The sequence below is a fragment of the Malaya genurostris genome, chromosome 2, assembly GCF_030247185.1.
Source record: "Malaya genurostris strain Urasoe2022 chromosome 2, Malgen_1.1, whole genome shotgun sequence".
Lineage (NCBI taxonomy): Eukaryota > Metazoa > Arthropoda > Insecta > Diptera > Culicidae > Malaya > Malaya genurostris.
This window is the reverse complement of record NC_080571.1, coordinates 234,807,918-234,952,096: the sequence shown is the minus strand read 5'-3', so window position 1 is coordinate 234,952,096 and position 144,179 is coordinate 234,807,918.

Sequence of the window (144,179 nt, the reverse complement as noted above, 5' to 3'; positions counted from 1 at the left end):
ATTACCGCCTTCTTTTCGTTTTCCTTGCTATTCGCAGTCTAGATCTCGTTGCTAGTTACTTTAGATGCGCCTTGTTGTACATTGGTTTCAGTTGCTGGTTGGTTTGATGGTGAAACGGGGATACTGCGCTCACTAGTTTCCGTTGTTGAACGGATGTATTCCATTTTGACCACAAACGATGTAAGATGGAATTGCCTTACGTAGTTGCATACGTACCACTCGCATGCCATTCCGGGTACCCGGGAAAAAATTCCGCCATACTTCCCATTCGATGGAAAGAACTTCACCGTACTGCGAAATACTTTCCCGAACGAACTGATCTCTGGTCTGCGGGGCAAGGTCATGCACGCGTACTTCTATGGCATTGTCCACCATGTACACAGGGATTTTATATTTAACATTGTCATGATCAACACTATGCACCTCGTTGTTAATCGAAGCGAATGCAATTGCATCTCTTTCACGTTTGAACATAATGTACACACAGTTAGACGCCTTGTTGAATTGAATTTCACTTACATTATTAGCGTCAAGATGCATTCGTTCTTTAAGCAAGATTTCTATTTCATTTGCTGCTGGTCTAACTTTGCAGCGCTTGAAATCTATACAAATTGAATTTGGTCTTGTAGGTCAAGTTTCAGGCTTTGTTAAATCGTATTTGCTATTTCGTGCACTTTATTATTCACTACACTGTATTGTCTTTATTTCTGTTGTCTCGACCGTAAACGATTTGCGACTGTGTCGGATGAGATGCGAGCACGAACTGTTTGATTATTCTTGATGTAGTGTATAAGAGATAATGAATAATATGAGAAAGCCATAATTACTTCACTAGATGGATGAAAACGGTTTTTTTATCTTTTGATATGTTGTAACTGACAAATGATGAAGTTTATTGTACTATAGTTTAAGATGGAGAAATAACAAACCGAAAAGTTACAGGAGGTATTTTAAATTTAACACAAGGTTATGCAGTCACTGTGAAAACCGACTTTTGAACCGAGGCCCGGAGGGCCGAGTGTCATATACCATTCGAATCCGTCGAGTACGCAGAATGTCTGCATATGTGGTATATAACATTTTTTTGCACTCACTTTTCTCGGAGATGGCTGAACCGATTTTCATGAATTCAGATTCAAATAAAAGGTTTTGTAGTCCCATACAAAGCTCCCGATTTTTATTCGATTCCCGCTTCCGGTTCCGGAATTACAAGGTACAATGTAATGTCACATACATAACAGGAGCACGTGAATACGAATAAAAATGATAATCATTCGAATTAGTTGTTTGTGTGAAATTCGCAATTTTTACTGCTTCGCTTCCAGAATTGTATCGATGCATTTATACTAAAAATGGACTTATTGGCGACAAATATTTAGTACCGCACAGAGTTAAATACTGCTGAACAAATGAGAGTAACATATAACAACATACATAATATCAAAGTCGATTATTTCATTTCGGATTTGCATATTTCATTGAAAGAAACTATCAAAATGCTGTTCTGGATTCATTGCAGGAATTAAAAAGGGCTAAATTGTGCAATTATCTACGATATTTATCATAAATAAATCATAAATTGATGGTCATATTTCCGATGGCATGTAGCAAAAATTAAGTTGATACGTTAGATTCAAAAAGAGATCAAAAACTAATCACTCTTTCAGAGGGTGATTTTCGTATTCATGACAAAAAATGAAAACAAGTGTACTTACTTTTCTCAGAGACGGATGAACCGATTTTTACAAACTTAGATTCAATTGAAAGGTATTATTGTCTTATACAAAGTTCCTGAATTTTATTTCGATACGGATTCAGGTTCCAGATTTACAGAGTAATTACCCGAGCAGAGTGTGAGATCAAATAGAAAACTCATTTTGATGTTGTGATGTTCGCATTTATCGATTACTCAATTTGCTGTTGTTTTGGTCGTTTTAAGTGGCAAAACATCAAAATCGAAAGCAAAAAGATATCCCGATGATAGCAAAAAGAAAACTATTTTTGCTAACAGCGAAAGCAAGCTGAAATCTAAATAAGATATAGATTTTTCTTGTTGACAGCAAAACTAGTTTTCAATTTGAAGTTATTATCAAACAACGAAAACAAAACTGGAATGCATAATCAGTTATTGATTTGCTTTGAAAAGACATTACTGAAAACAAACAAGTCGCGAGCATAAGCTAAAAATAGATTGGGCAAAAGACCCGGGATAGTATACCTTTAGGCGATATTACTTGCAACAATAAAAAAGCGTCAAAAGCACCAAACAACACCTCCACAGAGAGAGACTTGGGTTTCGAACCTAGGTGATTTGGATTCCGAACTCTCTGCGAATGCCATGGACTGTGACGTTGAGCTGTGAGTAGATGGAGATTTTTCGATCATATGACAAGCAGTGTTGATTCGCAAAGCTGTATACAGGTAGTTTTAGCCGATGTACACTCGTTTCGTCGCATCCGTCCCGCAACCCTCGTGAATGGAAGTGCGGCTATTTGATAGGTATGAAAATGTGCTCTTTGTCTTTCTCGTATCCAGAAACTGTAGCATGTGAACATCATATCAAATTGAGTTATTTATTTGATCTCACTCTACTCGAGTATGTAGTCACTTTGAAATATGAATTTCTAGGCTCAGAAGAGCGAGCGCTTTAGAGTGAAGTCTTTTACAGCAAAGGCTTACTGGAAATGTGAATTAGGAATCTGACAATAAGCAATCCCAGATCATATGTTATTTCGATTCAAAAAAAAAATCTTACGTTTTTCGACTAATTGGGACAATGAACGAATATCTCTGCACTGATTTAGCAAATTTTTAATTCTTGTGTAGACTTAAATTCGGGATCATTCGATAAAGATTAATTTCGTAGCGTACATTAAACAATTCATTTGCTTGCTTTAGATAAAATGGATGAAACATAGATAATTCATGGAAATCTGATTATTTAGAGAATAGGGTTTTCAAACTAGTTTTCTAAGTTTTTCAAATATTGATGCAAAATCGCTGTACTATATGGAGCTAGTGTGCAAAAATATGATCTAGCTCAGAACCTGAAATCTTCAAAGCTTTTTTTTCTGAGGAAAGTTGTGTGGCATGTCAGGGTCTACATTATGAAAAATATGTTAGTTAGGAATTTATTCGCCAAGCGCTCCTACAGCGCTCGAAAGCTTCTGATAGAAGACATATTACGCTATATCTCTGAAACATGATGATTTATAACGTCGTTGATTGGAGTTAATAAAATTCTTTGATTTGGTGGCGCTAAAATGCAATCAAATATTCAAATTGTTTAGAGATGGTCCTTGAGATATTTTTAAAGGGTTGGGATAAAAAGATGGGATGGGGGGGTTTGTGTGGTTATGAAAAAATTCACATAACTTGACGAGAATCGACACGTTTTGAAGATCATAGAAACATTTTGCATACCTTAGAATTGACGAGGGGTGAATGCAGCAAGTGCCTGCGAAAAAGGGGATGTAATGTTTTTAATGTTATAAATCCGAAACTACTGAACGGATTGCTATCAAATTTAGCACAGATACTTCTTGCTCTTCAGAGATGGTCATAAGTGTATTTTTATGGGGAAGGAGGCCTAGCTAGGGTCTTTAACAGAAGATTAAACTCAAACATGCAAAGGATAAATTGTATATATGCTCGAACATAACTCCAAAACAACTCAATAGATTATTAACTTTCTTGGCACATGTAATTCTTGCTCTTCATAGGTTCTTATAAGAGATATTTTACTGAGGAGGGGGGTGGGAGAGATGGTGGTTGCAGTAAGTGTTTGCTAACAGGGGGAACTTGAGTCAAAATGTTTCGAGTTTTACTAAATCGAAATTTCTCGACAGACACAGATATTTGTTACAACTAAGAGATGATCGTAAGGATATTTATACGCGTGAAAAGATAACAAGTGTCTATTGAAGAAGCTCTCAGCTCAATTGTTTGTAAATATCGGAATAATTCCATAACAACTCAGTAAATTATCACCAAACTTGGCAGAGGTACTTTTTGCAATTCAGAGGTGGTAATAAAATTATTTTTTCTTGTCGAGATCAGATATTCATTGCACAGGTGAACAAAAGGTTGGAGTTTGTAGCAAGTGTCTCTAAAAAGAGGTTTATTGTTATATTTATCTTATTTGACGACAAACGAGGGAAGCTGGAGGATATAGACTAGGCGAAAAGAGTCTGGAAAATCAATTTTCTCCCCCCCCCCCTCTTTTTTGACGAGCACAGATACTTTTTACACTACTCAGAGGGCAGAGAGCTGTTTTTTTTTTTATTCAAGAATATAATGTTTAAGGCACACTGCTTAAGCTCTAAGATGCCAAGGGCTTTTACTAATTTTAATTTACGACTAACTTAAAACTAGGGTTGTATCATTGAGTAATGTCATATTTGGGTCGCAATGGTTGACTTTGGCAGATCCAGCCTTCAGCTGGTGATCGGCAGTGGCCGGTGAATTGAATATTTCATGAGAGTCTTCCATATGGCGTTGGTGAATGTTCATGTTGGCCGCATTCTTCGGTCCGTGTGGGTCCGCGGGAAACACCCCCAGGTTACGAATACCCGGCGGGTGGCCCGCATGCTGTTGGTAAGTTTCCGTGGGCGATGATGGTGTTGTTACAGAAAAAAATGAGAAAAAAAAATAGCGAAGTAAATATTGCGGAAAACGGAGTAAAAAGGGGATATGGGAATGAATTGACTAAAACGACAGAGATCTAATTAGTTGACATCGAGATGGTGAAGAGACAGGGAGGGGGGAAGCGAAAAGGTTAGTGACAGCACAAAGATCTTGTTAGTTCCGATGAAGATGGTGGACAGATGAGGAATCGGGATAATCGGCGGAAGTTAGTGTCGAACCTGCAGGTGAAGATTATTCTTAGCCACAGTTGAAACAACGTCGATAAATAGGAGGAACTTTCTAAGCCAGATGTAACAGATTACACTTGTATATAAATGTGTTTGAGAAACTCGTATATCAGAAGCATATATGAGCTATCCCGACTCGCCAACACATCCCGAACCGGAACTTCAGGCGGTCTACCTCGGGCCCTGAGGGATTCCAGTAGCTTCGACCTGGCGTCGCGATACTCTACGCACGACCACACGACATGCTCGATGTCCTGATAACCGTCGCCACAGGTGCAGAGCCCGTTCTCCACGATTCCGATACGCCGGAGATGTGCGTTGAATGTATAGTGATTTGACATGAGCCGTGACATAACGCGAATGAAATCACGACTCACGTTCATCCCCTTGAACCACGGTTTCGTTGATACCTTAGGAATAATGGAGTGTAGCCATCGTCCCAGTTCGTCATTCGTCCATGAAGTTTGCCAACTTTCGAGAGTTTTCTGACGAGAAATACTGAAAAATTCATTGAAGCTGATTGGTCTTTCATAAATATCACCTTCTAATGCGCCCACCTTAGCCAATGAGTCTGCCTTTTCATTTCCCGGAATGGAACAATGCGAAGGGACCCACACTAACGATATTGAATAAGACCGTTCAGATAAAGTTCTCAAGTGTTCCCGTATTTTCCCCAGAAAATAAGGGGGGTACTTTCCTGGCTTCATTGCCCGGAGAGCTTCTATTGAGCTTAGACTGTCCGTGACAATGAAGTAATGGTCTTTGGGCGAGGTTTCAATGATCTCGAGGGTGTACTGAATAGCAGCTAATTCTGCGACGTAAACTGAAGCCGGATCACTGAGTTTGTACGAAGCGGTGATGTTTTGATTGAAGATACCGAAGCCTGTGGACTCGTTGATGTTTGATCCGTCAGTGTAAAACACCTTTTCACAGTTGACTGTTCTAAATTTATTATAAAAAATATTTGGGGCCACTTGAGGGCGCACGTGATCCGGAATTCCACGAATCTCTTCTCTCATGGAAGTATCGAAAAACACAGTAGAATCAGAAGTATCCAAGAAATGAGCACGGTTGGAAACAAACGAAGAAGGATTAATATTCTGAGCCATGTAATCAAAATACAAGGACATAAAACGGGTTTGAGAATTGAGCTCAACTAACCTTTCGAGATTTTCAATCACCAGAGGATTCAAAATGTCGCATCGAATGAGTAAACGATATGAGAGATCCCAGAACCGGTTTTTCAATGGAAGAACGCCCGCCAGCACTTCGAGGCTCATCGTATGAGTCGATTGCATGCAACCCAAGGCAATACGCAAACAACGATACTGAATTCTTTCCAGCTTGATGAAATGAGTGTTCGCCGCGGATCGGAAGCAAAAGCATCCGTATTCCATCACGGACAATATCGTTGTTTGGTACAGCCTGATCAGGTCTCCTGGATGGGCACCCCACCACGATCCGGTTATTGTACGAAGAAAGTTGATTCTTTGTTGGCATTTTCGTTTCATATACCTAATGTGACATCCCCATGTGCCTTTGGAGTCGAACCAGACCCCGAGATATTTAAATGTGAAGACCTGAGCTATGTTTTCACCCCCTAGTTGAAGCTGTAGTTGTGCTGGTTCTCGCTTCCTTGAAAATACAACCAGCTCAGTTTTCTCCGTAGAGAACTCGATACCCATTTGAAGAGCCCATGTGGATAAGTTGGCAAGAGTATCTTGTAACGGCCCTTGCAGATCGCCAGCTTTGGGTCCTATAATAGACACAACGCTGTCATCGGCAAGTTGTCTTAGCGTGCAAGATGTGTTGATACATTTATCGATGTCGTTTACGTAAAAATTGTATAAAAGGGGGCTTAAGCATGAGCCCTGAGGAAGACCCATGTAACTGAATCGTATTGTCGACAAATCACCATGCGCGAAATACATATGTTTCTCAGACAATAGATTATGTAAAAAGTTGTTCAAAACTGGCGAAAGACCATGCTGATGCAGCTTCTCAGATAGGATGTTTATGGAAACTGAGTCAAAAGCCCCCTTGATGTCTAGGAAAACTGACGCCATTTGTTCCTTACGAGCAAATGCCATTTGAATTTCGGTTGAGAGCAACGCCAAACAATCGTTCGTTCCTTTGCCTCTGCGGAAACCAAATTGTGTATCTGAAAGTAAGCCATTAGTTTCGACCCAATTGTCTAGACGGAAGAGAATCATTTTTTCGAACAATTTCCGGATACAGGAAAGCATAGCAATCGGCCGATACGAATTGTGATCGGTGGCTGATTTTCCTGGTTTTTGAATGGCGATCACTTTCACTTGTCTCCAGTCATGTGGAACAATGTTGCCCTCAAGGAACTTATTGAATAAACTCAACAAGCGCCTTTTGGCGGGGTCAGGCAGATTTTTCAACAAGTTGAATTTTATTCTGTCTAATCCCGGGGCTTTATTGTTACATGACAAGAGTGCAAGTGAGAGCTCTACCATCGAAAACGGTGTTTCGTTTGTGTTTGGTGTCGCGGCGCGGGTGATCTTCTGTTCCGGTACAGAGTCTGGGCATACTTTTTTAGCGAAATCGAATATCCAGCGGTTGGAATATTCCTCGCTTTCATTCGTGGTGTTATGATTGCGCATTCGTCGGGCTGTGTTCCAAAGAGTGCTCATAGATGTTTCTTTCGTTAAGCCGTCTATAAACCGACGCCAGTAACCGCGTTTCTTGGCTCTAATCAAGTTCTTAGTTTTAACGTCTAACGCCGCGTAATTTCGGTAATTATCAGGTGTTCCATTTTTTCTGAATATTTTATACGCGGAGGCTCTCTCCGCGTTTAAATTTGTGCACTCTTTGTCCCACCACGGGTTGGGAGGACGGATGTTAGTTTTTGCGCCGGGTACACGTTTCGTCTGAGCTTGAATCGCAGTATCGAGAATCAAGCCAGCCAAAAACGTGTACTCTTCCTCCGGAGGAAGTTGTTGAGTTCTTTCAAGTTTCTCAGATATCGAGGTCGCATAGCTATTCCAATCAATATTTCGTGTGAGGTCGTACGAAACATTGATTGTCTTCGATGGTTTTGAGCCGCTGGTGATTGATATTACGATCGGTAGGTGATCGCTACCGTGGGGATCAGGAATTACCTCCCACGTGCAATCCAAGCGTAGCGATGTCGAGCAAAGGGATAAATCCAGCGCACTTGGTCTTGCTGGTGGTGCAGGAATCCGTGTCATTTCTCCCGTATTCAATATTGTCATATTTAAGTTATCGCAGATATCATGGATCATAGCTGATCTGTTATCATCATGAAGACAGCCCCATCCCGTACCGTGTGAGTTAAAGTCTCCCAAAACCAACGTCGGTGCGGGAAGGAGCTCAATGATATCACTGAGTCGCCGATGCCCAACCGAGGCTCTTGGGGGAATGTAGATGGAAGCAATACAAAGGTCCTTACCTTTGATTGTAACATGACATGCGACAACTTCAATACCTGGTATCGAGGGGAGGTTAATTCGATAAAAAGAATAGCACTTTTTGATCCCTAAAAGTACTCCTCCGTAGGGATCATCTCGATCCAGGCGAATAATGTTAAAATCGTGGGAGTTTAAGGGTATTTCAGAAGTTAACCAAGTTTCGCACAATGCAAATGCGTCACATTTCAGATTATTTACTAGAAATTTAAATGAATCTATTTTTGGGATAATACTTCTACAATTCCACTGTAAAACAGTGATTAGATCCGTGACCTCGGTGGATGATTTAGCCATCGAAAGATACAATCGCTGAAAGAAGGGGCCAATTTGCAGTCAACTGCTTCAAATATGTTTTTACTGTAGGCATGAAAGCAATTAAAATGCTTCTAAGAGGGTCTGAAATATTGAAAGTTGTAAAAATCCAGTCCACAACATCAGAAAACTTGATAAGTCCAGCACCTAGTTGGTTCTCTGGTGGATTTTTAGGGACGCTTGGGGATTTTGTAGTCCCTGGAAGTGGTGGGAATTCCATCTCGGAATTGAGTTTTCCGAGACCAGGAGCTTTTTGCTTCGGTGATTTTTCCCGATTCCCGTTAGCTGTAACTTTTCGAAGCCCTTCGGAAGACACCTTCGAACCCTTACTAGGTAGCTTATGAGAAGATTTATTCATTCTTTTCCTACAGCTATGAGGGACCGCTGAAGATGGACCTTCCAAAGGGTCGTCAGAATCGCTCTCGTCAGTCGACAAGCAGGCATATGGATTCGTTGTCTGTTTAGGAGGAATGGCACTTTTAAGCATCTCTGCGAAGGAACGCTTGGAGTGCTCCTTTAGGGAACGCTTCATTCGATCACCTCGCAGTTTGTAAGCGGGACAATCAGAGAGGTCATGTGGACCCTCCTTACAGTAGAGACACTTTTCAGCATCCTTACCGCAAGAGCCGTCCGCATGAGCTTCCCCACAGTTAGCACAACGTGGCTTATTGCTGCAATGGGTAGCTGTATGCCCCAGTTGTTTGCAATTGGTACAATTCATTATCCGGGGTACAAATAAACGAACAGGCAAACGAACCCGGTCCAAGAGGATGTAGTTGGGCAAAGCAGTGCCGGCGAAGGTCACACGATAAGAGTCTGATTGGGGATAAGACTTTGTTCCATCCCCTGCGATCGATACTGAATGCAATCGCTTGCAATCCAGTATCTTGACATTCTTAAGTGAGGGGTCTTTAAAACAACCCGCCCCGTACTTAAGAATATCCTCGCAAGTCAAACTCGCATCGGTGACCACACCGTCGATTTCTACTTCGCGAGCGGGCACGTAGACGCGGTACTCCTGCGTAAAGGGATCCTTTTGAACAAGCTCATTAGCCTGTTTAGAGCTGGTAAACAGGACCCTGAGCTTGTCTGGCCGTATTCTATCAATACTTTTTATAGTATTATATCGCGAAAACAGGTCTCGCGATATTTTTAAAATATTTAAATTTTTTTCTCTTGATTTGGTCCGGAAATAGACCGCGTAAGGCCCGGCCGGTAGTGCGAGCCCATCAGGATAGCTCTTTATGCGGGACATTTTACAGACAAGGGAAGTCTCCATTTGAACATCGGGAGCGGGGGGGCCAGGACTTAAATTAGACATGTCGCGGAACTACTTCCGCGCAGAAACAAGTAATTCGGGGGGAAATATAATGGTCAAAAACGAATAATCGAAGTAACGGTACTTAACTTAAGATCCAACGGGGGACACCAAGCTGGTCTTCGTCGGTCGGCGTATCGCCGCTTTGATGATGTGCAAAAAACCTCCGAGAGGAAAAAGCACACTTATTTATAATCCTCACACAATGGCCGCTTGTTTATAATCCGCACACTTGGCCTTGATCGCCGAAACAATAACCGGCTAACGGTACCGTTTCGATCCACCGCTCACAATAAGGCACTGTTCTATTATATAATGCGAAAAAAACCTCTCAGAGGAAAAAGCACTATTGTCTATCACACAATATCGTTTCGATCGTCCGACCACTTTATCACACACACACAACTAGTTTTCAATGCTTTCGCAGTAAATCCAAATCACGTCCGTTCGCTCGGAAGGTTGAAACGGCAATGGCAGAGAGCTGTTGTAAGTTCACTAACAAAAGAGGAGTTTAATGTTAAATTAATTGGACGAGAAACGATACTTCTTGATTAACACAGATACTACCTTCACATCAAAATAGATTAAAGGGTTATTTCAAGGAAGGAGTGTAGCAAGTGCCCCAAACATGGGAAGTATAAAGTGAATTGATCGTATTTTATGAAAAAATAATACTTCTTGACTAGTACTGCATATTTCTAGCAACTAAGTGATTACGTGGAAATAGGTTGTGTTACACTACGCTCTGAGTATTTCAATGGTCAGAACAATTTCTAAAATTGTTTTTGCGGCCTTGTATTTACGAAACATTTCCGAGCAATGCCGGGTAATTCAGCTAGTATGATATAAAGAAGAGCGTATTATTCAAAAAACTTGTTAGTTGATGCACGAAAAAATAATCACTTTGGCAATACCGATACTCGAATTCTGAACCACAGGCAATAACGGTCAAAACAACAACCGAAAATAATAGTCAGAACATTTAACATCTTTTTTTTTTAAACTAAACGCGAAAACTGTTAGAGAAACTGATATTTAAGGCACCCCACCAGAAGGAAATCGTTGACGTCAAATGTATTTTTCATATCAAGTTCCTGACGAAGGTCTTTCTGTGGCTGACGATCAGCGAGATGAGAATGCCCAAGCCGCTATTCGTTCTCGAAAGAGAATGAAGCCTTTTGGCCGGATGTGGTGAAGGCCCAGTATGCCAGGAGATCGCTAAAGGAGATGAACTAGCTTCAGATAGACGTGACACCAATGATCGTCAACCTATCCAATGTCCTCCAGATATGTGGTGCTACAACAATAATCTCGCAAGTAAAAATATAGAGGATTATTGGTGTGAAAGATGCAAAAGTGTTCACAAAATTCTTATCCTTGATATCGATTATGGTTCCGGACAACTGCCACAGGAAGCATTTTTGTAAAACACAACATAGAATTAAAGGAATAATTGTTCCATTAAAATTTATTTTTGCATTTTTGTATCGCCTAATGGAATTAGTCCTATTTTGATGCAGTTATTAAGTTGTTGCTTTTGAATAATCATTTTTGGAGTTTCCCAAAATATTTGCCTCCCAAGTTTTTTTTCTAAAAGTAACAGCAAAATGATAACATAATGTGATATCAATTGAAAAAAATGATGAGCTGAGATCAAATTAAGATTTCAATGTGATGGTGCTATCATAATAAGATTTCGATTTGCTTTCGTTTTGATGTTTGACTTTGCTCGGGTAGTGTAAAAATTACTATTTCAAACTACTTCCTCAATTTTTTCAGAGAAGATGGCAAACTTACTTCAAATGAAAGGTCTCATGGTCCCACTTCCTAATTTCATCCGGATCCGACTTCTGGTTCCGGATTTATAGGGTAATGTATGTTAAAAATTTGATAACGTCGCTTGTAGCGGCGACACAAAAAACGTAAACAAAAATTTTAAACTGGCCTCGAAACTATTCCAATCGGTAGAGAAATAAAACAAACCGATCTCAGCAATCCTGGTTCCCGCTTTTCAATTCCGGAAGCACAGGTAACAGTCGTCATATACTCCGAAACCTCCATTTACGAACTAAACGGGGGTTCGTAAAAAGAGGTAGTTCGTAAAAAAAGTAATGAATGTGGAAACTGCGCATCACATGGCTATTTTCGGAACGGATGTGAAGAGTAAGTGCAAGAAAATGATGTTTGGACTCGTTTCAAAATCCAAGATGGCGGCTTTCGGTTTTTTGATATTCCAAGAAAACCCTTACAATATGGGTATTTTCGGAATCGGGTTTATTGAGTAGATGTCAGAAAACGATGTTTGAGGTGGTTCTGAAATCCAAAACAGTGACTTTCGGTTTATTGGTATTTCTTAAAAGTTTTTGTCGTATTCCTTGAACTAGGCATTCCTTGAAAACAATATACCGGAAGTCACCTCATTGAATTTTGAAACGAGCTCAAACATCGTTTATTGGTATCCAATCTGTTCCGGAAATTTCTTTGTTTTAAGGACTTTGAAGGCATATCGAAAAACCGGAGGATGTTATATTGGAATTCGCGACTACACCAAACATAGTTTTGCGGCATCTGTTTATTGAATACTTCCTAAAAATACCCATATTGTAAAGGTTTTCAAGAAATATCGATAAACCGGAAGTCGCCATCTTGGATTTCAGAAACACCTCAAACATCATTTTCCGACATCTACTCAACAACCCCGTTCCGGAAATACTCATATTTTAAGGGTTTTCTTGGAATATCAATCAACCAGAAGTCGCCATTTTGGATTTCCAAAATAACTCAAACATCATTTTCCGGAATCTATTCTTTAAACTCGTTCCAAAAATATCCATATTGTAGTAGTTTCCATGGAATATAAATGAGTCGGAAATCGCTTTCGATGTATTTCAAACCCTCTTTTTACGAAGCAGGTTCGTAAAAAATGTTTACGTTATTTGGGATTTGGTTCGTAAAAAGAGTAACATAAAAAGAGGTAACGTATAAAAAGTGTTCGTAAACGGAGGTTTGGGTGTATTCCAAAATGGATCTCACTCACATTTCTCAGCGATGAATTGACCGATTTTCACTAACTTAGATTCAAATGAAAGGTCTTGTAGTCTCATCTTGAATTCCAGAATTTCATTAGGATTCGACATCTGGTTGCAGAACTACAGGGTGAAGATTGTTAAAATATTTATACCGTCACTAAAAGCCGTGAGTGAAACACGTAAAATTAAATAAAATGCACACATTTATTTATTTTCATATTTTTGCCTTTCTCATATGGATAAGTTATGCAATCACTGTACAAACAGTTTCGGAATCACATGGTCTTTAGTGTTAAAATATGAATTTAATGTGAAATTTCTCAGAAGGGATCCTGTTTAGAGCAGCAATTGCAGAATTGTCAACATAAAAGTCTATTCGCACTATTCCGGGACGATCCGGGACGTTTTTTTTCCTCATCGGCGATGACTGAGCTGCCGGCGTGTGCATGTATTGGAATGCCGGATCCGGCATAAAATCCATTTGGTTGCACCGATACTCCTCACCAAGTTTTTCTCGGTGCCGACAGTGCACGTCCCGGATCGTCCCGTCCCGTGCGTCCCGGAATAGTGCGAATAGACTTTAAGTGAAGGTCATAAGTACTAACATAATGCCACCAAAAGATCGAAAATCGCGTGATTCAAATGAAATTGAACGATCCGTGCCACCAAAAGCTGTCTTTGGTGAGAAATGGGTGTGTAAATGTTCCTAAAATGTGTGTGTAAGTTTGCCTGCGCATTTCACACAACCACAATATGTATTGGTAAAATGTACATCCATTTCTCGCTAGCTGCGCTTTCAGTGTCTCCGTACAGTGGGAATTCTAGGTTTATCTTATTGTGAAAATCAAGATTTTTTTACCGTTCAATTTTCTCAGAGATGGCTGAACCGATTTCAATACGCTTAGGCTCTTTTGAAAGCTATTATTTGTCATTGATCAAATTTGTATGTGTGTGCAGCTTTGAGGGAACTCAAATTGATTCAACATTTTTTAGATCTTTCTAGCCATAATAATTTTTCTTTAGCTATGTTATTTTAGTTAAATTAAAAGTCTCACAGTACTACCGACATATTCTTGATTTTATCCGGATCCGACCGACCGACTACAACAGTCAAACACTCAGAAACGGAGCTCACTCCGATTTCTCAGATATTACCACACCGGTTTTCAACAATAAGTGGTTAAATTTCACAAAAAAACTAATTTAAGTAGTAGGCCATAAGAATTGATGGCATTGCGATAAACGTTTTCGACCATACTGACTCCCGGATTCCGGTTCCAAAAGTACCTGAAATAGAGGAACTCACTATGTATTTTCAAACGAGACTTAACCGAACTATTTCAACCTTTAGGTTATACTAGTAGGTGCTCAAACAAACTTTTTTGTTTGCTTTCCAGAATCAAAGAAAAGTATTTCAATGAATACGAAGATATTAAATTTGGGAATATTATTGATATAAGAATGGTATCATTACTCCAATCCGTTTCTTACAAGTTCATATTAGGTTCAATTTTCATACTGAATCTTGAATAATCTTCATGATTTCATGAAACGCTACTATGATTTTTTTTATGTTTATCATAATTAATCATAACAACGGCAACGGATTTGAACCCCTCGAAAGATCAACAATCCCGCTTGATTTTGATCCTTGCCATTAGTTTGTCGTTCGGGTAGCAGGCACCAATCATCGAAAGCGATGCGGAATTTAATGAACCGCAAATGACGGGCGTTGTGAATCGGTCGGTGGCTGTTGCACTGCCTATGGTCCCCGGGTTCCATGCGTTGGCGGTGATCTTAATGCAACGGGAATGCTGTGTGCTCAGCTTCAGTATGACTGATCGGATGAAGTGTGGGCGCGGTTTGTGCGGTATCTTTAATTGAAATCATCTTTGACTGAATGCAGCGACGTGTGCCCGATGCCGTGAAGATTGTCTGACTGATCCCTGGAGAAGCGTTCATTCGATTTAGGCTAGCGCGTTGAGGGACGTGGGGATTACCGTGTTCAAAAACATGGAGAATTGCGCTTGAGTTGTTCCTACAGACTAGAAGCAACCTAAATTAATCCATGTTGAGCTATCCCAAGGTACAGCTTGAAATAAATAAGTCAAAATCAAAGTTTTTTGAAAGCAGAAACATCAAACAAACGATTCATTCGGTGACCTACAAGATTTCAACATTTCACCAACAGCATCATTCCTTCGGACCACACATTTCAACTGATTCCATCACCGTGGTCAAAATCATGACGAGTGTGAAAAATTTGCTGCTTCTGCTGCGTCGTTCTCTCCTACTTTGCATCCTACCCCCTCTTCTTTCAACCACGTCAGCACTAGCCGATCCCGATGAAGTCCATTTCACGGTTTCCAATGAGTTTCTCCGTTTGTGCCCTGCTCATGTTCCGTTTTACGACCAGCCGAAAATCTGAGTGACACGCTTAGATGGGGCACTGAATCCGTTCCGAATCAGAACCAGAATCGGAGATCTGGGTTCGTAAATTGGCGTAACGTGGTAGGGAGGGAGCGCACCCTCGAAGCGACAAACATCGCGCAGAAACCAAAAGGAATATTGTGTCCGCAGACTGTGACGAAATCCGTACGAGCCGAGAAAATTGAAACGGGATTAGGCAAACAGTCGGGCTCTTTCGAAGAGTCGACCATTAACTAACGAGAAGTAATGATGTGTGGAAAATTGAGAAAATGAGTAGCTTGTTATTGCAGTCAATTCGAAAATTTGTCAAGACTTGGACAAAGCTAAAAATAAACTTCATCAAATTGGGTCAATTGCCTGGCGGCAAAACATCGTCGTATGGGAAACTAACCTTTCCCAGCGGCAACCAGACCAAGGTATCCAAATGAGCCGCTAAACGTGTTCCTCCCCTTTTGATTCGGATGCGTGTGATCGTACCTCGCCATTTATTGGTGGGAGATTATTCGAAACAACTGCGAATTAATCAATGAAGCCTACCATTAAATTCATTCACAAACCGTTCGGGATAAAAAGAAACAATCATCAACCTCTTCAACCGGTGGTCCAGCAGCCCCCGCCATACGATTGATTTCGAGTTCACAGCAAAGTAGCTGGACATGAAGATTCTCGTGGATTTTGGTGGCTAAGGTAGGGTGGCGCATTTTTTTTTTTCTTCTTTCAAACCTCCTGGCTCGCAATCAACAAACGCTTTTAGGGCTTCAAACAATATTCCTCGTGTTTGATCAGTCCGAGATCCTACCCCCTCCCCCCAAAGGTAGCACCTATCACCATCGGCATCAACCGGTGATGGCTGACTGACGTGGGTCTGGCACTAATCTTAAGTGCTACGCTATTGTGGCTAACTTTCGACCGATTTCGATCACCCAATGGATAATTATTATTCAAACGATGACTTTCAAAAAGTTTTATAAAGAAAGAAACACTACGAAGTAAGAAAGCAAACTGTATCGCCAAATACTGACACATGTTCGATATTTCCCAGGCTGGAACGATGTGAGAGTAGAGTTCTCACACTTTTCTTTTTTTTTGGGCTGCAAGGTTTCTTGCGGGGAAAACGATCGGAGGATTCGAGGGTTGATATTTGTTACCATCAACATCTTCTCTAGAAGATCAATCGTCATATCGTCTATCCAAACACGGTTTTAAATAGTCTCAGAAAATAGAGCGATGCAGTTTAATCTTATCGCCGAGTCAAATCTAACTGCATCCAGGCGACGGCATGTCTCTGCTTTCATTTGATCGTTGTAAGTGGGATCGTTCGCGATGGTTAACCCGGTTTGGCAGTTTAATGCATCGGGCATTGGTCTTATAAACTACTAGTCGTATGTTCGAACCCTAATCTGGACGGAAGGCTTCTCAGTGTCAGTAGGATCGTATCAGTAGCCATGCAACGGAAGTCTGTTCAAACGGAAGATAGAATTTCACCAAAAAAATATAATACCAAAAGTATGGTTTTATCGTTCGCTATGATCCTGTCAATAACCACCAAATTAATTTACATTTACAATTTTTGAGACTGTCAAGCTAAACTGATGTTTAAATTTTTAGTCTGGGTTGAGTGAATATCGCAGTTAATTTTTTTTTATAAAAAAAACGTGGTGTATTAACCTAGCAGTGAGACAAAAAACCTTTTTTTTACCAATCCGCATGTCGAAGATAAAAATTGTATGAAATCTTGAAATTATTCCTTTCAATCTAAACGTTTGACAATCGATTAAGAATTCTATGAGATGCAGAAGTGAGTTCCTTTTAGAAGTTTTTGTTATTATTTATGGCACTTCCAGAAACGGTATTCAGAGACCAGCATAACTCAAAATAGATTGTATATCCATGAATTAGTATGATGAATATATTGAAATAGTTCTGAACCAAACTTTGAAGATTTTTGGGTATTTTCATGTTCTATGACGGTATGAATTTTAAAATCTCATCACCCTGTAATTTCAAAATTGGAAGTCGCAATCGGATTAATTCACCAATCTTGTGTGGTGTTGGTGTGTTATAAGTTTATTTTAATCTAAATTTTCGGAAACGGAATTAGGAAATTGGTGTAACCGAAGTCAGTTAAATTTGCCAAATGGATTGTTAACCATTTCTTTGCATTAGAAATTTTTGAAAATCAGTGTAGCCAGAGAATCGTAGTGCGCATCAAATTGTTTGGTACCTTCCGGGATCGAAAACCGAATACCGGTAAAACTGAAACAAGTTTATTTTGTCGTCGACTGTCAAAATCTGTGAACCTGAGAAACCCGATAGATTCATGAGAAATTTTTACAATAATCATCCTGTGGCTGCTGAACCGGAAGTCGGATCTGATAATAAAACAAGCAGTTTTTATAGGACCTTAAGACCTTTTATAAAAAAAAGTTATAAAAAGTTCTCTAACTAACGCTTACTTTGGCTGGTCATATCTCAGCTGTTAGAAGTTCGATTTTGAAAATTTGTTTATCGTTAGACAGATACGTCTTTAGCAACATAAATAGAACAGGAAATTGTTCAATTACACTTTGTTAATGAAAGTTATTATCAAAAATGTAACCCAAAATCTAAGCATCAACTATCGAAAACTTCGTATTTTCGACATATCTTTAAATTCAAAGTGACGACATATGCGTTTTTATATACCAATAGATTGCGTTTGATACCAGATATATGTTTTAGAAGAAATCAGTTTCAACTTTACTGAAAATGTCTCAAAAAATTCTATATTTTCACAGAAATTTTAGAATATTAGAAGTATTCCAAGAATGCTAAATACAGAGAGACGGAGAGAGTTTTCATTTGCGACTAGTTTGATGAAAATCGGTCCTGTCATCTATGAGATCTCGACTTCCATGTTGATAACACACACAAAGCCACAAACAAACACACACACACATACACACACACAGACACACAGACACACAGACACACAGACACACACACACACAAACACACACACACACACACACAGTGCACTGCCGAATTCCTCGAGAGTGGAAGTGGCGAAAAGACTTGTGGACGATCTCTATTATTATATTGATAAGAGACATAACGTTCACAAAGACATTAAGGAGATGGTGGTCAAGATCCGCGGAGCTATTGGTTCAGCCACTAAAGAGCTCAAAAGAGAAATGCAAAGAGCAGAATCTGCAGAAACTGAACTGGCAGCGGCCAAGATTGCCGCAGCAGCAGCAGTGACCCTTCAGACAAAACCCAGTACGACCTCGGAAAAGCACCAAAAAGGAGGTCGAGGAAAGCTAGCGGGTACGGCCAACACACAGGCCTCGACACCCAAGAGGGTCAGATCTTCACCGGGCGAAGAAAAACCAGGGGCGTCCAAGAAACAGAGAGATACCCTGGGAAGACGCATCGATGTAGGTCAAAGAGATGAAGAGGTTGAAGGGGCTACCAACAACGGTACTCCAGAAACTCCCTGGCAAGTGGTTGGGGGTCGAAAGGACGAGACTAAAACGCGAGACAGCAAAAGGAAGCCTCCTGGAGATAAGAAGTTAAGAAAGAAGGGCGAAGCACTCACCGTGAAGACAAGCGCGGAGGATTATCTTGAGATTCTGCGAACAATAAGACTTGCTCCAGAATTGAAGGAGCTTGGTACGGACGTGTACAAAATCAGACGCACCCGAACGGAAGACATGATCTTTGAGCTGAAAAAAAACTCGAAGAACAAGAGCTCATACTATAAAGATATAATCCAGAAATTTGTGGGAAACAAGGCCGAAGTAAAAGCCATGACCGCAGAAGCGACCCTCCAGTGTGAAAATCTGGATGAAATCACTACCGAGGAAGGGGTTAAAATGCCCTGAAAGAGGCATGTAAAATGGCTGATGCTGAGTTTAATGTTCGCCTAAGAAGAGGAATACTTGGAATGCAGGTGGCAGTCATAAAACTACCAGTTGAAGCAGCCAATAAGGCACTGGAGATCGGTAAAATTAGAGTCGGCTGGGCAATTTGCCCGTTGAGCATCCATCAGCAGCCGGAGGTGTGTTTCAAATGCCAGGGATTTGGCCATGTGGCAAGAAACTGCAAGGGACCCGATAGGACTAAGCTGTGCAGAAGATGTGGTGAAGAGGGCCACAAGGCACGGGGCTGCTCGAAACCACCGAAATGCCTTATATGCGCGAATGAAAACGATAACAATCATGTGACCGGAGGACTGAGATGCCCGGCCTTTAAGAAAGCAGCAGCAGCCAAACCACAATGGAGGTAACACAAATCAACCTCAACCATTGTGTCACAGCACAGCAATTGCTGAGGCAATCCGTGTCGGAAATGAAGAGCGATATCGCTATTATATCAGAGCCATACCGAGTTCCAGCTGGGGATGGGAACTGGATAGCTGATAAAGCTAAATCAGCGGCTATATGGACAGTGGGCAGATACCCCATCCAAGAACTAGTGCACTGTGCGGAAGAAGGTTTTGTAATCGCCAAAATCAACGGCGTCTACATCTGTAGCTGTTACGCACCTCCACGATGGACGATAGAGCAGTTTAACCACATGCTGGATAAGCTAACGGAAAAGCTCATTGACCGAAGACCAGTTGTCATCGCCGGTGACTTCAACGCTTGAGCGGTGGAGTGGGGCAGTCGTTACACCAACATGAGGGGACGCAGCCTATTGGAAGCTCTAGCAAAGCTTAACGTAGACCCTGCCAACGAAGGCACTACTAGCACATATCGAAAAGATGGCCGAGAGTCGATTGTCGATGTCACCTTCTCTAGTCCTGGAATAGTGCGAAACATGAACTGGAGAGTAACCGAGGAATATACCCACAGTGATCATCAAGCAATCCAGTATCGTGTCGGGAACAGGAGACTGGTGGAGCCACGTGAAAGGCAGTGGAGCGAGCGAAGGTGGAGAACGGAAAACTTTGATAAAGACGTGTTCGTCGAGGCACTTCGTTTTGAGCAAAAACCGTTGGATCTGAGCGCGGAAGAGCTGATAGCAGTACTAACACGAGCCTGCGATATAACCATGCCGAGAAAAACGAAACCAAGAAATGGCCGTCGTCCGGTGTACTGGTGGAATACGACCATAGCAGAACTACGGGCCAGCTGTCTTCGATCCAGGAGGAGAAGCCAGAGGGCACGAACCGACGAAGAAAAAGTGGAAAGAAGAGACCTGTACAGAACGGCAAGAGCCGCGCTAAATAAAGCAATCAGATCCAGCAAGAAAGCCTGCATCGACGAGCTCTGTATAGAAGCCAATGTGAACCCCTGGGGAGATGCTTACAGAGTGGCTATGGCAAAATTAAAAGGCCCAGCTGTACCCCGTGAAAGGTGCCCAAAGAAGATGAAGGCCATCATTGACGGTCTGTTCCCGCAGTATGAACCATCCACATGGCCGCCCACACAATACGAAGTGGACGGGGATTATGACGAAGAATCTCGGATCACTAATGACGAGCTAATCTCGGTGGCAAAAGCAATGAAGGTAAGGAAAGCTCCAGGGCTCGACGGTATCCCAAACCTGGCTCTGAAAACAGCAATCTTGGAAAACCCGGATATGTTTAGGACCACGATGCAGAGATGTATAGACGGAGGAAACTTCCCCGACAACTGGAAGCGACAGAAGCTGGTGCTGCTACCGAAGCCGGGAAAACACCCCGGAGATCCGTCGGCATATAGACCTATATGCCTGTTGGACACAGTTGGTAAACTACTAGAGAAAGTAATCCTGAACAGGCTCACGAAATATACCGAGAGTGATAACGGTCTCTCAGACATGCAGTTCGGTTTCCGAAGTGGCAGGTCGACAGTGGATGCCATTCACGTGGTGGTAAAAGCTGCTGAACCGGCACAGAAACAGCAGAGACGGGGTAATCGCTACTGCGCCGTCATCACCTTGGACGTAAAAAATGCCTTCAACAGTGCAAGCTGGGAAGCCATAGCCAACTCGTTACACAAAATGAAAGTACCGGAATATCTTTGCCGAATTTTGAAGAGCTACTTTCAAAACCGGACTCTTATCTACGAAACTGAGAGAGGAGAGGAAAGAAGAACAGTCACAGCAGGCGTTCCTCAGGGATCTATTCTTGGCCCGACGCTCTGGAACGTGATGTACGATGGAGTTCTAAAGCTGAACCTTCCCAGAGGCGCGAAACTGGTCGGCTTTGCGGATGATGTGGTGCTAGTAATCGTGGGTGAATCAAAAGAGGAGGTCGAAGTTCTTGCCACAGAGACGATAAACTTGGTGGAAGATTGGATGCGAGAAAAAAAGCTAACGTTAGCGCACCATAAAACCGAAGTGGTGATGATTAGCAACCGGAAAGTTGTACAACAACTAAAAATCACGGTCGGGGAACATATTGTCAACTCAAAGCGTGAGGTAAAGCATCTAGGGGTGATGATTGATGACCGGCTGAGCTTTAACGGCCACGTAGATTATGTGTGCGAGAAGGCGGCGAGATCGATCAAAGCTTTGCTTAGAATCATGCCAAACAACTCGGTGATAAACAGCAGTAAGAAGAGGCTCCTGGCCAGTGTGACTACGTCAATAATGAGGTATGGCGGACCAGTCTGGGCGTCAGCGCTCAAGACAAAAAGAAACCAGAAGCGGCTTAACGGCACGTATCGAGTAATAAGCATGAGAGTGGCAAGCGCTTACAGAACCATATCGCTAGAAGCGGTAAACGTCATCGCCGGCATGATCCCAATTGGAATAGTGGTGGAAGAGGATTGCGAGTGCTACCGGCAAAGAGGCCTGCGGGGCATCCGTAAAACTGCTAGAGCAGAATCGCTGAGAAAGTGGCAACAAGAGTGGGACAATGGAGTGAACGGAAGATGGACATATCGGCTCATCCCCAACGTGTCCACGTGGCTAGAGAGAAAACATGGAGAGATCAACTTCCACCTGACACAGTTCCTATCTGGTCACGAATGTTTCAGGAAGTACCTGCATAGATTTGGGCACGCAGAGTCACCGCTTTGCCCGAGCTGTGCAAACGTCGAAGAGACACCGGAACATGTGATCTTTGATTGTCCCCGATTTATGGAAGAGCAAAATGAAATGCGTCTAGTAGTCGGAGAGGACATTTGCGTCGACAACATAGTGAAAGAATGTGCGGCAACGAAGAGATGTGGAAGGCGGTCAGCAGAGGGGTGATGCATATAATGTCATGGCTTCAACGGAAATGGCGAGAAGAGCAACGAAACGGTCAAGAATGAGGAACGAGAGCCCGAATAAGGATAAACAGTGGATATCACTGAGCAAAAATGTGAGCTAGAGTAGATGCGCAAGATCGCAGCCCCCTTCCGAAGTAATACTATATGGCGGTCCCGGGAGGATAAGGGCATGAAGAAAAGGGGGTGTTTTAGTGGGTTCGACTCCCACATACCGTGCTATCCTGTCTACATACAGAGCTATGTGGAGATCGCATGATGATCCGGCGATTTCACCTCCTATTACAAAACAAAAAAAAACACACACACACACAAACATACACAAACACGGGGCAGCAGGGACTAGTCCAAGGGCTTAACGACTCCTCCCCATGGTCACTGCGAGTTAGGGGGCCTGTCTAGGATGTGGTGGGGTTCGGCAGTGGGCTCTGTTGAACTTCTATAAAAAGCTGCATGTGTCCGCAAGTAGGCCCTAGCAAAGCGACTGTGTACCGCTCAAAGCACACAAGCCCAGCAGGAGTACCAACCGGCACATCAGGTTCGATACCAGTAAGACCCTGATTATTATATACTGGCCACGGCGAACAACAACGGACATGATGCGGATAACGGATCGGATGACGATGATGGGCTGACATTCGTGCTGTTCTGTTCCCTGAGTAAGGAAGGGTGATATCGATTTGAAACGGCGAGCGGGCCAACAGTACGTCTGACTCCGTCCTGTTAAAACCTTGGCAGGCCTCCGGGTACGTTCAATACTCGTACCAAGTAAGGTGGGTAGTAGGCCCAGTTGAGAGCACTCCTGGCCTACGCTGATCCGGCTCTGGACATGAACCCTCTGAAGGTACGTGTTCAACCCTCGCTAGGTCTCCCTGCTCGCAAAGATAACCTAGGGATCATAAGCGACTACTACAACGACGAGATAGCGGCCCGGAGTGGGGACCCTGAAGAATGGAAGTAATCGAAAGTAATTCCGAAAAGGCAGGTCCACTGTAGAAGCCATACGAGTGGTCATGGAAACCATGGAAAAGGCCCAGAAGCAGCAGAAAAGGGGAAACCGCTACTGTGCGGTGGTCACACTGGACGTGAAAAACGCTTTCAACAGTGCCAGCTTGGTAGCAATAGCCGACTCGTTGCACAGGTTGAGAATACCAGAGTACCTATGTACAATTCTGAAAAGTTATTTTCAGAACCGGACGCTGATATACGAGACAGACAAAGCAAAGTCCTGGCATTACATTCCTTCTGTGGAATTTGGCCTTTCTGTTTCAACAGACTTCGCAGCCGATTCTTAGTGTACAGAATCATTGCATGGCTAGTACTATGGATCCTACTGACACTAAGAATCCTTCCAGGTCGGGGCTCGAATATACGACAACTGGCTTGTAAGACCAGCGTCCTATGTATTGAACCGCCAACCCGGGACGAGACAGACGCCGGATACAAAATATGTCTGTCACGGCGGGCGTTCCACAGGGATCCATCCTGGGTCCCACGTTGTGGAACATTATGTACGATGAAGTGCTGAAGCTAAACCTGCCCAGGGGCGTTAGGATTGTCGGCTTTGCGGATGATGTGGCGCTTCTAGTAATCGGCGAGTTTCGAGAAGAGGCGGAGGTTCTCGCCATGGAGGCAGTAGACGTCGTTGAGAATTGGATGCGGGAGAAGAAGCTGGTGCTGGCACATGAAAAGACTGAAATGGTCATCATCAGCAACCGAAAGGCGGTGCAACATTCGAGCATCTCGGTCGGCGAGTGCATCATCAATTCGAAGCGTGAGGTCAAGCACCTGGGCGCAATACTGGATGATCGACTGAACTTTAACAGTCACGTTGACTACATATGCAAGAAGGCAATGAAGGTGATATTGGCGTTATCTCGGATTATGCCCAATAATTCCGCGATTGTCAGTAGCAAGAGGAGGTTACTGGCGAGCGTGTCATCATCGATCGTACGATACGCAGCTCCAGCGTGGTCGATGGCACTGACAACAGGAAGGAACCGAGCCCAGTTGAACCGCACTTTCAGACTGATGGCAATGTGCGTGACAAGTTCGTACCGAACAACATCGTCAGACGCTGTGCACGTGATAGCCGGAATGATCCCCATCTGTCTGCTACTGGAAGAGTATGGCTTATGCTACAGGGATCGAGGCACAGGACGAGACCGGAACAGAGAGAGAGAGAGCCAACACGCTCACTAAATGGCAACAGCAGTGGGACAACGCGGAGAAGGGAAGGTGGACGCATCGATTAATTCCTAACCTGTCGGTTAGGACAACTCGAGTGCACGGTGAGGTAAACTTCCAACTGACGCAATTCCTGTCTGGACATGGCTGTTTTAAGCAATACTTGCACAGATTTGGCCACGCAAGGTCGCCGTTGTGTCTTGAGTGCCAGGACACAGAAGAAACGCCGGAGCACGTAATATTCAGTTGCTCACGGTTTATTCAACCGCGTAGCGAAATGATTGCCATCGTTGGCGCCGATGTCAGCGTGGAGAACATCGTTCAAAGGATGTGCAGCGAGGAAGGAAAATGGAACGCGGTGAACCGGACAGTTGTTCAGATTATGTCCACACTGCAGAGGAGTTGGCGAGAAGAGCAGCGTCAAATGACCTAGGTCCAAAGACGAAGAATGCCGGACTGTTTTCGGCACCCTAAAAAGACGGACGAAGCGTGTGGAATGCTGCTCGGTTTTTGGGAACGTCGGTTTCGAGAGAACTTCCAGCGTCGGGGAACTCTCTGTCGCGGTAGGCTAGATCCTTCGGCGGGGACTAGTCGAGTAGCCACCACAACACCGACTTGTGTCGTCGGGGCACCAGCCAACCAGAAGCTATGCTCCAACTGGAATCGCCGGACCGACCTCGGCACTCTTTCGTGTGTCCCGTGTGGTGCAACAGGGGACTCGGTGTTGGGAGAGCCTCCTTCGCCGGGGAACTCTCCGTCGGTGTAGTCTAGATCTTTCATCGGGGATTAGACGATCGTGGCGTAGCACCGTTAAGATAGTCGGGGCACCAGTGAACCGGAAGCCATCCTCCAACCGGCATCATTGGATCGACCCAGGCATCCTTACGGTCGGGCCGTAGACGGGTATCGAAAACGTCGGTTTCGGGAGAACTTCCATCGTCGGGGAACTCTCTGTCGGTGTAGGCTTGATTCATCGTCGGGGATCAGTCGAGAAGTGTGGCGCGACGTAGCGGCATTGGGTCGTCGAGGCGTCAAAGGTGGATCGAGATGGATAAAGAGAGAAACTCAGGAGCTCATTTTCTCCCAAACGAAGAAGTGCATGAGCACAGCCTCCCCCGAAGTATTGAGCTTAGCTTAGTTCCGGGGGGATCGAGGCAAGATGTCCAAGGTGTTTTAGTGGGTAAGGTTCAGCCAGTCCAACCTGCTGGTTCACAATAGCGTGAGCTGGGAAAGTACATAAGGTATTTCACCTTGTAAAAAACACACACACACACACACACACACACACACACACACACACACACACACATTTGGACACTCCGGGCATCGGAAAAATTTTCTAAAGTTTAAGCGAATTCACTACCTATTTTTTATATTTATAAAAAGAGATAAAAATCGTGAGACTACGTTGACTTTCAACAAAAGCCCCCCTCTTCCTTCGTAGAAAAACGTAGATTTTTATGAAACACCCTACGAGTCTACGAGGTTTATGAATGATCTCTCATAAACTCTCTACTTGTTATGTTTCAGTTCGCGATACCAATAACCCAACATATTTCTTTTCCTTAAGAAACCCGTCTACGATGGATCTTGTTCTAACAGATAAAATTTGAATTTGGATCTGGTTACTCATGCTGACTTTGACTCAGTTCAACTTCCTGTAACATTCAGAATTTACAACGAAGCTATAATTAATCCAATTTGCTCTATATTCAACTATCATAGAGCTAATTGGTTTGAATACAGATCTCACATTGAAAATCATGTGAATCACAAAATTACTTTTGAAAATTCTGCGTTAATCGAAGCAACAATAGATCACTTGAATCATTATATAATTGAAGCAAGGAATCTTTCAGTTCCCAAAGCTCAAATTACATTAAATTCTTCTATCGTCGCTGACAACTGCTCATTCGTTTGAAGAATATTTGTCGACGACGATATCAACGTTCTTGTGATCCTGGTATGAAACACATAGTTGAGTATTTACAAAAAAAAAATAAACATAAGTTTAATCTTTTGCGAAATGAAAATTTCGTCGAAAATGTTGAACAAATTAAACCAGATTCTAAACGTTTCTGGAAACATTTTAAGTTTCTTAAGATACTTCAGAAACCAATTCCTGCTCTCGAGAAAGGACTACTTCTTACAAATATCAAAGAAGCTCAAGAACTTGCTAAGCAGTTCGAGAGTTTCCAAAATTTAATATGAACGTTGTGAGGCTTGTTGGAAATGAAATCTTACTGAAATTTGTTCATAATAATCATCATAAGATGACATCAATTAGACAAATTTTGATGATATTAGTTTTTAGGAAACGTAAAAACATAAAAGCTCCTGATAATGATGGAAACTTTAAAATTCTTATTAAAAGTCTTCCCGTCTGATTATATTCACTTACAATTTGCATATTTCAACAGATAAGTAATTCTAATAGTTCTTTAGATAACATTAGCAGCCATTAGAAAAGCATTAGATTTTGCATAATGTTCCCTATCTTTGTCAATTTTTCGTTGCGATTCAGTCCATTGAATTGCAACTTAGTCTGGATTCCTTCTAGTTGATTCTTGGAAGCTAAATTAGATCAACATATTATGCTTCATAATAACACAACTTTGAAGTGAATCCATTTGTGAGTCACCATTTGGATCGTATGTAAACGAAGACTCCAATATGCAAACGACTCCGTCTACAAATCAATCAATTTTCAAGCGTACAATATTGAAGTAATGCTTTCGAATAAAATTAAATGTGGCAAATCCATCAACAGATCACCGAGACACAGGCGCCTTAAATTAGGTCCGAAAAATCTATCACCGATAAACTGACCTGCTAGTTATAGGAGAATCGAAAGCAATAGCTAATTGTTATTCAATATATAAGTGAACACGGTGTGCAGCAGACGGAAAATGACATCAACACACAACGCACACATTCAAAAGCGACTATCCAGCCATCGTATGGATGTTACTTTCAATTTCGTCTTCCCTGCACTAAGGAGTGTATCGAAAAGTAGTTAGCAACATTGATTTTTGAATAAAAAAGCGAAAAAAATATATTTTGACATCAGTTTTCGATATATTAAAGAAAAATTACATTTTTATGCATTTCATTGATTATATTGAAGAAAATCATAGTTTTTGTGAAACGTTCGCACATTGGACTTGACATTCTTCATTAAATTCTGCACAATTACTTTTGTGACTTTCCTGGTGGCAGCTGTCCAGTTTTTTTAACTCCTGCATGTTTTGGGACACTGTACCTTCCTTCCGAAAGTGCCGCTTGACAATTGCCTAATACCTTTCAATTGGCAGAAGATCCGGGCAGTTCGGTGGGATGATGTCCTTTTCCACGAATAGTACATTATTTTTTGACAACCACTGTAGAACGGAGATGGCGTAGTGGGCTGAGGCCAAATCCTGCCAGAAGAGAGGAGGAGCCTTATGCTTTCTGTACAGTGGCAGCATTCTCTTCTTCAAACATTCTTCCTCGTACACCTTGGCGTTAATTGTGCCCTTCGTGAAAAAAATCGACGACCGCAAACCACAGGTACAAATTGTTTGCCAGACCAACACCTTCTGCCCAAACTTTTCCATCGCCACCGTGGTGTCAGCGTCGTCCAGGTCCTGATACACCGATTTCGTATAATATTGCGGTCCGGGCAGCGCTCGAGAGTCTTTCTTGGCGTAGGTTTCGTCGTCGATCATGATGCATCCGTCTTTATTCTGTAGAATCCGGTCATACAGTTTTCGCGCTCTTGTTTTGGCCTGAACTTGCTGTACCAAGCACTTTTTCGGCACCTTCTGTTTCTTCTACGTTTTCAGAGAGTTCCAAACTTTGATCCGTTGAATCATCCCGATGCTGGTGTTCAACTGCTTGGCCAAATCCCGCGTCGACGCCGATGGGTTTTTCCTGATGTACTCAACCACTTTTAAGACCCGGCCGGGCTGGCTGGGACCCGTTTTCCCACCGGATCGGGGCAAATCCTTCATGGAGAGGGTCTTACCGAACTTCTCGATAATATTTTTGACACTGGTGTGGTGCACTTTCACCCGTTTTGCACATTCGTTGTACGTGACACCACTTTCTGAGCACCAAGTGTGCAGAATTTTCTTTCGCGTTTCCGGATCAATTCGACTCATCATTGAAACGATAAACCGTACCGAAACCAATCGATTGCGCAGCTGTTATTGACATGTAAACAAACATGTCACCGCAAAACACGCTGCAAAAAATTAAGCCATTTCAGAGTAATAACTGTTTGAATGTTGCTAACTACTTATCGATACACTCCTTAATAAGGCCAGAGGTTGGCTAAGTAAAAATGTGTTTTAGTATATATTTATAGATTCTGTTTTGTGCGATAGGTCATACTGCACAGATCGGACGAGAGGATGACATCATTATGGCAAGCTGTGATTGACTCGTGAAAATATAATTCAGTTCAAGGTATAGTTAAATGTTTCCGATTCGTTTGGTAGTTAAATTATATAAATTCTTCAACAAATGCCTTACTATCGTTCAAAATGATGACAGAAAAGGTTACGAGGATAGTTTTGCATTTTCTTATCAACACCGTATAGTAAAGTGTAAAGAATTTTTAATGCCAAAATTCAGAAAAAATATTCACTCATGCTTGTTAGCAAATGCGAATATCCAGGCCTTTCGTTCGACTTCTTTCATCAGGTAAGTTGTAAGGCCTCCTAATCAGAGAACGCCAGTTTACTTTTTACGGAGCCACGGCGTCTTGGGAGAGGAGTTCGTGTCGTAGAACATTTGTACTGCTAAAAAAACAGAAATTTTTGGATGATGATTTCGATAGCTATTTAAGGGGCGGGTAGGGTCTAACACTTTTGAAAAATCATTTATTATTTTCTTGTATTTTCCCATAGTAAAACATTTTAAGAATATTCTGTGAAATTTTCAAGCCTATCGGAGAAAAACTCGTAAGCTATGGGCCTTTATCTTTGCTTATCTCATACTGCGAAGAAGTAAGAGCTCTGCACACTGGTCCAAGATTTCTGCCTCGATCGACTTAAAAACTTGACAAAACATTCTTGAAATGTTTCATTACAAAAGAAAACATAAAAAATATGATTTTTTGAAAATGTTAGACCCTACGGGCTCCCTTGAGTAATAAATTGTTTTCGTTGATTTTATAGACAAAAAACTTTGAACGCATTTTTCACGAAAGCAGGTTTTGAAAGTCCGTGTCCATTGTCATTCAAAAACTACTGAACCAATCTTTTTCAAATTTTGCACACACTTTCTACATATAAAAAACCAGACCCCAACGTTTTCTTTTTCATTGTTTGTTACTTTGGGGAGGTTTTACAGCTACAAAAAGGCGAATTTTTTTTGTGAAAATTCGTAGCTTTCACTTTGAACATCCACCAAAAATTAAAAAATTAAAAAAAATCAAACAGAAACGTTGGGGTCTAGAAAAACTTCTACTCTATCTATGCTGCTTTGATTTGTTCACTTCTGATTAGTCTGTGCTGAGATACAGTGGACACCGCAAATCATGATTTTTATGAAGCGATCTCGAAAAAACCTCTTCACTGACTCATTTCTCAATATTTTTCCACGAAAAAATTACAAAATGTTGTTCGAATGATGCTTTTTATCATGCAAAAAATTTGAATTTATTTTGTTGCTTGATAACTCTGAAGAAAATTCTCAAAAATGACGATTTAGAGTAAACAGAATCAAGGTTGTAGACGACCTTCTTTGGATGCTTGAGATGATCAGTTTTGAGGTGCGGTAAGATATTCCAAATGACAAGTGGAGATAATTGTATATGAAAATTTTCACCTATAATTCGATACAATCACAATGGTGCAGGTATTCAACGTTTGGACCAAGGAGTTTGAAAATTATATAATTTACAAATATGAATTACAAGCGGTTAGATAGTTGTTTCGAATGAATAAATAAATGTGGAATTAGTTGCAAAAACTACTTGGTTGTACGAAACAGCCAGTTGTTTCTGAACACAACTCAGAAGGCGGCAGAAAAGATCTTTGAATATGATCTGACTGTGCATGGCCGGTATGGTTCAAATTTTGGGTCTCACTCCGGTAGTCACTTTCTTTTCCATAAATACGTTTATTTCCCAAGAAGCTTACCAGCTGACAAGCGTCATTTGGCGAGACGCGCTATAGTATTCGATGAACGCAATCGATCGCACATAAAATTCACCCTTACGAGCAGCACATTCGTCTCAATTATCAGCTCTCTCATAATCTGGAATGGAGCAATGAGCTTGGACCCAGACTATAGTGATTTGATAATTATTATCCAATATGATGTTCTGGTACTGTCTTATTTTACCCAAGAAAAACGGTTCATTCTTGCCAGCCACGTTTGAGCGAATGGACTTAAACACTAGTTATTATAACCTTGAAGGTTTGGAAAGAAAACTAGTTTTATTCTACATTACATTTTAAACACAAGTTAATTGGAAAACTAATCGATTGATGTAGGATATTTTTTAATTTCTTACCACTGGGCAATAGAAAGAATAATATATTCAAAATGGGTTTTCGACTAAAAGAGTCTGGGAACCACTTTACTACATCATAACATCAGAACCGTCATCAAAGTGCGACAAGTGTCGAGTTTGTCGGGGGCAACGAAAATCTATAAGACACCAAATCCTCAATTCCAAACATGAAAGGGCAAAACATTGTTTCCTGATTATTTTACTTCTTGGCTAACCGTGCACTGTGTGGACAAGCTCTTTACAGCATTTGCTAGCACTAATCACCATTGCAAATACTTTTTGCATCATTTTAATTAATTCGATAGGAGTAATATGAATTTCATCTAACGAATTAATATGCAAAACCTAACGTGTGTGAGATATTTCACTGTCAACAGACTGAGGCAAAGTTATTAATGACAGCACTGCAGAATAAAAAATTGATTGGCGGTAGTAGCAAAAACCATAGGTTTTTTTTAACATTCTTGCGCATAAAAACCAACTTCAAGAGATTAAACTTATCCACAAAACTAACAATGCAAAACGTACTGAACATAGAGCGAACAGCACTAGCTTGAAACAAACCACCGAATGAATGAAGTAAAGATGCATCATTATACAGAACTGATAAATTTTTGCGATTATCATTCCGCAACAAGATATTTATCAATTAATTATTCATTAAACATCAGCTGGCAAATGGCCAGTATCTGCTTCGTTCCAAGGCCAACCGTGCCCATGTTAAGTCACGGGTCTGCAGCAGTCATAAAAAGTCGAATTAATATTTGTTTTCGGTTTTTTGTTCGAAGCCGCTTCTGCCGTCACCTATTAATAATAATTTCGGATGCAGGTTCCCGCTTTCCCTCTTTCTATCTCCTTGCTTGCTGGTCATGGCGAAAATTACCGTCGACTTTGGCGGTGCGCATGTTTATGTGTGAAAATTGTCCAAATTAAGAGAAAATCCGCAGCTGTCGAACTGTTGATGTACGCATAAAAAAAAATATGTCAAGCGATGGCCGTTCGTTCCCCGAGACCATAGCCATAGCAGCATAGCGAACAGGATCGGGAACACACATCGGGAGATCGGACAGCATTGCATTGCCGGGATGCGAAAATGGAACGACATGATAATAAATAATCATTTTTTAACATAGTAATAAAAATTTAAACGAATTAATAAAGCGGTGGTCACATCCTTTATAGTGACGTGGTGTGGCCGCTTTCGATGCCCTGTGAGTGATTTTGCGTGCACAGCGAAGCGAGCATAATGATGATGATGATGATGTTGATGATGATAGCAGCGACCTCGTCATTTCACCAAAACAAAAAAGTGTAATTTTTTCGCCGAAAGAATTAATAGGTACTGATAGGAAAAGAAAAGGTCTCGATATAATTACCTAGTTCGATCATTTACGAACTTGTTCAATATCCTGTCTGAGAAACATTTGCTTTTCGTCGTTTTCGAGCTTTAAGGCTAGGAACGCTGTTTCGAAAAGCTAAATTAATGAACAGTGAACAGTTGCCCTTTCAACAACATTAACTCATTAACATATTGGACACCTTTGCTTAATTACTCAATGTGGAGGCTCTGAATATCTAGCCCAAAATATTTATCGACTTTTTGGCAGCTACTTAAATATACTCATATATTGCCTACCAGAAGACGCAATCATTCTACAATACACTGAGGTCTCTCTTTACGCGGCTTTGGTAGGTGGGTTTTTTTCGCGAATTTTTTTTTTGTGAACTTTCGCAGTTACGCGAATTTCTAGTTTTGTCTGAGAAATGCATGAAACTTTGAGATTTGTTTATTTGTTTATTTGTTTATTTGTTTATTTGTTTATTTGTTTATTTGTTTATTTGTTTATTTGTTTATTTGTTTATTTGTTTATTTGTTTATTTGTTTATTTGTTTATTTGTTTATTTGTTTATTTGTTTATTTGTTTATTTGTTTATTTGTTTATTTGTTTATTTGTTTATTTGTTTATTTGTTTATTTGTTTATTTGTTTATTTGTTTATTTGTTTATTTGTTTATTTGTTTATTTGTTTATTTGTTTATTTGTTTATTTGTTTATTTGTTTATTTGTTTATTTGTTTATTTGTTTATTTGTTTATTTGTTTATTTGTTTATTTGTTTATTTGTTTATTTGTTTATTTGTTTATTTGTTTATTTGTTTATTTGTTTATTTGTTTATTTGTTTATTTGTTTATTTGTTTATTTGTTTATTTGTTTATTTGTTTATTTGTTTATTTGTTTATTTGTTTATTTGTTTATTTGTTTATTTGTTTATTTGTTTATTTGTTTATTTGTTTATTTGTTTATTTGTTTATTTGTTTATTTGTTTATTTGTTTATTTGTTTATTTGTTTATTTGTTTATTTGTTTATTTGTTTATTTGTTTATTTGTTTATTTGTTTATTTGTTTATTTGTTTATTTGTTTATTTGTTTATTTGTTTATTTGTTTATTTGTTTATTTGTTTATTTGTTTATTTGTTTATTTGTTTATTTGTTTATTTGTTTATTTGTTTATTTGTTTATTTGTTTATTTGTTTATTTGTTTATTTGTTTATTTGTTTATTTGTTTATTTGTTTATTTGTTTATTTGTTTATTTGTTTATTTGTTTATTTGTTTATTTGTTTATTTGTTTATTTGTTTATTTGTTTATTTGTTTATTTGTTTATTTGTTTATTTGTTTATTTGTTTATTTGTTTATTTGTTTATTTGTTTATTTGTTTATTTGTTTATTTGTTTATTTGTTTATTTGTTTATTTGTTTATTTGTTTATTTATTTATTTGTTTATTTGTTTATTTGTTTATTTGTTTATTTGTTTATTTGTTTATTTGTTTATTTGTTTATTTGTTTATTTGTTTATTTGTTTATTTGTTTATTTGTTTATTTGTTTATTTGTTTATTTGTTTATTTGTTTATTTGTTTATTTGTTTATTTGTTTATTTGTTTATTTGTTTATTTGTTTATTTGTTTCTTTGTTTCTTTGTTTATTTGTTTATTTGTTTATTTGTTTATTTGTTTATTTGTTTATTTGTTTATTTGTTTATTTGTTTATTTGTTTATTTGTTTATTTGTTTATTTGTTTATTTGTTTATTTGTTTATTTGTTTATTTGTTTATTTGTTTATTTGTTTATTTGTTTATTTGTTTATTTGTTTATTTGTGTATTTGTTTATTTGTTTATTTGTTTATTTGTTTATTTGTTTATTTGTTTATTTGTTTATTTGTTTATTTGTTTATTTGTTTATTTGTTTATTTGTTTATTTGTTTATTTGTTTATTTGTTTATTTGTTTATTTGTTTATTTGTTTATATGTTTATTTGTTTATTTGTTTATTTGTTTATTTGTTTATTTGTTTATTTGTTTATTTGTTTATTTGTTTATTTGTTTATTTGTTTATTTGTTTATTTGTTTATTTGTTTATTTGTTTATTTGTTTATTTGTTTATTTGTTTATTTGTTTATTTGTTTATTTGTTTATTTGTTTATTTGTTTATTTGTTTATTTGTTTATTTGTTTATTTGTTTATTTGTTTATTTGTTTATTTGTTTATTTGTTTATTTGTTTATTTGTTTATTTGTTTATTTGTTTATTTGTTTATTTGTTTATTTGTTTATTTGTTTATTTGTTTATTTGTTTATTTGTTTATTTGTTTATTTGTTTATTTGTTTATTTGTTTATTTGTTTATTTGTTTATTTGTTTATTTGTTTATTTGTTTATTTGTTTATTTGTTTATTTGTTTATTTGTTTATTTGTTTATTTGTTTATTTGTTTATTTGTTTATTTGTTTATTTGTTTATTTGTTTATTTGTTTATTTGTTTATTTGTTTATTTGTTTATTTGTTTATTTGTTTATTTGTTTATTTGTTTATTTGTTTATTTGTTTATTTGTTTATTTGTTTATTTGTTTCCGTAATTATGCGTTTTTTATGCGGTGGGTATTCTCCCACGTAAATAGAGACCTGTAAAAAGCAACGTCTTGGCATTACATTCCTTTTGTGAAATTTGGCCTTTCTGTTTCAACAGACTTTGGACCCGATTCTTAGCGTACAGGATCATTGTATGGCTGGTACTACGATCCTACTGACACTAAGAATCTTTCCAGGTAGGGTGGCTCGAGCATACGACAACTGGCTTGTAAGACCAGTGCCCTATGCATTGAACCGCCAACCGGGGCATTGAATAGAGACCTGTATGAGGATGAGAAATTTGTCGATTTCATACTTATTAATGACATTTCGATTTAAATTAAACTGACACCGTTCATTATCCTAAGGCTAATCGGTTTCTCAAAATAAATTTTGTTTATTCAAACGAAGAAAATAAAATATTTTTAAGAGCTGGATCTCGTGGTTATCCATTTTCTCGAAAGACAGATACTCTCAATGCTATTCAGTGGAATATAAAAGGGCAATGGTTCACTCTTCACGCCCTCGTCCCTTGGTAAGACGACGCTGTTACAGTCGAAAACAGCGTCGTAGGGTTTTTTGTTTCCCACTGTTTTTTTTACAAGCGTTGGATTCTTTGTGAACTTGTATCTTGTCCTACATTGGTTGCAAGTAATGGTTCCGTAGATGAGGTTGTATTTTTGTCAATAAGTTCTTTCTCGAAAATTCTTATTTGAGATCGGTACAGAAGTAGCTTGATTGTTTTTGTGTATTGATATCTAGTTCAGCTTTACGCAGAACTTACCGTAGCGATCAGCTTATTGGTGATATTGACATGTAACCAGATGATTGTCGTAGGTGACCAATGATTTTCATAGGAGCCTTGTGCCATGACTGGTAGTCACATAAGCAGGTATAGTCTTCTTTAAGTGAGTTCGTTAGAAACTCACGCCATTCAGTATACCGACAATGATTAATTGAATAAAATCATCGCTAGCGAAGGAAGTCAGATCACGCAACCGCACTTCTAGGGCACCATCCTCCATTTACTCTGAACTTAATTTTATCATATATCAAACAGTACTCTTTGTTGTTGCTGGCGTATTCATTTGCTTTCAACTCGTTATAGATTTGAATGTATACATCATAATTTTTTCAGTTCAATTGAAACAAATGCTTGAACTGATCTGGATCCGATTGTTGCACTGCTCGAAAAAGATTTTCCATAAGAATCTTAAAAATACTAGCATTGTCAGAGAAAACATGGTTTATAAGTTCCTTCATGAATACCTTTATTCCATCTAATGACATTAGATGAAATTAAGGCATTCATAAAGGAACTTATAAACCATGTTTTTTCCGACAATGACAAACTGCACCAGAAGCCTTCCAGCTGAAGTCATCAGTGTACACTCAAAAAACCATCTCGGATCTAAGTGCAGATCCTGTTAGTCGTGACAATTCAAAGCACTTTTCAGTGTTACAGATCATCATAAAGAATTAATTGAATTATCTCTTACGTACCAAAAGCATCAGATTTATCAAAATGGAAGTAGACAAAGTTTGCACCGTCACTAACACATTCAATTACGACTCACGCAATGCGAAAACGAATATATTGATGTAGAACACATTTTTAAACTAGTATGGGTGTCGTTTGGAAACATGCCGTGCGAAACAGAGTTGCCACGTACACAGATTAATTTTTATTTTTATTACAATGAACTAAAAACTGTCCCAGAAAGTATGGACGCAACCAAAAACCGCTGCCATTTCGCAATGGTTCAGAATCTGTCAATTTTTATGGCTGCGTCCTGTTGTTTACACTTTTCTGTAACCACTTGTGCAGTTTTTTTTTCGATTTCATTAGTTTGTTTTCAAATGCGTGGACTTTCGGCAGAACAACGTCGAAAAATGGTGTACAAATGGTGCACAGAACGCGGACTGTCACTGAGAAAGATAGCACAAATGGAAGAGGTAAGTGAAAAAGCCGTGCGAAATGCAATCAGGAAGTTCGGTGAGGATAACACCTTTGAGGATAAACCAAAAACGGGTCGAAAAAAAGGTCCTGCTAACCCTCAGTTGGATAAACATATACTGAAGGCGTTCGAGCAAAAGAAGGAGGTTTCAGTTCGGGATGTGGCCAAAAAAGTGGGCACTTCGAAATCAAATGTTCTTCGTGATCAAAAACGTTTGAATCTTCGAACCTATAAGAAGCAGAAACAACCAAAACGTAGTCCGAAACAATACAATACGATTCTTGCTGGAAATTTGAACTGCATAATCTTGGACCTACGTGAAACTCGATTATAAATCCTTGCTGGGATCACAATATTATACGGTGCGAGAAGGGCAAGTTTTAAACCAGTCCGAGACATCGATTGAAGTCGAAAAATTTGGTAAGAAAGCTATGGTCTGGCAAGCAATTTGTAGCTGCGGTAAGATTTCGAAACCCTTCATCACCACTGCTTCAATGAACAGCGAAATATACATCAAGAAATGTTTACAAAAACGACTTCTACCCATGATTCGAAGCCACAAGGATCCTGTTGTCTTCTGGTTAGATCTTGCTTCTTGCCACTACTCGAAATCAACGGTAGAATGGTATACTACTAAAAATGTCACTTTCGTCCCGAAAGACATGAATTCACCAAATTGCCCACAACTTCGACCAATTGAGGAATTTCGGGCATTAACGAAGGCACATCTTAGGAAACATGTATCGGCAGCCGAAACCATTCAACAGTTCGAAAAAGATTGAAAAAAAGTGTCAAAACTTGTCGCCAACAAGTCTGTACGGAATTTAATGAGGAATGTTCGCAAGAAGGTGCGCCAGCTAGTCTACAATGGCTAATTAGCAAATGTTGAGAATAATATTCTGTTGTTGTAGTCTTACATTATCAGTATATCGAATTAAACTTGAATATCTAACACTTGTGAATTATTTACAGCGAAATCAAAGTGGTTCCATACTTTCTGGGACAGTCTTTATACTGGTTATTTCATAATATTTAATAATGTTTCAGAATGTTTAATGTAACTAATCTGAACTTTAGTTTAGGTGCACCGTTTCAAATTCTAGTAGTGAAAAAGGGGAATGCTTGCATAATTCATACAATTGATCAACTAATTGATATTCAGAAGTGTTAAGGAACAAATCCAGTTGTTTTCGTATTCACGACATCCAGTTATGTCTCTGGCATTATCCACCCGCCTTTTTTGACATTATCCACTGTTAATTTTGATATTAAAAGTCAGACTGAACTGTCTCGTCATATCGTTCGTTCGTTCGTTTTTTTCTAACGTCAATCAGTATTGAAACGAAATATACCCTAAAAATACAGTATAAGAAAATGGATCGTCATGTACTTCTCATTTCTGAGAGAGGAATGGAGTTTATCAAAGAGTAGATATTGGTGTCAATTAGATTGTATCTTTATGATAAAGAAAACCGTGGAGAAAATTTTTTCTTCAATTTGGCATTCAAAATGATTATAATTAAATATTTCTCAATTAGATCCATAGAGAAAGTATAAATGCGCAGATATGTATCAGCGATGGAATTTTTCGTATAGGCTTTTCGTTAACACCAATTTATTGTGGACTTCACGTACGACCATTACTCAACGTTGCCCAATAAGATGAACCAAACATAGCAAACAAATTACCGGTGGCGCTTATCGTGAACTCAAATCTATATTTACGAACGGAAGTGGTAGTTTTCGAAATAAAACTTCTGCTAGGAATATTGTTATATATACTTCATGTACGCACTTGATGATGATATATTAGGAACTGAAAGTACTAACTTCTTAAAATTAGCTTTGGAATCCTGGATAGTATTTCACAATTATTTGCCTATTTTGCAAATTTAAATCGGCTGATGAGAGAGTTTTAAAATTACATTTTTAATGTCATCATGATCGGTCGTGTGTCGTACACAATCCTGTAATTATTTTCATTTTCAGAAACTGCCGGATCAATTTTCGTAAACTTAAATTTACATGAAGTTAAATATATACAGAAAAAAAAATGAATTTTACAGGTGACAGAATTCTACAAACGATACAATTCACAACTACTTAATTTTTCAAATAACGCAATGTTCCACACGCACAGAATTTAATATGCTTCGAGTGTACTTTGCACTCGGCTACCAAGTTCCGCTGTATGCATTTATATTTAACAATTATTCAATGAACAGATATAAGCTCTGCGGTCCAGTCGAGTAACCAATGTGCTTGTACTCTAATGTTTCTCGGTTCAAGTCGCGCTGCTGATATCGATCTTAGGATTTTTCTTTCATTCGAATTCAAGACATGTAATTTTCAAATCACACATTTTTACATGTTCTTGAATATAAATTTGTATGAAATACTACGCTCCATTTATGTGCATCATATAAGATGTAAAATCACCAGATTTTTACGAGCTGTGTAGGGCTCTTCCGAACAACAGGTATGACATAATGCTCTTAAAGTTATATCTGATCTTGATATCAATATCACATTAAAATTTGATTCATACATTAAAATTGTATTAATATAGTAGTAAGTCCAAATAGTATAACAAGGAAAGGTATGTTTCAGAATAAAGTATAATAGATATTTGATGAACTATTTATTACTCTAGCGAAGTACATTTTTGAATGTCCATTAAGAGTACAAACACTTCTATCGATCAAGATTTTTGTTTTTCTCCACATTGTTTCAATAAAGAGCGCCAGCATAGTAAAAAACTACAAGGATCAGCCCCATAGGGTTGTTCGATCCATTGATGTGGAACAAGGCAACCAAAATTTCTAATAATCTACAATCAAACAGTTCAATCAATCGTCACACTTTTGAATCCGCAGTTGCACGAGAGTCTGCTTAGATTGATCTTGATTAGTAAACAACACCGAACATTGTTTTATAGCCGACGAAATTACAACAAAATCCCAAATGTATGCAATTATATCTTTGTACATACCTGCGATACGATTTTGATCTCTTCGCCAAGCTTGTGTCCAAGTTTTGTATGCAAGAAGTAATTTTTGTAGCGTTAAGTTTCTCTACCATTCTGAGATTTCGGTTGAAGCGATAAACTTTTTCTCATTATGAATCGAGTTCATCGTATATAATTTAGAAATTAATCTTAAGCACCCAAAATTTCCCCTCGGGTAGATGTCAATTTCGTAGGCGAAACGACATTACATGGAATTTCATCCGAGCTTGCATGACACAAGATCAGAGCATACCAATTAAAGTTTCAAATCATTTTATGGCACTTTTTGTCTTGCTGTCTAGCACTAACCTACCTCTAGCATGCTACGCATCGGACTGAAACGTTAGCTATAATTTCGCTTCTATTTATAGATTCGCGTGCTTCCAACAGCTTCGCTTTTGCATCGAATGACCAATCAGAGCGATGCTTTCCCTTTGATATATCGCTTACTCCTTCATAACCGTCGTCTAAGGCAGGGAAATCCGGTATGCCGGAGATTTTTAGCAAACAAAATAGGACACTGTTAGCTACTAATCAAAATTTCAATCATTTATAATTGAAAATACGTGGCTTGATACATTCAAATCGAATCGTAGAAATATTTCCAATCAAATAATGAAATAATATTAATAATTGATACTAAATATACTGAGCTGTTAGTGTTTAAAACCTGACCACATTTCTACGTGTATTTTTCCTTGAGTTTCTAATTTGCACCCCTATATAGAAAATAAAGATGTGTTCCACGTCAAAAAAACGAATAGGCATTGTCAGAGACATAACTGGTTGACGCTTCGCTACACTTCGGAAATTTTTTCTTTAGTTTGAGTGAATTCTATACCTTTTTATTATGGAAAAGAATTTATAGAAATAAATTTAAGTCAAATCTTACAAAAAATTTGGAATAATTTCATTTTTCATGATACTGTACGTAAAGTAATAGCAACGACCGACGTATAACATGTAAAATATCAAATGAAACCAAATACTTTCAATTTGTAATGCGAAATATTCGTAGTTTTGGATTTTCAGATGCACCTTTTGGAAAGTGTCAAAACATATTTGGTACATTGTTGTATCAGAAACATTTAGCAATAAATAAGTCATACGTAAAAAATAAGAGAATACAATGAAACAAAATTGCTTAGAATGTGCTCGGTTTTGGCTGTTTGAATCTGAAAACTCGAAATTTAAAAGAATATTCAACAAAAAATATTTTATAAGACTCATAATAACTGATTGGATTTGTCAAGTCTTAAAGTTGTAGTGTAGAGTTAAAAATAGCCAAATTAGGCGAACGAGTATAGCGTGATATGATAATCGATGTCTTTCACGCAGCCCACCGGGGTTCGATTCCCAACCCCGCGCACATAGGGTCAGAAAGTTTTTCTGGCTCGAAGAAGTGAATGACCTTCCCAAGCAGCAATTATATTAAATAGCCAAATTCTTACTACTCGTTTTGTCTATGGAAACTACCATGTATCTGAGTATTAAAGAATTTTAAAGGAATTACCTAGATATATAACAGTTCGGCTGAAAAGTTCGTATCGTTTAATAGAAACACACATTTTTTTGCCAAAATTCGTTTTTATTATTCAACATAATTGCCATCAGAGGCGATACAGCGATTATAGCGATCTTCCAACTTTTCGATACCATTTTTGTAGTACGATTTGTCCTTTGCCTCAAAATAGGCCTCAGTTTCAGCGATTACCTCTTCATTGCTTCTAAATTTTTTACCAGCGAGCATTCTCTTGAGGTCTGAGAACAGGAAAAAGTCACTGGGGGCCAAATCTGGAGAATACGGTGGATGAGGGAGCAATTCGAAGCCCAATTCGTTCAATTTCAGCATGGTTTTCATCGACTTGTGACACGGTGCATTGTCTTGATGAAACAAAACTTTTTTCTTCTTCAAATGAGGCCGTTTTTTTTTAAATTTAGTCCTTCAAACGCTCTAATAACGCTATATAATAGTCACTGTTGATGGTTTTTCCCTTTTCAAGGTAGTCGATGAAAATTATACCATGCGAATCCTAAAATACAGACGCCATAACCTTACCGGCCGATTGTTGAGTCTTTCCACGCTTTGGGTTCGGTTTATCGCGTGCAGTCCACTCAGCTGACTGTCGATTGGACTCCGGAGTGAAGTGATGGAGCCATGTTTCGTCCATTGTTATATATCGACGAAAAAAATCGGTTTTATTTCGATGTAACAGCTCCAAACACTGCTCAGAATCATCCATGCGTTGTTGTTTTTGATCGATTGTGAGCTCACGCGGCACCCATTTTGCACAAAGCTTTCTCATATCCAAATATTCATGAATAATACGTCCAACACGTTCCTTTGATATCTTTAGGGTGTCATCTATCTCGATCAACTTCACTTTACGGTCATTGAAAATCATTTTGTGGATTTTTTTCACGTTTTTATCGGTAACAGCCTCTTTTGGACGTCCACTACGTTCATCGTCTTCGGTGCTCATATGACCAGTACGAAATTTTGCAAACCACTTACGAATTGTTGCTTCGCCCGGTGCAGAGTCTGGATAACACTCATCAAGCCATTTTTTGGTATCGGCGGCACTTTTTTTCATCAAAAAGTAGTGTTTCATCAACACACGAAATTCCTTTTTTTCCATTTTTTTTTACAATAACAAAGGAGCTACACTCAAAATGCAATATCTCACAAACTAATAATCAGACAGCTGTCAAATTTTACTGGTATCTTTTGAAGGTTGGTACTAACTGAAAATGGAATAGATTTAATTCTAGTGGCGCCCTCTCATAGAAACGATACGAACTTTTCAACCGATCTGTTAGGTGATCAGTTGATCACAACAAGGATCATACTTTGCACTGGCATCTCACAGTACACAGCTCATGCCAATAATTTTGATCTGTAACAAAGAACGAACGATTTCACTGTGTTCGAAAATAATAATTATAAGAGCATTTTGATTACACATTGACCGTCTTAAACAACATGCACAAATATGTTTCCCTTATATTAGTTAATTAAAATACTTATGGTTTATAATCATCCATAGTTAGTGTTTGTTTTACTATCGAACAAAACGTATAGTAAGCCCACAGCACTCAATCACTTAAAATATTTCGTATTTCTATGAGTCGATTTGGCATGATACGCTTTGTGCGATGATTCGTTCAGTTCATGTGTATGGAATTTTGTGCGCCTTATTTTGGCACTGAATTTCACCTTGATGCTCGTTCATATCAAACATTTTAGAAAACATCAACTTTGAGTTATAATTGAACATCTCATACTACTGAAAATTGTATCATAAAGTACTGAACATATTTCCGATGGTATGGAGAAGAAATTATGTTACTGACTTAACCATAACAGGAGATATTCACGATTCAGTTCTACCCATTCTTGTACAGGGTGAATTTTGAAAAGTCATCCAATAAAAAGATCCCCGGTTGTAATCCTTTTGGAGCCGGAAATTGTATAGTATTCTTATGGGAGCATAAGAAAAGAAAAATTAACATTGGTCTACATACAAACCCGGATAATAAATCGTCAAATTAGCCATTTAAGCGGTTACGGATAGAATTTTTTTCGGTGGTAATCGTAAAACTATTCCCATACTATTTACTAACAACGAAGCTGTAACAGAATCACCGTGTCAACGGACATCGTTGCCAAACCACCAGCCAAAGTGAGGAGACTCTTTCAAAAGTGTATACATTATGAAAAAACAATTTGCAACGAAAACAGTATTAATGCATTCCGCGTGCATACTTCATGTGGAAAGTGTATTGATTTATTATCATAACTTGAATCATTCCGGCAATATATTCTAAAACATAGCTGAGCATAACTTTCATCATTACTCATATTTTAGTTTCGGTGAAAAAAAAGAACTGATATCATAATTTAGGTGCAGTTGTTTTTTAGTTCCTCGCGCTCAGTTTTGCGTACGTTTTTTCGGTGAACCTCATACGGATAAAAGTTTCCATGAAGGTATACAGGAGTCAAGTTGTGGTAATAATTTATTAATGCACAGTTATCAATTTTTTTTTGTTATAATCATCGTTGAGCAAGCTATTCTCAATTTGGTAGGAGTTAGTTAATGGATTATATTGAATTTGTGCGTCTAGCCACGGTGCTGTCGGTATGACAAATGCCAGAATTTGGATTACTTGTTAGTAGAAGCAAATCGGTAACGCTTTCGGATTCGAATATCGTACCGTCAAATAGTTTCCCATCCCTTGCAAATGGCTGCACGCAACAAAGTAACTTTCATTCAAACGCCCATACATCAAAGCAGTATTTTCCCGACGGCAACAATGCGAACATCGGTTCCGAAAGTCCCGTCAACTCCTCAAGCGAAGCGGACCATACCTCATTTGAAAGATTTCACACATTTCGGGAGCCCATGCTGAACCATCTGATAGTGGCCGTCGTGGAAAGCTATATATCGCGCGGCGACGGGTGGGTTGTGAACCGACCAATCACCACCCATCGCAGCATCCCCCCTTGTCGTTGTCGTCGTCGTCGTCGTCGTCGTCGCCATCGTCACCACGCTATGCCGAAAGAGAGAGAGAGATACACTGCGAAAACCGGAAACGGAATCTGCTGATGGTCGGGACGGGAAAACCATCGCGGATCGCTGATGGCAGTAAGAGGTGGCGAAAGATTTTCACCATCACGACGAGCGAAATGATTTCCCGCACACACTCATTTAGCAGCTGTTTTGCTCATGCTTGGCTGGCCAGTCTGTCAGCCAGCCACCCACCAGAAGGATCGCCGCCACCACCACCCCACACCATAGGCAAACACCCAGCAAAACCGATTCTCGCAAAGCAGGCGCTGAAGTACACTCACTCTTTTTCTCGCACTCATCCCATTAATTTTCCAGCGCGTGGATTTTCATCGGGTGGAAAATTTAATATTGGCACATATATTTTCACTGTGAAGAAAAGTGCTCTGTCCCGTGTTTGGTGCTTGCTAATCGCTTGATACAATCCTGGCCGATGTCGTGAGAGGAAACACGTTGTGAGGGTGGCGGAAGGAAAGTTCACAACGACTCGAACGAACCGCAACCGCTCGTGGTGCGAGTGCTTCCGATGCAAATCTAGAAAGCGACTGAGTGGGGAATTCGCTCGCCTGCCATTTTAATGGGGGGCGTGGCCATCATCAGCAACACAACAGCGCACAGAGAGGAGATCCGCTGAGTTGCTGAGTCGGTGATGCGCGCGCTCTCGTTGAAACATCGGTCTGCAATTCAGTGGATCCACAACAAAGAGCACGACCAACGTCAAATGAGAGACTCTGTCTCCCGCAGAACGACATTTGATCCAACGCCGGTCGGTCTGTTTTGGCTGTGTTAGGGCTGCGTCGGGGGTACGTTCATGGTTCCACACAGTACCAAAACTAAAGACACCGCAGGCACGGAGCAGACCGAACACTTTTTAGGTCACTTCGATTTAATTATGTGATACTGGGAATTGGTATTTTTTATTTTTTTTTTGTGTAATACAAGATCTGGTAATGCATGCCTAATATTACGAACTATACTGAAAAAAAAATCCTCTCATAATGCGGCTCGAAGACTCGCATCGCATCGCAGACTCTGACCCACTAACCCTGTTCTATGTAGCCCTATAGAGATACTTAAAGTCGTAGACATGAAGTATAACAGTGTATATTGGACCCTCAAATTACGCGCAAAGTCGTGGTGCGTAAATTAAATTTCGCGTAAATTAAGTAAAATATTGCGTTACTTCAAATTTCATACGTTCATACGCATAAGCCTCTAGGACCATCTGAGTATATTCTGAGACTACGAAAATCCATGAGAGATATTTCATATCCAAGAACTATTTGGAATAGTCTTAGAGACTAAACTGTGCCACAGAAAGATCTGCAATGGCTAATATCTATTTTTGTTTGCTGTTCATATATTTAGAGCTCCACATTGCTTGTACATTTGTAGCTGTTTCAGGTATGTTCTCAGTAGTCCAAGAATTTCAATGAAAACAGGTCTTAAGATCTTCATGAACAATTAGCAACTTATGTATAATGTTTCAATGCTGATCATAGTTGTGGAACTACATATTGCTTCTCGTCTATTTTGATCTGGTCCAGAAACGTTCACAGTCATCCAAGAGCTTCAGTGAAAACAGATCTTAAGATCTACACAAACAATCTGCAGCTTTGTAATTTTTTTCAATGCTGTTCATAGTCATGGAGCTACTTATTGCTTACTTGTCTATTCTGACCTGTTTCAGTAATATTCTGCCATCCAACGACTTCAATTAGTCGCGAATATGGAGCGTGAAGATTAAATTTTTTAATGCATTTTGTTATTTTGGCAGATCTTACGGTGTGAACTGTAGGTAGGTTTTTGATGGTGTAGATCATTTACAATAGACTAATTAATTGCATGTGCTGTCACGAATATGGGCCGAGGACAAAAAGTTCATTTACACAGTTCTTTGTGCTGAAAGATCTTAAAGTAGTTTTTGGGTGACCCAGAACATCTACAATGAACCTCTTACTTGTAAGGCGAATCACAAGTTGATAAGGATCTAGATCGATAGGTTCGTTATTGCGGTTTGTTATGCTGGTAGATCTTAAGGCCCGAACTCCAGGTAGTTTTTGGATGACCTAGATTATTGTATGTATGTATGTATGTATGTTTGAAGCCACCATTAGTTCAAGGCATTACCAGTGTATGCGGGTAGACAGTAGATCCGAAATTGGTTATCAGATAGCTTTCATATAATTACTGTTAAGAAGGCCAAAATGGGTTTTGAGGACCCAGCGCCTTCCAGAAAGAACATCCGGCCATATAAGAAAGAATTTCGCTGTACCAGCTTAAACCCGCCTGATGGTTTGTTTATTAGAAGGGTGCATCTTACTCATTTCAGTCCTTCAGAAAAAAAACAAAGCTTTCCCCACGTGACTCAGGTTGGCAATCCACTCCATCATCCAGTCATTCACTTGTAAGTTACCCTGATGCACTCCCTGCCCCTCCTCGTTGTAGATATACTTGAGCATAATACAATATAATATAATATAATATAATATAATATAATATAATATAATATAATATAATATAATATAATATAATATAATATAATATAATATAATATAATATAATATGATATAATATAATATAATATAATTTAATATAATATAATATAATATACTATAATATAACTAGCTGACCCGTCGAACTTCGTCTCTTCCAAAAAGACAGCAGAATTGTCAAACGACTAAGAAGTTAACGTTTATCTCCATTATTTTTCTGATTACTTAACCTATAATCAACGAAATTCGACACACATTCGCTTTAGTTCAAAAAAGCCATATCACCAAAAATTAATGTGAAAATGTGAAATACTTCTGTAAAGAAAAAAGGAGCAAATGCACAGATTGCCATCCCATCCTTTGAGTCAATAAAGAATCTCTCTAAAGGCTTCGACATAATGGATATAATGTGCCACGCTTTCTCTTCCAGAAGTGATTATTGCTTTCGGTAATGGATAAAAAAGCTCACTAACCAGAATTTTGTATTGATAAACTTAACACATACATACAAAGTATACAAAGCGTGCTTCAGGGCTCTGATAAAGTGGATATTGTTCAGGTACCAGGCCCGTGCGCAGGGGGACCCCCCCTCCCCTTATTGAACACTTGGTCCCCTTCTTGTGAACTCTCCCTTGAATCCTGGGCTTGTCAGGTACAGTGGAACTTTTGGTTGCTTAGTGAGACGTCGCTTAAATTTTAATTTGATAACGATCTTACCAATTTGAACATTCTTCTCAGAATATGAAATATAAAATGGCAGTATAAATCCATTATGATAATCATATTGAACATTGATATCTAATTGCTACTTATTGTGTGCGCTAAATCATTAGAAAGCAAAATTCAAGGAAAATCTATTGGTTTGACATTAGCGCTTCTACTGCAGTCTTTTCATTGATTCATTCAAAAATTTTCTGATTTGTTAAATTCGCGCTCACAATGACCAACATTATTTGTCTAACTCCATTACACACAATCAATTAACTGGTAAACGATATCAAAACTTTTTCTCCTGTCTACAGCGGTTTTCCAGAACAGTCATATGCATTCCGTTATTGAGTCATTTGGCAAGCAATAATTTTGATATCCAATTAAGCAAGTGGCTCGAAACGACGAATCACATGATTCAAGCATGCATGTGAAATCTCAACACAAAACTATTCGTTGCGCGCCAAACTATTTTTTTAACGATCTAGTATTCTTTCCTTCGACGGTCAAGCACTTATGCAACTCGTTGCGCGCCATCAATCGTAAATCTAGCAATCATTGGCGACTTTTTTAGTGGAAAATTCCATTGTCCATACAAAATAACTTTATTGGTTTTTCCCACTTTTCCGGTAAATTTTCCTAAAATGTACGAACCCGGTGGAGGTAAAAACTGATCAAACAAAAAAAAATCATCTCAATCCGTCCATCCGTTCTTACGTGATGGGATTACAAAGAATGATCTCTGCATTTATATATATATAGATATATATATATATATATATATATATATATATATATATATATATATATATATATATATATATATATATATATATATATATATATATATATATATATATATATATATATATATATATATATATATATATATATATATATATGTAGATATGTAGATATAATATAATATAATATAAATTAATATAAATTAATATGAAAAAATACAATATAATATAATACAATACAATATAACACAACAGAAAATAATATATGCAATAATATGCTATGTCACAATGTATAACAATTGATGTCGCAATGTAAGTTAGTGCTCTTCTTTCGTTGCAGTACTGCAGAAAATATAATGTTTCTTTTTTAATAATTATAATAATAATAATAATTATAATAATAATAATAATAATAATAATAATAATATAAACAATAATAATTATAAAAATTATAATAATATTATTAATAATAACAACAATATATAACACCATGTAATATAATTCAATTCAATATATAACAAATAATGCAACAAACAACAGAACCACATGTTGCGATATACTATGATAAATTTTGCACTTTAGGATGGGCTTCAAACTACAAGCCATTTCGCACCCTATCATTCTGCTACTAACGCAGAAGGCGATAGCACCCAGTCGACGCCGTTCTATTGACCAAATGTCATCATAGACGCTCGTGGAGGCATGAGATAGGGACTTGTGAGGACTTAGTTATCTCACCATTTGACGACCATTTTTGGATGACTTAGATTATTCACCATAAACAAATGATTTGCGTGTGGTATTACGAACATTAACCGTGTATAAGAATCTTGATAGTTCACATGGTTACGCTGGTAGATCTTAAAGGCTATGGTCAGTAGGTCGCGTAAAACCACGTGGCTCGCTGTGCGTATTACATTACCCTCCATGCACTCTCGTAAATGTGCATAGTGACTCTCGATGTTTGACTACATCACGGAAAAATGAAATAATGCTACCGCTTGTTTTGCAGCCTTGCTGAGCTGATTTTATTTCTCTCTCATGTTTCGTTACGTTACCAGGGAACTAAAATATCGTTGACATAGAAATCGACTTACCTCCACAAAAATAACTCACACTTCATTTTCATCGCGACAACATATATGTTTTTATGCACTAATCGCATCTAAATTAAATTATCTCGACATTGTCAGGATAGATTTTAAATCCATGCTTTTGAAGGTGAGATATTCAATGAACAAGTTGAAAGTTGCCGTTTTCAGTTATGCAATTCTTCCTTCAGAAAAATGCTTTCCCGACCCCTAAAGTCAAACAATCATTCTGAAATTTTCACAGAATAATCTAAACTAATTTTCTAAGAGATTGTCAGTTGGGTTTTTTGATATTCGTCACCGTTTCTGAGAAAATCAGATTTGAAGCGTAAAAACAGCCCTTTAAAACGCTCTAAAACACACTGGCCTCAGCCCTTAAGCTCTAGACTCCAAGTAGTTTTTGGATGAACAAGCTATATCTCATAACTCATCACAAGGATCCAAATAATTGAATGTGATATCACGAGTATGGACCACAAAAAAGAAACTCACTAATGTCATCGGTTTCGTTGATCGACTTCAAGGCCTATATTCCAAAGAGGTTTTGGATAAACAAGAATTCTACAGACACCACATTACCTCAGTATGTCAATTTGCTGAATACGAGAATATACCGCACTCGAAAGTCACCACTCACGCGTTCATATCCTAATTTATTTTTTCCAGAGAATTCTTGGAGCCCCTCGATTTTAACTATATTCTACGAAACTAAATATTTCCGTAATGCAATTCAATTCAATGAAACATGTTGGATAGTATTGTTTATAAAAATTTCCTTCATTATGTAAAAACTTTTTTATGCGATCATCGCGTAAATTAAGGGGTTACACCACTGCAGAAAAAAAAAACAAGGACCTTTTTGGGAAATTATTTTGGGATTCAAAAAAATGGAGTAATCCGAATTTTGTATAAAGCACTTTTTAATATGTACATTTAAGTACAAAAAAATGATCAGTTTTAAAAATTGAAAAACAAAATGGCGGCATTTCCGCGAAAGTGCTGCATTTTGACGGCCGGAAACATAATCAATAACCAATCGATTCAAAAAATTTAAAGAATATTTTCGAGAGTTATCTCCACAGAGGTACGTAGGGCTTTTTTAATTAATTGATTTTCTGTAAAATGGCAGCCCTTTGAAAATAGAACCGCATTTTTTCATAACAAAATTATTCATAAAAAAATATTCACAATTTTCAAAAGCCCCTACGTACCTCTGTGAAGATAACTATCGAGAATATTCTGTAAAATTTTTGAATCGATTGGTCAAGATTTACTTGACTTATATTTCCGGCCGTCAAAATGCAGCACTTTCGCGGAAATGTCGCCAAGCCGCCATTTTGTTTTTCAATTTTTAAAACTGATCATTTTTTGTACTTAAATTTACATATTAAGAAGTGCTTTATACAAAATTTGGATTACCCAATTTTTGGATCCCAAAATAATTCCCCAAAAAAGTCCTTCTCTTTTTTTTTCTAAAGTGATGTAACCCCTTCAATAGAAAATCGCATTAATTCAAATAATCGCTTAAATTAAATTCGGGTGAATTGCGGTTCTAGGGTAATAGTATAGGGTGATTTTTTAAGAGCTTGAGAACTTTTTTAAACAATAAAACGCATAAAATTTGCAAAATCTCATCGGTTCTTTATTTTAAACGTTAGATTGGTACATGACATTTACTTTTTGAAGATAATTTCATTTAAATGTTGACCGCGGCTGCGTCTTAGGTGGTCCATTCGGAAAGTCCAATTTTGGGCAACTTTTTCGAGCATTTCGGCCGGAATAGCCCGAATTTCTTCGGAAATGTTGTTTTCCAAAGCTGGAATAGTTACTGGCTTATTTCTGTAGACTTTAGACTTGACGTAGCCCCACAAAAAATAGTCTAAAGGCGTCAAATCGCATGATCTTGGTGGCCAACTTACCGGTCCATTTCTTGAGATGAATTGTTCTCCGAAGTTTTCCCTCAAAATGGCCATAGAATCGCGAGCTGTGTGGCATGTAGCGCCATCTTGTTGAAACCACATGTCAACCAAGTTCAGTTCTTCCATTTTTGGCAACAAAAAGTTTGTTAGCATCGAACGATAGCGATCGCCATTCACTGTAACGTTGCGTCCAACAGCATCTTTGAAAAAATACGGTCCAATGATTCCACCAGCGTACAAACCACATCAAACAGTGCATTTTTCGGGATGCATGGGCAGTTCTTGAACGGCTTCTGGTTGCTCTTCACTCCAAATGCGGCAATTTTGCTTATTTACGTAGCCATTCAACCAGAAATGAGCCTCATCGCTGAACAAAATTTGTCGATAAAAAAGCGGACTTTCCGAATGGACCACCTAAGACGCAGCCGCGGTCAACATTTAAATGAAATTATCTTCAAAAAGTAAATGTCATGTACCAATCTAACGTTTAAAATAAAGAACCGATGAGATTTTGCAAATTTTATGCGTTTTATTGTTATTGTTTTATTGATAGCTCTTAAAAAATCACCCTGTATAATAGCTAATAGTGAGACAAAGTAGGAAGTACTCAAAAGAGAGTCATTCCCGATATGGGTTGCAAGCCATCATACTTCACATACTCCGATCTGGATCAAACTTTGTAAACGTTTTCAGTATGACGAACCATTTATTTTGCTTGAATGCAGAGGCAAATTCGACTGAAGATTGATTTGTAAATGGTGGTGTATTTTTAACGCAAATCGCTGAATCTCATTGAAAGTATAGTGCACAAAATTGGTGTCCAACAAGAAGTTGAAGAAATCAATTGAACAATAACAAAAAAATTATCGATTTTCCTTAATATGTTTTTTTCAAACCAGTTGTTGAAAGTTATTATATTATTTGGCTTAATCAAACAGTCGATGTATTAGGCATTGCAAAGACAAAAGGTATCAAGAAATAATCTTCGATTTCAGAAGTCCCGGGGTCCGAGAAAGTCAATAGAAAATAAATCCAACAGACCCAGATACGCCTTTTTTCAAAAACTTTATTTCTCAAGATAACACCAAATCTCGGCGTGCCATGAATTTTTTGAAATCCCTGTGAATTTTTAGAACTATGCGATTTTTATTATGCATGCTTTCAGAGATCTGCGGTTTTCTATGCGAATTTATGAAATTATGTATTTACAAGCGGTACAATGATTTTTGGAACATGGTCTGTCACTTAAAAAGAATCTTCTTATTAAGCTGAGTAGCCATCGTGAATACATTAAAAAAGAAAAAAAAAGAAAGATGAAAGATTAAAATCTGCCGAATCTATAAATAGATCCTGTTGCACGTTTGTTAGCATCAGTCTATGATAATCCATGAACGGAGACACATCGAGTGGGCAGGCTGCCATCTTCGCCAAAACTGCGGAACTATTCCTGGCATTATTCAACTGGTGCTTTAGTCAATGGCGAATATGAGGTTCCGTTCATCCAGCCTAAACGTAGAAAAACAACAACTACAGTGGGGTCTCGTACAACGCGGATTCGGTTTTACCGGTATTCGTTGTTGCCGGATTCGTTATTGCCGGATAACCGCGATAAACGTGACCCAGAGCATATGGGATTTCGACTGATTGGGGCTGTGAACGGTTATATCGCTTCGGTCGACAGATAGAGCCACACAATCTTCCGCAAACTTGTTGTAGATACTTAGACCAACAATTTAGTGTAGTTTGACAGACAATTAGTTGAAAACTGCTCCACTGGGGGCGCTTTGAAAAATGCATGATATAAATCATTCGCTTAACACAGACACAACGATTTGAGCTTCAAGTAACTTGCAAATTATAGCATTTTGAAGAATGCGGGAATTCAAAATTTGTCAAACAGCAAAAGTATTAACTTTAACTTACTCCATCAGATGTAGCTAGTGTGCTTGAATGCAAATATCAATTATCAGTATTATGTTCTTATAAAAAAACTAAAAGATATAGAGCGGTTTTGTTTGTTGGAAAGTTGTTAAGAATGTTATAGTTTAAATTATGAAAACTATGTTAGTTGAGAACTTGCCCACAGAATGGCGCTAGTGTGATCACAATCTTACAATATAAAATTTATTATGTGATATCTCTAAAACCTGATGATATAGATTGGCGGTGTTTTCGGAAAGAAAGTAGAGGAGGTAAAAACAGATTAAATAGTGTGAACAGAATTTTTCTCACTTGGTGACGCTGGTGTGCAATTCTGGGTTAGAAAATTTCTGTAATCTTGATTTATTAAGATCGTTTTCTCGAGGGTTTTTAAACTGGTTAGAAGATTGAAAAAAGCTTGTGTGTGATAAGTGTATTTTCCTCAACATTGCTCGGGATATCAAAAAGTATTCGATAATATGAACAGTAGAAAGCTATTTTTTGGGAAAATTATATTTGTTTGTTTCGTGAGTTATACTAGTTGACGGTAGAGATTTCTTCTACAATGCTTGTGTAGGAATTAATAGCTGTCTGGTCGCGGACAAACTTGATAAGAAATATGATTACTTTTATGGGATTTCTCTAATTTCGAAAAATGCGGTTTCCATATAGTTTCCTGAATTTTTCAGTTTGCTAAAATAGCTGTTATTTCGGAGGAGCTATGCCAGCTAGAAGTTACCGTTCTAACTTTTTTCAGGCTTGGTATTTGGAGTGTTCATAATGTAGCTAATCCACGTGCTTTAAAAAATTTGCAGTGTTCGAATCTTCCAGTACACTACCAGAGCAATAAAAAAGGCTGGATGACTCGAGAAATTTTCCAAGATTGGGTGCAAAACTGTTTTATTCCCGAGTTAGAACAATTTTGCTTAAATCACAACATCGGATTCAAGGCTCTCTTATTGTTGGATAATGCCCCTTCTCATCCACCTGGTGTTAATCATCCAAATGTAAAACTTTCATTCATGCCACCCAACACGACGTCTATTCTACAGCCTTTGGATCAGGGAATAATTCTAAATTTCAAGCTGTATTATGTTGAAGAAAGCTACAGGCAAATTTTACAAATTTCTGATAAAGATACTCTGTCATTAATCAATTCGAGGAAAAAATTTGATCTCAAGAATTGCATTGATTCCATTCAATCAGTTTTAGTTCAAACTAAGTCTTCAACGTTGAAAAATTGCTGAAAAAAAATACTACTTCCATTTTTTTCTAGAACCTGGTACACAAATCGATGATATTGAGAATGAAAGAATAATTTCTGAAATTAAGGATTTCGGTGGAAAGATGGGTGCTGAACATCTTTCTCGTGAGACAATTGATTACATCATCGCTGATTAATTGATTACGGCAGAAGAAATTGTCACTAATGTTGATCCAGATACAGATGATATAGACGATATTATTATGTTATTCCACAACCAAGCGCTGAAGAAATCAACTCAAAAATTTTGCTACTCAATGAATTGGAGAACTTTTGTTCTTTGGATAACAACATCGAACGACGAGAACAAATGTAACACATCCTTAGACAATCTAATACACAACTAAAGAACTTATTGATTGAATAGAAGAACGATCCAAGTGAACAAAACTAACCAAAAATATTACTTACTGTACGATTAATAATTTGAATAATATCTTCATTTTCGAATATTTTTGATACTATTGGTTATTTAAATAAATTCATCCTTCCACAATAATTCCTAAAACTAACATTAGCCAATGATTTTAAATTAATTAATCCTTTCAAAGATCTGGGTAATACCGAATTCTCACAGAAACAGTTCGATTTTCTTTCTATCGCAAACGCTCAACAGTCGTATTCGACCATATCGTTTCCCGAAATACTAGGGTTTACATTTAGTACCACAAAGACCTTTTAAAACATGTATTCCCTAAAGGCACTATATTGTGAACTGTTTTGCGATTCTTGAAAACGGTACTGTCTTTTTGGCTCTTTATTGTTAACTCGACATCCACCGCGTCGAAGCCATTCAGAATAAACTTCTTCGGTTTGCTTTTTGTAGTTTCCCTTGCCGTGATGCCTGCAAACTTTCTAGCTATCAGGAGTGTTATAAATTTATCGATTTTTACTTTTTACCAGTTCACAGAAATGTGTTTACGTTTACGTAGCAGCTTTCGTTACAATATCGAATTGGTTATCCGCACTTGTTACAAAAACTGAATTTAGAGATTTACTGCCAGATGAAGAGTGTGACTATGAAATTTTCGCTCCATTGGGCTTTTCCTTCAATAAAAAAGGTTTAATTCAAATAAAAAATAAAATGAAACTATATGAGAAATATATGTCACATTTTATATATTTAACATTATATATAATTGTATAAATAATCAAAACATTATGTATGAAATTCGAGTTTTCACTCTATCAAATTCCTCAGATTTCAGATGTCGATAGCTAATTCATCTTAATAATTTAGTAACTTACTAACGCCTTCTAGAGAAACAGTTTAAAATCTGTCTCTCCTTCATCAACTTATTCAAAAACTGATCGATAAAATCACTCTTATAAACAAGTATGGTATTCAGTTACAGAAGATCACATTGTAGATACAATAAGAACTGTTTCATTAATCATTCAATAGGTATTGGAACCTTAAAACACCTTCTCGAAGAAACCATCTTAATAAGTCAACATGATTTTGAGTTGCAGGAATTTCGAACGCTGAATTGCACACTAGAGTCAGCCATGCGAGAAATTTCAATTACTGTTTATACTATTTGATCTTTTTTGACCTCCGGAACATTCTTTCCGAAAACACCGACACCACCGAAAGTAAAATATTCGCGATATTCCATGTTCAAACTGTTTTTTTTGTTATAAACATATGAATTATTTCATGCTCTTTTCAAAGCGCCCCTGGCGGAGCAGTTCTCAACAAATTGTCGGTCAAACTATACTAAATTGTTGGTCTAAGTATCTACAACAAGTTTGCCGAAGATTGTATAGTTCTATCTGTCGACCGAAGCGAGATAATCGTTCACAGCCCCAATCAGTCGAAATCCCATATGCTCTGGGTCCCGTTTATCGCGGATTCGCTTTTCACGCCCCCGGTGTACCGCGTTATACGAGACCCCTCTGTAGTTCTTCTGTGGGCATATCTGCCGTTGGACATTCGCTGTGTGAGTTTCACTTCAAACAAAAGTGATTGCGTCATACAGCTTCTGGTCGTTGGCATTGGAGGAAAAGAAAACGAAAAGTGTAAAACCGATGGAGAATATTATACAAAATCAGCCGTTCTAATGGCTCTAAATGTTATCTGAAGAAATATTAACAATACTTTCCTCGCATCGAAGGTCGAAATCATAAGTTTAATGCAAATCTAGAATAATTTGATAGGTTGTGCACTTTTTGCTGTGCAAAATTCGCACCAAACGAATGCAAATAGAGCCAGCATACGGCATATCAATAACGTGGAAAATACCACTTTCTGTAAGCTTGAAATGAATCCCCGCGATTACATCATTCAGCTGGTGGTTGTTTGCGCGCGAGTAACAGAAAAAATACATTAAATCGGACCCGAAAAATAAAAAATTATAATCTAAAATGAAGTAGTCAACCTTAAATTTTTATACGTTGGTATTTTTGTAGCCGTTAGAATTGCTCTTTTGAACTTTTGATTTATTATGTTCATCGTTCCTAGTGCGGCTTTCGCTTCAAACAAGTGCGGAAAATTAATCAAAGTTAGCGCTGTAGGGAAGGGCACCCAAGCAAGTGCAGATTTACTTTGTGTGCCGTTCGCCAAACGAGAGGAAATTTTCGGAAAAAGTTTCTGGATTCAGTTTTAGAATTTAGTTCCTAAATTTTGTTTCGGGGTATATTTCCACAATTCAGATTAAGCAGGTCGTCAACGGGTGATGTAACTACGTGCTCACAAGTTCCTATCTCATTCTTAGAGCTTAAGCAGTGTGCCTTGATATTATATTATATTATTGAATAAAAAAAAAAAGTTCCTATCTCATGTCTCCCCGTGTGGCTCTGATGACATTTGGTCAATAGAACTACGTCGACTGGGCGCTATCGTCTTATGTGTTAGTAGTAGAATGCCAGGATGTGAAATGGCTTATGAATTAAAGCCAGATTTTTTCATTGTAACATATGGGCTGAAAAGTCCCGAACCTAAGACAGAGATGGCGCTAGTTTTATTTTGCGAGTTATTGTTTTAAGAGTGACACTATTTTTGCGTCGATATGTAACAATGGATAAATCATGGATTCATTACTTCACTCCGGAACCAAAACGATCGTCATTTGAGTGAACAGCAACTGGTGAACCTCGTCCGGCAGCGCCCAACAGCACAACTAACGACTGGAAAGGTTATGGTCTCGGTATTTGGGATGTGCGTAATGTAATATTTATCGACCATCTTGAGAAAGGAAATACCATTAACAGTTAATATTATACAGCGTTATTGGAGCGTTTGAAGGCTGATATTGCAAATAAACGACCGCATATGGCAAAGAAAAAAGTTTTGTTTCATCAAGACAACGCACCGTGTCACTAGTCAATCAAAACAAAAGATAAAACTACATGAATTGAGCTTCGAATTGCTCCCAGATCCACCGTGTTCACCAAATTTGGCTCCCAGCAACTACTGGCTATTCGCAGATCTGAAAAAATGCTCGTCGTTAAGAAATTTCGCACGAATGAAGAGGTTATCGCTGAAACTGAGGCCTACTTTGAGGCAAAAGATAAATCGTTCTACAAAAGTGGTATTGAAAATTTAGAGCGGCGCTGGAATGGTTGCGTTTCTCTTGATGGAGATTACGTTGATGAATAAAGTTAATTTTGAACGAAAAAAATCGTGTTCTGTTTGTTTCTGTTGTTTTCAATTATATGTATTATATAGTGCTCTTGATTATATAATATTGAATTAGATTATATTATATTATATTTTATTATAAATAATATTATATTGTATTATGTTATTCTATATTATTTATAATTATGTTGTATAATGATATATTTCATTATATTATGTATTATATATATTATTATATTATTATTTCTATTGATTTGGATATTACTATTATTATAGAAGTAACGAAAGAAGATGCAGCGACAAAAGAAGATCATTACTGACATTGCGACAATAATTGTTATACATTGTATCATAGCGAATTATTTTGTATTGTTTTATTATATATTAAATTGTATTATATTATATTATATTATGTTATATTATATTATATTATATGATATTATATTATATTATATTATATGATATTATATTATATTATATTATATTATATTATATTATATTATATTATATTATATTATATTATATTATATTATATTATATTATATTATATTATATTATATTATATTATATCATATTATATTGATTTCGCACTTCTCATATAAAAAGGTTATTCAATCACTGTGAAAACTGACTTTTGAACCGAGACTCGGAGGGTCAAGTGTCATATACCATTCGACTGAGTTCGTCGAGTTGTTACATGTGCCCATTTACCATAAACTTTGCTGTTTATATGTGTAGTTTTTAAATTGTTTATAGGAGCAATAAGAGAAAACTAATAGATAAATAACCGTCGTTTCAAATCCCGAGTTGCTACCAAATTCCGGAACGCACTACGGCACGACGGTTACATATATACATATAAACAGCAAAGTTTATGGTAAATGGGCACATATAACACAGCACGCAAAATGTCTGCATGTGTGTTTGCGTATGTATGTGTGTAACACCCACTTTTCTCGGAGATGATTTTCATGAACTTAGATTCAAATGAAAGGTCCTGTAACTTTATGCAAAGTTCCTGAATTTTATTCGAATCCGACTTCCGGTTACAAAACTACAGAGTGATATGTGCAAAATGCTAAATGAATATAAGTGCAATAATTTTTCACAGAGACGGCTGAACCGATCCTTACATACTTAGATTCAAATGAAAGTTATAATTTGTCCATACAAAGTTCCTGAATTTTTTTCCGGTTCCAGAGTTACAGGGTGATAAGTTTCCGGTTCCGGAATTATAGTGTAATATATGGTAAAAATTGGATACCGAGACTTAAACCGATGAAACAAACACGTAAATTGCGCATTTGCTCGAAAATGGATCTTACTCACTTTTTACAGAGATTGAGAACCGATTTTCCCAATCTTAGAGTGAAATGAAAAGTGTTATGGTACAATAATTACTGTATAGTTTCGGATTCAACAAAAAATTTGAACTGTCGTTTAGAGTACGATGGCAATATCGTATAAAATCTTCAAAATTTGAATAAAACCTAGTAGGGTTTGTACGTCAAGTTAGTTGGTGGTCTTACGAACCGACTTCGATTATACCGATTAATCTGTGACACATCCTGTCAGAAACTCAAAATGCTATAAAAAATTAATGACATTTGAATAATAAAATATTGGAATCATCTTTTTTATCGAGAATTTCCAACTTTTAATGATTCGATTCTATCTCTTATTTCAATTTGTCAATAATTGTTATTTATTTCCATTATTTATTTAAATTCAAATATATTTTTCCTTACATTCATCAATACAGCTGCGTACGTAATTTGGCGCCCGGGGCAAAATAAGAGATTTGCCGCCCTCATCGTTGGTTTAGTGAGCAAAAAAACAGAAAGCTGAATTCCATCTCCGGAAAGCTGACTTGGGCGAAAAAACTTTGAAAAAAAATTAAAGGGTTGTATTCAAGACACGACCGAGCACAATAATATTTTTTTTTTTCAATTATAGAGGTTTTAACATTGATGTCATTCGCCTCTTCGGGCCAGAAAAACTTTCTGACCCTATGTGCGGGGTTGGGAATCGAACCCAGGCGGGCTGCGTGAAAGGCATCGACTTACCCATCACGCTATACCCGTCCCCTACAATAATATTAAAAATGAAACGTTTCTAGGGTCTTTATAATAAATACAAAAAAAATATGACAATGATGATGATACACTAAACTTCACTACACTTCAAAGTTACTTGTTGAAACTTTTTAATTTTATGATGATAAGATGATATATAAGATACTCAAGCGAACACGGTGTTGCACAGACAACAGGAAATTTCACCAACACATAATGCAAAAGCGACAATCCAGCAATTGAACGCATATACAATCCCGTCATCAGCTCACTGGACAAGCTACTTGTTTTATTCACAGTCAAACATCAACTAGGCAAAGAAATATTGTGCAGCCTATATTTATAGATTTCTCTTTATACTACGCATAACGATGCGGTGTTTTTTATGCATGACACAAAGTCTCCTATGCCGAACAAGAAGTTGACGTCGTTTTGTACAACTGGGATTGGTGGATGAAAACATTGGTCGATTCTAACCATTTTTTCAATAGTATGCTATTGAAATACTGAAACGACGTTGCCATATATGTTTAAGTTAAAAGTTTCCGAATCGATTGGTTGTTAAATTATATCAATCCATCAACAAATGACTGAGTTATTAACGTTCAAAATTATGACGAAAAAATGTTACGCGACTATTTTTGAAACTTTTAATTGACACCCGGCCCCATATAGTGAAGAGTAAGACATTTTTAATGCCAAAAGTTCCCAAGGATTAGTTTGCCGCCCTCCTAAAATTGTTGCGCCCGGAGCAAATACCCCCTTCGATTGATCCTCATTAGGAATCAACACCGAACACGCGAACCCAGAATATAGACTCTATTTATCGTGATTTGTATTTGTTTCGTAGCCGACGAAATTACATCAATAGCCCAAATGTATGCAATTAAATGTTTGAACATGCTTGCGATACGGATATCGATATTTAAGCTTCTCTTCACCAAGCTTGTGTTCAAGTTTTGTATGCAAGCAGTTATTTTTATAGCGTTTCTCTATCATTCTGCGATTTCGGTTGAAGCGATAAACTTTTTCTCATTATCAATCGAGTTCAGCTTATATAAATTAGAAATTAGTCTTATGCACTCAAAATTCATCCTGGGGTAGTTGGCAATTTCTCAGGCGAAACGATATAACATGGGATTTCATCCAATCTTGCATGACACAAGATCAGAGCATACCAATAAAAGCTTCAAATCGTTTATGTCACTTTTTGTCTTGCTGTGTAGCAACAACCTACCTCTAGCAAGCTACGTGTAGGACTGAAACGTTAGCTATATTTTCGCTTCTATTTGTAGATTCGCGTGCTTCCAACAGCTTTGCTTTTGCTTCGATTGACCAATCAGAGCGCTGCTTTTCCTTTGATATATCGCTTACTTCTTCAAAACCGTCGTCTATGGCAGGGAAATCCGGTATGCCGGAGATTTATTGCAGCCAAAATAGGACACTAATGCCTATTAATCAACATTTCAATGATATAAAATTGAAAATACGTGGCTATGAACATTCAAATCAATACGTAGAAATATTTCCAATCAAATGGTGACATAATATTAATAATTGATACAAAATTGACTGAGCTGTAATTGTACAAAACCTGACCACATTTCTACGTGTATTTTTCTTGAGTTTCTAGTTTGCACCCCTATATAGAAAACAAAAATGTGTTCCACATTAAAATTTCCACCAATATCGCCAACCTGCCCCATTGAATGTTGTCGGGGGCAATCACGATTAGCAAAAATAAAAGTAAGGTTATACTGAAAACCGAAATGTCATTTTGTAATGTTTTGAATACCCGTTCCAATCGTAACACGTGAATGTGCTCCTGCACAAACGACAACACAAAGACACCTGAAATTACGACGGTACGTGGGTGTCTATTGCTCCACCAAAATCATTATAGATGTCGTCATTGCGCATAATAGCCTTTTTAGGAAAGTCACTTGGCCAACCTACCACTTCGGCCAATCAGCCCCGATCTCCCCTAACAGATCGGCTGAAAAGTTCGTATCGTTTCTATGAGAGGGCGCGACTAGAATTAAATCCATACCATTTTTAGTTAGTACCAACCTTCAAAAGATACGTGTATAAATTTGACAGCTGTCTGATTATTAGTTTGTGAGATATTGCATTTTGAGTGAAGCTACTTTTGTTATTGTGAAAAAAATGGAAAAAAAGGAATTTCGTGTGTTGATGAAACACTACTTTTTGATGAAAAAAAGTGCCGCCGATACCAAAAAATGGCTTGATGAGTGTTATCCAGACTCTGCACCGGGCGAAGCAACAATTCGTAAGTGGTTTGCAAAATTTTGGAATTGGTCATATGAGCACCGAAGACGATGAACGCAGTGGACGTCCAAAAGAGGCTGTTATCGATGAAAACGTGAAAAAAATCCACAAAATGATTTTCAATGACCGTAAAGTGAAGTTGATCGAGATAGCTGACACCCTAAAGATATCAAAGGAACGTGTTGGACATATTATTCACGAATATTTGGATATGAGAAAGTTTTGTGCAAAATGGGTGCCGCGTGAGCTCACAATCGATCAAAAACAACAACGAATTGATGATTCTGAGCAGTGTTTGGAGCTGTTATATCGAAATAAAACCGATTTTTTTCGTCGATATATAACAATGGACGAAACATGGCTCCATCACTTCACTCCGGAGTCCAATCGACAGTCAGCTGAGTGGACTGCACGCGATGAACCGAACCCAAAGCGTGGAAAGACTCAACAATCGGCCGGTAAGGTTATGGCGTCTGTATTTTGGTATTCGCATGGTATAATTTTCATCGACTACCTTGAAAACGGGAAAAACCATCAACAGTGACTATTATATAGCGTTATTAGAGAGTTTGAAGGACGAAATTTCAAAAAACGGCCTCATTTCAAGAGGAAAAAAGTTTTGTTCCATCAAGACAATGCACCGTGTCACAAGTCGATGAAAACCATGCTGAAATTGAACGAATTGGGCTTCGAATTGCTCCCTCATCCACCGTATTCTCCAGATTTGGACCCCAGTGACATTTTCCTGTTCTCAGACCTCAAGAGAATGCTCGCTGGTAAAAAATTTAGAAGCAATGAAGAGGTAATCGCTGAAACTGAGGCCTATTTTAAGGCAAAGGACAAATCGTACTACAAAAATTGTATCGAAAAGTTGGAAGATCGCTATAATCGCTGTATCGCCTCTGACGGCAATTATGTTGAATAATAAAAACGAATTTTGGCAAAAAAATGTGTGTTTCTATTAAACAATACGAACTTTTCAGCCGAACTGTTACATACAAACATTTCCATAATTCAGATTAAGCATGCTGGAACTTGGTTTTTGGAACTAGATTTCAGAACTGAGCTCTGCGGAATTTAAGCTCAGTATTCAGTGACACTTGTGGAATGCACAGTAGTATAAACGGCCTAGAGTAACACCAAGTATTGGACTAACATCCCTTCCCATTCCTTCGAGTCTGGCCGGCACCGGTACTGATCAAAGAATTCTGGGTATTACAATTATTGATATTCGGAAATATGAAAGAAGCATGACAGTTCGTATTCAAGTTCTCCTATTATGACTTTGACATTACCCACCCATCTTTTTCTAAGTCTACAACAACGGTATTTTTTCGTGTTACCGGTTTTAGTTAGTCGTCCCAACAGTATACGGTTTGTTTTGTCGACGATCTCGGAGAAGGAATAAAAGAATACTATTTATTTTAAATCGTTTTATGTTTTTTCTAAAGTACCAAATCGATTTTCTAGAACTTCTTCTTGGATACAATTTTTGTGCAACTACCAGCTTCCGAGTTCATACAATTTGAAGAAAAACAGCACAATTAAACAAGAGTCTGAGCTTTTTAATTTCTGGTTTGAATACATCGTGATCAGCCACTGTTTAGAAGAACAACACAATAAAAAAACTAATTTATTTACAGGCCAAACCAGCAACATTTCAAAAATTCTCCACGTCATTCCGAAGATGATTTTGGTTCTTCGTCTGATTCATCTGGTTCGGAATGTATCCACCCACACACCGCTTGACTGACAATTACGCAAAAACACAAATCCTGTAACTCGTAACTCGTAGCTTCTATCGTAAGTTTCCTCTTTTCACAATACACAACATTTCACTGCGACTCGCCGAAAACAAGCTCTCTTTGCCGACCGACCAAATCTCACCTCGGGTGGTCGTCAGTTGGTCTGATTAGGGTTAATTACACCCGCTGTAGATCCTGCCCGATCGATCCTCGACGATCGTACGGCATTTGCTTCTCGCGCGGATTAGTGCCGTAGTTCATATTTTGACAGTTGGAGAAATTAATGCCATTAGTTTTCCTCCCTTTCTCTGGAAGCATCCGCAACCGATCCACATGGTCCTGTTGGTTCGCTTTTCGGTGAACGCGCGAATGCCGCTGCTCGGGGCAGTCGGCGACGGAGACGCAGACTAAACTAGGCCGGTTATTGAATTAGAGCGACTCAAGCTGCAGGTTTTATGGGAACGCGTTACGGCCGATACATACCCCGGGTTTGCCTAATGCGAGCCAATTAATTTTGGACCTAACCAAATTCTTGCGATCGACAGCAGTAACCACCGAAAACGGTACGCGTACGATTTGCTGCGGTCATTTGTTTTTATGGCATCTATCTGCAGCCCACCGCGCAAACGGTCCTTCGATGATGGCTCCGGAGGGCAAGTAAAAGCCAAAGCGAAAATCGAGAGAGCGGGAGACCGAGAAAGAAAGATAGTCACTGGAGTTGGGAGGTGGTGGATCATTTCACTGTTCACCGAGAGATCTGGGAATGAGATTAATTGCGGCAGGGAGCTGTGCCTATTTTGGCTTTTGAAGCTCATGTATGATGAAGTTTTGGTTCGTTTTTATTACGACTAACCGTTGCCGTTGTCGTTGGAAACCTTTTGCCGCCGTGTAGGTGCCCATAAATTATACATCATTTACATTTTATGCCTGTCAAGGTGGACGCATCAGAGGTCCTTCTGAATTTTTGAAGAAAATTGTGATATGCTTATTTTTATAGGTTTATGGAGTACACAAATTATCAGTTTCGGCCAGCTGAAAAAAAATTCAAAAAACTCTATGATTTTGCCCTCGTTACGTAGTTACACAACGGTGCATGCTCTGTGCTCTGATGTATGTAGAACGAATTTGAACCAAGCCTAAGTACAACGACTGAACTCGCGACTAACGAGCCGTACCAGGCAATAAACTTTCCGGAGGATAATTTGTCGCCTCAAAGCTAGCTACAAGATGCAAGACGGAACCCAAAATGAAGCTTACCAACAATATCGTTTCTTCCCCACAAGCTATGATGCCATCACATATGGATCTTATTTTTGGGTGGAACTAGTTTTTTGTTGTTGTTGTTGTTGTTGGCCATAGGAAAGGAAGCTTCCGAGACGGAAAGAAATAACTCATATCCTGTTCCTCGGTTCCCTGTGCCGATTACCAGCAAACATTGGGGCTCTTAACCTTCTCAACGCGTCGAATGTGTTGAATGGTAAAATCTTTCCAGAGAAGAGGAGAAAATTGCCAAAACGAAAACATTTAGATCCAAATCTGCTACTGCTACTTCTCCGGTTCCTCGAAGGCATAGAAGGAAGAAAGAGCCACTCGTTTTACGTCTCGAAGGCATTGGGGCTTCAAAAAGCTTATTGGTGTCGACCGGAGCCGGGCCGGGTTACGTAGGTGGCAGTGAAGCTTGGTGTTAAATTTGCCAAAAAATTCTCGGTTGTTAATCCCCTCCAATCTTGGTTATTTATCTCCAAAAGTCTTGACTTATGGCAACTTGGTTCCGTAGACTACCGGAGTCGATATTTTCCAAAAAATAAAAAAAACTGTCGTTTCTTCTCTACAACACCGACTCAGATCTATTCCCACAAAATTCTATGATGGCCATAACAAATCCAAATTATAACCGAAACCCACCCTTCCAATTGTCATCCATAGCCAAGAATGTGACATCCGGACTGCAGCATATTTCACGCATCATAAACGCCGACGACAAATTTCTGCGGTTTCCATTTGTCCTCCTCCCTTCTCGGATGAACCGAGAAATCCCGCTCCAATTCGTCCCATGATGATCCTGTTAAAATGATTATCATAGCAAAAGGGAACTCATTTCACTAATCATAATTTTATTATCTACGCAGCCAGCTTCTGGGCGCTCTGGGATATGACAACATGCACACACACACAGCTACGACCAAAACGGTATGGTAGTAATTTGCTTATCAATTTTACTTTACTGTGAGCACAAGCAAGGGATGCGTTGCGCACCCTCCCGCTAAATAGATAATAAACTGATACTGTTTTTCCTACGATTAGTTTCGGGCTTCCGGGTGGTGAGGGTTGAGGGTCCCTCGTCGCTCGTCGGAGCTTGTTTTCGATTACCGTTCTATAGATTGTATTATTGTTTTAACTTAATTCACTGTGTTGTAAGTTAGAAGCGTTTATGATGACATCGTTCGATTGCGCATTGGTTTATTGATAAATGCTTCACCTCATATCAGCCGGAAAAAAATATTTGGTGCTTGAAACTACTACCAATTACGAAAGTGGATTGCATAAGAAAAATTAATAAAATTGATTAATTGGAGGTCGACGAGTCTCACCTACACTGTACTGAGGGTTTGTTGGTCGTCCCAGTTCCTCGATGGTTGAGTGGTACCGCACTCTATTTCGTCCCTTCCAAATTCATATTTTCATTGGGAAAATGTTTGGATTCCAAACGACTAATATTGTTGTCGTAGTCCACCAAAATTAATGCTTTTATCAGTTTTACATACTTTTTGGAAAGTATTTAGTTTCTTGTGCTTTAATTTAATATTGTTAAAGCACTTTGTTTTGTAGTTTATATGCATAATGGCCATAAACAAAAAGGATAACTGACTCTTTCACTTGAATTATCAAATGATGTGAGTTTAGCATTATGTTGGGAGATATTTGTTGAAAAATCCTGTTTTAATCCACCTTATGGTGTAATAATGCCTTTCTTCATACCATTTCATTAGAAATCGATGCAAGTTCCGATGGAGTTATTGACAATCATATTTCCAGAGCCGGAACTCGGAGAACGTCACAATCGTAAAAGTTTTTGCCACCATCAAATAAGTTCAAATAGTTATAAAATCTGCATTGAAACGTCACAGTCGTAAAAGTTTTTGCCACCATCAAATAAGTTCAAATAGTTATAAAATCTGCATTGAAAATTTCGTACCTCTCTGTGTTCTAAATTTTATGACGATTAGACATTTTAAGCAATATATATGAAGTTAAGTGAAAAAGTTATTCCATTCAGATGTTGATTAAATAGACAAAGGCTATGTTTGAATTAAAGCTGGTTGATTCACCACTCTGACTGGCGTTTTAGAGTGACTAAAAGAAGATTCAGAGTGGCGAAATGGTAGCGCGTATGCACGGAATACATAAGAACGCAGGTTCGAGTCCTGTCTCTAAGTGTATCTTTTTCCAATAAATCATCTTTTCTGTTAGTTTTTCATTCATTTGGCTTCTCCAATATATGTTTCTGCTCAGTCATTGCAAAACTGAACTTAGTTATGGCGGCTTTACGTCAAACCAACTAAAAATTAATAAATCGGTAACAAGATCTGCAAACTAGACGAATTTACCAGTAAATTTTATAAAAATTTACACCTTTTTTCGTCATCACTTGTGAAAAAATGTACACAAAATTAACAATTTTTTAATTATTGCGCTTTAAATCCGCAACCGGAAGACACATCTGGAATGAGCTTTCGAAGACTTTTTAGGAAATTTCAAGACCTTTTATTTGCAACCTAGTTTGAGAAAATCGGTTCAGAATTTTCTGAGAAAAATGAATGAGCTGTTAAATTTGCACATATTATCCAGTAATTCCGAAACCGGAAGTCGGATAGATATGAAATTCAATAGCAGCCTATGGGACCAGAAGAACTTTCATTTGAATATGAGTTTATGAAAATCTAATCTGTCGCCCCTCTAAGTGATGGTATAAACATTTTTACACACTTCACCCTATAATTTCGGAACCGGAAGTCGGATCTGAATGAAATTCAGAAATTTTGAATGGAACCATAAGACCATTCATTTTAATCAAAGTTTGTTGAAATCGGTCACGCCATCTCTGAGCAAAGCGAGTATGTAATTTTAATTTTTTACACTAATCACCGTATAATTCCGGAACCGGAAATCGGATACAGATGAAATTCAGAAGTTTTGTGAAGGATAAGATCATTCAAATCTTAGTTTGTGAAAATCGATCACACCATCTCTGAAAACAAATAGTACACATATTTTTTTTTTTGCACATTTTACCTCATAACTCCGAAACCGGAAGTCAGATTCAAACAAAACTCAGGAATTTTGTATGGGACCATAAGAACAAGAAGAGTGCACTATTGAAAAACCTGTTTGATTTAACCCATGACAGCACCAGCCAATCAGAACGCGAGATGTCTGCATCTATACAAGAGCATCCATATAAAAGTTGAGTGGTTCATTTTTCCTACCATTTGCTGAGCATCTGTTCCCGAAACAAGACACACGAGAGCAACATCGAGAACCTGTCGTCTCTATGTTTCCCGTTCTGCGAACAGGAAAAGGAATTTTGGCAAAGGGGCTGTCCGTACACCGCTGCCAGTAGCAGGTATAAAATGAAATGTGATGTGAGAAATAGCGTCATTTAAGTTAAAGAAGCTACTCTGAACGTACGAGACACCGTCAGCTAGATGGCACACACGAGAACCATCTCAGATCTAAGTGCAGATCTAGTTGATTGTGACAATTCAAGGGACTTTTTAGTGCCACAGATAATCATTAAGAGTTAATTAAACTTTCAATATTTCCTACCAAAAGATTCACCAAGATGGAAGTTAAAATAATTTGCACCGTCACTAACACATTCAATTACGAACGGAATTGCTAAAGTGGAAGTGATGATGTATGGGGCCGCGTGAAAATATGCCATGCGAAACAGGGTTGCCATATGTACAGATTAATCTGTATTATTATTATTATCATTATTATTATTATTATTATTATTATTAATGATATTATTATTATTATTATTAAATTACTCTTGCATACCGGAGATCGTCGATACATTTCAGACCAGGCCATTGCAATTGGCTCGTACTGAAATTTCGAGAAGAATCAAATATCTTCGAACTTCATAGCTTCAATAAAAATAAACTACAAATTTGTCGTACCTAGCCTCCTATTTAAGTAATTAAAAAAGATAAATGAAATAGTTTGTAATATAAAGTTGTAGAATAGTAGCGGTTTAATGTAGCTAATCTGTACTTTAATGTAGGTGCATCGCTTCAAACTCTGTTAGTGAAAAAGGGTAAAGCCTGCACAATTCATACAATCAATCAACTAACTGATATTCGGAAAAGTGATGGGAGCGTATCAGTTTTTTTGTATTCACGACATCCAGTTATGTTTCTGACATTACCCGCCCGCCTTTTTTTCAACAGACTGCCGTAATAGTATCAAGATATCACTCGATCTCCATCGATCCAACAACAACGGCTTAAGCGATACGATATAATGTCGGTATCTACTCCCAAAAAAAAAATAATAAAATACCAAATGGATCCTCCATGGAGGCAGTCTAAACTATATTTACGAATATTAACATACGTTCTAGTTAAGCATAATAGTAAGAAATATCTGCACGATTAAAAACTTCACGCGTGGAAAATAGATCCATTGATCAAACGTTCCCCGAATAATCGACGGAGTTTAGTCTAGCCCGATTTTCAGTAAGAAAAAATATAGATTTTCAGTTTGAATCACATGGTTGACTTGTGAATTTTCACAAATTTCGTATAAATTTGATAATATAGACTGGTAACACCGACAATGATATGCAGATGGCGTTTCGATCGGTTGACGTCGTTCAAATCTGGACGATAAATTCGCAGTTTTCACTTGAACATCCATTAGTTTCACGAATTAGCATTATTCAATAAATAACACTTTCGCTATTTGTCACAAATCAACACACACTTGTCGCAGTTGCACTATCACTCAAAATAACTGCTTCGACCAACTACTTTACTAAGTTGTTTGATACACGGTGAAATGAGACTTTTTTTAGAGCAACACTTAGGCACCGCATCGTACTCTCAGTGATCTATTTCTAATATTCAAATCGTAATCCTGAAAGTCGAGAGAACAAACGAAAAAAGAGAAAAAAAATCATGATAGATTTTTCGAAGCTCAAATAAACACACCGAAAGACCGAAATCAACATTTTGGTTACAAAACTAGTTGATTTTCTGATTTTGATTAGTTATATTTTGAGACATCTAAAAAAATTCCACTTTTGCTAATTTAGATTTTCTAATTCTCATTTTTTTAATAATGATAAAATATTAGTTGAAATGGCTATTTTTTTAGCAGAATTCACATATTTAACATGCTTTCATTTCTTAACAAAGGCATACACCATTTCCATTCAACTATTTTTTTAATTAAATTGGAAAAATTTTCAACCAACATGAATAGTGGCTTGTGCAGTGTGAAGCTATGAGGCGAACTGTCACAAAAAAAAACATTAAAACTGTAATGACTACTAACCACTAGATGGCACACTACCAGCGGCAAGAATTTTGCAGTTGCGGTTGTTTTCTTTTTCATAACATTTTTCTTCTAAATCACTGTTTACTTCATTCGACTCAACGAAATCAACTCTCTCACTGAAAACTTTGAGCACTCGAAATGCAAAAACCGAATACAAGTAGTACTCCGGACGGCGCTTCCGGCCACTTCAGCTAAAAAAACTACAACCAGTTGCAATATAGGTTGAAAAACACAACGAACTTCATTTTACATATACCTATAATTAGAATGCAACATTCGAAACTCACTTCACTGTTCCATGTAAAAACATTATTACGCACAATCTCGTCAAATGCGCACAAATTCTGAATTAATACACTTTCTACTAATAGTATACGGCATTTTTAAATATCGGTTTAGAAATTTGAAAATGGATGTATCATAACACATGCGAAAAACATCAAAACAATTTGCAAGCAGTTTCAACAAGACTATCCTTTTTAGCTTTTTAATGGATTGTTTTGCTTTGACGTTTTTCATGAGTTTTTGGCTAATAACTTGTTAGTAAAACCAATACCATTTTTAATTTCTTGGTGCTGTCTTTCAGCAGTGATGGTGACAGATAAAAAAAGTCAAATTTTTTGATTTCAATCACTAAATAAGTTGCCAAAGAGAATTTCGTGTTGGATTGAAATTTTGCTGGTTTGTCTTCAGGATATTCGCCAGCTAAGCACATTCTCTCAAAACAAGAGCTTTTGTCCAAATATACTATATATCAATATGAATCACTCTTGCGATTCACGAGGGACATCACAGTAAAGTGCAGTGGTGCAGTGCGCTCTTGTCGGAAGCGAAACTAGCTTTGCAAACGATATACAATACATCTGCTCGCAGTGGCGATAGAATCCAAACTGATCCAATTTTTGTTAAGAGGTTTCTTTTTACGTGATTTCGTTTGTAGCTTTTTCACTAATAGGCAGTCCTAACGGCTATAAAAATAGCAGCATATAGAATTTTAATGTCGATTATTTCATTTTGGATTTGCATTTCATTGAAAGAAAATATCAGGATGCTGTACGGGATTCATTCCTGCCTTTCAAAAGGATCAAATTGTGGAACTCACTACGATATTAAACACTGTTCGGAACATTTTTCTCGAACGATTTGTTATACAGCAGCAGATATTTTGTTCTCTTCCTCAGAACGCGTTCTGATTGACCGGTGTTGACATGGGTCAAACGAGACAGGTTTTTCAATAGTGTACTGTTGAAATACTTCAATGATGTTGCTATACACGTTTAAGTTGAAAAATTTCGATTCTATTGGTAGTTAGATTATATAAATCCTTTCACAAATCACTGAGCGATGAGCTTTCAGAATACGAGAAAGGTAAACGCGCTTTATGAATTATCCTCTTTGATACTCGTTTATACCAAACATTCCAGAGAACTTTAATTATGAATTATTTGAAATTATGTCACACAACTGAAAATTTTATCATAAAATTGTGATCATATTTCCGATGGCATGTAGCAACAATTATATTGATTCGTTAAATACAACAAGAGATATTCACGATCAAAAACTTATCACTCTCTCAGAGGGTAAATTTTGAAAAGGCTTCCCATAGTAAAGTAAGTCGTATGCACGACAAAAAGGTTACTAATACACTACAAATTTTTTAATGCGCATATGACGGTTTTCCCAATCAGTATTCTGAACCAAACAACTCCAAATTTATATTTCTCGATATACACTGCACGAAAAAATAAGCTGTAAATACTGTTTAGAATCGCAATCTGATACTAACTTGATGAGGTTGAGAACTTTTTTTTCATAAAAATCCCTATTTATATAAATATGTGTGAAATGTGCACGCAGAACTGAACAAATTATCCAGAATTTTACAACATTTCCGAATTGTGTACTACAATTTCTTGATTTGAAAAATTACGGTTACGGCGATAGAAATATACAATATCAGGTTGTTTAATTAATAAATAAATGTTTCAAAACCAAACGATTTATTATATGAATAAACCGTAATTCGCAACAACGAGAGCTATCAATTAAAGTAAAAGTAATAAGTATCCAAAGTAGCATGTTAAGTTGCTGTCCTGTATATTTCTACTGATTGTGGAATTTATCAAGTTAGTTTATATCACTATTCTAGTAACTGTTGTGTTATGGAAAAAGCGCAATTTTCCTGTGTTGTGCAACATACTTTCACGTTTATCCATTATTACGAACATTTATTCACAACGATTGTGCAACTGATACAAAAACTCATGCGTCGATCCCATCAAAAAGGCAGTAATAAAATCAACGAAAAAAAACAATTTGTGAATCTCGTGCAATCTAATACGTAATGTAAACAAGAAATGGAATGACGTTTACAAAAACATAACAAACATAAATAAGTTTCACATTTGATTTTCAATACAACTTTTCTCAACACAAACATGGATCTTATAAAATAATCTGCACAAGAAAAATGATAATGAACATATTGTAGAATTAATCTTTTGTGTTTTTGTAAATGAAAAATCAACAACGAACTGAATTTTTATGGTGAAACATGTATTCGTACGCTCGAAATTTTCAAGCGCCTTTAAATTAACGTATTTTGATGATTGTACACAAATATCTGTGGAAATAACAGTCTATTATTTTTAATGAGAATCATCGGAATGGTGTTTAAAATACGTGTATTCAAACATTCTTTAAAATTCTCAGACGATTTTGATCAAACTAATGTGTAATTAAGCCTGAAAAATCTCGAAATGATATTTTCTTGAATATTTTTCGACATGGCATCGATTGTAACAGTGAGTTGAATAGAAAATGGTTCACCTAATGTAATGACATGTATTTTATAAATAACAGGAAACATTAACTTGACTTTTCGTTCAATATCTTTGAAAAGTGATGTCAGGTCTGCTTTTTTTTCGCGAGATGAAAACCGAATACAAATTATCTGATTGATTTTTGTTTTCATTGCGTATATAACGCTGTATTCCTGCAACTATTATGATAATAATCTCATGTCTGCAAGTTTTACGTTCAATTCAAACATCTTGCACAACTTTTTTGCTAATTTTGAATTTTATATCAATGTTTTTCTAAAACTAAGAAAACTGCGCACACTGATCTAAAAATTCATGAGGCAGCCAAAACAATGCGGACTCTGCAGAAATATATTTTTTACAGCAAGTTTATCAATTCGGCTTAGCATTTTTTGTCTTGCGGAGAGCATCAATCATTTCACTAATTTTTCTTCCACAAGAGATTTATAGCAATTTCGACGTATATTGTGTCCGCTACAATTATGACAGCCGTTTGGAAAGTTTTTGATAAGTTGCACAATTGTTATAGTTACTCTTGTTTCACATGACGATGTAATTTTTTTTGCAGAACTTAAGTGAAACATAAACAAGTTGGCGATTTACTGCACAATTGTTTTAGATGTTCTTAAAGTTGTTCTACAGTGATTTTTTCGGAAGTATTGTGAAACTTAACAGTGATAAGTTGCACAACTAATTTTGATATATATTTCTAAACATCTAACATAAATCACATTTCTAAATCAATTGTAAAACATTTTGAAAGTTCAATAAGTTACATTTGCTACTTGGGATAACTGCTTACTGTATTGCACTTATCATACTATTTATTAACATTTTTTCAGTGCTAAGCAAAGTTTCTATTTGTCGAATTTTGAAATAATTCGTTTGTTGAGTGAAATTCAATTACTTTTTAGAAAATAAATATCGAAATTCCAAATTTTGACTAAAAGTTTAAACTATTCACAAAACTGTTCACAGCAATTGGCAGATCGCTTAGGATATGCACTTTTAATTCATAGACAATAACAATTTTCTTTTACATTCTAACTTTCCCTGAGAGAAAAGATAATGTTAATTTAAATTCAATGACATGAATGCAATAAAAAAAAAATATTGCAATCAAAGTAACCTGTAATACACCGGTGATTTCAATGAAATTATTTCATTTTAATTTTGTTCTGTATATCAGAAGTTATCTGCCAAACATTGCCTTCACAGCCTATAGGTTTCATCTTTTCAGCACTATTCATAACATTCATGAGCAAAATTAAATTCTACTTCATAACTATTGAAAGTGAAGACGATAGGTCTAAAGTAGCGTAATTCTACATTATTTATAGGCGATATTTACTTTCGTCAGAAAAAAAAACACATTTAAATATGAAAATGTTCACATCTCTATGTGGGCCAGTGGTGTCAACTGTTTTTTCCAAAAATCTGTATTTGGCGAAAAAACTATCTGTACAATATCTTTCTCGAAAAATCAAACATCAATTTAGTGCGAAAACTGATTTTGCGACCAAAAAAAAAAAAAAAAGGTCGCTCGACCTGGTTTACCCCTATGGAATCCAACACAAAAACTGAAAATCGGTATTTATCTGTATGAAAATTGAAATATCGGTATTTTGAGAGAGCATATCTGTATTCCTGTATCGAGTCCAAAAATCGGTATAAATACCGAGAAATCGGTATAGTTGGCAGCGCTGATGTGGGCATCGTTCAATTAGTTTTGACATTTCATTTCTGGGTGCACGCTAAACGCAAACTGCTTAACATGACTGAACTAATAGCCTTTTCCGTCAAGAAGAGGGTGTTACAGTGATGTTTTTTTTTCGATTTGTATTGAATTCGTTAAAGTGATCCATATTGATATATTACATATTTGTATTGTCAGTAAAGTAAATTCTGAATTTCAACTAATTAATGGTTAATTTGGAAATTTTGTTGTTGAAATTAATTAATTCAAAAAAAGTAATATGAATTAGGCGCAGAGCTAATTTCGGTCGTATGGTGCAGATAAAGATTTTTTACAAAACGAAAAGATAGTATAGTGAAAAAGAGCAATCAAATTTGAAACACTGAAAAAAAAACTGGTACCTGAAATTTGAAAAACAGAAACTTTTACAGTTGTGGCCTTTTACGACTTAGAAGTAGGAATCCGATTGATTTTTGCCCCCTATAGGCTGGTCATGCCCGAAGAAAGATAATATCAATCTACTTGTGGACTCCAACTCCTCAAAATACAATAAACGAAACTTTGACGACAAAAATTGGATAAAAGGTATGTATGTATGTATGTATGTGTGAAGCCACCATCAGTTCAAGGCATTACCAATGTATGCGGGTAGACTTACAGTAGATCCGAATTTGATTATCATATAGCTTTCATATAATTGCTGTTAAGAAGGCCAAAATGGGTTTTGAGGACCCGGTGCCTTCCAGCAAGAACATCCGGCCATATAATAAGGGGTGTCTTACTCATTTCAGACCTTCAGGGAGAAACACAAAGCTTCCCCCGCGTGACTCAGTTTGGCAATCCACTCCATCATCCAGTCATTCACTTGTAAGATACCCTGATGCACTCCCTGCCCCTCCCCGTTGTCGATATACTTGAGCATAATACAATATAATATAAATTAATATAAAAAATAATATAATACAATAGAATATAATATAATACAACACAATATAACATAGTATAATGCAATACAGTATACTACAATACAATATAATATAATATAATTCAGTATAACATGATATAATATGATATAACTACAGAGAACAGACATCCAAGCTAGTACAAACTTTTTTAAAAAGCTGTGTAAGGCATACAAGCGAAAATGCATTAAAAATCACCGTTGCACACGACTTTGCACACGACTTTGCACTTATGAATGTCTGTTGGATATCTGTTCTCAGCGATAAAACATAATAAAAAGTAATATAATATAAAATAAGATGATATACCACAGCATAACATAATACAATATAATACAATACTTATACTTATAATATAATATAATATAATACAATATAATATGCTATAATGCAATGCAGTATAATACCATACAACATAACAAAATATAATATATGAAAATAATATGCTATGATACAATCTATAACATTAGCTTTCGCAGTGTAAGTTATGCTCTTCCTTCGTCGCAGTTTTGCAGGAAATATAATATTTCTTTTTTAATAATAACAATAATAATAATAATAATAATAATAATAATAATAATAATAATAATAATAATAATAATAATAATAATAATAATAATAATAATAATAATAATAAAAATAATAATAATAATAATAATAATAACAACAACAATATATAATACAATGTAATACAATTCAATTCAATATATAACAAATGATGCAACAAACAACATGTTGCAATATACTATGATATAGCACTTTAGGATGGGCTTCAAACTACAATCCATTTCGCACCCTCTCATTCTGCTACTAACACAGAAGGCGATAGCACCCAGTCGACACCGTTCTATTGACCAAATGTCATCATAGACGCTCGGGGAGGCATGAGATAGGAACTTGTGAGGACTTAGTTATCTCACCATTTGACGACCAATGACGACAAAAATTGGATAAAAGGTTACTATAAAATCACGATTATCGTGGGCCAACAATAACGTGGTCGATATCAACTCTTGGAAACGCTTCGGAACGTGACGAATTAGCAGTTCCTGCCAACTGCGTTCTACGGACCACCATATGGAGTACCCTGCAGGCTACTTTCACTCGGTATCACTCGGTGAACCAACACCAAAAACTATACATGAAAGCGTAGAAACAGTAATTTTAAAACGAGCAATCGATTCGTCACACCCATCCTACTCCCACCCAAGGAAACACACTCATGGACCATTCATTCCCATTTAGCGCTTCAAAACAACCAGACGGCCGAAATGAAATCGACCGATTTTCCATTTCGGTATTTAAATTATTAACAAATTACACTCAATAAATAAAGATTTTACAAGCCTTTCAAGTCGGCTTCCCACAACCACAACCACAACCGAACCGTCAAGGCGAGTAGATCGAGGGAGAGCGAAATTCCGGTGCGGTTGGTTGCGACGCAGCACCGTTTCCAGCCGGGTTCCAGTCGAAATTTATGAGCTCAATAATCTACCGTGGAGATGTGAATCAGATCCAACCGAACCACAACAGTAAGAAACTCCCGCATGTCATCTCGTAAGAGCACTTTTTCTTATTTTCGGCTCTAAGAGGCAAAAGAGGATTATAATCGTCAAACAGTCATCTGTTGAATGTTTTGTTGTCCGCCTGTTTTGAGTCGCGAGGCGCGCGGCAACTCTCGGATCCGAACCGAGGAAGTAGTTACCGATAATGGGCAATGCTCTTGAAATTGGTCTCCTTCATTTCCCGGCTCTAATCGGCTGGCTGGCTGGCTGGCTGACTGACTGTCATTAGTGCGATTAGATTGAGCTGTACCCTGGGCGGAAATTGCTTTCTCTCAAGCGCTCTTTCCTCATCTCAGTGGGGCGCAAACAAAGAACCAACACATTAACCGGTAGGCGCCACATTGTTGAACAGGAATGAATCGGCTTCTGGTATTACTTCCTGGCGGAAGGACCGCCACTTTCCAGGGGAGAAGCAAGGGAAAGTAGGTTTTTCAAAGCGAATGAAACTCATTCTTCCCGGAACGAAGTCAGAAATGTTTTGCTCCGATTGACATATTCAAGTTAAAAAATAAAAGGAAATGCATTTTATTCAATCTGATAAATACTCTGGTTACGTCACTGTCCCAACTGCAATATCGAGGAAATCGAAAATCATTGCGGATCATGCCAACCAACCAACGAGGGTCCAATTGTATTTTTCCATGTGGCTTTCTTCGCCTCTACAACCGGAAAAACCACTTGACTATGCTGGGTCTGTTACAGAACGGAAAATAACAAAAAAACAGCGGGGAAGCACATCAAAACCCATCGTATCTTTACGAATAATGATATCGATAAATAAACGTCAAACAAAGTGCTTCTGTTTCTAATTTGAAAATTTCTCCCGCTCCACCGCCAATCCGACTCGTGGGTCCTTTCGAGCGTCGTGAGCTAATTGTTTTTTTTGGCTTTTCATAAGTATCGAGAAAGCAGAGAGCTAACTAGACGATTGCGTGCCGGTGGAAAATTACCGTTTCAAGTGCCCTAATGTGCCTGCCGAAAACAGGCTGCCAGCCACGCATCCGCGGTTAATTGCTGCTTTGTTTATGGGCGTTTTCTCCTCGTCGGTGAAATTGGATAGCCAAATTAAAGATGGTTCGTGGTAACGATTTGGAAGCAGGTACTGAAATCGAACTACGACTACGACACAGTGGGGAGCTTTGAATTAGTATGTTGAGGGAGTTAAACATATCCGATTTACATCAGAGCTATTCTTCAAACATAATCCTGAATCGAATCGGATACAAACTCCATCCTCCGTCAGGGAAAACAGTAGTGGAGCAGTCATTCATCACCGGAAATCCGACTTTCCTGATTCGAGCAGCCAAACAAAAACTGATCCATTCTCACACTGTCAACTTTCGAACCAGTCACACAGTTTTTTTTTTGTTTGTTTGTTTGTGTTTCATTGCAATCGTATTCAATTCACCGATGCACCGGTGGATATTGGAGCTGTTTGTCTTCCGTGTTGATTCAATTTCATTGTTGCTCAGGGTGGAACTACCCTCGGAACACAGACAGCAAATGAACGGATTCCGTCGGAAAAGGACGCGGACAGTACGGTCCTGTCCCAGCCAGAGGGTTCCGATCGGGGCAAACAAATGAGGGCCATTATTTTCCGATAACAACCATTTCGCTTCTGGTTTTATTTTGTACGAATTTATTTCTCAACTTTTCCGAACACTCGCTTCCCCGGAACTGTGCTTCCGAGCATCATCTGACACAGGTTCGTAGCAGGACCAAAATGGATCCTCCGCCAGTTCACAACCCAACCGACAGTGGAAAATGCGACTCGTTTTCACTGGCGATGGAGACTGGCGATTTGGAGCAGGAACTTTCGGCGCTAGATAAACAAATACATTTTCGAATTTGAACCAATCGATTCACCGAGGGACGACGACGACGACGACGAGAACTGACTGGTTGATAAATGTAAGCCCAATCCATTACAAGTCTGGAAATGATTTGAATCTACGGAGCCGGTCGGTCGGTCGCTCGTTTGCTGCCGGGATGGATGATCACTTTCGGGGTGATAAAATTTAGCATAAAAAGAGGCCACATGCGGCAATCATTTTTGTGTGTGTGTTACTCTAGCTCGATGCCAGCGTTTATTTTTTTTGTCTCCTTGCTGGGAAAAGCCAGTCGATTTCGATCAAACAACGTGAAATCCGACGGGAATAATAAACAACTGTCCGTGATCGGATTTATGGTTCTATCGGTTGCTGTTAATAGTTTTAAATTGATAAGCGATTGGACGGACGCTGCTCTCAATTGTGTCTTCCGATTGCTGATGGCATCGATAAATTGTGACATGGTTCAATTGAAAAACGTACTTCACGTAAATGTCGTTGGCGGTGGACTGTTCAATTTCGATTTATTCGAAGCGATCGTAAAAACAATCATTGTAGAATGGACATCTAAATACAGCAATGACTCTTAGATAAATTAATAGTTTCTTTTTTCACAAAAATGTCTTCAAAAAGAATTTTGAATGTCTTTTTGCCTTTAGTATAAAGAAAGGGTATGCAATTAATGTGAAACTGACTTTTGAACCCAAACCCGGAGGGCCATATATCATATACCATTCGAAACAATTCGCCAAGATCATAAATGGTTGTATGAATGTCAATATGTAACAAAAATGGTTTTTTCAAACATAGATTCAAATAAAATGTGCGCTTCCGAAGATCGATGTAGAGCTTTCATGCCTTCAGAAGGGGAAAAGTTCGCTTCACTTGAAATAATAAAAGTTATTTTTAATCAAACTAGTTAAAAAATATTTTGCTTACTTTACAAAATTAAAAGGTTTGAAAAGAACAGCTCTAAGGAAATATTCCAAGAAAGGTGGTTTTTTGCTCAGGCAAAACTATTTGGAAATAAATAAAATTTATTAAAAAAAAAGCCAAAAGATGTTATGCCAACTATTTGCGAAGTGTGCAGAGGAAATTAAAATCTAACCCTAAGTCGTTCTGGAAGCACGTTAATGAGCAAAGGAAAGAGCCTTCGTCTGTGTACTACAACGATCAACCGACTTCTAGCTTGCAAGAAATCTGCAACATGTTTATGCAAAAATTCTCTGGGTTTTTTTCTAGAGATATTTTAACAACGGATCAAATCTCCCAGGCAGCACGGAACGTTCCTGTTTTGAGTCAGTCGTTGAACTTCATCAATGTTGATATTAGCTCTGTCCAAAAGGCTATCGTTAAAATGAAGTCTTCATATTCTCCTGGACCCGATGGCATCCCCGCTGTCGTCTTGAAGAAATGTTCCCGTGGTATTGCAACACCCTTATGTCAACTGTTTCAATAGTCACTCACGACTGGAGTATTTCCTGTTGTTTGGAAATCTTCTGATATGTTTCCAGTGCACAAAAAAGGAGACAGAAAGAATATCGACAACTATCGCGGCATTACCTTACTTAGTGCAATTCTTAAGTTGTTCGAACTGGTTGTTCTGGAACCCATTTTCAATCACTGTAAGCAGTATATCGTAGAAACTCAGCACGGATTCATGCCGAAACGCTCAACTGCTACCAATCTATTAAGCTTTACGACGTTTATAACAGATGCTATGTCAAACGGTCTTCAAACAGATGTTTTATATACGGACCTCTCCGCTGCTTTTGACAAAATAAATCACGCTATTACTATCGCCAAACTAGACCGACTGGGTTTCGGTTCCTGTAATCTTCAATGGACCTCTGCAGTCGACAGTTGGCAGTTAAGATCGGTGATAATGTATCTAATGATTTTTTTGCTTTTTTCTGGCATTCCACAAGGCAGTCATCTCGGACCACTGATTTTCCTCCTGTACTTCAATGACGTGAACTTTTTACTGAGTGTCCCACGATTATCATTTGCCGACGACCTTAAGTTATTCAAAATTATTAAGACAACCGAGGATTTCCCATTTCCCTCCAGAGTCAACTAGAATTTTTTTCGGAATGGTGCGAGATAAATCGAATGACATTAAATATCAGTAAATGCTCGATTATCACGTTCGCACGGAAAAGAACACCTATACGTTTCGACTATTGTTTCCGATGATCTACGATAGATAGAGTCACATGTGCCAAGGATCTTGGGGTTTTTCTTGACGAACAACTGAACTACAAGCAACATATTTCGTATATTGTTGCAAAAGCTTCACATTGCCTGGGATTTGTAATGAGAACTGCTAAGCACTTCACAGATATCTACTGTTTGAAGTCTCTCTACTGCTCGCTTGTACGTTCAACGCTCGAATATTGTTCGGCGGTATGGAACCCGCTTTACCATAATGGAAATATCAGAATCGAATCAATACAGCGCAGATTTGTTCGTTTCGCTCTTCGCCAGTTACCATGGAATAACCCTCATCAGTTGCCGAGTTATGAAAGCCGCGGACTGCTTATCGGACTCGATACACTGAAGGTCCCGCGCAGTCGAATTAAAACTAGCTTTTTAAATATACTTAGAAATAATCATTAGGACCATATTTTGTCTGTTGATTAAGTATATATTAAATAAATAAATAAATAAAAAAAGATAAAGAGCTTATATCGTCATAAGCCCATAATAATAAAGCAATAAAACATTCCGAACTCATAAACTCTTTAAAATACACCGGTATCGAGATATGAATCATTGTATATTAGAGATTCCCAAAATCAGGTTTTTCCGTCATAACTTTTATCATTGATTTTCCAGAGCTTTCAAATGTTCTACAAATACATTTTAACATATGTTTGTTAAAAGTTTCATATAACATTATAGACCCATTGCAATGTTGTCCTGCATCGAAAAATTGTTCGAAAAAATTATACTTCGACGTCTCGACACTTGTATGTATGTATGTATGTATGTATGTATGTGTGAAGCCACCATCAGTTCAAGGCATTACCAGTGGATGCAGGTAGACTTACAGTAGATCCGAATATGATTATCAGATAACTTTCATATTACTGCTGTTAAGAAGGCCAAAATGAGCTTTGAGAACCCGGCGCCTTCCAGCAATAACATCCGGCCATATAATAAAAGAATTCGCTGTACCAGCTTAAACCTGCCTGATGGTTTGTTTGTTAGAAGGGTGCGTCTTACTCATTTCAGACCTTCTGGGGAAAACACACAACTTTCCCCTGTGAATCGGGTTGACATTTCACTCCTTCATCCAGTCATTCACTTGTAAGATACCCTGATGCACTCCCATTCCACTTCCCTTACAATGTACTTGAGCATAGTATTATATAATGTAACATAATACACTTTAATATAATTTCCGGCAGTATAATATAGTATAATATAGTATAAAACGGTGCAAAATCGTATGGTACAGTGTATTATAGTCTAATATAATATTTTATGATGAATATAATAGTATCATAATGTTATGTGACATAATATAGTAAAATATACCATAATATATTATAATATAGTTTGGTCACTATACGACACTGAATATAATAAAATATTACTATGCATAAAATATAAAAATGTAATACATCACAATGCAATACAATACACTTATAATTGTGTATTAAAAAAATGCATTACAATACTATATAAAACAATACCAAACATTGTACTATAATATAGTATAATATAGTACAAAGTAATATTATATAATACCACAAAATATGACGTAATATAATATGATACAATTTAATAATATATGTGTAAAGTGAAATGTGTAGTATGGAAATGAAAATATAGCTGATAATGATAAAGATTATAATAATGGTAACAATAGTAATAAAAATAAAAATAATACTAATAATAATAATAATAATAATAATAATAATACTTAAATACTACAAAATAATATAATATAACATAATATAGTATAATATATTTTAATTTAATATAATATAATACAATGTCATACAATATAATATATTATAAATCAATATATAAAATAACAGTTAATGTAGAGTGTCAGTCATGCTCTTCTATCTTCGCAATACTGCAGGAAGTAGAATATTTCTCTTCTAATAACAATAATAATATCCACATCTATAAAAATAAATAATACTGTCCGAACCGGCAAATAAATACCGGCCGGTTCGGACAGTAAATGGCAAACGACCTTTGCCTTTACTTTCTGACATATCAGAGACTCGGATGACTCGTATCTTTAAGATGCCTAAGTTCTACTCCTCTGGTAGAAGGTAAAAGTTTAGATACGAGAAGCCTTCTGCTTACTTAAATGACCCTTGTCACGTCTCACTTTTCCGCACTTTATTCTTCACATCCTTGCTCTTCCTTGAGTACTATGGCTCTATTTTTTTTTTATTCAAGAATATATATGCTTAAGCTCTAAGATGCCAAGGGCTTTTACTAATTTAAAATTTACGACTAACTTAAAACTAGGGTTGTATCATTAAGTAATGTCATATTTGGGTCGCAGTGGTTGACTTTGGCAGATCCAGCCTTCATGTGGTGATCGGTCGGTGAATTGAATATTTCATGAGAGTCTTCCATATGGCGTTGGTGAATATTCATGTTGGCCGCATTCTTCGGTCCGTGTGGGTTCGCGGGAAACACCCCCAGGTTCACTATGGCTCTATGATTTCATATTCTTTCTCCTCTTATAATCTCTAGTTAGTTTGATATCGTTAAAATACCGAAAAAAAAGTAAAAATTACTGACTGACCAGAAGTCATAAATAAAAAAAGTAAAAAATATAAAAATAATATATGTTATTATTATTGATGACAAATTAATTATAATAACAATGAATATAATAATGAAAATAATAATTAAAAACAACATAATATAGTACAATGAATTATATAATAAATAATAGAATGAATAAAATGATATGTTCCGATATGCTATGATATTATATTACTTCAATTTATATGTCCTTTCTCATCCTCTCATTCTGCCATCAACGCATTCCATCGACCAATTGTCACCACAGATACATGTGTAGGCATGAAATAGGAACCAGTGAGGACCAAGCTCACCTTGTGACGACCTTGATATTTAGTTAAAATTTACTGTAAAAATGATAACTTATAAGGAAAACAAATTTATATTTTGCGCAGAGGTACGTAGTACTACTCATATTAAAGCATATAATATAATATAATATAATATAATATAATATAATATAATATAATATAATATAATATAATATAATATAATATAATATAATATAATATAATATAATATAATATAATATAATATAATATAATATAATATAATACAATATTATATGATATAATGCAATGCAGTATAATACCATACAACATAGTATATAATAACATAAAATAGTGTAAGACGATAATATGTGAAATAATATGCTATGATACAATATAACAGATAATGTCGCAGTGTAAGTTACTCTCTTCTAATAATAATAATAATAATAATAATCGCCCTTATCCTGAATAACGACGTATTGATTTTTCGATCGAATGTGGTTCGATCGAATCATAGCTACCTTTGATTTTGCTGGCGTTATGGGGAATACAAATGAAATACGAGGGAAAAACCGATACGACGTTATTCAGAATAAGGGCGAATAATAATAATAATAATAATAATAATAATAATAATAATAATAATAATAATAATAATAATAATAATAATAATAATAATAATAATAATAATAATAATAATAATAATAATAATAATAATAATAATAATAATAATAATAATAATAATAATAATAATAATAATAATAATAATAATAATAATAATAATAATAATAATAATAATAATAATAATAATAATAATAATAATAATAATAATCATAATCATAATAATAATACATACGCAGTTCTATTGACCAAATGTCATCATAGACGCTCGGGGAGGCATGAGAGAGGGACTTGTGAGGACTTAATTATCTCACCATTTGACGACCACTTCGACGTCTCGACACTTGTTGTCAGATACTCAGTTTGGCTTCCGTAGAAATAAAGGGATGAATGATTGCCTTACCTTACTTTCGTCTGACATCCAAATTGCCTTCACTCAAAAACAACAACTGGCATCTGTACTTTAAGACATTAAAGGAGCATTCGATTCATTGATGTTCTTTCAGACAAGCTCCACCAACATGGACTTCCAGCGGTTATAAATAATAATTTCACAACCTTTTGTCAGAGAAGTGCATGTATTTAGCTATTTATTTAGAATTAGCTACATGGGTCTCCCGCAAGGCTCAGCTTCATATGATGGGAAAAAATATCGCTCAGGTTTGACTTTCAAATGCACGTGGGGAGAACACATTAGGTATTTGATAACAAAATGCCAACAAAGAGTAAATTTTCTTCGAACAATAACAGGATCTTGGTGGGGTGCTCATCCAAAAGATCTAATAAAATTGTATCAGACAACGATACTTTCAGTGATGGAATATGGATGCGTTTGCTTTCGTTCCGCTGCAAACTCTCATATCATCAAACGGGAGCGAATTCAGTATCGTTGTTTGCGAATTGCTTTAGGCTGCATGCATTCGACACATACAATGAGTCTTGAAGTTCTGGCGGGAGTTCTTCCATTAAAAGATCGATTTTGGGAGCTTTGAAGAATTTCGCTCAAACAGTGCCTGAACGACACATTGAATAATACTGATCAAATCACAATAGTTTGGTTCCCGGCTCATTGCTTCATTCCAGGCAACGAAAGAGACGATATTTTAGCCAAACGTGGTGCTATTGAGGGTGAAATTTATGAGAGACCGATTGCTTTCCACGAATTCTATAGCGCGACTCGTCAAAGAACACTTGCCAGCTGGCAAGCTTCTTGGGGTAAAGATGATCTGGATGCACTCAATTATTCCGAAAATATCGACAAAGGGGACTGGATGTAAGTAGGGACTTCATTCGTGTGATGTCACGACTCATGTCCAATCACTACACGTTAGATGCACATCTCCTTCGAATTGGACATTCCGAGACTAGTCATTGTACTTGTGGCGAAGGTAATCGCGATATTGATCATGTCGTTTGGACATGCGTGGAGTGTCGTGATGTCAGATTTCAACTAATTAATTCTTTGCGTACCCAAGGTAGACTATCCAATGTCCCAGTTCGCGACATTCTTGCTTGTCGTGACCTTTCTTACATCAATTTAAATTTTATTTCATGTTAGACTCCTTTCTCGCCCTTGAGTTCAACCAATAGCCAGTTATATTATATTGAATAAAAGTGATGAACTGATACAAACAAACTTGAAATGGTTATAAAATCATGTACAAAATGAATGTATTTTATTTAATGTAATTTATAATAGCAAATCGCTTGATAAAAACAGTGTTTAGATTAACTAAAGAATACCAAAATATAAATATGATATTCGAAATGTATTAAGTTTAAAGTACTATGTATTGTGGATGCCACCTTTTGCATTATGAAGGAATTTTTTTATTTATTTATAAGTGTACACGGTGTATTCTCGTGGTACCACGGCAAATCTTTGACTTATTTTGAATGTTCCAGGTCATCACAAAACTGACAGTAGTTCAGGCCTTAACATCTACCAGCACAACAAAGTGCATTAACGTTAATTTATTATTAAGACGTTTATTGTGGATATTCTGGGTCACTGGTGTATGTGTATGTATGTAACAAAAATGTGAACTCGATTTTTTCGGAGATGACTGAACCGACTTACCCGAGCTTTAATTCAAATGAAAGGTCTTTTAATTCCATGGATTCGTAATGAATTTTACCCGGATCAAACCTCCATCTCGGAAGTAACGGGCAGAGCTGCAAATTGTCAGTCATGTCAAATGACCTTGACAGACTGACTAAAATCATCGTCAACTGTGATCGGTACGGTCCAAGTGTCTGTCAAATGAGATACTCGATAGTTCAATGACCAAGAAGAAGTATACTCAGTCAAAGACAGGTGACGCATTTTGTTCTCTCTCTCTCATTCTCCTATTCCCTGTTGAAGAAAAAAAAATCCATGAGAGTACTAACATAAACATAAATTGATAAAGTTCATTGTTCTTTGTAAAAAGTCATCGGATTTCGGAGTTTATTGGTGTACATGAATTTAATTTAATGTTTATGCTGCTTGATTAATATTTAGTCACATCGTAATCAAGCAGTGACAGGAGAAATGAGGATAATATCAATCGCATCGGCAATCAATGAGCGTCCTGGTGAGTATAATATCAAGAGAATTTAAGTTATGACAGATCGGCTCTCAGACCCTCAATATATGATGATTGGTAGAGCCTGGTTGGCAACAGGTCAGTGACATAAACTTTCCAATCTTCGTCGTGCAAAGTTACTCGTTGATAGTAACATGTAGCAGCTCTGGTAACGGGATGAAGTCTGCAAAAAAATAAGAAAAAGTGCACTCGATTTTGATGTGGAACACATCTTTATTTTCTATATAGTGGTGCAAATCAGAAACTCAAGAAAAACTACACGTAGAAATGTGGTCAGGTTTTAAACACTTACAGCTCAGTCTATTTTGTATCAATTATTAATATTATTTCATCATTTGATAGGAAATATTTCTACGTTTCCATTTGAATGTACCAAACCACGTATTTTCAATTATATATGATTGAAATTTTGATTAGTAGCGAGCAGTGTCCTATTTGGCTGCTAAAAATCTTTGGTATACCGGATTTTCCTGCCATAGACGACGGTTTTGAAGGCGTAAGCGATGTATCAAAGAGAGAGCATCGCTCTGATTGGTCAATCGATGCAAAAGCGAAGCTGTTGGAAGCACGCGAATCTATAAATAGAAGCGAAATTAAAGCTAAAGTTTCAGTCCTACTCGTAGCATGCCAGAGGTAGGTTGTTGCTAGACAGCAAGAGAAAAACGTGCCAGAAAACGATTTGAAGCTTTAAGGGCTGAGGTCAGTTAGCGTAAAACCACGTGGCTAGCTGTGCGTATTACATTTCTCTCCATGCTCTTTCGTAAATGTGTAAAAAGACTCTCGATGTGGCCAGGTGGCCAAGAAAGTTTTGATATTTTCGGTTATAAGTTTGACTATATCACATAAAATCGAATAAAACTACCGCTTGTTTGGCAGCCTTGCTGAGCCGATTTTATTTCTCTCTCATGTTTTGTTACGTTACCAGGATACAAGAGCAGAAAAAATGGTGCCCCCATAGAAATGGACTTACCATTACAAAAATAACATTCACTTAATTTTTATCGCGACAACATATATGTTTTTATGCACTAATCGCATCTAAACTAAATTATCTAGACATTGTCTGGATAGATTTTTGATCTATGCTTTTGAACGCGAGATATTCAATGAACAAGTTGAGAGTTGTCGTTTTCAGCTATGCAATTCTTCCTTCAGAAAAAAGACTTTCCCGACCGTTAAAGTCAAACAATCATTCTGAAATTTTCACAGAATAATCGAAACTAATTTTCTAAGAGATTGTCTGTTGGGTTTTTTGATATTCGTCACCGTTTCTGAGAAAATCAGATTTGAATCGTGAAAATAGCTCTTTAAAACGCCCTAAAACACACTTGCGTCAGCCCTTAATTGGTATGCTCTGATCTTGTGTCATTCATGGAATTGCATGTTATGTCGTTTCCCCATGAGAAATTGACAACTACCCCTGGATAAATTTTGAATGCTTAAGATTAAATTCTAATTTATATTAGATGAATTCGATTGATAATGAGAAATAGTTTATCGCTTCAACCGAAATCGCAAAATGGTAGAGAAACTTAACGCTAAAAAAACTGCTTGCATAAAAAACTTGAACACAAGCTTGGCGAAGAGAAGCTTAATTGTCGAAATCTCAAGTATGTACAAAGATATAATTGCACGCATTTGGGATAATGGTGTAATTTCGTCGGTTATAAAACAAATGCATATCAAGACAAATGATGTTCGGTGTTGGTTGAGATTGATTGAACTTTTTGATTGTAGATCATTAGAAATTTTGGTTGCCTTGTTCCACATCAATGGCTCGAACAACCCCATGGGGCTGATCCTTGTAGTTTTTTCAGAGACTGCTCAACCAATTTTCTCAAGCTTAGGTTCAAATGAAACATCTTACAACCTCAAATAACCATACCGAATTTCACCCGAATATAATTTCCGGTTCCAGAATTACAGAATGATAAATATAAAAATTTTGTATGTGCTCGTGTGCTCCAAACCAGAGAATGTGCTCGTGTGCTCCAAACCAGAAGTAACTCCAATTCCTCAGAAGCGGCCAAAGCGATCTTCAATCTCAGATTTATACGAAAATGATTATGCTCTAAGTAGTTGTTGTAGAGTTTTATCCAGACCCGGCTTCCGGTTTTAGGAAACGCAGAGTGGTGTGTATGAAACTGGCCCAAAGTTGTTTCAATTTATAGGTTAGCTGGTTGCTGATCAAACAAACCGATTTCACCTATACCGGTTCCCAGCTCCCGGTTCCGGAAGTATTGGAAATAGTGGTAAAAAAACTCAAAAACGAGTTTCTCAAACTTAGACTCAAATAAAAGAGTCTATGTCTATAAAAATGAACTGCTTTTGAAATTTGTTCTGAATTGACTGTCGGTTCCTGAACAGCAGGGCGAACTGTGCTCAAAATTTTGAACCGTCATTTAGAGCGAAATGAACTTGAGCCAAAACTGTTAAGTTATTTGGTTTTAATTGGCGCGTAATGTCTACTGTAACGATTTTGATTTGTTCTTCTCGGCAAGCATTATCTGGGAGATGCGAAAGATATGAAATGAAAAAAAAAGGATAGGTATTCTAGATTGAATCAGTTATAAATTTAGAACGAAAAAACTAGCCTAGGCAGGCTCATACATATAAGCACGATTAGAAGAAAGAATTGAATTCTATTTTACCTTCTATTTAAGGAGCTCGAACACTAAATTCGAGTCCCCAAGTATGGTCATGTAACAAGAGCAGTTCTTCACTACACTGTGCTACTGACACCGGAACCGGAAGTCGCATCTGATATAACATTTCGATGAAATTTTAGGGGAATGTGAAACCTTTCATTTGCATCTAAGCTAGTGAAAGCTGGTCGAGCAGTCTTTCAATAAATCAAGATCACTATTTTTCCTTGCACAATTATCTACGTCATTCCGGGACCGGAAATCGAATCCGGAATAAATACAATAGCATTCCTTGGACTATAAGACCTTTCATTCGAATCAATGTTCAGGAAAATCGATTCAGGGGTCGTTGAGAAAACCGGGTGAACATTTTGCCGTTCCGTTAAAAAGAAAAAAAATCTTTACCGCTCAATTTTCTCGGAGATAGCTGAACCGATTCCAACAATCTTAGGCTTCTGTGAAAGCTACTATTGGACAACTGATCAAGTTCGACGATGAAATGGCTGTCGCTTCCAGTTTCGGAGTTGTAATGGTATAAGTGACGTAACCGACAAAACGCATTGTATTTTACCGCTCAATTTTTTCAGAGATCGCTAAACTGATTTTAACAAGTTTAGGCTCGTTTGAAAGCCACTATTTAATTGTAGATCAAGCTTGAAGATCAACTGGCTTTTACTTCCAGTTTTCAAGATGTAATAGTGGTTATCATTTCCGTTTCTGGAGATATAATAGTGACGTAACCGACTAACCGAATATTTTTTATCGACTGAATTTTCTCAAGAGTTATGGAGAACATTTTTAGTAGAGAGAGATACTATGTTGTAAGTGACGTAACCGACAAATCCCAGTGTATGTCTATGCCATAAAATTTCTCAGAGATGAAAAAATCGATTTAGAAAGACTTAGACTCATTTGAAAGCTACTATTAGATTATTTGATAAGCTCACAGTCAGTATTGGGAAAATCATGATCAGAAAAAGTTCCACAACACTCTGAACCTCGAAGTTCATGAGTGATGTTTTGTGTTAGAAAAGCTTGATAACGACATTTCATTTACAGAAATATCGCTAAAGAGATAATCAAAAGGGAGAAAAATCTTCGATGATATTCCGATGCTGAATTTCCATTACGCTTCAGCTCGACACCGAAGTGATTTGTGCAAGATTCAATTATTATATTATCATCAATAAAAACATCTCTATTGAATAAACACGCAGCTGAAAAATAATTACTGCGATATTTTCCATTCACGTAGGGTGGTCAATATAAACAACAATATTTTTTCCACATTTCAAACAGTAGTGATGTCTGATACCGAGTCGATACTTTGAAGTATTGATACTTTCTTTCAATAATCGGGTATTTTTGGTATCGATATCGCATCAGGGCGACGCAGTTAGTATCGATACCTTTGGTCTCGATACTTACAGTATCTCAACGGATTAAAGTCAATTCCCATTACGACGGAACTTTTTTTTTTGTTTCAATTATAGAGGCTTTAACCTTAAGGTCACTCGCCTCTTCGGGCCAGAAAAACTTTCTAAGGCTATGTGCGGGGTTGGGAATCGAACCCAGGTGGGCTGCGTGAATGACATCGACTAACCCATCCCACTATATCGGTCCCCATGGATTGGTATGACGTGGACTAGGCGTTGTTGAAATTCGTTCTCGACAATCTCGCTTCGTCCCACAGGCACACTGAAAAAGAGTGAAATGAGCGAAGACCGTAAACAGAACACGCGCATAAAGTTCATACTCTCAGAGGATTCAATCATTTCAAATTTTCACACTCATTGCACTCTCTCTCTCAGTGTGCCTATGGGTCGACGCTAGATTGTCGAGTACGAATTTTAACGACGGCTAGCCCGTCGTAATAGCAATAGGATTTGTTTCTATTTCTTCGCGTTTCGCCTTCGCGTATCAGTGCTTAAATCAGTTCAAATTGAACTGTCATCTCGCGCCAAGTAGTTCAATTTAAACCGCAAGCTTAGCACTGATGAGCCGAAGAAATAGAAACAAAATATGTGCTTTGCACAAACCAACAAAGCTCATAAATGTTCAATAGGAATTGGCTTTTAGTGTAGTATTCGTGTATCGACATAAAGGTTATGACATGAAAATTTGTAAGAAAATAAGTGCAATATGAAATCATCATGGCTCCAACACAAAGTAGCTTGAGGAAATTCTTTGAACTGGCCCAAAAGTCACGAAAGGCAAAGTGCAATCTGTGTGGCAAGAAATATGCGTATACTAGTGGCACAATAAATTTATGTAAAAACCTTTCTGTACATCATGAAACAATGCACAGTCGACAATTTTATATTATTTCGAAATGATTGCTGCGAAAGTATCAATTGATACTTGCAGGTTTCGATACTTTATTGCCTTTTTCAACCATGTATCGATACCCAAAATTTTGGTATCCCGATACCCTAGGTATCGATACCTTACCTTCCGAGTACCATCCCTACCAAATAGCTGAAGGCGAAACGCTTTTATTCTAGCTTGTTGATTATACAGCACAATTTTGATTAAACAGAATAAAACGCTATTTAGAGTGAATTTGTTTCATAAAAGTAACAGAAGCGCAACGTTGTCAGCATGTCTCGAACACACAGCAGGCGCAGCGTTTGAATGACGCGTTTGAATTGGTGTAGCGATGGCCTGCGCTCCTGTTACTTCTGTGTATGATATACATATTCAAACTAAATTGGCTAATCTTTTTTAATCGGCTGTTGTACATGCTTTGTACATCTCAGAAGAATCCGTGCCTTGAGTGGCTGGCGACGAGCAGCCATGGACCGAGTTATGTGGAGACGTATGCTTGATACAGCAAAGGACACCCCAGGCCTATAGCTGTTAGGTAAGGTAAGTACATGCTTTGTGGATGGGTTTTTATTAATGGTTTTATTATCATTATAACTTTTTTTAAATAAACAAATGAGTAAATTTCGAATATATCCTCTCTATTGATTCACTTATCAACCACCCTAAGCGCACTGAACATTTTCAGAAAGGTTCAGGTTTTGTTCATTGGCGAATTTATTCATCATGTAATCTGCAATGGATTGGAATATAACGGCTTTGAAAAATATTTTCACAAAATTTTTCTGTTCGAGCATCATATCAGATATATTCAATGGGCGAATTTTTTTCTTCTTAAATATCATCGAGGAGAATGTTATTGCTCCACTCCATAGCTTTCATAAATTCTGTACAATAAGCTTGACTTCAATGTTTATTTGTTCTAGCTTCCGAAATGACCTTTTGTACGATATGTCCTAGTCACATGTCGGTAATGATTTGACCTTGTCCCCTACCATCAATACTAGTAGGAGATGTGTAAATCTTATAATCAGTAGCAAACAAAGATAGGATATGATGTCAAATAACATTTCTGAATGGAGTTCTAAGTCGAACGATAGAAAGTGAAACATTTCGATGACTTGTTACATAAGACTAATATTGCAATATGCAAATCATCGAATCAACATAATCCGTTAAGCAGACGTAGAGTGATGATGTTTTTGACCAATCACCTTATTTTGCACCTAAGCGAAGAGTCGAAGACGAAACGGATGGAAATAAGCATGTATGCTTAGCCCAAACCACAATAACTTCTGGGATAGGTTTAGGTTCCTTGATCTAGGAAGGTTAGCCAACCTGGGAGACCTTTTTATTTTTACAGTTCCCTTTCATCTTCAAACGTTCTCTAAAAGGTGCCGTTTGCATCACAACGAATGATATTCTATCAATCTTTGGAAGTTGTCGATCAACCTGTGGCCTGGCATTATTTTGATAAGTCCAGCAAACCGGTGGCTTTTTCTAGACCCGACATTACCAGGCAAGGCCCTTTCCGGTGGCAAACGTACTTCTTAGATTTTCTTCCGGTAGACAACGAGAAAGCTGAATGGTTTAAAAAGATAAATTAATCCTACAATAAGGCAATTTTCCCGGCATTACCCTACTCCTAAAAGAAATACACTCGTTATACTAGACAATCAACTATCTTACCGGATGCGTTAAAAGAGCATTTAACTTAGAAAATAGACGCCTTCCTCATGGTTGAACTAATTTCTTAATTCGAAGCCAACAAAAAATGAACCCAGAAAGTCCCGGTTGCGGTTATGGTAGTTCAACATCTGAAGCTTCCCAGGAACAATCACTTCATCACTAAACGATTCCGTTCATCATCCCGCGCTGGCCGCTGCTGCTAACTTCCTGTGTTTTATGAGTGTAATTGTTTGAGCACAGAACGAGCCTCAACTCGGAACTGCTTCAACGAGCTCCGATATAGATTAGAAAAGTTCCCACCAGGTCGCGGCAGTCGACTAGAAGATCGAATTAAATGCCCATGATGAGACTCATCTTCATCAGTCATCATCTTCTTGTCTCAATTCAATGCCGTCGATTTTTTTGTGTCCCGCGTCCCCGGAAGATCACTTTTCTTACGAAAAATTTCCTCCGCCCGAGGAGCCAATCATTAACCCGGCCTAATGTGTGAAAAGTCTTTACAGCCAAAAATTATACTCATCGCCGGAATGGGACCGAGTCCGGAATCGGTGCCCGGTGATGCTGGAAGCGCTGGACCTCCGTCGTTGCGTCGCCAGTGTTCGCCGGTGCCGGCCTGAAGACATTTGAAATTACTCGGCGAAAGAAGCCGGCAGAGATCGATCATTAAGAAATGAACAATAAAAGACAGAGGCCCTCCGGGGGCGGTCCGCTGGTTCCGACACTAAGCAATCCGACCGACGGCGAAGACAAAAAAAAAACGTAACTCTGAAACTCATTGGAGTGAGGTGCTAAATTTATGCGTCACCAGTGCGAGTGGACGATCCGCGCTGAAATTACCCCGCTTCGGGCGGCCGTGTTCGGGGAGGGCTTTTAGGATACGAAATGATATACAGACAAGTAATAAGTAGGTACTTACTTAATTGGTAGCACTGTTATTAGTTGCGTTGGGGTCTTTGATTTATGCGTAATGATTTTACTTGAATTAAGGTTGTTGCTTTCTGCTAATTCTTTGATTTTGTTCTCCGGTTGACCTTGATCTTTCAGATGTCATGTCAAAGAACAATCTACGGGAAGGTTAATTTGATGGGACCCAGCTGATCAACAAGAATAAGATGTCCCAGGGCACTGACGATTTTTTTAATAGTTCTTGACGCAGGAAAACGTGGCTGATTTTTAAAAACAATCTCGTTATGGCTGTTTCACGGTAAGGAAATAAAAGACATGTCTGTAAAGTAGATGTTTACATCACTATCAAAAGATCTGTTTGAGTAGGACGAAGCAATGCAGATTACGATTATGGGTACCCGACCCGTACCCGATTAAAAATTACCTGTACCCGTACCCGACCCGAATGAGTGGTAAAAAGTTTACCAAAATTCAGGATGGAGAAAATAAAGTGTTTTAGATAGCGAGCCGTATCAGGCTCTAGTTGGTAAGTAAAATACATTAAAATGCTTGTTTACATTTATACATATAAATACACTGTGAAGCATGAATAGATTTCCAATGTCTTTGGCACTTTATACTCATTTACAAATGTCAACAATAGGGAGTAATATCAACTCAAATTTTTCGAGAAGCATATTTACCGAAAATGTCGTAATACCCGTTGTATTGAATTTTGGGTAGGAATGGTTTTTACGAAACAGTGCGACTTTGATCCAATTCTTTGGAACCACAAGTAAGTGTGCTCATTATCTTGACACACAAATATAAATTCACATTCGAATCACTTGAAAAATCACGTAAAACGGTTCCAAATGTCAAATTGAATATTATACGTGACGAAAATGAATATCATTCGAACATCCCCTAAAATGAATAGAGTATCATCGGTTGGTTTACGTGAATTGACCAAACATCAAATAATGTACGTGTATTCCCGGTGTGAAAAATTCAATTTTGAAAATGGTTAACAGTGAGTCCTTCAAGTGTAAGTAGTTTGAACATTCGTGAGGTGACACCACCCAGAAGTGTGTGTGAGTGTGTGTGATTCAGATGAATTTAGATTCAAATGAAAGGTCTCGTGGTCCCATACGGAATTCCTGAATTTCATATGGATCCGACTTCCGGTTCCGGAATTATAGGGTAAATTGTGTTCAATATTGTACACCGTCACTTAAACCGGCGAAACAAAAAACGTAAAAAAAAATCTAAACTGGTCTCAAAACTACACAAATCGAAAGTCAGTATCAGTAGGCAACTAAACAAACCGATTCCGGGTATCCTGGTTCCCGGTATCCGGTTCCAGAAGTACCGGAAATAGTGGTCATATATACCATAATGGATCTCACTCACTTTTTGAGAAGAGTTTGTATGTCATGTTAGTTGATGGCCGTACGAACCGACTTTGATTGTACCGGTTCTCGGGTTCTGGTGCCGGAAGTGCATATTATAGTGAACCAATTTCGTTTTCTTAAGGATGACCTACGCAATCAAAGCACTGTTTTATTCTGTATGTTATGCATAAACAATCTCTTGGTTTCTTTCAAAAATCGAAGAGAAATATTTTGAATAGAATACCTCAATATTATATGTACATGAGAAAGGCATCATTACACCACTAGGTGGATTAAAACAGGTTTCATGGTTCCTAATGATTTATATGATAATCTCCAACCAATATTTAAAATAACAGTTTTCTGGTATCTGAATGTGATATGAGTACTACACTACATTTTATATATGAATCAAATATTTTTTACTGGATTGTGCATTAAACAGCTTTAAAATGGCCAGGGCCGGTGAAAGAGGTGGGTACGGTGGGTAGCACTACCCACCCGAAAATTCCAAAGGAAATTTCGAACAAAAAACAATGGAAATATTAGCATTATTTATAATAATAAGAATATTTTTATTGTAATTCGGAATAATAAATAAAATCAAAATTATAGAATGTTAGTTCTCAAGGTAGAGCAAGGATGTGAAGATATACGGCAGAAAGGTGAGACGTGGCAAGGGTCATTTGAGCAGGCAGAAATCTTTTAGTAACTTAACTTTTCCCTTCCAGCAAAGCATCTCATCAATGCGAATCACTCGGGTCTCTGAGATACCGGAAAATACCGATGAAGGTCTTTTACACTTTACATTCCGAACCGGCAAAAGAAGAATTCAGTAGCAAGTAGAAAAGTAACAACTTTTGGTAGCTTTGTCGGAATAGTAAATAGTAGAAGACCTTCATCGGAATTTTCCGGCAGATGTTTAAGGTCGACTCCTCTTGTAAAAAGTGAAAGTTAAGTTACTAAAAGATTTCTGCATGATGAAATGAACCTTGTCACATCTCACCTTCTATATCTTCACATGAAGAAAATCACTCAAAATCTTTTGACGTAGGACTACGTTTCTTTTGATTCATTAATATAATATAATTTTAAGGCACACTGCTTAAACTCTAAGATGCCAAGGGTATTTTCTAATCTTAATTAACGACTAACTTAAAACTAGAATCGTATCATTAGGTAATGTCGTATCGGGGTCGCGGATTCTCGAAAACTTTCTCGAACTTTCTGGTGGCGATCAGCAGTGGCCGGTGAATTGAATATAGCATGAGAGTCTTCCAGATGGCTTTGGTAAATATCTATGTTGGCCGCATCATTCAGTCCGTGTGGGTCCGCGGGAAAAATCATCAGGCAACAAAGATTCGGCGGGTGGCCCGCAGCCTGGTCATCGACTGGAGCGGTTCTCCGTTATCGGTGATGGTGATGTTACTGAAGAGAATGAAAGAGAAGTAAATATTGTGGAAAACGAGGTAAAAGGGGATGTGGGAACAGCATGTCTCAATACGACAGAGATCTAATTAGTTTCCATCGAGATGGTGAAGAGACGGGGGAAAGGAGAACGAAACAGTTAGTAACAAAAAACAAAGATCTTGTTAGTTCCAATAAAGTTGGTAGACAGGGACGGGGATCGAGAGAATCGGGCGGATTACTACGTTTTTGCTTTCTATACCGATGTGCAAATTCAAAATACTGAGAACCGTACAAACAGTGCTCAGGTTTTGAACATATATAACTCAATCATTTTTAATTATTTTCCATATCATTACATAAACTGCATTAAAAATATTTCTACAGTTCGATTGAAGTAGATGAATCTATGTCTATAAAATCATATTTCAGATAGTTGGTGATCGAAATTTCAGTTAGTAACGAAAATCTTTGTCATGGTTTCTTCTAACAAATACATACAAGTTCCCGGTTTCCATTCAATTTCTACGTTTCAATTAGTGTGTTCGCTTCTAAGAAAATCACTCATACAAACCAAGATTCTGTATCGAATAAACTTGAACTCTGTGTGATTCAGAAAAGAAGTAAAAGTTGCTAACACATCGTTCAAACAGTCCAGGAACTAATCAGAAAAACATAATTTGATGTGCAGCCATATTTTTTATTCATCAACATTATCATCTTCAAATGACATACAATCGTTCTAGCACTTTTCATAATTTTTCAATACCATTCTTATGGAATGATTTGTCACTGGTCTAAACATCGGCTTCCTTTGCGGCGATGACTGTCTTATTCGAGCCAAATTTTTTTCGCTAGCGTGTCTTTTTCTAATCCGCAAATGACAAGCAATCGCTGGGGCTAGGTAATTGTGAACAAGGTGGATGAGGAAACAGATCGCAGCCCAATTCGTTTAATTTTGTCATTGTTTTCATTGACTTATGGCACGGTGCATTGTCTTGGTTAACGGTGAATCACTTTTGATGGTACTTTCCTGTTCAAGATAGTCGATGTTAATTATACCTCGAACATCTAAAAAACTTGTGCCATGATTGTTCCAGCTACCTGTTACGTTTTCAATGGCTTTCTCAGTCTGAATGCTGGTATGACTCCGGATAAAAATAGTGGATCCATGTTTCGTCCACTGTTACATACCAACGCATTTCTTTTTATTGCGGCAGACTTCTGTTGATTATGAGCGGCCGTGTTCGAGATCCGTTTGGTGACGATTTTTTTATGCTCAGATTTTCGTACAAGATCGTAAAAGAACTTCCAGTTCATGTGCTAACGATCTCAGCATATCTAATCTCACGAACTTTGAATTTGCGTTCATACATCACGATTATCAAAACTTGCTTAATTTTTTTCCGGTTGACAGCTTCATTTAGCCACGTCCAAAATCAGAATACCACAAACCTTAATTTTTAATGGATCCTAGTGGGGAAAGCACTTCTCAAGCTATAGCTGGGCTTGCGCGTTTTTGTCCCTTCAAAAAGCAATCGCCCTTATTCTGAATAACGACGTATTGATTTTTCGATCGAATGTGGTTCTATCGAATCATAGCTGCCTTTGATTTTGCTAGCGTTATGGGGAATACAATGAAATACGAGGGAAAAAACGATACGACGATATTCAGAATAAGGGCGAATGTTTTAGCAACACACGGCACACGGAATTCGTTATTTCTATTTTTTTTTAAATGAATTAGATTCAGTGTTCGTAGTGATATTGATGTTAAATGTTCTTTGAAGGTTGGTACTTTGAATTGAAAACAAATATTGGCAGTGATTTTGAAACCAGGTTAAACCTTAGATGCGAAATTTTGTTTTAAAACTTAGTATCGAAAACTCTTCAAACTTCTAATTTACGCGTTTCAGGAAAAGTTTTATAGAATCAATATTCTATTAAAAACAAAACGACTGCACTTTTTAGGGATAAATATCATTTCCACTAGAATAGAGAAATACTTCGAAATAGTGGGTCGTTCTCCGCAGTATGAAAAATTACCCACTTGGGTTTAACATGCTTCACCGGCCCTGAAAATGGCAGTCCATTAAAACCTACGTGAAAAGTAGGGTTTGACCGCAACATCTTAGAGCTAAGGCAGTGTGTCTTATTAAATATGTTATAAAAAATTAGGGTGGAAAATATTCACATAACTTTTACGTAACTATGATTGATAGTTTTTTTTAAATGAAGAAAAAAAATGTTTTTTGAATAAAATTGTTTATTTTTCGGAAGAACTGTTTTGCAATAAAAAATTCTCGTCAACGTGTAAACATATTTATGTGAAGTACAAATGGTCGGGTAATCGCTCAGAAAAAAAAATTCACCCGTACCCGAGTAAGCAGTAAATTTTTTTACCCGACCCGTTTGAAAACCCGTCGGGTACGGGTACGGGTCGGGTTTCGGGTGAAATACCCGAGACCCGACCATCTCTAATACGAATCTCAACAGGTGGCAGTGTGGGCGGTTGGCTGCTATGGGGTGAACGGATAAAGGAGGAACAAGGAGAAAATAGAACTGAGTGGTTGACAGGAAGGTTCTGTGCCCATGATCGGGGATTGAGATTTCAACCGTGGAAGCGAACAGTTCAGGACAAAAAAGATCCCAGACGTGTGAGAAGCGAAGAGTGTAGGGTGAAATCGGTTGTGAAAGCCCTGGTCGCGGAGTACCTTCTTGGACTCCAGCTAAAAGTAAAGGACCGGTCAAATTGTGCCTGTCTCGCCCTGATCGGCTACCGGCCGTCACGGCTAATCGTAATAGGAGAAAGCTGGCTGTCGTCGCGGGTCCATCGGCAATTTGGTCAAGGATCGCTCCTCCCCGCTAATTACCAAGGACGACCACGTGGCTTGCGAGCCCGCTCGACCATTGGCAAAATCACCTCCGTTACGGCCACTACCCCTCAGGCGAAATCAGTTTGTAGAGTAGTAAGTAGCAATAAAATTGTAATTGTGTTTAATCACCGGAACCGACAATCTAGATCCGAAACCCCCCCACAACTTTATCGACCCTGGGACTGGAGGACTAAAAGCCTTGAGTGCCCACCCCGGAACGTTCATACCAAGCGTTGGGGTTTAAGCGAAATCCATTCTGGATCCGCAACCAGAGCATCCTCGGGGGCTAAGAGTAGCCGCTATCCGAAACGGTAACACATGGAGAAGCCGATGCATCCTCAGAGAGTGACGGTTTGGTGCGGATTTTGGTCTGGCGGCATCATTGGGCCATTTTTCTTCGAAAATGAGGCAGGAGCCGCCGCCACGGCCAATGGCGAGCGCTACCGCATCATGATTAGCGATTGGTTCTTCCCGTTATTTGAAGAGGAAGACTTGGACACCATTTGGTTTCAACAAGACGGCGCTCCGTGACACACAGCCAACGCTACGATCGATCTTTCGCGGACAGTCTTCGAAGATCGAATTATCAGTTGAAATTCGGATGTCGTTTGGTCGCCTCGGAGCTGTTATTTGATGCCGTTAGACTATTATCTTTGGGGGGCTGTCAAAGATAAGTGTTATGTGGACAAGTCAGAGACAATTCAAGCCTTGAAGGACCACATTCGTGCAGCCATAGCCATAGCGAAAATGTAAAAAAAACTGGACCGACCGTATGTCGTACTGCAAGGTCAGCCGAGGCAGCCATTTGAATGATATATTCCAGAATTCACCGGAAGGATTGTACTCTAATATGAAAAAAAAAATTCGAAATCGGATGAACCGTTTGTTTTTTATTGCCTGTTTAAAAAAAAAGTTATATGGCGGACCCTGTATAATTAAGATTTTGAGCCTTCCAGCCCATAGATAACTTTATTCAAATTGCAAAATTTTATCTGTCAATCGTGGTATTTATTTGTATATATAAATAATTTGAAAGAAATGATGTTTTTTGAGCATTATATAACCATAAAATTATTTTTATCTTACTGAAAGAGAAGGCAAATTAAATACAATCTACGATATTTAACAGAAAAATAATCTTCAAAATGATCAGATACAATCGATACAAATGTTTGATATGAAATTTTGATATTTTAAAAACTGTTCATAGTAAATTCATATCAAGTTCAGAAATTTGTATTAATAAATGGTAACTGCGAATAATATGATGTAATAAGTAGAATGGTAAATAATTTGGTTGGATCTTTCTTTTCTCCAAATAAAATTACAGCCGGGTTGAATCCGTGGGGGACACTTTGGAAGTAATTTACTAAATTCAAGATATGAGATGTTATCTTGCAATGGTCAGCGTTTTGAGTTCAAGTTTGAAACTAACATAATCGAAATATTCAAAGTTTTCCAACAGCTTGGATTACTTACCAGATTACTTCGATTATTTACATTATTACCCTGATTACTTCTGGATTACTCGATTACTTAAAAAATATCTGATTACTTTGAATTGATCTGAATTACTCTGAGTTACTCTGGATTACTCTTGATTACTTCTTGTTTATGATAATATTTCTTCGGAATTACTGGATTACTTTCAATATACAATATTTCAGAAAAGAATTTTTCCAAGAAGCTCATAAAACGAAATTTATCATTTTCGTATGGTCCGATTGTTTCTATTTTGTTCGGCGTTACCACAACCCGTTGAGAACAACAAAAAATTACTTCCAGAATCACCCAATATCGGTTCCGTGCAGGTGACATACAGAACGATTTATTCAAAATAGGGTCGCAACAATCCAACTTGAACGATTTTGCAAATCTTGAGAGAGGCCATGTATTCAGCATTACAGATTTACATATTTCAATTATGCGCCGCAGAGATGAGGATTTTAAAGGTTTCGACATTCTTCGGTTTTTTGAATTTCACGAACTATTCCAATAATTCTTATATAGAAAGGCTTAGTAATCACTGTGAATAGTGATGTATTTTTTTACTCGATTAATCAAAATAATCGAATAAAAGGCTAAAGTAATCGAGTACTTGTACTCGATTAACGGTAGTGCCACTAATCGAGATAATCGATTAATTGCAATCAAATAATCGAGATCTATATCAATTTGTAGATAACGTTTAGTCTTAGGCTGCAGACATAGTGAACGCGAGAAGCTGAGCTAAATGATATTAGCAAACCAAAAGCGGTATTGATACTAGCAACAAATCAAACGAGACTCAGCTTTCAATCTAACAGGGTTCATTTTGAATTGCCGTACATTTTCCGCTTTGATCAGAATCAAGCTTGCCTCAGCTGCTTGCGCTCACTCTGTCTACAGCCTAAGGTTGAGCTCTAGGACAGAACCAGACGACTATGTATTCGTTTATGAAGCCAGCCCACGATTGGTTAGAATTGGCATAAGCAAATACACGATTTTTAAATTCATGTTACCGCAGTGTGAAAAAAGTGTTGTCAGGATCACCGGTATTGGTTTGTTTTGCTCTTAATGTACGAGAAGATGAATTTTTTTCAGTTGATCACTGTTTGCCATAATCTGTAAATTAAGTAAATATAAAGTGAAAAGCATTGTTTTGCAAGCGAAACAATTCAAAGAATACACAACCAAAGTGCTTCAGTTGTAATTGAAATTAAATTGAATATTTATCATCTTTTTCCTGTTCTGCTATCATTGGTCGAGAGCCTTTTAAATTTACATCAGGGATCCACAAAAATAAGAAGATGCATTTCATATTGAAAAAAAAAGAATGGAATCATAGACGAATAAAACTGAGATGCCCTTTATCACACTTCCAAAAAGCGATAATCGATCGATAATTCTGGAATTAGACTCTAGAGCTAGACTCAAAATCTTGGACAGGCTCAGAATTCAGTTGCAAAAGTCTGTTCCGGAGTCCAGATCAAGAATTCAGTACATGAATTTATAGAGCAATGAAACTGAACTGAATCGAACATCTAGTATTGAATTCGGAATTTGAACTCCAAACCTGAATAAAGGAACTGAATTCAGTTCCAAAATCTAGTTAAATAATCAAAGTTCGGAATATAGTTCCAGCACACATGACTTGAATTCTGAAAATGGATGTACCAGAATGATGAAGGTGAAATCTTAAATCAGAATTCTGGACTCAAATTCCGAACATAAATTCAGGAAATATGTTCTCAAATTTAGTCAAAAAATCAGTTCCAGAATCCAGAGTTATAATTGAGCTCCAGAATCATAGTTTAAATTTCTGAAACTGTAATCTGGACCTACATTCTGAAACTAAATTTTGAAACAAAACTCAACACAGATTTTCATTTGGCAGTTCTGATTTCGCCTAGAATAATTTGATCGATAAATTACGAATAATTTGATGATAATTCGATTACACTAATCGACTACTCTTTTATCAATCGAAAAATCTAATAATCGATTATTACGAAAAATCGGACATCACTAACTGTGAAAATCTACGCGTCACATATACCATTCGAGTCAATTCGTCGATTACGCAAAATGTCTGTCTGTGTATGTATGTGTATTTAAACATCTTATTGCACTAAATTGTTTCGGAGATAACCGATTTTCATAAACTTAGATTTCTGCTCCCATACAAGGTTCTTGAATTTTATCCAGATAAGTGAAAATAAATTCAATTTCGAATTATTTACTCACTTCCCTCAGAGCAATTTGAAACATTCTCTCACTCATCCAGATCCGACTTCCGGTTGCAGAATTACTGGATGAAGAGAAAATTTAAACAGTTCTATGAAGTGGTGATGCATAACACGGAATAAATTTTGAATTCTTTTCTTTTCTCTTATCTTTTCCTTTATTTTATTTGGAGCAGCACTCAAATCAATTCTAATTACCGACAAGGCCTAGGTTGAAGCCCACACAAACCGACTCCGGCTATATTGGACCACAGGTGTCCGCTTCCGAAAGCATAGCAAATAGTGGTCAAAACTTTAAAATTGAACATACTTTCCTCAGCCATAGCTTGAACTATCAGGTGTACAACTTTGTTTCCGCCGTTTTTTTTCCAAAGTTAAAAGCTTCATTGCGAAAAAGTGCTTACAGATGTATTATTCAAAGTATTGTCCGGCAATTTTCGGATCCCGGCTCGATGGTTTCCATTAAGAGCTCGTAATAAATCACACCGAGCTGATCCCACCAAAATACAAATCAACACCTTAGCGCCGTGAATATTCGGTTTTGCCTTCGACGAAGTAGCATGCCCGGGCTTTCCCCATAATTTTCTGCGTTTAGGATTATCGTATTGAAACACCGGTTACGATTCGATGTAAAAACCCCTTACGATTTTGTCTTTGAAGCAGTTGCTCACATACAAATAGACGGCGTTCGTTGTCCCTCGGTTTCAACTCCGGCACCCAGTTTCCTTCTTTCTGAGTAATGCCTAGGGCCTTGACACGTTTTGAAATGGCACGTTTTGAAAAGTTGTACCCCTGATATTTTCACAAATTTAGGTTTAAATGGAAGGTTTCATGATCTCATACGAAATTCTTCGATTTCATCCAAATAAGAGCTCCAGCAGCGGAATTACAATGTGATGAGTAAAAATTTTCTAACCGTCATATAAAGCGCACCTGTACGAACATGTTCTCGTGTGGATGAAGAGAACACAACGCCGCATTTTCGAACAACGCACACAGCAAACCGTGATCGATTTTGTGTACGCGGTAACGAAAACGAAATCCGAAGCTCGGATTCGAAACCACAACCGAGTTCATTGGCATCGAGCATGCATGAGCACGTGTTTTAAACCGTGTTGAAAAAACAGATTTACGGTGCAAGTACGAATGATTGTTACCGGTGAGTAATTTTGGTAGAAATCCGGGAGGTGAGGCCGGAAGACTGAAAGGATTTCAATGGATTAAAATTTATATTAATTAGGGGAATGGTGGGTCACTAGTCTCCTGTACTGTTTCATAAAATAACTTTTTTGTAGTACAATTACAACACACATTATGCTAATATTTCTGATTTTCAACACTTCGCAACGCAATGATCTCACTGTAGGCTTTCAAATGTCAAGTTAAAAAACTCACTATATTCTACAAAACTCTGAACTGATTTTCACTAACTTTTACTCAAATGAAAGGCCTTACGGTTTCTTGATCTGCTATTGAATTTTATTCGGATCCAACTTGCGGTTCCAGATCTGTAGGGTTAAGCATGTTTGAGATTTTATGCCGACATTTAGAGCGAACCTGCATAAAAACAGAAAAAAATCTTCCAAATTTCACTCTAATCTGTTCACAAATTGTACAGGTTATACTAGTTTCTACCCAAATCAACTAGGTTGTTTTAATTCGAGAGTCAACGATAAATTTTTCGAAAAGCTATTTATGGCAATGTGCATAATACTAAAAAGGTATACAAACACCACTAGTTTGATTACAATAGGTTTGTTGAGCCTTCTGCAAATTATATTCTAGACAGGACTTTTCTTTATTCTTGTCAACAACTGCCCAATTACGGAATATGGAATAGACGACAACAAACGAAGATGCAGCTCGTGGGGATAAGTACTGATGGGCTTCCAAGATATATTAGAAGCAGCATGCATTAAATTGAAGAACCAATTTTCGAAACAGGTACTTTAATTCAGTGGTAAGTATTGTGCATTTTCGAAGTTTAAAAGCTTAATAGTTGAACAGGTTTTGTGTTTTCAATACCTAACGCCACAAAAAGGTACCGTCCGTTTGTTTTAAAGAAAAAAAATCAAAATTCTGATTTCCAAAAGAGATCAGTTGTAATATATGGCTGGTTTAAATTAGAAGATAATCAGTTGGTACGCTCTATCGTATAAAAACCAGTGTTCATCGAAAAATATGCGGGTCATATTAGGCCACCAGTAAAAACATCCGGTAAAATTTATATTGACAACTATTCACAAAATTTCATTAAAGACATGTTGAATCAAAACTTTACAAACACTTCTTCATCCATCTAGTGTGTTCTCTTGTCATTCAAAGTATCATTATTCTGAGATCATATCTCCGGAATCGGAAGTGACAGCAATTTACTTTTCAAATTTGAACAATAATTTGAAATCTGCTCTATCATCTCCGAGAAAAGTGAGCGTATAGAAAATCGATGAAAAGGTGCATATACATTCACACACAAACACACAGGCATGTTCTGATCTCGTAGTGTTGAGTCGAATGGTATATAATACTAGGGGTCTCCGGAACTGCGATCAAAAATGGGTTTTTCCAGAAATTCTATTACCTTTCCATAGAGAAAGGCAAAACGGATTACTTTATTATTACTGGATTATTTTGAGATTTTTACTGGTTACTAGGATTATTTGATAAAAATAAGCGATTACCTGGATTACTTAGAATTACTAATGATTATTTTTGGATTCCTAATGTAATCCACCGATTACTGGATTACATGCAAAAAAAAGAGGAATCCTGGATTACTTGACACCTTTGTGGCTTGTTGGAAACCCTTGGAAATGTTCCTTCTAATGAAAGTAACTATTCCAATCAACCATGAAGCGAGAAACAATCCGGATCCACTTCATGAGATAACTTACAAAATTGATGAAAGCAGCCTGTCAGAGCAGTAAAACAGTTCTCGTTGCACCAGGGGTTGAAACAAAAATGAATACTTTTCACCCATCGCTTGTAGTGGAACATGTCATCCAACCGAATCTTTCTCGAAGGTAGCTGAATTTTAATCAACCCGAAACGATGCACACTCCAAAACACACACACACACACACACATACACACGAATGCTACAGCGTACATTAGAGTTGCGCCAGATGGTGACTTTGGAACTTTTTCGAGAGCCCATTCGGTGACGGTACGATGAACGGAAGAATTACTATTTCCCATAAATCTACTGAATGAGGAAAGGAGAAGATGGGTGTGGGGGCTCTGCTGCAGCCGCATGGCTCAATACTGCTTATGAAGTCGATGTCGATGCTCGGTCGGATCACCGGATCATGATGTATGATGAGATGCGCCCGACCGGGGGTGATGATACCCATCAAATGTCGTAAGTCAACCAGTCAGTAGCAGCAGTGCAGGCAGAGCTCAGGATGAGTTCATACACCAAAACCGAGGCAAGGGTCGTTAAAATTTGACGACTGATATGTTCCGTTGCGGAGCTTGCATCTTCCGGATGGAAGATCCGACTGCTTCTTGATTGAACAAGCGGCACAAGTGTCTTAATTAAAAGTACTTCATCTACGGAGGTTTTTCGGCTGCAGACTGCGTTTGATACGTGAGTGGTTTTGGTTATCAGGTTCGAGACTAGCAGAACGGGCAGAACTTATTAAAATTTTCCAGTGAGACATACCTTCTCATCGTAAATTTTCGAACGCACTCCCGAACCGAACAGACGCCAAACGGACGGAATACAGCCGTTGGATCAAAGTTACGAGGTTGGAACAGTGAAAACAAGCAATATTTTCAAAACTATAAACTAGATACTTGCACGGTACTATCGTGGATCTGGTTCGGGCTTTGAATTGACCCTTGTTTATCTAACTACCACGGTTTCATTACAAGTCTGCCTCCCACAATTAAGCAGCCGGTCGTCGTTTGATGTTTTCAATCTAGTTCAGTTAATCGCGTAAGCAACAAATGCAAATCCATACTAAAACCAGTCAATTTTTGCTCACCCGGTTGGCTTCGAGATTAAAGTGATTTCTCATCTTAATGGTCTTCGTATTGAAGGTAAATGCTGTGGTCTGCTTTGTTTTTTGCACCCCCCCATCCCTACGTCTGTAACTGTGGGAGTTTGCTGCCAATTTTCCATATGCAAGAAGGCGGTATTTTCTATTCAGAAATTCAATATGGTTACAAACGAGCGATATAATGATTAGAGAAGCATTGAATTTTGTGGGAAGTGCCTTCGAGACGGGATGAGAACATTCACTTAATGGTTGCTGTTTCACAGGAAAGCATAGTGGATCAGAAGTTCGTGGCTGTGGGTAAAATTTAAAGCTTTGTTTTTATTTGATGGCACACTTTTGCATGGATTAAAGTGAAAATATTTCCAAAGAAGGCTAAGCGGTTATACCGCTGCTTCTTTATCTCCTATGCATATAAATTTACCGTGCCTCCAAGTGTGCATTTAAGGAGGGTAACGAAAAAAAAAACTATCCACATATATTTGTGTTGTACGCATGTATTTGTGATGGTTTTTTATGCTCAGATCACAGCATGCTTTGGTAGTCAGTTTTCGTTTGTTTACTTGTTTGTGCGGTTGAAATTCTGCGTCGCGTATTGAAAAGGAAGTGAATATTAAGATTCTGGACACATGGCCAAGTGAGAAGGGTATTACTATGCAAAAATTGGCGAAGCGGTTTGGAATTCATCATGCCAGTGTTAAAACCATCATTAATAAGTTTGGGGAACACTATTCTTTGGATGAGCTACCAGGAAGAGACAAAAAAAACGGTTCTTTCAACCCGAAACTGGACCAGAAAGTGGTATCTCTAATCATGAAGAACAAATCAATGTCAATACGTGATTTGGCTAAAAAATCAAGAACAAGTATCGGAATGATCCAGCGTATCAAGAAGCGAAATCACCTGAAGACCTACAAGAAGCAGAAAATCTCGAAACAAAGTGTAGAACAGAAGAAGCGATCAGCATCAAGGGCCCGGAAATTGTATTCGCGTCTTTTGTAGTGTTCGGATGCATGCGTTTTGATGGACGATGAGACTTATGTAAAGGAGGACTCAAAAACCCTTCCAGGTCCACAATACTTTACTGTCGTCGTTGGGGAGGATGTGAGCGATGCGGACAGGTCGATTCAAGTGGAGAAATTCTGTCAAATGGTACTGGTATGGCAAGCAATATGTTCCTGTGGTTTGAAGTCAACCATTTTTTACACTACCGGAACTATAAATGCAGAAATCTATTGAACTGAGTGTCTCCAGAAGAGATTGCTGCCTTTATATAAGAAGCATAGTACACCTCCACTGTTTTGGTCGGATTTAGCGTCGGTTCACTATGCCAAAACCACTCTCAATTGGCTTGCGGAAAAGGGTATAAATTTCGTTGACGAAAAAAATCAATCCACCAAATTTCCCTCAGCTTCGACCCATCGAACGTTACTGGGAAATCGTGAAGAGGGTCTTCAAGAAGACTGGTAAGACAGCTGGGAACATGCAGGAGTTCAAAAAAAAAATTTGGGCTCAAGCGTCCAAAAAATGCGATGCAACGCTTGTCCGGAACTTGATGAAGAGCGGTCGATCATTTTCGTAAATTCGTGAAGGAATAACTTAAATTTCATTCGGTTTTCATTATGCTCAAGTTTAACCTCGTACAATAAAGGGTCAATTTTTAGTTTGAATAAAATATCGTTTTTTATCATAATTTGAAAGAAAAATTTGTGGATTAGGACCATAAACTAAGCTTAAAGGACCACTAAGCTTAACTCTACAACAGCTAAAGGTCCTGTGGCACACACAAATTTTATTTCAATGCAAACTTCACAGATGACACGATTATCGAGAACATTGTTTACTGTACGCACAGATAGGCAAATGATTACTGGATCTGAACGACACCTGACAATGCTGTACAAATAGTGCACGTACCAATATGAATAAGCTTAAATATATCGATTTTGAAATATAAGCTAATAACCCTTACTTTTTGAACATGTCTCGTATATTTTAAAATTTCACGATCCAGTGTGATTTGTTCCTGTGAAGAACTTAATCCCGAACGAGTTTTAGAGTACCGCACAAGTCCCTTGATTCCGAATTCATTAATATAGATTCAGTAAATTTGTTGAATATTAAATGGTAGAATTCCAGTCCTCTATTGGGAATACGAATTGATTCGGTCCATTTTTCGGGGTCCAAATGCATTTATTTCAACTATGAAGAATTTAAATATTAATCAATTTCACAGAAATAAATTATGAATTTTACAGGTGATATAATTCTACAAACGATACAATTCATAACTGCTTAACTTCTCGAATGACGCAATATTCCATTCGTACAGAATTTTACTGGCTCCGAGTGTAATTTGCACTCGGCTACCAAGTCCTTCTGTTTGGATTTATATGTATCAATTATTCATTAAACTGATATGTGCTTCTAGGCTCAGTCGACTAACTGGCGTGCTTTGTGATCTAATGTTTTTTTTCGGTTCAAGTCGCGCTGTTTCTGTCGATCTTTTGACTTTTATCCATTCTATTTAAAGCCATGTAATTTTCAAATGTAATAATTTTACATATTTTTGAATACAATTTTGTCTAGAATATGACGCTCCATTTATGTGCATCTTATAAGATGTAAAATCACAAGAATTTTTCTAACTGTGAAGTATCGTCCAAAACTCGAAAACCAATGACCTGCCAAATCGTGCTGCATCCGTCGGAACAACCAATAATCAGAAGGAGCAGTGTCAGGAGAACACGGCGGATGCGGCAAAATGTTTACCTTGAGCGTTTCCAAATATTTTTTCACGCTTTTTGCGACATGATGCCAAGCATGGTCATCCAGGAGAATAACTTTATCATGTCTTTGATTGTATTTCGGCCGTTCTTCTCGTAATGCACGGCTCAAACGCATCAATTACGGCCTATACCGATCGCCCGTTATTGTATCGGCAGTAGCTCATAGAACACAACACCCTTTTGGTCCCACCATATGCATAACACGCACGCAAATGCACCTTTAAACCATGAATATTCGACTTTGGTGTTTATGTTAAGGTGGATGGCCACAATTGACCGGACATTGAAGTATTTTTTTCTTTTTGGGGTTATCACATAATATCCTTTTTTCATCCCCAGTAACATTCCGAAGTAAAAAAAAACCCTTTCTTTGGTGTCTTTGAATCAACTGCTTCCAAGTGAAAAGTCGCCTTCCAATAAGTCCCGGTTTCAGTTCATAAGGCACTCAACTTCCTAGCTTTTGAATCATTCTCATGGATTTTAATCGTCCAGAAACTGCTTGTTTAGTCACTTCCAATGATTCTGTAAGAGCAAATTCAGCAGCTAGAAGTTTTATTTGGAAGATCTATAATATAATAGAAACTGGAACAAACGTCTCCCCAGCAAGCCGTTCTAGTTTTATTTATTTGACCAGTTCTTCTGTCAAATTTAAAACTGGTCTAACATGCCGTTCTATTTTTTGTATATTTGAAACACGAATAAAACATTGCTGGGACTGCCAGTTTTTCTTGTTATAAAATCCAGATTTAAATTTTGTAACTGGCATAAATTATGCAGCTATTTGTCCTTGAATTTTTTTGGTCGTCCAGAGCGAGGCCAAAACGCTGAAATCTGCAAACTTTGAAACGTCGAAACCATGATCTACATGATTTATCAGTTGGAACATTATCACCACAAACATCCACAAGCATTTGATGTGCTTCAACTGCACTTCTTTTCAATTAAAATAAAAAATTGAAACTTCACGCGAATGCTTCTCAGTTAACACAAAATTGCTCATCATTAACAGAGTGAAAAACAAGTTTTTTTTTTAACTGGAAGCAATATGAATCGAATTTTTATGATAATATTCATAACAAACAAGAGCCATCTTTTGAAAACGGACCGAACTGATTTGTACTTTCCAATACAAAACTGCGATATTTCAAAGGCAAAACAAAATATACTGCAGTAATAAAAGTATCAATAATACCAAGGACAGAAGGGTAAAATGAATCGAACAAAGTGCAATATGTAAAGTTTGAACAAACATTTACAGATGGTTGAATTTACCTGAATTGTTACTAACATCTAACCACTTGCGTAACTTTGAATAGTGACTAGTGACATATTGGAGATCGGATGAAAATAAGTTGTAGTTACGTCGCAATGCCACGCTGAAAAAAACTCTTTCTTATCCATCTAGTGGTAATATAATGCCTTTCTCTTGTCATTCAAAGAACGTTATCAAAAAATATAGGGTGCTTAATTGATATTATTTTCAAAAACTAGTCAAAATAAATGTAAAGGCAGTAGTGTTCTAACTCTAGATGCATAATTTATGTCAGTTTTAAAATTTTAATTAACATTGATATTATAACAATAAAACCGGCAGCCCCATCAGTGTTTTACTCGTGTAAAGGAAAAAAATAGAACGGCAGCGTATGTCAGTTTTAAATTTTAAAGAGAGACTGTTCGAATAAAAAAAAACTAAAACGGCATGCTGGGGATACGTTTATTCTAGTTTCAGTTCTAGTGTAAATAGTCCTTATAAAACTTTAAGCTACTGAATTCGCTCTAAGGAACCAAACTGAATGAAAATACATAACTTCTAGAAATCGGTTGTTCTTTCTCAAAGTTACTCAATGTTCACATACCGACATAAAAGATGGAGCATCCTGTCTATTTTTCGTTGGGATAATTTCTGATACGAATTTCGGACTGATTTTCAACACAAATTCATTCAAACTGTTTCGATTAGTTAAGAAAAGCGTGACTCAAATTATCAGTAATCAGTGTTAGTGATTGCGATAATTTGACAGAAGCTACTCGATATTTCTCCACATTGTTTACAACATTTTCAATCCGGTAGAAGATGCTACAAGAACTCGTGCCTTTCAATGAAAGAATTGTCAGAGAATTTTTTTACATTTCTTCGCTCCACTTCATACTCTGAGTGTTTCACAACCCTTAAAAAATGTCTAAGAGAAAATCGCAAGTTGACAATTATCGTAGAAAATCGAATTGATGATTCGACTTGAATAAGCGGTAATAGTAAAATGATTCTATTGCAATTATCAACTGCCCGCATAGAATCGGATCGCGAAACGAGAATAAGCGACCGTTTGCTGCTTCAGAGAGAATCCCCAGAGCAGCGTGTTAACCTTTGACTCTCAGACAGGTCATCGAGAGAAATTCGCTCTCGCACTGGTGTCTATTCTATGTTAAATGAACCATGCCGGTTTTTTGTTGCTGAGATGATATCCGTCTCTCTTTGATGGCACTGACTGAATCGTGTGAAGAGTTGCTAGAGAGTGTTCTTTGATACGATAAATGCCATCCTTGTCAGCAATGATACATATGAAATTGATCGTTGGTTACTTCTGAAAAAATAGCGCGAATAAAAAAACGCATTTTTTCTTTTACGTCACTTATACCAGTATTTCTCCTGAATCGAAAGAGACACACCACTTAATGTTCGAACTAGACTTACAACATAATTGTAGCTTTCAAACGAACCTAACTTTGTTGAAATCGGTAAATCAATCTCTGAGAAAATTGTGCGAAGAGAAAAAAAATTGAGGGAGGAAAATCTAATGAAGTGCACACACACATACCACATGGGCTGAAAAGTTCCGGGTCTAACATATAGAACACCATTTTTTGGTTCAAAATCAAGAGTAACGCAATCATTCCAGCGCCGCTCTAACATCCCAATAACACTTTTGTAGAACGATTTATCTTTTGCCTCAAAATAATACTCAGTTTCAGCGATAACCTTTTCACTCGTGCAAAATTTTCTTCCGCTGAGCATTTTTTTTTCTGGTCTGCGAATGAACCAGTTGAAAATTGCCGTTTTCAGTTATGCAACTCTTCCTTCAGAAAACAGACTTTCCCGATCGCTAAAGTCAATGAATCATTCTGAAAATTTCACAGAATAATCTAAACTAATTTTCTATGAGATTGTAAGTTGGGTTTTTTGACATTCGTCACCGTTTCTGAGAAAATCAGATTTGAAGAGTGAAAATAGCCCTCTAAAACACCCTAAAATACACTGGCCTCAGACATTAAAGATTAGCACCCACTGAAAAAAAAAGGTGACTTCTCTAAAACTAGCGCCATCTATGTGTTAGAATCGGGACTTTTCAACCCATGTGTTAATCATCTAGTCCTAGTAAAAAGAAGAAATTACGATGCGATTCCATGCTCGATTAGTATTGTTTTCACGCATAAAATATTTCAAGCTGAAAAAAGTGTTGCGGGGTTTTGGCAGAATTCTGTCTGGTAATCAATTGAGATTCATAAATTTCGAAAATGATTTTCTAGAAAAATACTGCTAAAAAAAATTCTTCGTAATTTATTTTACCTGAAAATCAACAAGAATTCTTAAAACAGAATTAGCAGTTCAGTGAATGAGGCTTTTGTAATTAAATTTCGATGACATCTCCCACGCAGCTGAAACAAAAAACTATGAAGAATTTTAAAAATTCACCATTAAAGACTGTACCAGAAAGTATGGACGCAAACAAAAACCGCAGCCATTTAGTAATGATTCAGAATCTGTCAATTTTTATGACTGCGTCCTGTTGTTTACACTCTTCTCTAACCACTTGTGCAGTTGTTTATTCATTTTGATTAGTTTGTTTCGAAATGCGTGGACTTTCAGCAGAACAACGTCGAAAAATTGTGTACAAATGGTGCACAGAACGCAGACCGTGACTGAGAAAGATAGCAAAAATGGAAGGAGTAAGTGAAAAAGCCTTTGAGGATAAACCGAAAACGGGTCGAAAGAAAAAAAGATCCTGCTAACCCTCAGTTGGATAAACGTATACTGAAGGCATTCGAGCAAAAGAAGGAGGTTCCAGTTCGGGATGTGGCCAAAAAAGTGGGTACATCGAAGTCAAATGTTCTTCGTGCTAAAGAACGTTTGAATCTACGAACCTAATAGAAGCAGAAACAACCAAAACGTGGTCCGAAACAAGAAGCATCGATCAGGCCGAGGGTTCGAAAGCTGTACAATACGATTCTTGCTGGAAATTTGAACTGCATAATCATGGACATGAAACTCGATTACAAATCCTTGCCGAAACCACAACATTATACGGTGCGAGAAGGGCAAGGTTAAACCAGTCCGAGACATCGATTGAAGTCGAAAAGTTTGGTATGAAAGCTATGGTCTGGCAAGCAATTTGTAGCTGCGTGAAGATTTCGAAACCCTTCACCACCACTGCTTCAATGAACAGCAAAATATACATCGAGGAATGTTTACAAAACGACTTCTATCCATGATTCGAAGCCTCAAGGATCCTGTTGTCTTCTGGCCAGATATTGCTTCTTGCCACTACTCGAAATCAACGGTAGAATGGTATACTACCAAAAATGTCACTTTCGTCCCAAAAGACATGAATCCACCAAATTGCCCACAACTTCGACCAATTGAGGAATTTTGGGCATGAACGAAGGCACATCTTAGAAAACATGTCTCGGCAACCGAAACCATTCAACAGTTCGAAAAAGATTGGAAAAAAGTGTCAAAACTTGTCGCCAAGAAGTCTGTACGGAATTTAATGAGAAACGTTCGCAAGAAGGTGCGCCAGCTAGTCTACAATGGCTAAGTAGCAAATGTTGAGAATAATATTCTGTTGTTGTAGTCTAATAATATCAGTATATCGAATAATGTTTGAATATTTAACACTTGTGAATTATTTACAGCGAAATCAAAGTGCGTCCATACTTTCTGGGACAGTCTTTAGCATTCATTTTAAAATTTGACCTGCTATTTCTTCGAACCCACTGTTCGGTTCGAAGTACAAAACCAACCTTGTCCGCCGTATCACGAACAATAAAACTCGTAAACTATTATGATCTTTTCCCATTTCGCCCTTAATTTCCACAGTGTTTTCTCCTGTTTCCAGTCGGTCCCGATGGAGTATGTTATTTTATAAATATGTGATACAAAGTTCGCTTTATTGGGATTCCTTCCATCGGTTTCACTCCGTCATCGCAAATATTATGATTCCGCATGGAAGAATGGCAAAAACCGAGGTAGCGGCTGTATGAAATTCCCATCGTTTTGAATATTTGCGCATGAAAAATGAAGAAACAGAAACGGGCACCGAAACTGTTTTCCAGGCAGTGGAAAATTGTTCGTCAGCGAATGATCAAATGGGAAGACAAACAAAACAAATAAATGAGCCTTGGAGGGGAAAATGGCAACCAATAGCGATTGAGAAATGGGAGCACGTTTTCGTTTGTCTTCCGGTACAGGGGGGATACGACTAAAAGGCTAGACTGTCAGTGCGGAAAAGCTACTTAAGGAGCTCCGTGCTGGTATCGGCAATACATATGTGAGACAGCGTCAATTTGTTATTCTTTTAATCAAAACATGAATGATGAAAAAATAACAACATTGTAAGAATTTGAGTAATGTTTTCTGTACGCTGCTATTGACTCGAATCTATCAGACAAATTGAATAAATAATTTATACATTACGAGTAGAAATCCAATATTTCCATTTTTCGAAACAACACATTTCCCGAAGGTTGAACTGTTTAAGTGTCGCCGAAAAACATAATCGCAATCAAAGCCGTAAAAATAAATTTCCAAAACGTGGTCCGGTCCCATTCCGAATGGGAATCCTGCTGAATCTTCCGAGTCCGAATATCTTCTTTTCCCCGTACCGAAGCTCCAGCAAACCACAAAAGCTGAGTCAACAAACACCAGATTGTTAACTACAGATTCAACTGCAGATTAGCCCATCCTTTGGCCATTTCGGTGCTTTGCGGGCTCGCAGCATAAGCACATACGAAAATGCAGTCAAAATTTGCTGGACGACAGCCGAGACCAGTTTCCGTTACCTGCCTCCCCCCCCATGACCACCCAGCCAGTAGCAGCACGTAGCCAGTAGCCAACGAACTGCTGCCAGGATCTGGTCACCGTAATATTTCAGTTTTACTAGCATCATACGAAAACTATTTTCCGGAAAGCAGCAGCCATTATTTTTGGGGATGAAATTGCACGAAACAAGATCCTTTCGCTCCACTTCCTCCGGCAGGCATGCAAGTAGGACTCGTCGAGGAGCCTGGGGGTGAAAATAATTTCAGATTTCTTTACATCTCGCTCGGGCACGGAAAGTCAGCTTGCAGTGGACGACTGTATTTTGTAGGTACACATTTCGAATCTAATCTTGTTGTAAATTGCCAGTTTCAACCAGTGTTTGCTGTGGTAGTCGGAATCCGGGTCGGACATTCCCGATACTGCTGATGCTGCCAAGTGCGGACGTTTTATGGTAGCGCAGATGGAAGCTTTCATTCAGTCAGTCAGTCATCTTAGGTTTCGTCGAACCGACTGACGCTGTTTGTGTGTGTGTGTGTGTGTGTCTTTGTGAGGGGGTCAGAAATTTCGGGACAAACTGACTCGGTAGCCTCTGGACTAAATATTCTCCCCGGGGAGATTCAAGCAAGAAGTTGCTGAAATCGGTACTTACTGGTGACCGGTGGTTGCGATCCGAACCGTACGAGAGAACTGTGTTGGACCGTTGATAGGAGGTTTGAGCGGGATTTCCAAATTTGGATGCATTGTAAATATATGGCTTAGACGACGTCCGATGTTCGGCTGATAGCAACGATGAGTAGTGGACTGGGAATCGGTACGTCGTTTCGGACAAGTAGTCAATTATGGGTTTATTGGGATGTCGCATGAAAACAGAAGACCACGAAACGAAGGCCTCCGTCAGCTTGAGATTATTAGAATTTAGTCATATTTGGACCTGACGATAAGTTTGGTGTTGACTCTTGATGTTGGATTGTATTAATTATTGTCCTCCTACCGATCGGTTTGGCAATGAACATCCTCTATCAATTAGAGTTTCAAAACTAGCGTTCTCTGTTGCACCTTTCAGTAGTTACCGAATAAGCACTGGAATTGGCAAAAAAAACTGGAAAATAGGAACCCAACTGTTAGAAACGTGGTACGGGATATTAGTAAGAGAGAGCTTTAGCTACCTGAGCATATCCATAAAGGCCTCCGGGTCTTGTAAATTCTTCACTGATTAGGCTAAGTGGAATAAGCAAAATATTCTAGAAAAATATTTCTTCAAACAACCGAAGCGCATTTTTCACGATACCAAAAGTTACTCCAAAAGTTATTGAGAGAGAAGGAATAGTCTCAAAAATTGGTTGTCTAACATCTCGAAGATGCGTTCACAACACTTCTGACTTAGACGCCAACCGGTTTTTCAAAACGATTTTTTACCTTTTTTTTCTAAGACAAACAAACGGTACTTGAACCGTGTGATTGATAAAAAAGGACTCTATGAAAATCTTCTGTGACTTTTACACCAGTATGAGTAAAGAGACTTAAAATTTGAGCAAATCTTATTCATAGTGCATTGTTTACATTTAAGGGACTGCGGTCTACTAGGAGATTGATAGTACCTGTTATTTTCCTTCAGACAGGATTAGCCTAAAGAACGCGTGGAATCCGACGGGTAAAAAAACTTTCAATCAAAAATAGATCCACTGTGTTCCTGCTTCCATGTCGTGAAAGGCGACAATTTCAGGAGTTTCTCATTTCCTGAAGTTTTCAGAACATTTCAACGTTTTACATCTGGTTGCTCTAAATTGCTATAGATTATTTCTTCATACAACTAACAATTTATTTTTATAAACTATTTTTTCAAAATGATTTCTTATCTTATTCCATCTAGTATTTTTTTTTCTCAAATATGAAGGCCATGCAATCAATGTGAATATAGACTTTTGAACGAAGGGATGAGTAAACGGATTTTCTCAGACTTAGATTAAAACGAAAGGTCTTATGGTCCCATAGCTTGCAAGTAGATTACATCTTTATTCGACATTCGGTTCCGGAATTACAAGGTAATATGAGCAAATCTATGAGAAAATATTTATTCAATTTTCTTGAGAATTTTTCAACCCGTTTTCACAAACAAAGATTCTTTAAAAAGTGTTCTTTGGCGAGACGCGCTATAGAATTCGTTGAAAGCAATCGGTCTCTCATAAATTTCACCATCAATAGCACCACGTTTGGCTAAAATATCGACTCTTTCATTGCCTGGAATGGAGCAATTAGCAGGGACCCAAACTATTATTCAATATTGTAACCAGGAAAGGTTACTATTGTACTCATCGAAGCCGAGAAAATATGATTGCGATTTTCAATGTTTTGGTATTCTAGTGTTCGGAGTGAGGTGGAACGTGAAATGGATATTGCCAATAGATGGCTTTCTATCATGATGACAGCTTGATGGCAGAGATGTACCGGATGCTGTTAGAAGGAACGGTGTGATGTTTTTTAATGCTCGAAGTGCACGATAGGGACGGCTAGACAGGCAGAAGGCTCCGATCACCGGACCGTAACGGCCATGGTTAAGCGTCAAAGATCTGTGAAAGAGACCCCTCGCCGTGATTATTCCTTGGGTGGTCACGGCTAACTCGCAAAACCCTCCGGGTTTCGAAGTGCATCCTCCGGGTTTCAAAGAGCATCCTCAAGGGCTAAGAGAGCCGCACCAGATGGTCGGTAACAATATGTCGTTCAGGCACTGTTTTATTTTGCCCAAGAAAAACGGTTTATTTTTGCCAGCAGCGTTTGAACGAATGGCTTCAATTGCACTCAGACTATCTGTGAAGAGGAAATAATGGTTTGGAGATAATGTGACATTTAGGAAGTTGTCACGGATAGGAATATATCTTGAAGGGTTGATTTTCTGTGACGTATGGTTAAATATACTGTCATGAATCTTGTTTGAGATTGAAGCACAACTAGCCTTTCGAAGTTATTAATAACCAGGGGATTCAGTACCTCACATCTTATTAGCAGTCGCGATGAAAGCTCCCAAAAACGATCTTTCAATGGAAGAACTCCCGCCAGAACTTCAAGACTAATTGTATGTGTCGAATGCATGCAGCCTAAAGCAATTCGCAAACAATGATATTGAATTCGCTCTAATTCGATAATATAAGAGTTTGCAGCGGAACGAAAGCAAACGCATCCATATTCCATCACTGAAAGTATCGTTGTCTGATACAATTTTATCAGATCTTCCGGATGAGCACCCTACCAACCAGTCTGCCAATTGTCTTAGTGTGCAGGGGGTTACTAGACAGCTGTCAATGTCATTCACGTAAAAATTATAGAGAAGCGGACTGAGGCACGAGCCTTGCGGGAGACCCATGTAGCTAATTCTGAATGTTGCCAAAACGTCATGTGATAAATACATGCACTTCTCTGACAAAAGGTTGTGCAAATTATTATTTATAACCGCTGGAAATGACTGGGTTGACGGCGAATGTCAGCAGTTGGTCGAAGAGAAGAATGCAGCAAGGGCGAGGATGCTGCAACACCGCACTAGAGCGAACGAGGAACGATACAGACAGGCGCGGGACAGACAGAACACGGTTTTCCGGAGGAAAAAGCGCCACCAGGAAAACCAAGATCGCGAAGCGATGGAACAGCTGTACCGCGCAAATGATACACGGAAATTCTATGAGAAGGTGAACCGCTCACGTAGAGGCTACACGCCACAGGCCGAAATGTGCAGAGATACCAGTGGTAACCTTCTTACGAACGAACGTGAGGTGATCGACTGGTGGAAGCAGTACTATGACGAGCATCTGAATGGCGAAGCACAAGATACATAGAACAGTACAGGAATCAATCTGGGTGCACGCTCAGCCGACGACAGATTTCCAGCCCCTGATCTGACGGAGATAAGTGAGGAGATCGGCAAGCTGAGGAACAACAAAGCCGCGGGCAATGACCAGTTGCCAGGCGAGCTGCTCAAACATGGAGGAGAGGCGCTGGCTAGAGCGCTACACTGGATGATTTCTAGGATTTGGGAGGAGGAGATTCTACCACAGGAATGGATGGATGGAGTGGTATGTCCCGTCTACAAAAAGGGCAATAAACTAGATTGTTGCAATTACCGAGCAATCACATTGCTCAACGCCGCCTACAAGGTACTCTCCCAAATCCTTTGCCGTCGTCTATCACCAATAGCTAAGGAATTCGTAGGGTCGTACCAAGTGGGATTTACTGGAGCCCGCGCCACTACGGACATAAGACAAGTACTCCAGAAGTGTCGTGAATACAACGTACCCACGCATGACCTATTTATTGACTTCAAAGCGGCATACGACACAATCGATCGAGAACAGCTATGGCAGGTAATGCACAAATACGGTTTCCCGGATAAACTGATGCGATTGGTCAAAGCAACGATAGACAGAGTGATGTGCTACGTCCGAGTATCTGGGACGCTCTCGAGTCCCTTCGAATCTCGGAGAGGGCTACGTCAAGGTGATGGACTTTCTTGTACCTTGTTCAATATTGCCCTGGAAGGTGTGATTCGAAGAGCGAGAATCGACACGAGTGGCACGATCTTCCGAAAGTCCGTACAACTTTTTGGCTTCGCTGACGATATTGATATTGTAACACGTAACCTTGAGAAGATGACGGAAACCTACATCGGACTGAAAGCTGAAGCTAGGCGTATCGGACTGGTCATAGCTGCAACAAAACCAAAATAAATGAAAGAAAGAGGCTCTAGAGAAGAAACACTACGCCTCCCACCACGAACATTGCTAGACGGTGACGATATCGAGATGGTTGACGAGTTCGTGTATTTGGGCTCACTGATGACCGCCGATAATGACACCAGCAGAGAAATTCATAGACGTATTTTGGCAGGGAATCGTCCGTACTTTGGACTCAGAAAAACCCTCCGATCGAGAAAAGTACGCCACTGCACGAAATTGACCATCTACAAAACGCTCATTAGACCGGTTGTTCTCTATGGCCACAAGACCTGGACTATGTTGGCAGAGGACCAACGCGCCCTCAGTGTTTTCGAAAGAAAGGTACTGAGGACCATCTATGGCCGAGTGCAGATGGATGACGGAACGTGGAGACGGCATATGAATCACGAATGGCAACAGGTGCTAGGAAAACCACCCATCGTACCTACACCTATAATCGGACGTCTACGATGGGCTGGGCATGTCATAAGGATGTCGGACGACAGCCCAGTGAAAATGGTTCTTGAATCTAATCCGACTGATACAAGAAGAAGAGGAGCGCAGCGAGCAAGGTGGATCGATCAAGTGAAGCGTCCGTGCCTTGAGTGGCTGGTGACGAGCAGCCATGGACCGAGTTATGTGAAGACGTATGCTTGATACAGCAAAGGACACCCCAGGCCAATAACTGTTAGGTAAGGTAAGTAAGCTCATTGAGGTTTTTTTTGGCAAACCTTTGACAAAATGTCTGCAATAGCTACATTTCTTGGCCCGAAGTATGCTTTTGTACTAGAAACCAAGTCAAGAATTTTTCAAATTTCTGAAAAGTTCCTCCTCGTTTTAAAAACGTCTTGAAAGCATTTTGTTTCTCGTGCTTAGCATCTGAGCACTCTTTGTCCCACCAAAGGTTTGGAGGTCTTCTGTTAGACGATGGACCAAGAAATCGTATGGTTTGGGCTTGCTCTGCGGCCTCTAGAATCGAAAAAAACGAGGAAGTCATATTTTTAAAGTGGGGGGAGCTCTTGCATTGAGTTCAAGGTACTTGAGATATTACTTTGATATTTAATCCAGTCAATTTTTTTTTGTCAAATCATATGGAATATTAACTGAATTAGCAATGACTTTGTTACTGCTAATTGAGATGATGATTGGTAAATGATCACTACCATGTAAATCAGGAAATAGCATCATCATTTTTGTGTTCCATAAAAATTGATTTGCGCCTATGCGAATAATTTGTTCAAAAATTATTCTTTGGCAATTGTGGATGCCCCGTTAGTGGTGGTGGTAATGAAAGGTGTTGATCACAATACTACGTGTACTACAACCCTATTGTCCTTATTGTCACTCGCAACAACTGACCTTCGTGGGGAACTAGTTGTGTGTAATTAACTTCACCTCGGAGCTCACTTCCTTCGTGGGTGAAGTAAAATACGAAGAGCCCTGCCAGTCGTTGCCATCCAGGGTGAAAAATGTCTCGTGGTCCACCCCCACCGCCGCGTCGCGATTCGCCGGGAAAATCGAGTTTACCATTTTATTTAGCCACTGCCGCTGCTTCATTGCCTGCAGCTCCGAAACCAGTGGACACGACTTCCTCTTGCGGACATATACCTTATGATCAAAAAAGAACCGGAATTTCATTAAATAACGCAAAATTTCAATTTTTAATAAATTTCTTAATTATCGCCTTCAAAGTACTCTCCTCCTGCGGCAATACATGCATGCCAACGCTTGATCCAATTTTCCATACAAGTTTTATAGGCCGCCGAAGGTATGGCCTTTAGTTCACGCAGCGAATTCTCTTTTTTGGTCTCTATGGACTCAAAACGCGTTCCCAGCAATAGCAATTTGAGTCTGGGGAAGAGGAAAAAGTCACACTGGGCCATATCTGGAGAGTACGTTGCTTGGTTGATGATTTTGGTTGAGTTTTTGGCCAAAAACTGCGACACAACCAACGCTGTGTTTGAATGAAATTTTCTAACATTTTCAACGTTTCGGAACTCTTAAATCCATCTGCAACACAAAATTTGATGCACGCACGTTGTTCTAAATGTTCATCCATTATAAAAATCGCCACACGAAAATTTTTCAACTTCTTTGTATAGACGCCAAACGAAAACTAATCGGGCGATATGCGTCAAAATTTGACAGAATGTGTATAAAAGTGTTGCCAACGTTGAGAGAATAAAAATGTAGTGATGTAGCCACTTTGTTATTGGTCTTCCTATCCAGCTTCCTTTGGAGCTTCTTGTCGATCAGGTTCGTTGGTCGTCCGGAACTGGACTTTCTTTCAATGCTCTGATTGTTGTTTAATAATGCCAAGATGTTGTAGATGCCGGAACGAGGGTATCTGGTTATCCTCAAAGTACCGCACAATGTCCGTTTTCGACGCGGCGGGATGTCGTTCTTTGAATGCTTTTATTTCCTAGTTCAGAAATCACAACAAAAATATTAACGGAAAGATCAACATTGCCGAGTTTCTGATTTTATTCATACATACAAAACTAAATTTCTCCTAATGAAAGAAAGTGTATAATGCGCCTTATAACTGTACAAGAAGATGGTAGTTTTTTTTAAATTCTTCAGCATTTCAATGCCCACCACCAGATAATCGATCCGACAGTGCAATCCATCACAGTTCTTGCATTCGCTGTGGCACCTGATCACCGACCGAAACTGCAAACAAGTGTGAACCAATTTGTCAGACACACAACCGAACCGCTAGTTTTGTGCGTGCCGCAGATTGTGACCCCTAGATACTGTCCTCTTGGTACCTTCATTATTGATTTGGTACAATAAATATTGTGTTTCTGTTTTGTTTTATCCTGCCCCAGCCGAACGCTGTAATTACTATTCCCGAGTGGCGGCCCTTTCGACCTTCATCGCATTTCCCAGGTTCGATCGGACTCGGCGGCGATTCGGGTCTTGGCCCCGGCTACACAACAGAAGGCACAATTTGGTGTGTTTTCATAGCGGCATTCGATAAGATCTGTTCGGGATCCTTTTCCGATCGTTTGCGGTGCTATCGCCGTGTTCCAATGCAGTGAAGAGGTCTGTAATTATTTGACACCTGATGCAAGATTCGAGGCGGATAGTTTTTGAATGCGCTTTGGCTATGGCTAATCTTTGATATTAGGACTAATTTTTTGTTTATATTGATGGGATTTTTGTTTTCGAGGAAGGTGCACCACAACGGCGTCTGTTTGGTTAATTAGTTTTCTGTTGATTTCGTTGGCAGCTGGTAGGTTTTCTAATTTCTTTGCTTTGCGTTAGTTTGACCACTTTTTATCAATATTTGCTTTCGAATCAACACTAATTGCAAAACAGGATGGCTACCGGTAAGGCAAACCACTTCGATTCCACGATCGACGATCCCGAACGAGTTCTTTCCGTTTCAACAATCCAGATTTATGTCTTATGTCTTTATGAGCAGCATCAACCCACACAGGAAAGTATCAAAACAAATTATCATCCACCGTCATTGAAAGGCAAAAATCGCCCATCCCGCCATTATCAATGGCCATGCCAACGAGCCAATTTAGGGTGTGGATGTGTTTACGACAGCACAGTACCCAGCAGGGGGTGTCTTATGGCACGACGGTTAACCGCGAGATCCGGACGATCTGGGATTCCACGTCCTATCCCCTTCCTACCCTTCCCACGTGACTTCATTCATAAACAAAACTGTTACATTCGCCTAATCTAGAGGTGACAAAAATTTTCTCTTTCAAAATTTATTGAGAATTAATTTTTAAGGGGTCCCAATTCCTTTGTCACCGTTTTTCTCCATTCTCGAAAGACGAAAGGTACTTGTCCCAAAACGGTCCGCGAGCACAGTTCATCGAGAGAGGTTCATACGAATATTTGAAATTTAGTTATTTGTGGAGGACGTGTCGCGGCTTTATGAATGAAGCAGCAGCAGCAGCATCAGCACCACGGTCTTTCAACTACGGAGAGGAAGCCACGGCTAAATGGCTGAACAGAATGGGTTCGGTCAAGCGACGAGCGACCATCGAGTTATTATTTATGACTGGATTAAAATATCCAAACAGAAAACGATCTCAACGAGTTTTTGAGAGTGATCAAAATTCATAAATTCTCCGATGGTTCAGTCTCGGCAAGTTAGGACCAAAAATCAAAAAAAAAAAAGAATAACCCGCCACGCCGTTATTCACACCTTCTCCACCCGCGGTGCAGCAAGTGAGCCCAGGTCCCGATCGGAGCAGGCTCTGGTTTTTACTTTATTTTTTTCCAGGTCTTCCCGAGGTGGTCGAATATTCACGACTTTTTCTTACCGAGGACAGTTCAGGCAAAGCCGTTTTTCATCGTTTCATTTATGAATTGATATTTTATTCTAATGTCATATTTTATAGCAATTTTCATAATACCTGTCCATTTGGGAGGATAAATTATGTCTTCCGTTCGGTTGGGGTTCAGGCGCTCGTGCTGACCAGCAATCCGGATTGCATCGTGTAGGCACTCGAATTTCGGGGGGGCTCATGCTGTTGACGTGAAAGAATGGGATTTTTAACGATGTAATCGGATCCGGATGATTATGGCAGCGAAAATTCGAAATAATGTGCATTCTCCTGTACCCCTTCGCTTACAAGTCGAAGCAATGGTCAACGATAGATTAGTTACATGTTTAAAAAGTGCTCAAAATCAGCTTATTGTGAATTGATTTAGAAGAACAGGAGTTTTTTCATATATGATATGCCATAAAATCCAGAATTTGTTAGTTCAATCTTCGATGTTTGAAGACCACAATCTTCTTCAAAACTTTAGGGTCCGAAAAAGTCATTATAGGATACAAAATCAACATATACACCCAAACCTCCATTTACGTAAAAATCGGGATTTCGTAAATCGAATTATGACGTAAAAAAAGTTTACGTTATTCGGAATTTTCAACGTAAAAAAATTTTACGTTATTTTGAATTTGCAACTTAAAAAAAGCTTTGACTATGTATGTAAATTATTAAATATGTATAAAATATTGGGTAACTATGGAAAAAAATTATTAGTATTTGCAGGAAAAGGATGTTCTAGGTCGCATCGATTTCCAAGATGGCGATTTCCGGTTCATCGATATTAGTGACAAACCATCAGAACATGGGAATATTTTCGGAACGGGTTTGATGAGTACATGTCAGAAAACGATGTTTGAGGTGGTTCTGAATTCCAAGATGGCGACTTCCGGTTTATTGATATTCCATGAAAACATTCACCTATGGGTATTTTTGAAATGGGTTTGATGAGTGGATGTCAGAAAATGATGTTCGAGGTGATTCAAAAATCCAAGATGGCGTCTTCCGGTTCTTTGATATTCCTTGAAAACCTTTGTAATATGGGTATTTTTGGAACGGGTTTGATGAGTAGATGTCAGAACACGATGTTTGAGGTTATTAAAAAATCCAAGATGGCGTCTTCCGGTTTTTTTATATTCTTTGAAAACCTTCATAATATGGGTCATTTTGAACTTGGTTTGATGAGTAGATGTCAGAAAACGATGTTTAAGGTGGTTCTGAATACCAAGACGGCATAGCATAGTTTCAACAGTCTTGATAATCTGAAACTGATTTGTCTGGTATTTTAATCTTTTTTTCTACTAAATCCGGCTATAATTTAGATCCCCGCAGATATTAGGGTACTCTTCAAAAATTTAAGCTCTTAATAATAAAAAACGTTCCGAAAATATGCATATTGTGAAGGGACGAACCATTCGAGAAATATCGACACAAATTGTAAGGGTTATCAAGGAATTTATTTTCATTTTTTATTTATTTTTATTTTTTAGGAGCAAGGGCTGCTCCATTTAGCTCTGCTTTATTTTTTAGCCCGCTAGAGCTGAGATTTTTGTTCTCCTTCTCCAGCTGGCATAAAACCTTCTCATCTTTGTATCAACAGATAACATTTGTCCAACTGCTACATAACGAAATCTTAAATTACCCTTATTTGAACTACAAAGCTAATTAACAACTATTGATATCGTCTAATTATCTAAAAAAAACTAGCGGGAAAAGATTCGGAGATAACGGGTTTTAATAGTGTTACGAGATAAATTTAAATCAAATTTATCAGAGCAAGTATTGAATACGCGACACATACTCGAAAACAATTCATTAGAGCCATAGTTAGGGATCAGGGTCATTTCGTCGAAAGCCATTTCACCGAAAGCCGTTTCGCCGAAAGCCATTTCGCCGAAAGGGTTATTTCGCCGAATGACATTTCGCCGAATGCCATTTCGCCAGAAGCCATTTCGCCGGAAGCCATTTCGCCGAAAGCCATTTCGCCGAAAGCCATTTCGCCGAAAAGGTCATTTCGCCGAATCCTGAAAACGTCTTGAAATCGTAATTTGAATTGATTTTACTTAAAGACAAACGAAAGATGATAGCGTTAACGCCCGTTTTGTTGACCTACCATTGTAGTTACCAAGAAAACTTGTTGACTATTAGCTACTAAGCATCAAAGCAATTGCTTAGGTGTATTTACCAGGCAAATGTAGGTGGTATTTTCCGTTTGTTAAGTGAAAATGAAAAAATATCTAATGCGGCTACGCCACATCGTTTTGGTTCATGTGCCTAACCTAACTAAAGCAAAGAAACCTAGCTTTGAGTAGACCGGGCAAACGAGGCAGTTACAGGTTTGTATGCAAGAGGCCGTCACTTTCGACGAGGCAGTTACAGGTTTGCGTCGCTTCGGTTATGTGGCTGGGCCACATCAGTTATACAGAAGACATAACATGCATTAGATATGACCCTTTCGGCGAAATGACTTATTCGGCGAAACGACTTCCGGCGAAATGGCATTCGGCGAAAAGACTTTCGGCGAAATGGCTTTCGGCGATATGACCCGCTCCCATAGTTAGTTCTAGCACGAGGAATTCTGAGGAAGGGATTAAACCGCAAATTACGCCGATGAATGTCAAAATTTAGCTATTGTAGGAGACCTGCACAATCAATTCGAGATTGGATGAGATCCGCGACGAAAACAGCTTTCAGTGTATCACGGCGGACAGATAGCAAATCGAGGTGCACGAGCCTACATCGATTTTCGTAACTTGAAAGATTCAATGGATCTCTCCAGGGCAGGCGACGCAAAGCAAAACGAATGAACTTGCGCTGAACAGTTTCAATGCGCAGCTTATCAGTTTGGTAATATGGTGCCCAAACAACAACAGCATACTCCAGTGTAGAGCGAACTAGAGCGCAATATAACGATTTCAGGCAGTATATCTTATTGAAATTCTTTGAGATGCGAAAGATGAAACCTAGCATCTTGAATGCCTTAGAGAGGGTATATTCTATGTGATCTTTGAAACTAAGTTTTGAATCCAATAACACAAATAGATCCTTAATTGATGTCTTCCGTTTTAGTACAGCTTACGAAATAGTGGTTCGTTTACGAGAGAAGGAGAAAACGGAACATTTAGAGGCGTTCAGGACCATTCTGTTGACGTTGCACCAGTTGGAAAATACATCCAGCTGTGACTGCAAGAAATTTGAGTCTTTCAGATCTTTGATGAGATGAAACAGCTTGAAATCGTCGACGAATCATAGCTTCATACATTGCAATGCGAAATTCAGATCACTTAGATATAGCAGAAATATGAATGGTCCTAGATGGCTTCCCTGAGGAACGCCAGAGCTCACGATGAATGATGTAGTAATGCAGTCGCCAATTTTCACGATCATACTACGACCTGTCAGATATGATTCCATCCAATTGAGAAAAGAGCAGCTAAATCCAAGCCTGTCGAGCTTTGCAATTGCTATTTGATGGTTAATCTTGTCGAATGCAGCAGTGAAATCTGTATAGATGGCAATTATCAGAGATGTCTATCTCCTCTGTGTGACGAAGAGCAAACAAAATTTCTCCCCTCGCACTGACAACTTCAACGAGAGCTCTTCTCTTTCACATTTATACACCCCTGTTGTATAAAGTGTGCACGCATCATGAGTGCGTTTGTTTATTTCCTTTTACCTCTTCCACTGAATCGCACCAAAGTGCTAGAGCATTAGCTAATAAATTCTCTGAGGGGGATGCAGATACTTTCACAGAGGTGTACACGCCGGTGAGCACTCTGCTGTATGGTTTACGTAGAAGAAGCGTGGACACGCAAAATCAGCAAAATAAAACAATTTATCGTAAAATTTTCGGGTTTCCTTGCAAATTTTTCATAGCAAGGCCAGATCTACTCTCTATTAATTGAAGTTCACAGAAGTGTTCGCTCACCATCACGCGCCAGTGGTCACTTGGGTGTATTTAGACGAGAGCGCGTGTGAGCGATTCATGCGAAGAGAATGTGTTTCACTCGCGCCAGCTGCTTTAACCACAAGCACACACTCAAATGCTGTCTATTCGACACTGAGAAGAAGTGCGCTTTCCTCTTTGTGCGGTGCTTCGTTTTTTGCATCCTCGGTGTGGACAAGAATCTGACTCCAGCGTGTATCACTCTGGTGAAATGCCATCTCTGGATGGCATCAACTTGATGTTGTTTAACCAGCGGTTCGGGGGCTGCACCAACTAAACAGAAATTCAAAATCTCCTGACTGACAAAACAAAGATCCAGAAGGCGATGATTGCTGTTGTAATGATCATTCAATTGAACTAGACCAGCTGTGTTATAGTCGTCCAGTAGTCTATGATAAACAGTGCTATTCGAGGGGTCAGCATTTGGATACAAATAATTGGAAACGGAGCGAATCCATTTAACAACAGATAAATTAAAGTCGCCTAGAATCATTAACTTATCGTTCAATTCCATTTGGTTGGTAACTAGCAAGAGCGAATTCAAATGTTGCTGAATCAATTCCATATCGTTGATGCGATCAGGCGGTATGTAAATTACACAAATAAAAAGTGTGTAATTTTTTAGTTTAAGGGGTTGCTCTTAACTGTTCAACACTAGTACAGTTCGGAGCATGTAGCAAACGAGAATGAAAATTTGAGCGACAGGCCAACAGAACTCCGCCGCCGTTTTTTTTAAGCTATTCAGTTCGTTCCGCTCTTGCCTGTATACCGAATACGCATTTATAAAAATTTGCTTTGATAGGGTGCTACTGTTCAGCTAGTTTTCGATAAATATGTATTTGTCATAGGCACGATCAGCGCAAGCTAGACGGTATTGATCTATACAGCTATTCATTCCTACGATATTTTGATAGTAGATTCCTAAACAAGTGTTTGACTTTGTCGAGTTAGATACTAAGGCATTGGAGGGTACTGCACCGGTGAACGAGGGTAAGGACGACGGATCGATTGAGAAATGATTGGGAATGATCGAGGAGATTGTACTTGGGTGTTTTGTTGTCGTGGTGGAGGTCGTGATGCATTCGGTCTGCGTAGGGATGCTTGCTTAAAAAAGGAGCAATAGACGCACCGGATGACCAGAAGTCCGGAGAAGTTATTAAATTCTCGAAATCGATAGGGACCCGCAGCTTGAACGATATGAATGAGAGCGGTCGATCGTTGCTCTAGCGGACGAGTTTCAAGCATTCGATTAGACTACTGTCACACCTAAGTCTTGTTTGTATATAGTGTATAATATTTTGTACTCTTTCGTTAGGTAAAAATCTTGTTATATAGTACCTGTTACTTACTAGGAATAACCGGAAGCCGCCATTGTGGATTTTGGAACGACCTCAAACATCATCTACTCATCAAACCCGTTCCAAAAATGCCCCATATGGTAGTAATTTCCATGGAATATAAATGATTTTCATTGTATGCAAAAATCTCTTTTTACGAAGTAGGTTCGTAAAAAAAGGTTACCTTATTTGGGATTTTGTTCGTAAAAAGAGTTACGTAAAAAGAGATAACGTAAAAAAAGTTTACGCAAACGGAGGTTTGGGTGTAATACCTTTTCCGGTCGATTGCTAACTCGAGAAACGTATTATTGAGCACACGTGAGAAACCGCGCTCTGATATTCAAAACTTATTTTACTTCAAGTTCATCACTAATTTGTTAGCTTTTAAAATGCCTTATTCTTCACTATACGGATCCGGGTGTCAATTAAAAGATTAAAGAATAACAGCATTACCTTTTTCTGTCATAATTTTGAACAATAATAACTCAATCATTTGTTGATGGATTGATATAATTTAGCAACCAATCGATTTGGAACCATTTAACTTAAACATGTATGGCCACGTCGTTTCAGTATTTCAATAGCATTCTATTGGAAAAAAATGGATTTGAATCGACCTATGTTTTCACGAACCAATCACAACATGCAATCATGATGTCATTCGATTGATTTCTCCCGTACTGCCGACAGTTTTGATCGTTGCTCTACACATCAATTTTCATTTCAGTAGCAGTTTCGATTACCATAAATTTGAACCGCTAAGCAGACGTAAAGTTAACGATATTTGCGAAACACTTCTCTTAATATAATCTAATTTGCTCTGTTTTTGCCACTGTTTTTGGTAATTTAGAGGTTTTGGTTAAAACCCATTTTGGTGCTGTAGGCGCACATTACCGAATTCAACATTTGTTTACGTTTTGTCTTAGGCTCGGCTTCGGCGCAATGAAGTTAAGATTTTCGCATATAGCGTTAACATTACGTCTGCTTAGCGGTTCAAATTGAACTGCCGAGTTTTGAATTAGGCAGTTCAATTTGAACTGCTCTGCACTGACAAGTCCAAGGGTGAAGCTTTGCTTATTTGTCTACTTTAAATCTGTTGATAAGAGAGTTTTGAAATTGCATTTTCAAATTAAACTTTACGTATCCGAAATTCTGTTGCACTTATGTGTTCAGTTCCGATGGACTCGCTTGTCTTTCAACGCTCCGTTTTTTTTTACCGCAGCACGCAGTGTGCTTCGTACGTAGAGGCGGTGTTGTATTTTCATCTTCCGTACCAGCGCATGCAATTTTTGACACGCATAACCCTGTAATTTCGGAACAGGAATACAGTATGGAATCATAAAATCTTTCATTTGAAACTAGTTTTACTAAAATAGGTCAAGTAATCGTTGTTCAAACAGAGTTCGATTTTAGAACCGGAAGCCAAGGACTGGTATTGCCGAAGTCGATTCTTTTGGCCAAGGCCAATGGTTTGGAATTGGTTTTGGGCCTTGCTTTGCACTATATTTTCGTGCTTTTCATCACTGCTCTGTATGAAATTTTCAAAATTTCCAGCCTAAGCTTGTTAAAATCGATTCAGCCATCCCTAAAAAGATCAGGCGGTAAAAAACAATGCACTTTTTCTGTTACGTCACCTGTATCATAATATCATCGGAACCGAAAGGGGTAGCTATTTGTAATTCGAACTTAATCATCAGCCTAATAGCAGCTTTAAAACGAGCCTTAGTTAAGGTTCAGCTATATCTGAGAAAATTGAGTGGTAAAAAAATCGATGCATCAGGTTTTTATATGAAAAAGGCAAAAATGAAAAGAATTTGAAAAACTTATGATTCCCACAAAATAGTTATTTGTGCCGAAGTTTTCCTAAACGTATTGTGTTCAAAAATGATGATATTGACTCCAGCTTTGATTTCACCGGACTTCATTTTGTAGGGATCTTTGAAAAGCAAAGATCCATAATCGACCCAAAGTGGAAGGTTATCATCCTGGTAAATGTAATATTATCAAGAAAATGCACATAGTTTTTATTTCAATAAAAAAAGAAAATTTAAAGTTGTTTGAAAAAGTCACTGAAATATTAGTACTAAAATTCTTATTGTGGAAAATAGTTGACCAATCATTTGGATCTGTAACAAAAACCAATAAGAATTCCATACTTCGGAAGACCGAATCCGTTACAAGCGAAACGCATCACTAAAAAGGTAAGCATTTATTTTCACCAAATAATAATCAGAAATACCAAAACGAACACCAATCCCGGGGGTACATTCGAATGACAATGATGCGATTCAAAAGGCCATCACGAGTTCATTCAAGGCTTCGATACCACCAGCAGCGGTAATCCTCTCGAAGGCAAGCTAACCGCAAGCTTGCCACCCTTTTGGTGGGCTGTCATTAGATTATGGATTACTTAGTTCTTGTTCGAGTTGGCTCAGCACAAGCCAGACGAAGGGTGGGATCGCGATAACAAGCTCAACTGGCTCAACGAGATTGCATCTGGTTCTGCCACACACACACACATTCAGCATTCCATCACTAGAAGACGGGATTCGACGATGGTTGGTGTTTTTGACAGTAGCCTTCCTGTGTATCGACATCCCAGAAAGATTGTTTTTCAACGAAAAAGAGACACAGCCAAGAAATACTTGAAACGTCAATGTTTCAACGGCACCCTCGTTCCGAATTACCGTCCACCAGCGGCCATCGAAAGAAGTTAGGCTCCCCCCGGTGCAGCAGCGGTGGCGAACACAACTGATCACAGCTTTCCGATAACAATTAGCTCCCCACAATCCCAACAATGGCTGGTGTGTGATCCATCGGTTCGCTTCGGGGAGTGGCAAATCCACCACGCCACGCCACGCCATTCCATTTCTAAGACAGGTAGGATTCGAAGAAAGAAAACTATTTGCCTTCCTGGCTGTGGCTGGCGACAGCGACGAATGCGCGGAGGACTTCTTGCTTCCACGACTCTGCCCGTTCGATGGAGGCTTCGAATCAATCACAATCCACTCGGGTGGTGGTCCGAATTAATCTTGACCCGTCGGCGAGCTGGCAAGTATGCTGCTGCCAACCGGCGAGTTTGGCAGTCGAGGAACTGTTCGTAGATCAAATTTGAATATTTAATATACAAAATCAATGCTTCATCAATCTGACATCTTGCACATTCTCTATCGACGGTAGCAGTGAGACGTATTTGGTATTGTGATCAAATTCGTTGCTACAGCTATTTTTAGAAATGGCAAATTTTTGATTATCGAAAATACTTTTGAATCAAGCAAGCCGTAAACGTTTGGATGACATCGCATAGTTAAAAACTGCAACTTTTGTAACATGGATATTCTACTAAACTTTTGTTTGACTGCAGGAAAAACTTTGACGAATTCAAACGCCAACAAAAAAAAATTGAACTTTTAGACCGAGTCTAGTCGCCTTAGTCAAAAATTATGTAGCGGCAACTTATTTCCGACCAGTTTGCAACATAAATCGCTCGTACTTATGACCTAGAAATGATTTTTTGATACAATTTTCATTTTTCTCATTCGATCATTTTTTCTCAACAACAACACAATACAACTATTACGAGAACAATGTTTTGATAGTGTAAAAATTAGTCTAAACACAATAATCAGCCGAATCTATTAAAACCCACTGTTGCACGTTGGCTAACATCGTTGGACGTTTGGTTTCGAAGGATGTCGTTACGTTACGTAAAGTTACACAGTTCGAAAAAGTCTTGTGATTTTACATCTTATAAGATGCACATAAATGGAGCGTCGTATTTCATACAAATTTATATTCAAGAATATGGAAAATTGTGTGATTTAAAAAATACATGTCTTGAATTCGAATGAAATAAAAAACAAAAGATCAATAGCAGCAGCGCGACTTGAACCGAGAAACATCAGATCACAAGCACATCGCTTACTCGACTGGACCGCAGAGCTCATATCTGTTCATTGAATAATTGATAAATATAAATGCATACTGCGGCACTTGGTAGCCGAGTGCAAATTACACTCGGAGCATGTAAAATTCTGTGCGAATGAAATATTGCGTCGTTTTAAAAATTGAGTAGTTGTGAATTGTATCGTTTGTGGAATTCTGTCACCTGTAAAATTCATTATTTTTTTCTGTGAAAAGAAACTAGCTAGCGTTGCATACGATAATTTCTTAAATTGAGGGTTACAAATCGCATGAGTTATTTTGTGGAAATTATGAATGTTAAAAACCGTTAAAATGGTTGGATTCTTGCGGTAAACGAGTTACGATGCGTTACTTTTATGGAAGTTATAGGTGTTACAAAGTATTATATACGTCGATCTTTTTTAAGTTATAGGTGTTATGAAGTGTTTTATGCCTAACTTTTTGTAAGTTGAAGGCGTTACATGCGTTACCTTTTTCAAATCATAAGCGTTGCATGCGTTAACTTTCAGTAAGTTATAAGTGTTACGGAGCGTCACGAAGCGTTATTTTATGTAAGTTATGGACGTTACGAAGCGTTACTGTTTTGTGAATTGTGAGCGTTACATGCGTTCCTTTTTATAAGTTTTGGGCGTTACGAAGTGTTATATGAGTTAGTTTTTATGAGTTGTAGACGTAACGAAGCGTTACTCGTTTGTAAGTTACAAGTGCAACGAAGTGTTACATGCGTTACTTTTTAGTAAGTTTTAAGCGTTACGAAGCGTTACCTTTTGTAAGTTACAGGAGTTACGAAACGTTATTTTTTGTAAGTTACAGGCGAAGCATGACATGCGTTAGTTTTTTGAGAGTTGTAGGCCTTATTTTTTGTAAATTGCAGGTGTTATGAAGCGTTACATGTGCTACTATTTTGAAATTGAGAAGCGTTACACTCTTACTTTAAATAAGTTTTAGGTGTTACGAAATATTACATGCGGTATTCTTTTGTATGTTATAGGGGTTACAAATCGTTACACGTATAACTTTTTCTGTAATTTTTAGAAGTTACAAAACAAACATTTTGCATAATACAAAGTGTCATTCGAACAACATTTTGTAATTTTTTCGTGGAAAAATATTGAGAAATAAGTCGGTGAAAAGATATTTTTGAGAACGCTTCTTAAAAATCATGTTTTGCCGCGCCCACTGTATTTCAGCGCAGACTGATCAGAAGTCAACAAATCAAAGCTGCATAGATAGAGTGGATGTTTTTCTGGACCCCAACGTTTATGTTTGATTTGTTTTAATGTTTTGAATTTTTGGTTGTTATTTAATGTCAAAACTAAGATTTTTCACGAAAAAAAACCGACATTTTGTAGCTGTAAAACCTCTCCAAAGTAACAAACAACGAAAAGGAAAACGTTGAGGTCTGGTATTTTCTATGTAGAAAGTGTGCAAAATTTTGGTGAAGTAGTTTTCGAATGACGATGGACACGGACTTTCAAAACCTGTTTTCGAGAAAAACGTGTTTAAAGTTTTTTGTCGAGGGCCTAACATTTCCAAAAAAAAAAAACATATTTTTCCTTTTGTTATAATAAAACATTTCAAGAATGTTTTGTTAAATTTGTAAGTCATTCGAAGCAGAATTCTTGGGCCTGTGCGCCGAGCTCTTGCTTCTGCGCAGTATGAGATAAGCGAAGAGAAAAGCCCATAACTTGCGGAGTTTTGTTCCGATAGGCTTGAAAATTTCATAGAATATTCTTGAAGTGTAGTCCCTAAGGTCCGTAATCCAAGTATTTCTTGGTTCTTGGAATATCTCTTACAGATTTCCATAATCGCAAGATATACTTAAATTGTCATGAATGCTTTTGCGTATGGACATAGTTAGATTTTTTATGTTATTTACACTAAAATCGAATGGAATTGAGGAAAACCTTTTTTTCCGCGAAAAAATTGAAATAACGTGATGTTTTATTTAATTTACACGAAATTAAATTTACGCGTCTCCGACTTTGCGCGTAAATTGAGGTTCCAGTGTACCACGACATTCCCAAAAAACCAGATTCATGATCCTTTCGCTCCATGTAGTCTCCCTAGACAGCTTCGGAGCACTCGTCCCGACGTCAGCCCATTGTCGGTTAATCTCTTTTTTCTGGCGTATAACATATAAATTTTGTGAACATTATTTTCATTTGAGTATATGTTTGTGGAACATCGATTCAGCTATCTCAGGGAAAAGTGAGTGCATATTTTCCTCACACAAACCCACATACAAAAAAGCACAGAAGTTTTTCGAACTCAACGAACTGATTCGAATAAATATGACACTCGACCCCCCGACATCCAGGGGGCGCCAAAACACAATGGAATTGGTAAGAATTTGTTGTACAAAAAAAAGGATTCTATGCTTATCAGCTGACTGTGGATTTTTATGCGCCGTTCGCCTTGCATGAGAGGCAATGATTTTTATCGGAGCAAAGCAAAGTCTTGACATTACATTCCTTTTGTGGAATTTGGCATTTCTGTTTCAACAGAGTTTGTATCCGATTCTTAGCGTTCAAAATCATTGCATGACTAGTACTACTATATCACTGACACTAAAAATGCTTCCAGGTCGGGGTTCAAACATACGACAACTGGATTGTAAGACCAGGGCCCTATGGATTGACCCTTGTAATACTAATAAGAATATGAAGAATACAAACGATAACTATTTCCTAAATGTTCAAAACAAAAACTAAAAGTGATTTTGACAATAGTTGTGTAGTCCAACGCTAACAGCTCGAACAACTCAAAAAACTATTCCTTATGGTGTTTCATACTATGTACATTTGGGTGCCAATATTTTGGGGTTACCTCTAATTTCGTAAAGCTGTTTGAAGCACATAAAAAAACCCTATGTAAAATTTGAGCTGAATTAGATATGCCCGGCGATTAAAGTTTTAAAATTTTCGATCTTGAAAAATCACCATAAGAAGCGGGAGATACTCTTTTGAGGCTCTATGTCTTAGATGTCTGAAACGTCGAGATCTAATCTAATGTAATCTCACAAAATTTATTTTTTTAAATCGAAACTGGGAATTTGTAATTTCCGAAATCTTAAAATTATGTTTGATGTCAGATATCTTAAAATTTTTCATTATTTAAAATTTTTATGTTATTCTAAGACATTTGGAATCGAAAAAAAAAATGCAGAATCGATTTTTTCAATTAAAAAAAATTATTGAAATGACAATAGATCTCGAAGTTCAAAGCAATTCTAAAACATTTGCCATAAAAAAAATGTTTCGATTTCGGAAATCTCAAGTTTCATTCTCGATTATTTAAAATAATATCAGGGATGGCACTAGATCTCGGTGTTTCATCCAATTTTATTATTTTTGTAATTTTAGAGTCTAGTAAAAAAACATATTTTTGAAATCTTAGATTTCGATTTGAGAAAAAAAAATTTTATGAAATTTTAGATTCCGAAGTTTTCAATTCTAAGACTTCAAGACAAAAGATTTTCGTGTCGGAAATCGCAAAATTTTTCTAAGTTGCAGAGTCGATTCAAAAATAATTATTTTTGAAATTTTAGATATCGAAGTTTCAGGCATCAATAATTTTTTTTTTCGATTTCGGAAATTTCATGGAACCCCTCCTATGGTTTCATGACAGCTATATGCAATTTTTCATTTTTCAAGTAATATAATAGTTTTTAAGTAGTTTTAAAACTTTCATAAAACCTTTTGCATGGTCTAACAACTTAGCAAGAACAACTCACCGAAGAAAAAAATAACTAGAGCAAGTGTTTTAAAGTATATCTATGACACATTTGTTGTGGGCTATGGGATTTATTACTTTTTAGGTTAAGTGTAATTTGCATTAAGGGCTGAGGACAGTACCGTAAAGTAGTAGATTTTTTGCTATTTTCCCGTTTCAAATTAAATTTTCTTGGAAACGGTGCAGAATATAGAAAAACCTACATGACAATGTCTTCGAAAATTAGTTGAGAATATTCTGTGAAATTTTCAGAATGATTCATTGAGTTTAACGGTCGTGTTGTATTTTTTTCTGACTGAAGAACTGCTGAAAATTGGAACGCTCGAAAATACATACCTCTACTTGTTCATCGAATATCTCGGCTTTGAAGGCTTGTATCATAAATCTACCGTGACAAAGTCTAGATAATTTAGTTTAGATGCGATTAGTACATAAAAACATATATGTTATCGCGATAAAAATAAAGTCTTGTACTTTTCTGTGAAACAAAGTCAGTTTCAATGCATCCGCCATTTTTTCATTTTTCATTGGAATCCATGTAATGTCCAACCCATACGATAGATTAATGTGATGAAACTTCTCATCAAAATAATAAAATGTATGCTGGCAACCTGGTACAGTTTGCTCATATACGAGAGAGTACAAGGGAAATACGATGCGCAGAGGGGAGCCATGTGGTCACCCCGGGTTGGCGGTTCAATGCATAGGGTGCTGGTCTTACAAGTCAGTTGTCGTATGTTCGAGCCCCGACCTAGAAGGATTCTTAGTGTCAGTAGGATCCATAGTACTAGCCATGTAATGATTCTGTACACTAAGAATCGGCTGCGAAGTCTGTTAAAACAGAAAGGCCAAATTCCACAAAAGGAATATAATGCCAGGACTTAGACTTGCGTGGTCGATTTAAAACTCAACACGCGACCCTCTGTCCTCAGACCTTAAGGAAAATTTCATGTGGGCCATTTTGATGTTCTACCATTGCACCATATTAATATCTAATAAATTTCAGAATACAAAAAAAATGATGAAATACGTATACGATTGAAGCAACGTAGCTGAATTATATCAAAATAACGATAAATCACAAAAGAATAATTTTGATTAGTTAAGATTCATATTTTTATCCATGCATTCACGATAAAAATAAAAGCGCATTTTTTACTTCTGAAAACCTTAAAGTCGCAAATATAGAAAAAAATAATTCTTACTATAGAATTCATCCGAGTAATTTTATTGTTGATTGTAAATTAGGTTTTAAAACTTCTTAAATTTTGAATCATTTTTAAATAGGTTTTACGCATGGGTATACTGGTTTTCCATTTTGATAGGATAGAGTGTTCGGTTACCGGCACCCTTATTTTTTAAGCTTATAACTTCTGATTAATTGCACATTAAGCTGACATATATACATCAATAGAAAGCTAAAGTCTCTAGCTAACAACTGATTAAGTAACTAAGTTGATTTATTCTATTGGGAAAACTTTATTATCAAATTAGTAAAGTAATAAATTTTGGCCAATTCAAAAAAGGTGTTCGATTACCGGCACCCCAAGAAATTTCGCTAAAAACGGAAAAATATAAGTAAAAACTGCAATTATTCAAAGAATAAAAAACGGAATTTATTCTTTTCGGAGGCGTTTTGTACAAAAGTCTTCATTGCCTGATGGTGACTTCGCCTTGGCTCTCTTGGCAGATCATTGGGATGGTGGTGCCTTTGATGTCGATTTGACCGGCCTTCCAACGACCTCGCGGCTGTGAATACATTACTCCAACCGAATTTATTGGCTTCTTATTCACTAATTAATGGCATTAATCGGTTCCTTTAAATTTATTTTCCTTGACTTTGACAATTTGTTTGAAGTTGCCATTGCTAACAGAACCAGAGAACCGGATGTTTCGAACCTGTCAATTTGTCCACGTGTTGCGTACCACCAGAGATGCCAGTTAGTACAATAAGTTTACCTTGCAAAAACAAAAAGATCGCGTCAAGTCTGACGAATGTCAGCAAACAATCGCAGTTTCAAAAGTAAGTAAAAAGTCTTCAGACGAATAACGGTTAACTACGAAATTTGATAATTTACAGACAAATTTCCAGATTTGGCATTCTGCATATCACTGACCAATTGTCGTATGTTCGAGCCCCGACCTGGAAGGATTCTTAGTGTCAGTAGGATCCATAGTACTAGCCATGCATTGATACACTAAGAATCGGCTGCGAAGTCTGTAAAAACATAAAGGACAAATTCCACAAAAGGAATGTAATGCCAAAACTTTGCTTTGCACAAAACTGACAATTTTTCACGATTTGTCGAAAAAATAGGGGTGTCGGTAACCGAAATCGGCAGACATTTTGAAAATTACTAAAAAAAAACTTTTGTTGCGAGAATATTGATAGCATCCGGTATTAAGTCACGAAATAGATCGATTTCACTTTATAAATATTTAATCTACTCACCTTTTTGATTGATGCTCTTCAATTTATGATGCTATAAAAAAATCAGATAAAACTTTTGTGTTGATTTCCACGTAATTATAATTCGTTTTGAGTGCAGCAAAAGGTACAAGCGTTTGTTTGCTTCGGTATTCAGCACAAAAAGAACGTGCTGCTATTACACACACACATGAAATTTGTTGGAATGACGCTATCTGCTTTCTGTCAAAAGTTACGGTGGCCGGCAACTGAACGCTTTACCCTATATAAACCTTCACTTGACTGCAACATGATCTTATAATGATGTTCAGAAGGCTTTTGTGGAGGGGGGCGGCCCGTTTGGCATAAGGTCATTTGACATAATACCGTTTGGCATAACGCCGTTTAGCATAATGGTTATTTGGCATAACAGTTATTTGGCATAATGGCCATTTGGCATAATGATCATTTGGCATAATGCCATTTGTCATAATAATAATTGGATTCGCAATATTTTAATCTAATGTAAATTTTCGTTTGTTTTTCGATCGAGCGATGTTTTGTAAGGAAAACTCGAACGAAATATGTGAATTTCATATTCGGTCCGAATATTTCGATAATATTAGGTGAAATAGCATTATTATTTTTTATTTTCAAAATTCTGTAGTAAATAGCACACTGTCACTTTATATAAGCAACTCACTTAGTGCTAGCACAATCTTCTGTTCGTCGTAGATGATTTAGGTCGAGACGGCCGAAGGCCGCGAGTGCGCCGGTGACCCGCCGTCGGAAGCGCAGGCCACTGCGGGGGGGAGGGCCCCCGCAGAAATCACCTCTGTCTAATTGCGGGCGTTTGCCCGGATTACCCAAAGCTAGGAGCTATCCCTCAGTTAAGTCCGAACGAGCGGCAGCGAGGTCGGACAGCTGGTCATTAAAAACGATGGGGCGTAGCCGCATTAGACCTTTCAAAATTTCAATAACTAAAAACAATTTTCATTAAGTAGCATGTTCATCTATTATGCAAAATGGCTGTTATGCCAAGTGACCATTATGCCAAATGACCATTATGCCAAATAACCATTATGCCAAATAACTATTATGCCAAAAGTCGTTATGCCAAACGGTATTATGCCAAACGACTTTATGCCAAACGTAGTAGCCCCTTTGTGGAGTTTACAGTTTCAATGCGAGAATTATGATGTAACACTCAAGAGAGCTACAAGTATTTACTAAAGTTGAAAATGTTACTTGAGATAATCTTACAGAAAAATGCAATAATGTGTGGTCGGCTTCATAATGTTTGTTAAAAAAATGGCGGGGCGACTATTTTTGAGTTTGCCTCGGGCACCACAAATACCAACTACGGCTTTATTTCATACTACAAAAGCTTTACATTGAATAGTATGCCGTAAAAGACCATTGTATTAGTAGTACAGAAATAGTTGGTTCACAATCAAATTATTCAATATATTTTACTGAATTTTTAAGATCTGTTTTTATCGTTTTATAAGTTCATAACTAAAATTAGTGTACTCGTGTTATTCACAATCATACGAAACACTATACGCTTTATGGTTTTCCGAAATAAAACGAATTGAAGGATTTAAGCGTTTTTGTTACTATGATACATATCTATCTATATTTTTCGTTGTAAAAAGTTTGTTTACAATTCAATTGGTTTTTCTTAACCATATATTGAAATATGGTTCCAAAATATAGTGGCGGTTTGGAATGATTTTATTCCAATAAATCGTGTTATTCTTCTGTAGTATTTTGTGCATATTATAT